Source organism: Nuphar pumila, chromosome 15 (assembly GCF_984573655.1).
Source record: "Nuphar pumila chromosome 15, dmNupPumi1.hap1.1, whole genome shotgun sequence".
Lineage (NCBI taxonomy): Eukaryota > Viridiplantae > Streptophyta > Magnoliopsida > Nymphaeales > Nymphaeaceae > Nuphar > Nuphar pumila.
In genome coordinates this window covers 15847477-15991655 of record NC_143263.1, presented here as the reverse complement: position 1 = coordinate 15991655, position 144179 = coordinate 15847477, and the positions used below count along the sequence as shown (strand labels likewise).

The window sequence follows — 144179 nt, the reverse complement described above, 5'->3', positions numbered from 1 at the left end:
AACTTTCTGTACTTGCTCTGGCCTTCATATGCCTTCTGAAAAATATTTTATTATGAAAGAATGAGACTTTAAAAAGTCTCAGTAAAATTCACATAGCTAATGCAATGTACAACACATAAAGCTTGCATGATATATGTATCTCATAATTTTTCATCAACTAACAACGGGGCTAATATGGAATAACAATCTTAAATATGCTAACATTAAATCCAGATGATAACAAGATATATATCAATGAGCATGAATTTACCAACTTTTAGGAACAAGAATAATTTGCAGTAATATAAAATAAAGAAAAGCAAAATACACTAAAGTAATGTGAGCAAATAATTTATGCTTCATCTTGAATTTCTCGGTCTACTCGGGTATGATGTAGACCAACCTGAAATAGGCTGACTAGCTCAGGTGTTTATTATGCTATATATTTTATTATGCCTGAGTAGCTCCCTGAGTCATATCCCCCAAAGACGGAGCCCAAAACCATGAGAGGAAACGGTCGCTCCGAGAGAACTCTACTAAGGGGTGTGACACTAGCATCACAACGATGATCATGATCACTCACTTCTACAGAAGTACTCGAGAACTGCCACCTAGGATGAATTGACAGTCCTGGTCCCCCTAATCTCCCTGACTGGAGGACTTGGTGAGGAAATGCCTCTTGAGAGTCAAACTGATGGGTCCAGAAAATTTCAAACCTTCTACCCTCTCTAAGGTAGATCGCTGCCAAACAACCGGTTAATCATACCTTGATGAAATAAGGCATACCTGAAAGGGCTAACACAAGGTATCTTTAACTTAGGCCATAGGTAATATGCAACTACCACTTATTCTTTCCCCTTTCATCCTTCATTCATTATCTATGTCACATAGGTGCGGGTGTGGGTGCGGCGATGCATCACTTTAAAAAACTTGGGTACAAGGGTGTGGGGAGGGTATATATAATTTTCAAGGTTTTAAAACCCAGTGACTCGGGACTTGACTCGTGACTCGGCGGGTCAACTCGGTGACTCGGACCGGGTTTTGTTAACTTTTGATTTTAAAAGGAAAACAATATATAAATTGTCATTTAAACATATAAAGGTTTGTAGAATGACTTAATATGGCACGCAGAAAGAAGATATGGACAAATATGTGCCCTGATATAATGATATTCATTTTATAACCTCTACATAAGGCACATCATGGAATATCAATGGAGTGGATAATCATTAAGTCAATTTCTTACCCACATTCTGGAAATGTACTTTGAATAGCAAAGGAATGGGCAAGGAGGCAATTCTAGTTTTCTATTTCTTTGTCATAATTGTAATCAACACAGCACTACATTTTTCCCACTTGCTAATGTTCCAAGAGACAGTATCACTACTGTCCAAATGTCTGTAAGAATATAAAAACAACTGCAAAGAGCTATAGAGGTTTGCTTGAATTTGATATCTATACAAGCACTTTGACTAATTCATGACTTGAATTAGAGGATGTGGTCACCATGAGTTCAGTCTGCTACTACCTACGGTTCCTAAAATGGCCAATCATATATGCTAGCTTGTTTTAAAGGTTTCAATTCCCTCTCTAACAAATCCATAAATGTAAAATAGGGATATATGTGCATATTGAAAGTTTACAGAATGCCCAATATCAGCATTAATAAGCAATTTTCTCATGTATGAAAACTATGCAGGAAATATATTAATGGCACAACTATAAAAAGACTACTAATATTTGAATCTGTACAATGCTTGTTCACATAACAAATGGATGACGAAACCTAAATGTGACTTCCTATAGGCACATTTGACCCTCCATATATAGTGAGAATCATTTCTTTAAAATATTTTGCTGGAATAAGTTGATAGCACCAGGTGAACAGTGGTTCTTTTATTCTATGGATTTAAATGATTTTTTATCTTTAAATGATTTTTATTTTCTTTTTTATACAAAATCTAGGGGTAACCCTTGTTAAAATATATGTACTTATATATTTCAAAACTGTAATTTGAAACTCAAAAATCAAATTTCAAACATCCCAAAACTTTCCCGAGTCAGACCGTGTCAAGCCCGAGTCTTGACAAACCGAGTTTGCCTTGCCGGGTTGACTCGCTGGAGGGCCGAGCCAAGTCTGCCGAGTCAACGAGTTGACTCGGCGAGTTTTAAAACCTTGATAATTTTTAACAGTTTTAAGTTATCACTAATGAAATAAAAACAATTATCATATCATCAATTCATCATGCGTAAATTCACGAATAAATCAAATTAACAATTTACAATTGTTGTTCCTCATCAATAAAAAATAACACCACAATTAAACTCATACTTGAGTTCACCAGAGCCGAACCCGAGCATGCTGGGTTCGTCTTTTGGGTTCGGTTCTATTGAACCCAGGCAAAACCGAACCTTGGAGCCGAACCCAGTTGGTTTGGGTTCGATTCTACCTGGATTCTGCAGAACTGAACCCCGCAGCCCTTGCGCCAACAAAGGGAGGGGGAGAAGGAAGAAAAAGAAAGAGAGGAGGAGGATGATGAGAAGGAAGAAGAGAGGAGGAGGCGGAAGAAGAAGAAGAAGAAAGAAGAGGAGGAACACACACATAGAGAGAGAGAGAGGTTCATAGTCTCTGTAGAGGAGGTGGCCCTTCGTAGTCGTTGTCGTCGTTGTTGGAAGAGGAGGAGGAGACGAGGAGGGGAGGGGGAATTGGGGAGGAGGGGTCGGGGGGTGAGTGGTGCGGATTGTGCCCTATATCCCATCCCCCCAACCCCTAAAAAACCCATTTTTTAAAAAAAGGACCAAAATAGACTATCAACATGGACTGAGTCTATTTTGGTCAAATATAACCCTGGCCCGGTGCGACACGTTTTTATTACTGCCGCACCCGCACCGTGTCGCGTCGCGTCGACCCTTTAGAAGAGTCCTTTTTACATAATTCATTATAGCTCAAGTGTTGGTTTCACCATGGTGTCAAAGCTATTATAGCTTGCTTGGACTCAACATATAACATTTTCTTGGAGCAAAATATAAAAGGTTGGAAACTTGGAACTAAGGTTCTAGGCATGATGAGTGACATCAGCTACTACACGGTGTGCATGAATGGAAGGTGGTTTCTTTGATGATCTTCATTTTCTATGCAGATATGTTGGACTTTTCCATGGACTATGAACCCCATCATCCACCTATTAGGAATAATCATCAATGAAAATAACATAATATCGCTTTCTTGAGAAAGATAAAACAAGGCCCGATCCCCAAACATCATAATGAATGATCTAAAAAGGATTCGAAGCTCTTTTATTATAAAAATTGAAAGGAAGTACATGACTATTTCATAATTGACAACTTGGACAAATATGACTATCAGACTCTTGACCCAAACTTGACTTACATAATAAACCATTAGAGACCAGTCTTTCAATAAAAACATGACTGCAATAACCCAATCGACTATGCGAAACATATGCCTTATTTAATTTGGAAAGAGTAAAGACACACGTAGATGGTGTTGACTTGAGCTTCAAATGTTCGTTTAACTGAGTACATGCAATGGAAGGATCTTCCTTGAAGATGTATATGTTCCCACATTGCTCCCCTTCAATGAACGTCTTCTTCGGTCGGATGCCTTCGACATACACAGAAAAGAGAGTAAATTCGATGTAAGAATTTGTATCATTTGCAAATTGCAAGTTTAGAAATAGACAAAATGCACTTCTTGATATTAAGGGCACAAAGAACATTGGACAATTCAATGGAATTGGAGTTAGACAAAGGAATAAAAACTTTTACAGTATGAGTGTTGGGACAGTGATTACCATATTCAGTGACAATATTACTTTTACCATAGTAAGGAACTAACTTAGAAAACTTGCCTGCATCACCAGTAACATGGTTGGCTGCACCTGAGTCAATGCACCTGCCAAGGCTGCCTGTAATAACTCCTTGTCTGGTCCACTCTGAGACCCGTTGTTCTGCCCTTTATTCTGTGCTGCGAATTGTACCTAGGATCGTCTTTGCACCAACAATTGGCCTTTGCATGTCTTGGCTTCTTGCATATGTAATAAGTAGGAATGCATCTATTAAGATTTGCATGTGTAGAATGAGGCATGCTAGGAGTGGGTAGCAAGCCATGTCCTCCTCGGTACCCTCTTTGTTCGTGACTTGAAGAGGTACCAGTACACTTCATGAGAATTCATATTTGACTTTTCCAAATCCCTGGGTACTCCCTTCATTGACATCTCATAATGGAACAACTTAGACTTCAAATAATCAAAAGTAGGGAGTTTATTAAGATACTGCAGTGTTGTAGAAATGACATAATATTTGAGATCCAATCATAATAATGCTTGTTGAACTTTGTCCCTATCTTGCACTTCATACCCAACTAGTGCAAGTTGATCTGTGATGCTCTTGATCTTGTTGAAATATTCCAGGATCGACATAGATGGATCCTTCTTCAGAAGTGAAAACTCCCTCTTTAGATACATTACCCTTGCCTCTGAAATCTGAAAATAAGTCTGAGCAAGCCTAGTCCATAAATCCAACATGGGGATCCCAATCAATACCTCTTGAGAAAGAGTAGAGGTAACATACACTACTAACGCTTTATCCAACTGACAAAATCAGGTTCTGATAGTTTATATAGACAGTATAACCCAACTGACAAAATCAGGTTCTGATAGTTTATATAGACAGTATAACCCCTTCATTTTTCTCTTCTTGAAAAAAAAAATTGGTGGGATGGATACCGACCCATCTAAATGACCACCAAGATCCTGGTTCCTGATGAAAGGAGTGATCTGTCTCTTCCAAGAAAGGAAATTTGTATTATTCAGCTTTTCAGAAACAAGTTGGTTCAAAAAATTGGATGAAAGAGCTGACTTGGAAGAATTTGAATCCATTGGAGAATAAGAAAAATAGATAAGGGAAGAGAACAACACGAATTGGAACTTGAACGAGAGTCACGGGTAGAATCCGGAAAGCACAGGCATGAATCCGGAAAACATGGGCACAACATGAAGCTGAACAAAACCCTTAAATGTTGAATCCCAAAGGTAAAGAAAAATAAATAGATATCCAAAAAATAACTGTCAACCCGATCTGCATTTTTGTTTTTGCAGATACGCAACAACTTCAGCCAAAAGGCAGTGACAACTCAATCTTTGATTTCATGATCAAAGTTAAACCATAATAAAATTTGATGCCCGATAAACAAAAACAATACCTGTGAACAACGCAGCCAATCAATCTGTGTGACAATATAACCAAAGGAATCAATGAATGACAAGAGGAAGAACAGGATTGAATATGAGAGAAGTATTTAGGAGAAACCCAAAGCAAAACACCCAAGATATAGGAAACAATTTAGAGAAAACTAGATAGGATGACGTTTTCAAAAAAGCGAAGTATGGGATAATTGGGAATCTTTAATATAAGGAAATAGAAGGAAATAAGATGAAAAGAACAACAAAATAAAAAGAAGACCATCAGGAAAGAAGAAAGAAAAGATAGATATATTAGAAGGAAGAAGAAAGAGGAAAATACCTTTAGGGGAGAAGACAGCAATCAATGATCTTAATGGTCATTTAGATCGATGGCAGCCAATCCCAAAATCTCACCTGCTCTGATACCATGTGAGATTTGATGGACCAGAACTATTCAACAACAAAGAGAGAGAGAGAGAGAGAGAGAGAGAGAGAGAGAGAGAGAGAGAGAGAGAGAGAGAGAGAGAGAGAGAGAGAGAGAGATGTATGGAGGCACGATTCCCAATGTATGCCATGCTCTATGCCTTTCCATTATATATTGCAGCTTAAGTAATTTACATTACGAAGTTACCCCTGCTGATACAAACACACAGAATTACATAACAGGGGTAAATAATGTAAAAAGACAATACACACATATAAAAAAAACACGAATCGGGTGTTCTGGTCCAGATCAGGATTATGTCACATCCCAATAGACACTTCATTTTCAATGTAAAAGTGGTCCAGGAAGAAATGGACACTTGATGTCATGTGTCCAACACTTTTGAGTATTTTAGACATTAAGTGTTCGATGTTGAACACTTTGTATCAACATTGTTTAAACTTTATTTGTCTCCATATATTTTATTGTGACCTAACTCCATGAAATTGTGTCAACATGCTTTACTATACAAAAAGGTCTCTCTCTTTCTCTTACCACAATCAAGCCCCACTCAATCCTAATCCTATTTAAGAACTAACTCTCTTTTTTTACAATTTTGATGAATTGTGTGGTGCAATGTAAAAGGAAGAGAGAACTGATGATGTCTCTGTTTTTTTTTTAAATAGTTTTATTTTTTACTTAATTGTTTTTCTCTCTTTCTCTCTCCCTGTATAAATAAATAATATATAGATATATAGCCGTCTCCACATAATCTAGTTTTTGAAAACCCGCTGTACCCGACACTCCATACCAATGTCCGACACTGATATTTCTAATAAACTCACTCTCTCTCGCACACAAGTAAAGAAGATGTGAGTAAGCCATATATTTTCTTACTTTTTGCATCTGTTAATCATGCCATTGGGATAGTCTTCAGTGTTATTTGTCACATCACCACAAGCACATTGCATTAGTATTTCAAAGTCCAACACAGTCATATGCAACCATAAGATCATTATTAGTAAATGTTTAATAACAAAAATGAAAAAAACAATAATATAAATAAGGCTGAGTACTACACATGCATAGTATCTCTCTAACCCACATAAATGGTCTTTCCAACTATTCAATCCAATTGCTTGATGAGGATTGATGCTAGGATGGAACTTGGATCGTTCTGCCATGGAAATGTTTAGTTCCTCACTCAGGCCTGGTAAACCCTATCAATGAGGCTGTTCCTCTCCTCATACTAGTGGGACATATGCTTTAATCCCACTACTATCAGTGGCTATTAATTTTCCCTTTTGTAGTGTAATCTCTTCTTTAGAAGGATCATTGGCACTTGCTTCACCACTGCTACCTATTCCAGTACCCTCAAAAGGCTGCACCTCTTCTCATAGTTCGGACATGTTTCAAAATCCATTTTTTATAAGCTTATTTTTCCTTTAAGTTTTCCTTTAAGTTTTCCTTTGTTTTATGCAAGCATTCTTCATCTGCCATTTTACAACTTCTAGCGAAATTATGAAATTGCGTAGAACTGCATTTTGTCTTGTACCAACCAAATGATACTGTTGGGATGTTCCTTCATGTATCTCCTTCGTACAATAGTTACAATTAATACCTAGCCGATTATTCTCATGCAAGGCAACACCATGATCCCAAGTTGGATATCTTGAACTCATGTTATGGAAAAAGGAAAGATGTAGATCTGACATTGTGCCTTGCTGTTTTGAGTTCTTTCAACTTTGAAAATGTAGGTCTAGCAGAATTTCTCATGAATCTCACCTTTCTCAGTTTAGATTAACGTAAAGTGGTAAACAGTTGAAGATCTTGCATAAATCGAGTTTCCAAGAGTCAAATTAGATCCAACATTCAAAGGCCTTGCACAAATCCACTTCTAAAGATCTGATTAGACAAAATCATGAAATTGCTAGATTTGTTGAGTAAATGTTTGGAGCATGTTTTGGGTCTGAAAATGAGGAAATGACTCTATTTAAGTCAAGAAATTGTGGCCAAAATGATTGAAAAGTAAAAAAATGTGCATGTTTTTTTATTGAGTTGCCGATTCATAAGATGCAGTGTTGTATCGTACAATGCAGTACGATACATGCTGTATCATATGATAGATACCTATATGGAATGCTGTTCTACATATTATGATAATATATAGATTCTCGTATTGTAAGGAGGTAGAATACTATGATAAATCATATTGCATTGTATTATGCAATGCAATTTTTATGATGTTGCTATTATTTTCTCGTGCATATGATTTATGTTATTTACTACTTTATTATTATTATTATGATTGTATTAGTGGCTGATGATATATAAACTTGAGATTTCCACAACAATATTGATCCTCATATCTAGTACACATTGAGTAATGAGTATAACTGATTTACTTTCCTTTGTTACTGATCAATGCATAACATTTCATTGTATAGTTTCTTTTCCTTTTAGCCGTCATTTTGTAATTGATCGGTTCATAACATTTCATGCTGCAGTATTTCTTTTTTTTATAGTTCTTGCCATTTCTTTTGCTTAACACAGTGTTGGGATCTATTTATGCTTAACTGATTTAACCTTTTCTTTTCACTGCCAGCTTCTTGATTTCATATTGTTTATTATGTTAATAGAAACTTAGGAAAACTTGGAGGACAATGAAATAGTTCTAGTTTGGCATGCTATAGTTTATTCTTTTACACTTACATGAATTACTGAGAATGACATGATCTAGGGTGTTGGATTGAGCTTATCTTTAAAAAAGTTTTGACTGGGAGGGATTACCTAGATGATATCATCTTTTAATTTGTGCTGCAGGTTTTGCTACACCACTATAACAAGATCTATGTAACTTTGATGGCATGTGCTGAACAAGTGACTGCAGTTTTGGGTAGGTTTTTGTTTGTTGCAATATATCTTCCTGGCTTCAGAAACAATGATAACTTTTCTGAATGCATTCATTCAAAAGCCATGTTAGAAATTGAGATTTGCTTCCTTTCTGGTCGGAGATTTGGATATTCATCTGTCAGTGGAACAAACTTCCAAATGCACCGAAAAAATAACTTGTTTCTGCTCATTAGCTCTTTGGTTCTAGCTTCTTTGTCATGGATGGTTTAATTATCAAGGTTACTAGTATAGTTAATGAACCTTGTTGATGGCCAAACTCTCACTCTCTCTCTCTCTCTCTCTCTCTCTCTCTCTCTCTCTCTCTCACACACACACACACACACACACACACACCTGCATGTGTATGAGTGAAAGAGTATGGCAGGTGTAGGGTTGATGGGAGTGCGGCAAACTGCCCCTTGATGCTGAAAGAAACACATCATCAAGGAACCTCAGCTTTCTAATCTATCCGTGTTGATCCATGGACTCTAAGGGCACCTTTGCTTTGCTCTGCGATCCTTGAACTTTCTCAGCTATATGTGATTCTTGATTACAATCACAGAAGATAACAAGCTACAGAGTATGAAAAAGTGTAGCTTGTGATTCTGAAATATATGAAAGTTGCGATCTTTTAACCTGGAAAAGTTGGTCACAAGTGATAACCTGTGACCAATAATCACAGGCTGAGGAATCACAGCTGTGACCAAAACAAATGTGTGTTAAATCATACAGTGGGCAACTGCTATTAGACATCCATCGCCAGTTCCCTCACAATTAATGACATTTTAGGGGTTTCATTTGAAGATGAAAATTCTGGAAGAGTAGCAATTTTGGTCTCGTGTTGGATTAGGATTTTTCCCCTACCTCTCTCTCGTCATTCTCTAGTAGCCCCACTGATTTTCTTACATATGCATTGAATGTTTTGTGGAAATGATGTGATTTCAGTAGAATTTTTAGTGGAAGACATGCATTAAATTAAGAGATTTACCAATGGGGGCTCCATTCATCTGTTAGGAGCAGTTTGTGCACGTCATAATGTTGATGGGATGTTGCAAATTCAAAACCCACTGGTATAGAGATGGTTGAATAATTGTTGCTCTTATGAAAAAAAAGAGATTTTGAGCTCAATGTTGAGTTGGTTCTACCGGCTGAATATTCGGTTTTCAGAACACGGGTTCTCACAAGGTTGAAGGTAAAGATTGGGTGAGGAACCGGGATCTGTTTTGTTCTTGAATGAAATGACTTTACATTTCTTAGTTCATTTTCTTCTGTTTTCTTCATTGCATCTGTTTCATTCTTTAATAAAATCCACTGCGTCACAAGTATGAAGCAAGGGGACCTTGAGAAAATGAGCCCTGATGCCATGCTAGAGATTTGAATGTCAGACTATTATTATTGGTTCTTGGATGCAATACAAGTGCCAGAGCAATGAGTGCAAACAACTCGGCCCTTCAAAGAAGTGGCCTAAACCAAGACCTCAACTTATTGTATTAACTGGGCTAAGCTTAGGATTAGGATTAGCCCATATTTATCTTCCTTTGTTGTTTACTCATTATTCAGTTCAATGGTCCAAGTGAAATTCTGTTTAGGTTTTGTGTTGGACTGGACGTGTGTTGAAATATGTTTTGGTCATTCATATGAACTTTGGCTTATGAATGGCCTCGATGTGGGGTTGGATTTGATACTTGACTTTATCAGATAAGTTTTTATGCTGGTTTAACTCATAAACTTGCTTTTTTGTATGGTTGGGTAGAATACAAAGTTCTAAACATGTAATGCTATATGTGATAAAGGGTACTTTTATGGTGTGTGTGTTTCACCCTAACTCATGAGAAAGAGACTCATTTTCATATGAAGATGCGATTTTTTTTCTCTTACCCATGGGTGCTGAAACAAATGCACCCATGGGAAACAGTGTCTGAGACCCATGTGTTTGAGGCCACCCATTGGAAAAAGGCAGAGCCACGATGGCAGAGGGAAGGGAAAACCTTTGAGGTCCCTACTGCCCACCAGAGAGCATTCCCCACTTAGACCTTGCAGCAAGGGATGCTTCCAATGGGTTTTGAGCTGTGGTTGTCTCGTATCAGGTGAAACAATGATTGCCCCTAACCAAGGAGGCATGTTGGGAGGGTTGTTTATAGCATAATTAAAAGCGAAAATCCAACTGTTCTTCTAACTAATGAAAACATTAGAGTTCGTGAGCTTGATCAGGTTTTAAAGATCTTAACATCTCACGGTTACCCACTTTTGACAAATTTTTTAACATAAACTTTTGTACAAAGTAATTTATAGGCAAGACCCACCGCACCATAAATAAGTGCAATAACCCAAAATCCACTTATGCCTGAATACTTAACAGGTATATCAAATGCTAAAATCCAATTCAGATGCTTGACCTGACTGTATCTGTCTTTTTAAGTGGCTTTGATCCAACTCAAGCTTCATGTGAATTTTTGGATTTGTTAGGGTATGAACTTGCATGGTACTTTTTTAGTTTTTGTGGTTAATGAGCTCCCATGGTATTTGTTGCACTAAAAACAAGTAAGACCATATTTTTATGTAAAAAAATATACAGAAAATGATCGAATGAATAATGTGACACGATTTCTTAAAAATTTTATAATTTTGATATTCTTTCGATGTCTAAACTTACAAATATCCAACATTGTTAGGGCCTTTTTACTCTTTGCAATTGCGAATTGATGGCTTATTGCGATAAAATTGTACCACTCGGCTAGTGCAAACTCCTTAAATCTAGAATCACAAGTTTTTTTATGCGGACTTAACGAACTCGCATAAAATTATTTGCGAATTTTAGGTGAAATTGAAACCATAAAAAACACAAATATTATTCCAATTTGCATAAATTTCATGATTTTACATAAATATATTTGCGAACCTCCACTCGCAAATATCCTATTTTTTTGCATATACTTCATGAATCACATAAATATATATGCAAAACTCAACTTAAATAGAAACAACAAAATCGCAAATATCCTACTTAAATATTTATAAATTTATTAATATATGAAAATTTTCTTAATATTTATGGAATTCTTGAATCATATATATACTTGTTTTTGTACCTAGGGTTTCTTCTTTTTGTTTGTGTCTGCAAAGAACTTTTCTTTAAAACCCTTGCAGCGATTCCCATGTAAATTGAATTTTTATTTTGAGGAGGTTGTGGTATTATCCTTGTCATCGACTTTCTCATCTACAAGTTCAAAAAGTGAGTTTCATACAATATATACATGTGTATCCCCATGCATATTTCTATTTAATATGGCATCTTACAACCAAGGGTGCAAACAGATCCAACTCACGATCATTTAATATCTCCTTGCATACTTTTTTTTTATCGCTATGAATGTTTTTTGTATATTTTCTTGTGTTGTCATCGACTTCTTCAGTCATCGGATTTTTCATTTAGGGTTTATTATGTTCATGATTTTTTCATATAAATATATATTTGTTTTTGTTGTAGATGATATATGATTGTTTGCTTGTCTTTTAATTAATATTTGTTGTTCTTGTGTTGGTTTAATGGGTCTAGGGTTCACTATGTACAAACATTAAAGATCTATAGTGGTTGTTGTAGGCAATTAATGATGGTGCCTGAAAGGGCTAAAGTACACTATCGTAGGTCTGATTACATTAATTAGAGATCTATGGTGGTATTCAGAAATAATACCTTTAAGAAGTTTACGATTTTAATAACTCATAAAATCGGATATGCAAAAGATTTATTGAGCCTCTGGTATAGTTATTTTTTAAACTTAAACAACAAAAAAATATGTATAGATATGGATAATAATGATTTAGAATCGATGTTATTTAGTGGTGATGTTTACTTGGATGTATGCAAAGTTAATGAAGGAGCAATTAAAAAGGAGTAGTTGATGAATGAAATGATGCAAATCCTGTAGAGAATGTGCATGTATTTCAGGCACCATCTATCGAGCTGAGTCCCTTGTGGATTATCTAACTATCCTAAACAGTGGATGATGTTGATGTTATATATGATCAATGGATAACCACAAAGGATGTAGAATCACGTGAAAAAATTAGTGGTAGTGATTTTTATTGCAGTAATTTGAATGACATGCAACCCTTCCAAGCATACAACAATGCTAGGTAAAAATTGTAATTTTGATGTAATTTATGATTGAGACGTAGGTGTGATGATAAATGTGATATTTTAATGGTTAATCTTGAATGTTCAAAATAAGGAATGATGTATACATAAAAACAAATGAAGCGATAGATACAATGAGTTTTGATTTAGTTGGTGTAACCAAACAGTCAATTAACGGTAGCAACGATCATGTTGACAATGAAGAATCAGATGATATCAATAATGATGAGTATACCATATTGATAAGAGTTTAAAATGTGAACCATTGGTATGTTGTATAATTATATGAACATTTGTTGGGCAATATAACTTATTTATGTTTTTACACTAATGAGAAGTGGTTGAATAAGTTTTTGTTCAATGAGTTCTCACACAAAAACAAAATTCTTAAAGAGTTGTAATAACAGAGCTACTGTTGTATGCACGAGGAAGAACTCACATATGATGGTTGATTGCCCCTAAAAGATCATGAGAAAGAACTCACATGTCATTTTCACTAATAGACCGATCAAGTGAAAAAGTATGAAAGCAAGCATACATGTAGTGGATAACTAAGTAACCTTGTAGTGGAGAAAGTACCTTATAAGTAAATTTAAGGTGTTATTCACAAACACATGCATAATAACTCAAAGATAATTCCAAGAAAAATCATGAATAACATTAGTCACAAGGAAGGTTACTTACAAACAAGCATGGTATGAACGAGAACACACTAAGACAAAGTTATATGATTCATTTGAAGAGTCCTTCAATATGCTTTTCACCTATTTGGATCATCTAATGAAGGCTCACTGAGGATCGCTAGGGTATATTAAGACCGATGAAAACTATCGATTTCAGAATATGTTCTTATCCTTCTAGCTAAACATCGATGAGTTTTTTAAAGGATGTCCTCCAGTTCTTATGGTAGATGACATGTTCCTAAAATGAAGATACGATAGTATATTGTTGTCAACCCATAGTATTGATTCTTCTAGTGAGATATTTTTTGTAGCATTTGCAGTTATTGACAAGGAGTCCAATGACTCATGGGCATAGTTTCTAGAACATATAGAGCACAAATTCATATACTTCGATGAGTTTAGAGAGCGAGGATTATTGAAAATTATCTCAGATAGGCATAAAAGTTTAAAATATTGTTTTTCACATATGACCTAGATGTCATGTTGGATTTTGCATGAAGCATTAGACGGAGAACTTTTCAAAGAAATTTGGTTCACCACTCATTGCACTTTGGTGGAGTGCAACTCGAGTAACAACGAAAGAACAATGCAATTATTTTCTTGATAAAATAAAAGAAGACATATACGATTATGCTGTGACTAACGTAGAACCGAAATATTGGGCTAACGGTCACTTTTCAGTGAAAAGATATGGCTACTTAACATCTAATATAATAGAGAGCTTCAATTCATGGATTCTCGTCATACGTGACAAGCCCTTAATTCTTTTTATTGAAAGACTTTGTCTCATGCTGATAATTTTTTTTTAGAAAAGAAATAATGTCAAGCAATATATGACAGGCGTTGTGCTGCTGAAGGTAAAAGAAAACATGAGATAAATTGAAGAAAAATGCACAACAAATACGTATGCAAGTATATTGCCTCCGACAACGGTACAAAACCTGCGACCGATCTCATGGTTATAGTGTTGATCTTCAGAGGTACTTGTACTCTTATAAAGAGTGACAGGTTAGCAGGATTTCTTGCAAACATGCGATCACATGCATTTTGTATGAGGGCAACCTATCAGATAATTACTGCGATAAATTTTTCGCAGTTAAATCATATCGAGCAGCATATAATTAATATCTATTATGTCCCACATATTGCTCTATCCACTCTTATAGATGTCTATCCACCAAAAGTAGTTAGTAAAGTAGGACGACCTAAGGTTAATAGATGGAGAATATAATACAAGAATGTCGTGTGATACACGTGTAGTGTATGTGGTGAGGTTGGCCACAACAAGAGGAAGCACGAATAACAATATTATATTTAGTATTGTTTAATTGCTTGCTCCTTTGTGTGTATATCTAGTATTGTTTAATGACTTGCTTCTTTATGTGTATATCTAATGTTGTTTAATGACTTATTTCTTTTTGTATATATCTAGTATTGTTTAATGACTTGATTTTTTGTGTATATATTTAATATTGTTTAATGACTTGCTTATTTGTATGTATATCTAATGTTGCTTAATGAATTGCTTCTTTGTGTGTATATTTGAAGTAATTTACGATATATAGTCGTACACATTCTCGCAGCAGAAAGAGAACCAAACTTCCTTGAGTTTCGAAGAGCAAGGAACAAATTGTGGTACATCAGGTATAATCAATATCCCAAATCATATATGTATATTCGATGTACTATACATGTATGTGAATCATATATAATTTATTTTGTTGTTAAGATCAGGTTAATGAGAAAAGAAAATCTATACAAGAGAAGAGAGAAGAGCCAAAAGAGTATAAGTTTGACAAAGAATCTCTGTTGGCAAATGGCGTGAGTGTTAGTTTTGCACGTTCTTTTATTTTTTTTTTGTTTTACGTTTGCATGTTATTTTGTTTGTTTTGTTGTTATCACACTGGATTTATATACTATGTAGCATCTAGCAATATTCATAGATAGACTCCAATTGGCCTACAACAAGGACAGAGAAAAAGACAACTTACTGAAGACCCTTTACCTTACCTTGTATTTCTCTATGAGTTCGAAAAGTGATGTTTATATTATTTTATTATCGATTAATAAAAATAAACTGGTAAACATTATCTGTTCACAACAAATGATCGCAACTAAATGGCAACGAAGTGAGGCAGCTGACTGCTTGGAAAGCTACGACTTGCCGTATCAATTCCTTATTGTTGACAAGGTATTATTTACACAACTTTACATACTTACAAATAAATTTTTATGTGCACAACAATGTTAAACTAGATTTATGTTGTAATTCTTAATTCATTTTAACTGAAGCAACAAGCACTGGGTTCTTTGGGAAATAGACATGAAGGAAAAAGACTTTAGGTTATACAATTTCACATCGAACACATATTTAGCAGATAAAAACTTCAAGCAATTAGTATGATAACATAACTTATTCAATAATATACTCACTTTATTGCATATGTTTGTTATCTTCTTTTACGTGCACATGTGTTGCAGGTTTATTTTTTTAGCGCAATTTACATTTAACTGTTACAAAGATTGGACAACACAGATCATGAATGGTATTCCTTAACAAAAGAATGAGTAATTACTTTGCATTTATTTGTTAACTTATTTCATACATGTACATGTTCTTCACTTGGTATTTACTCATTTTATAGGCATGATTGTGGTATATATATAATACAATATATGTAGAAATTGGGCAGAAACTAAAGATTGAACTTCACGCAAGTATGTGTTTATATGTCAATTCACTTCTTTGAGATGTTCGCTATAGTTAGTTGTTTGCTAATAAATGGTTATTTTCAGCAAAATATCACAAATATACGGAATCATATGATAAACTTCTACAAACACATGAAAGAGAGGGTTTACGTGGATACGAAGGACAATGAAAAGGTTTATTTGAATTATATACGAAAAAATATGGTATATGTGATTTTTGTAGTTTCAATTTAAGTGAAGTTTCACATATATGTTTATGTGATTTCGTGAAGTATAACAAAACTGTAGGATTTTTGCGAAAAAGTAGGATTTACACAAATATGTTTATGCAAATTCATTTGAATTATGTGCAAAAAAGTAAAAGATTTGTGATGTTAGTAGTTTTAGTTTAAGTGGAGTTTTACATATATGTTTATGCAATTTCGTGAAGTATATGTGAAATAGTAGGATTTTTGTAAAAAAAGTAGGATTTACGTAAATATGTTTATGTGAATTCGTGAAGTATATACGAACAAGTAGGATATTTGCATTTTTAATGGTTTCAACGAATATGCGCAAATAAATTTATGCAAGATAGTAAAGTATATGTGAATAAATAGATATTTTAGTGAATTCACTATTTTCAGGCAATATACATGCTTTAAAACTATTTCTCATTAATAATAACAGTCCAAATAATAGTGAATGTAAGCAAATAGTGTAATGCACATTAACGTCAAACTAAAAATATAAATTTATGCCATTTGCACATTATATAAAAATCCATTCATATAAACATATAATTTCATAAAAATAATCAATGAAAACTCCATTCAAATAACATTATATACAATCAATGAGTTACAGGATCTTCAAATACATACAAAAAAATAATCACATGAAGTTACTGTTGAAGATGTTGTCATTGGCGCGATCGTAGCTCCTCGATGACTTTATTTGTGTTCTCGAGAAGGCTAGCTTTACTATGTATCATATCCTTCAACATGCGAATTTCTTAGTGCAAGCGCCAACTCTGCTTCCAATCCATCTCTAACTTTCTCCTCCTCCTAAAAGACCCTCTTTGGAGAGAAAGAACATGCAACCTGGTGGATGACTATAAAATCATCATAGGTGGTACATGCTATGAAGAACAAACAAAAGAATGTGCTTACCAAAAAAAATATGCAATCGATGGTTCAACAATGATGAAGTGTCATATATGAATAGTTGCAAAAAATAGACATCGAAGAGAAGCAGGTTGGGAACAAAAAAGAGCCCTAGATTATGCGAAAATAAGCAGGTTGGAGGCCACAACAGGTTTATATATGACTCGAGAAATCTGCCAAAAATAAGAAATATCGCATATTTGTCATAAAATCATAAATATTTAAGTACGACATTTGGGATATAGGGAGATTCACAAATACCTTTATGTGAGATCATAAAGTATATGCGAATAAGTATGTGTGGATTTAGTGGTTTTTGGCATTTCACACATATATTTATGCGATTTTGTGAAGTATATGCAAAAAAAGTAGAATATTTGTGAGAGGAGGTTCACACATAACCCCAGCTTACCTTTCCAAAAAAAATAATAATAATAATTTGATCCATAAGCTCGAGTGTGTAGGGCTCACTGCATAGTGTATGCTCATCGTTTGTGGTGACAGGTATCCAGGGACTATTCTGCAAATCACCAATAAAGTGGGTAGGGGTGCGACTCACTGGTTCCGTCCCTCTCACTCACGCTAAATACAAAGGGGCGGGAACCAACTGCTCCGTGCAGAACCAGTTGGTTCCCGCATATCAAACATGGGATGACACCCGAGCAGGGACCGGTCAGTCCCCAGTCAGTGCGTCCTGTGATTCAAACACACCCTTAGAGAGAGTTTGATTGGCTGGACAAACGCCACCTGACTTCCCCACACGGAATTGTACCCGCCAGTAAAACATCACCTTACTGCCCTGTTTGGGAATGTCAAAGTTATCTCATTGTTCAAAAAGAAAAATGCTACTGGAATCCAGAACGAGAGACTAGGAACCTGTAAAGAATCCAGTTATGTATAACTCCAAATTGATTCATCCTACTTTATTATTTTTATTTCCACTTTTCATGTGCTGTTATGTGATAAGGTGTTGCACAGAAACTGATATTAATGTAAGGATGTGTTGGAAATGACAGGATAAAGGATGCACCAGTTTTTTTTTAAGGGAAAGGAAGCATCAGCTGTTATTCCAGCTCAAAAGTATGAATTAAAGATTGGATACCCAGAATTGGTTGTGATTGTGGTCCTACACACGCTAGCAGCTGCATTGTTCATCTTCTCAATAAAGAAAGCAAATTGATTACTCACATTGCTTGTGGTTGTGGTCGAAAACGATGTTAACTTGCTCGCTTTACCGAAGAAAGAAGAAAAGAATAAAGAAACTAAAACTTCTCGTCTCAAAATATATCATGAACTTTAGAATACAGCAGCTTGGTAAAGAAGATAGTATTTCCATGGAGATCCCGCTTTGTTTCCTTTTTATAGTTTACAATTGTTTTCTTATTCATGATATTTTTATACGCATCCTTTTTCTTGGTCATGGCGGAAATGCCATGAAAGGGGTTCTTTTTCCATCATTTTTTCCCTCTCTTTCGTTATATATATATATATATATATATATATATGTGTGTGTGTGTGTGTGTGCACTAAAAGGAAAAACTAACTTTTGAATCGTGTTTAACATGATCCAATTTTAAATGATCCTATCTTCATGAATTGTGAGCCATCCATTTTTTGTCATCTCAATCTAACCATGTAGTGTGTTAAACATGAAATCACGTTAAAGCACACAAGTTTAAATCCAACATTTGGTGGATAATATATGAAATCTCTCTCTCTCTCTCTCTCTCTATATATATATATATATATATTAAAAGGGGACCATCTAACCAATAAAATGTTCAAATTCTAGCTCCAACCAATGATAATAATGGTGTTCCTTCTCTAATGATCGAGTTTTTCATTGATCAACTTTATATATTGAATTGTTGTCATTCATTTAGTGAGCAACATATTTTGGATTATAAATTTTTGATGTTTAGATGCATTTTTAAAAGCATTAAAAATCAACTGTCTACAATACCCGATACCCTGTATTGTAAAGTTTTAAATGCATTGTGAGCCATGGATTTTTCACATTTTGAAAAATGTGCTTATATATCGTAACATATTTCTTAGTAAATAAACTATAAAGAACAAATATATGAGCTCTGATCAATGAGAGAAGCTCAAGCATCGGAGAAGGCTATAATTGTTGGTTGTAAATTTTGGACCTTTCTTTTGTTGGAAGGTATATATATATATTGGGGAAGAAGCTGCATCTCTCAATCAAACCTCATAGAGGTGTTTAGTGTTGTTTGTTTGATAGGAATCATGCTTGGATAATTTTTTTTGATATAAAAATAAGAATTTGGTAAATAATAAAATTTTGGTCATTTGTTGGCCATTGATTTTTGAAGATCTTAAAAAACTATACTTACATCACAGTCGCATGATCCAAAACCTTGTTTTTTACTCAAAATGCATGTAGATTATAACTACAAGGTCCGTTCAAGAAAAAAAAACTCAACAATTATGAAAATTGACAGCTTCTAATATGCGGATCTAGGCTCTTGGACCACCTTATATATATATATATATATATATATATATATATATATATATATATATATATATATATATATATATATATATATATATATTTAAACCACCCCGAGTCTTGAAGCGACTCGTAATCCTTTTTAATTTCCCATAGTACGATAAACAAAATTTAATTTGCCACAGTTTTGTTTCATCTACCTTCTTTTTATTATTTCTTTTTAATAATGTATTTTTCCTTTCCGTAAGAAAAAGAACAAAAAAACTAAAAAAAAAAAGAAAAGAAAAAAAATAAAAAAGAGGTGGGAAAGGGAAGCAAAGGAATGTAGCATATAAGCAAACACTTGGCCACTCAAAGAGAAGACTTTTCCGAGGAAAAGGTAAAGAAGGCGGAGGACGGGTGCATCGGCAGCATGGACGCAGCAGTGACCACAGGAGGAGGAGGAGGAGGAGCCCCAGTGTCTCCGTTTCAATGGAGGATAAGGGAGGGAGAGGAGAAGCCGACCGTGCCTCTCTCCCCTAAACCCTCGCCCTCCACCGGTTCCGACGCCACCGCCTCCTCCGCCGCCGCGATGGTCGTTAACAGATCGGCCGCCCTCGACGAGTTCCCGGTGATGGCGAAGCCGGAGATCCGTTTCTCGGTGGGAGGTGCGATCGGCGTACCGTCGAGGGAGGTTCAAGGAGGAGGAGGAAGCAGGACGAGGTCGAGGGGTGTGTCTCCGATCGTCCGCCAGTGGGCGAGGGAGACCCTGCTGAAGAGGGCCGCGTTCGTCTTGAGGGTGTGCGCCCTCGTCTTCTCGCTCATATCGTTCTCGGTCATGGCCTCCAATAAGACGAAGGGATGGAACGGCGACTCCTACTCCAGATACAAGCAATACAGGTGCCCCATCCATCGTCACCCTCTCTCTAAAAAGCATTTTTTTTTTTATTTATAACCTTCACCAACCGCACCCAGAACGAGCACTTAATCGTGCTGGCTCAACCTACCATGTAGTCGTGCCTCCATCCTGAATCCAACCCATTTGCATCCCTACTTCAAATCCGGCCCAATGAACTGGTCTGGTTCGATATGACTCGAGACCGTAGCCTGATTGTGGCTGTGTTTTCATGTTAAGAATGCAAACGCAACCTTTCCCTTTTCTGGGGCCCACGTTGCTGCCAGCATGGACTAGGGATGGGAAAGTATTTTCCCACCGGGAAGGTGCCGCTCAAAAATTGATTAGGAAAGGGAGAGTGAGTGAGAAAAACTGGGCCCCGCACTCACCATCGCACATTTTCTTCTCTCCATTGCTGTCCTGTCTGTTTCGTTAACGGTGGGAAAAGTAAGGGCTTTTTGCCGTCTCATCATTTTCCCCATCAAAATGCCTTGAAACAAACAGGCCTTTAATAATGGAAGGAGAATCACGGGAGAAATGTGAGTGATGGGGGTTGAATGAATGGACTTGCTTTGGAATTAGACCCAGTGGGCCATGTCACAAGGGATCGGTCATTTTGGGTGAGCGGACACGCTGACATGGATACGGGCACATATGGTTGTTATTTTTTAATAATATCTTAATACTTTTCATATTAATTTAATAAATATAAAATTTATTATTAAAATATCAATAAATGTGAAAAACTTTCGAACTTGCAAGTTGAACCTACATCACGTGTCCTCGTGTCCACGTATCTTTGTGAGATAGCCAATGGTGGTGGTGCAGGTATGTGGTATCAGTGACGGTGATCGCGTTCGTCTACTCGGGGTTTCAGGTCTTTGCTTACATCTACCACTTGGTTACTGGAATGCCCGCCATGCGTCGCCATCTCTCCCTTTTCTTCGACTTCATCATCGACCAGGCAAGCTCTCTCTCTCTCTCTTTGAATTTATAACGTGAAGAAACCACACCCGACATGAAGACCTGGTCGCGCTAGCTCAGTAGTACCGATAACATAAAACTCCGAAGCTAGGACCCCTGCCCCAAGGGCCTATGCTACACATTTGTTTGCACAGAAGAGCGACACCCATGAGAAACGAACCTTTATTGCCCACCTAGCAGCCAAGGCACTCACCCACTAGGCCAACCTACCCTTGGGGCAAAATTATTCTCTCTCTCTCTCTGGCTTTGTTGATTGTAGTCTAACCTCAAATGCAATGCATATTATAAAACTCATCCAAAACATCAGTAACAGGAAAAAGTGACTGATTTAGATCAATTGATCCAGCTTGATAATTTCACAAGCACATGTACGGCTCCTAATTTAGCAAACTCAGTGTATGGATTGCAAGGATGTGCTCAGGGAAGCTCAGATGAGGACGGATCAAGGTGGAGTACGTTGTGATGCTCGTGATCTCCAAGTTTGGGAATAGTTACAACCTCTTCGGTGAACCACTTTTCTCTCTTTCTCACTGTGGCTCTATTTCTTATGAAATCTTCAGAGATTCACCCTATTTAATCAAGCTAGGGTTGAAGTCGTTTCCCTCTCTTGGTGAAACGTCTCCCTTGATCCTTTTCTCTTCCAACTGTTTTACATGCAAAAATTTATTTATTCAATTTAATTTCAATTAATTAAATATATTAAGTTTATTTTCTTTTATTATTTTTCATGTCAGTTTCTATGTATGTGCATGAGAGGTGGGGTGACCCCGAGAGGGTGGTGTATGTTCCCCCCCGAAGATTCACTGAATCCCACGTCTGTGTTCGGGGCTTTGAATGAGCACCATGTATACAAGCACATGAGGCTCGTATTCTCGTGTATGTTGACATAACTTTGCATTGGACTCTGTTGTTGTTGCAAAGACTTAAGTACCCTTTCTTGCTATTCTTCTCATAAAGTGATGGTTTGAGAAAATGACAAAAATGCCCTTCATTCAAAAAAGAAAAAACAAACAGTTCAAAAAAGGACAAACATGTCCTCCATCCAGAAAGTCGAGGATGATGTTGACTCTTCAAAGTCTTCTTCTTCTTTCTTCGTTCAAAAAAAGGAAAAGCATGTCCTCCATCTAGAAAGTCGAGGATGATGTTGACTCTTCAAAGTCTTCTTCTTCTTTCTCCGTTCAAAAAAAGGACAAACATGTCCTCCATCCAGAAAGTCGAGGATGATGTTGACTCTTTAAAGTCTTCTTCTTCTTTCTCCGTAAAACACTATAAAACCCTCTCTCTCTCTCTCTAGAGAAGAAATCAAGGGAGGCAAAGAGTTCTCCCTAGAAAAGACCATGAACATCAACCCTCTCACTCTCTCTCCCTTCTCTCTCTACTTCTGTGCACATCCAACAGACGATCCTACATTGCTCCATCAAACATTGACTAACATGCACACTGACTGTAGCATCGTTCAACTTGAAGAGTTGTGGAGTCTGATTCAGAGTTTTTGCCCTTACAGGAGAAGGGTTTGGGGGCTCCTCCCAGCGTGGGTAGCATCGTTCAACTTGATTCGTTGTGGAGCCTGATTTAGAGTTTTTGCCCTTACAGGAAGGGGGTCCAGGGGCTCCCCCCCGGCACAGACCAATTTTTTTTTGGGCCTTCCAACAACGACTTGTAGTGTTATCGGGCTTTCCTACAACGATTTGTAGTATTTTTGGGTCTCTAACGAGCCCCACAACAATTTATAGTGTTATCCGGCTTTTCAACAGCGGTTTGTAGTGTCTTCCACAAATCGCTATAGCGATTTATAGTGTTTTTGGATCTCACTATAGCGATTTGTAGTGTCTTCCGCAAATCGCTATAGCAATTTATAGTGTTTTTGAATCTCACTATAGCGATTTGTAGTGTCTTCCGCAAATCGCTATAGCGATTTATAGTGTTTTTGAATCTCACTATAGCGATTTGTAGTGTCTTCAACAAATCGCTATAGCGATTTATAGTGTTATTCAGTAAGCAAATCGCTACCCGAATTAAGACCAACTTGTTAGGGCCATATCTCCCTAACTGGAGGTCATATTCCAAATCCGTAAAAAATAGTGTCTTTGTTATTGAGTCTAGTTTATTCCTGTAAATTTTAAGCAATTTCTATTGTCATTTCATTCCCCATTTTAACTAAAAACCAGACCCTTATTATTTTGTGTTATTTGAGTTGCACAACACCATTCTCGCTTGACATCCACATCTTGATTCTGGCATGCTCCCTGTTTGATTTTCCATTGATTTCTTCCAACCTTGCTTGGAACAAACATATGTCTTTCTCACCACGATACCCTGTGCATTTTTTGACCACGACACCCGGGACCCGTGCCGGGGGGGGGCGGACCCCCCTCCTGTAAAGGCAAAAACTTTAAATCAGGCTCCACAAAGAATCAAGTTGAACGATGCTACCTACGCTTGGAGGAGCCCCCAAACCTTTCTCCTGTAAGGGCAAAAACTCTAAATCAGGTTCCACAACGAATCAAGTTGAACGATGCTATCCACGTTGGGAGGAGCCCCCAAACCCTCCTCCTATAAGGGTAAAAACTCTGAATCAGACTCCACAACTCATTAAGTTGAATGATGCTACCCACGCTGGGAGGAGCCCTCAGACCCCCCTTCTGTAAGGGTAAAAACTCTGAATCAGACTCGACAACTCTTCAAGTTGAATAATGCTACCTACACTGGGAGGAGCCCTCAGACCCCCCTTTTCTGTAAAGGTAAAAACTTTGAATCAGACTTCACAACTCTTCAAGTTGAATGATGCTACCCACGTTGGGAGGAGCCCCCTGACCCCTCTCCTGTAAGGGTAAAAACTCTGAATCAGGATCTATAACTCATTTAGTTGAATGATGCTACCCACGTTGGGATGAGCCCCCAAACCCTCCTCCTGTAAGGGTAAAAACTCTGAATCAGGCTACACAATAGTCAATGTGCAGGTCAGCCGGTGCTTGATGGAGCAATGTAAGATCTTATGTTGGATGTGCATAGAAGCAGAAATAGAAGGGAGAGAGAGTGTGAGAGGGTTGATGTTCATGGCCTCCTCCAAGGGAGATTTCTTTCTCAGATAATCCTGCAGTGCAGAGACTGGGTCTTAAATAATCATATTCGGGGCACTTAAGTTTTTACAACCACTCATTTTCAAGAATCGTTATTTTTTTTTGCACCAATGGAGGAGAGGGTACTTAAGTCTTTGCAATTGCATCAAACTCCAACACTAATTAATGCTGACAAACATGGGAATACGAGACGCACATGCTTACATACGTGGTGCTCTTTGGGACCCCCGAACATGAGATGTAGCTAACTGCCCTGTTCGGGGGGGGGGGGGACATATAACCTGCTTTGGGTGACCCCTCATGCACGTATTTGGGTTTTCAAACCGTTAAGATGGTCATCTCTATTAGCTGATCCAGATTTAGTGGATCTAGCTCCAACACACAGCTACAAATGGTTGATGATAAGCATGGGTGTGATCTACAACAGTTGGACTCTCAACATTTGTTTGCCAAAAGAATAACCAATGTTGGATATCTACAACAGAAAAGATAAGCTAACCAACGTTGGAAACTTACCGAGTAAAGAAGATAGGATCTTCTATCCAAATGTAAGCTCTGAGAAGAAGAGCAAAGAGCAATAAATCTTGTAACGACCCTAAGCTTAACCAACTAAGAAAGAGAATATCGAGCTATCCCGTGGATGTAGGCAGTTTGCTGAACCACGTAATAACTTTTTGTGTTGTATGTTCTCTCTCTCTCTCTCTCTTCGTTATATTGTCTCTCTCTGCATCTTCACCATTCGTTTATGGTATCAGAGCAGGAGACATTCATAACCTCCACTGCACCAGCTCAGAGTGCCTCTACTCCCTCCAAGTTTTCATACCCAACGACATTGAATGTCATACCTTCTTTGGCGAACCTAGCTCTTAGGCCTGATAGAGAGTCAGGACCTCCAAGGCTTCATAAGCAATGATGTTATCGTTCTGGAGCCATTTTTAGTTGACGTCAATGGATCTCGCACAAAGAATCCTAACTACGTTGCTTGGAGAAGGTCAGATCGACTACTACGATGCGGGATCACATGCACACTTTCAAAGGACATGCTTGGGTTCATCGTTGGGCTCGACACCGCTGCCCAAGTCTGGTCAACTCTAAAAGAGGCATTTGCTCCTGATTCTCAAGAGTGTGAATGCTATTTGCTTTAGGAAGCTTATTGTAATCACACCACTTATAGTAGCGTTAATGAGCCGTTGCTTATGGACATGGAACAACGAGTCATTGGACCCCACCATCATGAAAATAATAACACCCACACTGCTGCAGCTAAACATATGGATGCTGACATGGACCAAAACCCTGACTTGACCCATCATCTTACCCAACCGGCCACATCTATAGATCCAACCTATTTACCTCTCTATGTCGACACCCAAGTCAATAATAACCATACTATGGTTATCCGAGGAAAAGCCGACATCGTTAAACCCAACCCAAAATACTTTTTGGCTCAGTTCAATATCCCTCTTGAACCCAAGTCTATTTAAACTGCTCTCTCACATCTGAGTTGGTTTCATGCCATGAAGGATAAAATGCAGGCCCTTTCACAAACACAAACCCAGCATGAATATAGTGGGTTGTAAATGGGTATTTAAAATCAAGTTACATGCCAATGGTTCCCTCGACCACCTTAAGGCCCGCCTAGTCGCCAAAGGCTTTACTCAATCACCTGGGGTAGACTTCATTGAAACCTTCTCTCCCGTTATTAAACCCACTACTATTCGCATTGTTATATCAATTGCCCTTGCCTCACATTGGCCAATCAGGCAACTTGATATTAAAGATGTTTTCCTCCATGGATCTCTATACCATTTACATGGACCAGCTGCTTGAATTTAGTAACACGTCCAAACCCACAAATGTTTGCAAGCTAAAGCGCGCTCTTTATGGACTCCATCAGCCGTCTCACACTTGGTTTGACATATTCAGTACCTTTCTTTTCGCTATGGATTTTTTGTGCAACGTGACTGATTTTTCTCTATTCATTTGTCGTCACACTTGAGGTTGCATCTTTTTCTTACTTTATGTTGATGACATCATTATCACAAGCAGCAGCTCCACTTTATTGGCCGATGTCATTCAATGCTTAAGCACTGAGTTCATTATGAAAGATCTTAGCGACTTGCACCATTTTTTGGAGATTCAAGTTAAACGGTTCGATGGTAGCCTTTGCTTGGATCAAACAAGATATGCTTATGATATATTGGATAAAGCCCAAATGAAGGACTGTCGACCCATCTCTACTCCTATGGTTGGTCACCCTCATCCGCCTCTAGACTCTCCACCGTTTGAGGACATTCGATACTATCAAAGTCTTGTTGGCAGACTGCAATATCTCACCTTCACTGGGCCAGATATATCTTACAGTGTGAATTTTGTTTGTCAGCACGTGCACACTCCTACACTTTTCCATTTTCAGCTCGTCAAGCAAATTTTGTGTAACAGTAAGGGAACTATAAACTTTGGTATTCGTCTGTTTGCTCACAATCCACTTGTTTTATATGGTTTCTCAGACGCTCGATTGGGTTGGGTGTCTCATCACATGATGTTCTACATCTGGTTATTGTGTCTACCTTGGTGGCAATTGTGTTTCTTGGAGTGCAAAAAAGCAACCTACAGTTGCTCGTTCAAGTACTGACACCAAATATCGATCCTTAGTTTCTTCAACTACTGAAATTACTTGGATCACATTTATTCTTCGTGACCTCAGTGTCTACATTTCTCAAGGCCCAGCCATCTTCTATGACAACTTATCCGCTCTTCACATGATAGTTAATACCGTCTTTCATAATCGGTTCAAGCACTTCGAGATTGACTATCACTTTGTTTGAGAAAAAGTGGCTCAACTCTAACTCATCACTGCTTTCATTCCATCTCAACATGTCATATATTTTTACCAAACTGCTCACTTAGCCGGCATTTCAATCCTTACGACCCAAACTCGGCCTATGGATTGCTCCAGCGCCCAGTTTGAGGGGGGTATTAGCCGATCTAGATCCAGTGGATCTAGCTCCAGTATGCAGCTACAAATGGTTGATGATAACTGTGGGTGTCATCTACAACAACTGTTTGCCAAAAGAATAACCAACATTGGTTATCTACAACAAAACGATAAGATAACCAACATCAGTTTTCAAGTTGAGAAAGGAAACTTATTGAGTAAAGAAGATAAGATTTCCTATCTAAATGCAAGCTTTGAAAAGAGCAATAAATCTTGTAACAACCTTGGGCTTAACTAACTAAGAAAGAGAATATTGAGTTATCTCGTGGATGTGGGCAATCCGCCAAACCACGTAAAAACTTTCTGTGTTGTTTGTTCTCTCTCTCTTCGCTATATTGTCTCTCTTTGCATCTTCACCATTTGTTTACTCTCAATGGTCCTAGATCCCCTCATAAAGAGGATTTATTCTCTCCTTAATCATGGATCATTTTCCTTAATAGCCTTATAACCACAAATCCTTACATCTACTTGGCCATAAGTCATTTAGGGGCGTTCAATGTCACAAAGCCTACTCTCACTTTTATGGGCATTTGCATTTGTACACTCACCACTGCATATTTTATTCACACATATTGTGGGCTTTAATACGGGCATTATGAGTATTTCTTTTACACTAAGTGAACTATTCACTCATAATTTGTTACACATACCTAAGTCCCATTTGACTCACGTCTTGCAATGACATCCTCAGTAACTGCCTTCGTAAATGGATCGGCTGCCATGTCCGACGATGGTAAATAACTAAGATTTCATTTTTCTTTATCATATCATGAACATACTGATATTTTACCTTAATATGTTTACTCTTAGAGCTATTAGCTCCATAGTTCATCAGGCTTATTGTAGCTTTATTATCACAAAATATTTAGACTGATTCATTTGAGATATTCAGTCTTAACTCACTCAAGAAGCGACCAATCCAGACCCCAAAGATCATAGTCATGTTACAAGCTAGATATTTAGCTTCTTGAGTATGCAATGTCACACAACCCTATTTATTGCATTATCAAGAAACATCTGCACCTCCCAAAGTAAAAACATATCCAAAAGTGGTTTTTTCATCATCAATGCTCACTGCAAAGTCAACATCAGACTAACCAATAAGCTTTAGCTTTTCTGTTTGGTAACATAACTTAAATCACATTTCCCATTGAAAATACATGATCCAATAGTCGATTCTTAGCAAATGGACTATGCTGAATGCATCTGCATGGTTAGATTTACAAAAAAGGTGTCGAAAATGCATAGTTCACATTCTGATTCATATTTTCAGTTAACATATTATAGTGACCATATATATATATATATATGAGAATTGAACATATTAAGACCTTTTTTCTCTTTTTGCCCATTAGGCCCCATAGTTTGAAGTATTTTATGATAGATTTGAACCGTTAGATGTGTTTAACATGCTTGATTTAGTGGGAATCAACTCTTGAATCATTTTTTTTATGAAAAAATGTATTTTTATGAGTCAAAGAAATTGATTCCTTCGTAGCCATTGATTTTGGATCACCGAAAAAACCTATATACAGGTCAGATTCCAGTGATCCAGAAAACAAAAAAAAATACAAAAAACTATGATTTTTAAAGGGGCCTAATGGGGGCACATTACTATATATATATAACTTAAAATTTCATTTCATGCTTTGCTTATACACGTGCATAGCTGTTGATCTTTCATTTGGCATCTTCTTCACTTGATGTTCTATTAGGGGATAGTCCTCTGGGTTACGATGTTAGAAACATCAATTCATGCATAGTGACAAAATGGCAGTGATATTTTAATAATATCACCAGAAAAAATACAATATTTGTCACTGTTTTAAACAGGCCAAAAAATCACAATATTTTTAACAGGAAAAAAACATCACCGTTTATTTTTTATTTTTAAAATATATTTTTTGCGTTTAGTTTTTATATTTTTGCTGATAAAAGCACAACAAAAATGAATTTTTTTTCAATTTCTCACGAGAATTTGGCTGCCATTATTTTTTCTATTTTAAACTTTGTTCACTATTGGATTCACGTCTGTCATCTCAAATATGAGTGTAAAATCATGTTGTAGGTACTTGCGTATTTGTTGATCTCGGCGTCATCCTCAGCGGCGTCACTGACGCAGGATACAGAAGCTCAATGGGGAAAGGATCCCTTCACCAACAAGGCCAATGGTTCCGTAGGCATGTCCTTCTTGGCATTTGTAGCTCTTGCACTAAGCTCCTTGATTTCTGGGTATTATCTTTATAGTCTAAATAGCGTATGCTATTGTTTGGGTTGAATAACAGTTCACACATACCTTTTAATAAGAGAGAGAGAGAGAGAGAGAGAGAGAGAGAGAGAGTCCCTGTATGGGTTAGGCAATGCTGATAAAGAGCCGAAGAATTTGGCTTTGGGATGTTACATATACCGAAATTTGATTGGTTTCCTGTAAATAGAAAAAAAAAGTGTTAATATTGTTTGGCGAATTATCAAAGTTTGATGGATTGTATTGATTCCTCTCTCTCTCTCTCTCTCTCTCTGGAAAGCACATTGGACCAAATTTGAACTACATATGTTTGGGCAGTTGATTTGTACAAAGTTTAGTATGATATCATGCTGAGCCTCTTGGCCTCTGTGGGGTGATATAAAGTGCTCTTGTTGTATGTATCCAAGTCATGAGTTCTACCTACCAAAGTGACAACAATTGGATTTGGTTTTCATTATTGGAGATGGTTTATGCTTAATCTGAACCTGAAAGTGTTTATCATTGCTTATAGCAACATGAAAATCAAACAGTAAAAGAGTAAAGCAAGACAAAGATGGCTGCCTCCAACACTCCAAAGAGTAGATTTCATTAACATTCCACGTTCTTTTCATTACAAGAAAGAAGAAGACTTTATTTAGACACTCTCCCTATACGAAGTCATATCCTACATAATATTCGATCCATCACTACCCAAATATGTGAACCATACATATATCCTGGCCCTCATCATAGGGCTGGGTTGTAGCAAAGGCATTCTTTGAATTGTTGTAAGATTTAGATGCCATATGAGTTTCTTCTTCTACTCGTTTAAAAACCATGTACGTAAGTAAAGCAAGCTAGGGGATAACCCCTTGGAGTTCAAACATGAGCACTCTCAGTTATGATAGTGCGACTTAACCATCCAAGTATCTCATTTGATCCTAATCTAATGCATGTTTTATGCTAAATAGAGTTCAATTGATTCGGATTTGAGCTGCCGAATACCTAATTGAGAAACCGGTCATCTCACAGTGTCCTACTTGATGCAGGTTATAGAATTTTCTGAAAGCATTTTTGGGAGTTCTTCACAAAGAATAGAATAAATGACAAATGATTGTATTGTCATTGCAAAATGAAGCGATTTTTAAAATGCCTCACAATTTGCCAAAATCTTTTCCATGTCCAAAATTCTGATTATCGACTTTTTTAGGAAATTTTTACACTTTGCACAAGCAAACTTGTTGATGTTCATGTCATAGATACGTCATCAAAAGGTCGCAACATCTCAATAAAAATGAGATTCACATGAACATTTTGCAGACCTAATGAAATTCAACTAAAGTATTTGCGAACATGGCTAACTTGAATCCCAACATAGAAGATTCACAAGCCCGACAAGAACATTCTAGAATTTAAAAGTTTCAGCTTGCCAGGTTCGCTCCATTGATTTGTAGCGGTCCTAACATTCACACAGACGTCATGCAAACCTCTTTTAACTAAAAAGTCACTTAAAAATAGGGTATTCGTCTGCAAATATATGATCGACCTTCACAAATGTCGGTTGTGAATGTCCTTACCTTTGCATATTTTTTTATTCTAGTTTGGTAGGTTCACGTCACACATTTATGAACGTCACGGCCTTCATGCAGATACCATGTGAACCGCTTTTAACAAAAAAAATCACATAAATTTTGGATGTGCTTCTACAAATGTGTGTTCAATATTCACAAATATGTGTTGTGAATGCTCTTACCTTCACATGCTTTCTTATTGTAGGTTTACGCCACATATTTGCAGATGTCACGACTTTCACACATATATCATATGAACCTCCTTTAACTAAAATTGCATAAAGTCAATGTACGTTCGCAATTGTGTATCTAACATTCACAAATATGTGTTGTGAATGTCATTACCTTCACATGTTTTCTGATTTCATGTTCGCTTCATTGATTTGCAGCGGTCCTAACATTCACACAGACGTCATGCAAACCACTTTTAACTAAAAAGTCACTTAAAGACAGGGCATTCATTTGCAAATATATAATCGACCTTCATAAATGTCTATTATGAATGTCCTTACTTTTGCATATTTTTCTTTAAAATGAAAAATCTTTTGAAAAACATTTTATGAGTTGTTAAAATCTAAAGGAGGATAATTTATTGATCTCCAAAAGAAGACTTTTTAACCTTGAGATATCCATTATATTTATATAGTGATGAATTTGAAAATGGTTCCTATTAAGCAATTATATATAATTTAAAAAAATAAGTTTTGTATCTTAGTTAGACAAACTTTATAAATAATAGATTTCATAATCATAACATGGTATGCTTGAATTTTAATACATTTCATATGGGTGATATGTTGTTTATGAGCAATAGAATGGATTGCAATGTTGTTTCTTATATATGTTCTATCATGCAATGGATTACAATCCATTCATATTGAAAGGCTTTAGAGAAAAGTCTAATTCTTGATTTATTATAATGCCCCGAAATTTAACTCAAATTTTTTTATTTGTTTTAAATAGCAGAATTATTCAAGTTAACCAGGTTAAACATTTCAGGCACGTCACATGAATCATCAAAGCAACTAACATTCATTTCATTTCTAACAAAAATTAAACCATAAGTTCAGAGTTTTGAATAACTAAATGACATAATTAACAATAACCCAAATTAAATCTAAACATCCCAAGAATACAATAAAAATCATATATCCTGATCCACACACCATCTCACAACTGCTCTTAATCTTTTATTTTTCTCCTGAAAATGGTAAAATAATTTGAATCGGATTATAATCAGTCTGAGTAGGAGGATACTATATCTGCTCATAAGTTCAATGTACAAGGAAATGTGATACCATGAGTTTTCAATAATTGAAATATGGAATCTTATGATCAGCTAAAAATTAAACCCATCAATCATTCTCATATGTTAACTAACTGCATATCATAATAAATAATCAATGTCATGAATAGCTACAAAAATTAAAGCATGCAATAAAGCATGACATGTTTCAGTAGGTAATAGGGAAATATTCAATTCTATATTAAATTTCTGATTCATGAACTAGCATATAATGAATCATCACATGTTTAAGTAAATCACATGATTAAGTAACTAAATAACATGTTTAAATATTTAACCACATATGCAGATGCGAAATCTCACAATCTTTTGTCTGAGTGATACATACAAAATGTCTTATTTTAAGTTTTTATTGAATTATCTCATGGGTACTCGCAGACCAAGGTAACCATAATAAAAGAGAGCATTCAAGGTTTATTATGCATTGATGTTTTATTAACCCAAATGTCTAACTGAAATTGAAATCCTAAGAGAGCGGTTAAATAATCGAGAGAACCTCTCAAAGGCCCAAACAACAGGATGCATCCCTAACTTCTGCAGAAGAACGCGGAGTGACATATCCTAGAACAAAATTGGTAGTCCGGATCCCTTAACTCTGAGGACTACAGACCAATGAGCCATTGCTACTCGAAGCTACAAGCAAATATCCTCAGAGTTGTGTATCACCTACCCTCTCCAAGGTAAGCCCAAATTTGAGTGGGTTGCTATCTTATTCATCTGTATTACCCGATTTATCAGGGTTTTCCTCTTATCTGAATCAGTAGTTCAAAGACATTGGAGTTCTCCAAAATTTTGAATCATACCACAGCAGTAGTAGATCTCCAACCCTTTATACCTTAAATAGGTATGTTAACCATTTTATTCATTTACTTGAGCAGTCCCACCTAGAGTGATATGGTACCTTTAAACCGTCGAGCATGAGTGCTCTGATACCTTTAAACTAGTCAAGTGAGATTATTATATTTATATTTACTTGGGTATTAATTTTGTAGGCTCGAGCACCAGTGAGAAACTCACAAATCCCAGGCTTGGCAACTCAGGTGCCAGCAACAACTGACCTATCGTTCATGTGTTCTTTATTTAAAAATTTTAGGTAAGTTACCTTTTCAAGTAAATCACAAAAGATTGAGTATACAACTTCATATCAATATTTATTTTATCAAATACCATATTATTATTACCCAATCCTAGACCTAATACCTTATATGAGCTGGTCACATACAGTCGGTCCTTTGTATCTAAATTGTTAGTAAGCAGTTGGATAACTTTAGAAAATACACAGTTTTCCCTTTCTGTGTAACACAATTAAGTTTCTTTATATGCACGATAATGAGTGTAGTACAAGCATATCACCACTAAATAGTGTGTGTGCTTTAGAAATGTGCAGAAAATTACAAGCATGATAGTATACTTATATACATATGTTGTCAACTCATACCGGTAATGATATAAACATGTACTAATGCAGAAATTCATTCTGATGCACATCAAAGAAGGATAGGCACATAGGTGTATTCAAACGTCTGTTAATAATGTAGACATTCCATTCAGATGCATCTCAGCATAACACATGCAAACACATTTAGGGTTAACATACAGAGCTAGAGGTACAATTACATGAAACACAAGCTCATTCATTGCCCTAACAGATTTCTAAAACAACTTAAGTTAGATGCATACTGAAACATGTAAATCCTACTAAAATGCCTATTCTATGCATATTTTAATAGCCCATGAGGTGAAGTTCTGGAACCTACAGTCAAATTTTTCCAACACACAGAATTCAATAGATCTAGTTCACATGCATGTTCTATTAAACAAAAATAATGCCATATATGACTTTTCAAAGCATAAACTCTTTTCTCGAAATACCTTTTTCTCAGCATCACCACATTCAAATCATGATTAATGTGCCGAAATCCCAAAATTAAAAGTTTCAAGCATGGTTTAACGTATTTAATTCCCCAAAATCATGTAGTAGGACAAAGATTACACGACATGCTAGATATGAAACATTAAAACATAAATTATAGAGGTTAATATCAACCATAAATATATAGTGGTTGACTGAAACCATTAACATACGCTGAAAAGCAGTAAAAAAATTAACATGCAAACATTACTTAACAGAACCCATCCACAAGTGGTATCATGCTAAAACAAGTATTTAAAACTACATATTCGGTCCACAGACCTCACACCCACATACATGACAATCTAGCATTTGGGGGAAAAAAATCCAACCCTATCATTTGTATTAGATAGCATGCCCAAGATCAAATTTTGCAGGTTACCAGATTTTTCCTCATTTCATTTTCGATATGTATCAAAAACTCAGGGTAACACACCTCTGACCTTAAACCAATGGTAGGACAGATATCCTACCTTGGTTCGTTGTGGTAGATCGTGCCTTCTTTGGTTGTTGCAGTGAAACCACGAGCAATCCCTTTTTTCCTGGTCGTGCGACAGAGAGAGAGAGAAAGAGAAAGGGAGATAACGAGAGGGCGAAAGGGCAGGTTTAAGAGGTGCGAGAAAGAGAGGGTTGGAGGGGATCGTGGGGGAGAGAAGTCAGTTTCTCCCTCCCCACTTTCCTCATTTTCTCGTGAGAGGCCTTCACGCGCCCTCCCCTTCCACATCTTCTTCTATTTTTTTTTTACCTCTAGGGTTTACTTAACAAAACCCCATTCACGCATAACACGTTTTACCCCTTTATTTTATCACCCATTCCCTTTTCTTTCTTTTTAACGTGTATTTTGTTTTTAAACAAATCTTGTTAACCATTTTTAACGTACGTTACTATATATATATTCTCTACGGGTTTGAATCTCCCATACTCGTGACCCATAACCCACTTATGGCTTTTGGGTACAAGTTTTGAACTTATCTGGATCCATCCATAGATCCAAATCATTTTTCCTTTTTTTTAAAGTACTAATATTAAAGTTTCAAATAAGGATTCAAATTAAATTACTATGAATCCAATATCAGATATTAGATCTATAGATTGATATCTATATTTAGATATTTCAATTAAGATGTATGAGGTTCAATATTGAAGAATCGAACCAGATAATAAGGATCCAACATTGAAGATCCAAATAGGATATCCGAGATCAAAATACGATTAAAAAAATGAAACAATAAAAATATCTTTGTACCAGCTTCAGGACATGAATTTTAAATTTATTTAATTGGTAAAAATCATAGGTATTACATTTATGGTTTGATTATATTATTGTTTTATACTAAAAGATATTGGTCTCAACTAAAGTGTGTGTATATCAATGAAAATTTTATTTGTGCTATTAGTTGGAACTAGACCAATCATATTTTAAATAAGATAAACCAATTTTTTAGGAATTTGAGATTATGAGACAAGTTGCACATAAAGGTACAATAATGTGAATGATAATTCTAATATAATTTTATTGGATATATGAGTGGATGAATTTTACTCTTGTATATCTAGATGTTAAAGTATCTTGAACATTTAAAGACATGATGACAACTCACTTGATTCCATGAATTCAATTGAGGGTATAGTATGAAATTCATCTTTTATATAGTTCAATATAAAGGTGAAGAAAATAAATTTGAGAAATCTAGATTTATAAAGTTTAAAGTACAATTATGTAAATCATTACTCAAGCGAGGAGTAATATTTGAAGATTATGAAAAGATCATGCCAAAACTAGGCAGATCCATGAACGAAAGATCTTTCATAAAAAATCTAAAGTACATCTAAGAGAATGGGATTAAATCCCACTAAAGAGATTACCCATGATAGAAACTCAATCGAGTGACTCGGGTTGCCTGAGTTCTTGGCTCAATGAAAAGAACCAGTCACTGAAGTAATCGGGTGAACACTAAAATATATATGAAGATAAAGTAGTATCTTCATATCCCATTCTAATGTAAGTACTCGAAAAAACCTCTAACATGAAGATGAGTCTATTGTCTCTTAATGAGGTTTGTAAACCAGGTTGGCTAAGGTGGTTGAAACAAGTTTTCACTTTTGACAAACTCCCATATATAAGTGTGAAAGTGTGGGTTTCCTTCTATGAGATTAAGGTTATCTCTAGAGCAATCATAAAATGTGATACTGCATATGACCTTAAATAAATGCAGCTTTTATATATTGATGACACATATAGTTACCTGAAAGGAGTATGCGTGTGAATAAGCCTAAGAAGTCTACATTATGAACTATGTTCAAAGCTACTAGCTACTTAATTTCTAAGACTATCTTAATCTTGTTCACACTAATTATAGGTTCAAACCAAAAGTCACCTTCATTTATGTATATGACTTTCACGGATAGTTGCCCTCTTCCCTTCTATCTTAATTTTGACTTATATGAGAGATTGTTGTTATTTGGCTCAAAATTATGCCTAATTGGAACCAAGGTTTTTGAAAAAATAACATCTTCTTTACCCTAATTGTTTGAAAAATCTTTTTGGAGGAAGAAACTCACTTTATGAAAATGTTTAGTCTCTTATTGATCATTGTCGAAAAACTCTATGAGTTTAAAAAGAGGAGAGTTGTCTTAGAGGGCAAGGCTCTCAAGAGCATTTGATCTTGGGCTTGTCAAATGAACTTTGAATATTAATATTAAATATTGATATTGATTTGGATTTATATTTAGATTTGGATTTGGATTTGGTTCAATCAGTTTGAATTTCCTTTGTGACTTGTGAACCTCACACTAGCTGGCCTTCGGTTGGTAAAACCCTTGAGGTCAGCCCTACCCACCCCAGAGTACCCCCAGCTTTGTGCCACCATCAATTTGGTGGCATTCACAAGCCGCCCTTACCAGATGAGCGGAGCCCTTGTGGGTATGATTTGTGCTTTCATTAATGAGTAGTTTCTTATCATTGATTTTTATCCTTTGTTGATGTAATTTTTTATCATTGATGCATTTAGATAATTATATTAGTTATCTAGGACCTTAAGTTATTTGATTTTTATAATATAAAACTATAATGTATATGTTTGCCATTTATTGTAAATAAATTAGCCAAAACTAATTAATCAAGCTACTAATTATAAAGCAGCAGCTGAAAATTCCCAACTTCCTAATTAATCAAGCTACTAATTATGGTAAATTTGAATCAGAACCAACCCAAAATTCAGATACAACTAATATATCCAAAACTCCAAAACTAAGAGTTAAAATCCAAACCCAAAAGGATAAGCTGCTACATTATCATGGCTTCCCCTAATCTACACCACTATTCCAACACAGAGCATTGTAAAACGAAAAATAAGCTCAAAGTGGGTTTCAAAATGGTCATGAATATGAACTAAGACGACCCATATACTTGCAGCCAAAACAAATCTAACTTTTATAAGGTATTCCTGGATCCGGCTCACTGATAGGATCTCCAAACCATTGGTCCAAGTGCCCACCAAACATCTCAAACAAAGTCGCCCAACCGATTGACTGCCCTTGTCTACTTTTTCATAGCAATAGTTGCTTGAGCTTTTGGATTTTGTAAAACAAAAAACAAAGAATAATTAGGTGGAAGATTTATTTTTTGATTAGCTAAGTGCAAGATTTATTTTTTGATTAGCTAAGTGCAAGATTTATGTTAGTTTTCATAGTGTAAATCACAAAATCGTTTACATGTTTAGCATATATACCACTTGGTTTCTTTTCTTTGTGTACAGTACTGAAGCAAGTTGAGCTCTAATAATAAGACTTTTGTCTATTTTTTCAACCTTTTGCTGGCTTATGTTTAAGGGTCAGCTGGTTCATTTTCGTGTCTCCATGCAATACCATATTTGGCTGCTTTTTTATGAACACAGCCCTATAAATACTATTTCAGTATGTGGGATTTCTATTTGTACTTGAGTGTGCCTATGTCACCTGGGTACGAGTAGGGAGGGTCGGACACGACAATTCCAAAAAATATTGGTACGAAGACATGGCTATAAATGTGGGTACAAGAACACGACTATATATATATATATATATATCACATAAATATAAAATAAATTCAAAATAAACTAAATATAATCTAAATATATATGTTATATCTAAAATATATATTATAAACTGAAAATATAATTATAAATTATAAATTAAATACAAAACTTGTATGTACAAAAGGTAAAGTGGCATGTCCGTGGGTTGATGCATTTCGACATGGGGATACTTAAAGGACACGGGTACAAAGGGCAAAATGGAGTGTCTGGGTACCATAGAGCTTCATTTTTCAGGAGCATTGTAACAGCCATTTGGAGATTCCAACAAGAGATTACCTCTTTGCTACTTCAAATGCTAGCATCTGTCGAGCTATAGATCTTAATCATAGTAAGTGTTGACAAAACCAACGGGGTCCTGTGTCAAGCTGAAGGCCCAGGTTCGAATCCCTCCGCTACATGGGGCATAAGAGTTATCTGGTAGAGGTCTGTCTAACCCCAGCTTGCCTTTAAAAAAAATAAACAACGGCTTGTCTGGTAGGAGTAGCTAGTGCACGTCACCATGTGTCGGGACGTTGCAGGTTCAAAACCCAATGATATAGTTGTATAACTGGTAGGGGTTTGCCTAACCCCAGCTTGCCTTTCAAAAAGAAAAAAATGTTGACAAAATATCACGATATTTTCAAAAATATCGATAAATTGCAGATGAAATCGGACCCATTTAGATTCGAACTAACCTGACATGTTATTACAGTTCCCCCCCCCCCTCCGCTCCTTTTGAAAATCACCGCTTCTTCACAGATGGCTTTTAGAGGGCGTGGGAGAGGGCGCGGGAGGTTCGGTGGTGGTGGTGGCGGCGGCGGCGGGTTCTTCCCTAAAGGCCTGCTTAGCGACGAGGACTTTGCCAGGTTCCCGGTGAGTCTCTCTCTCTCTCTCTTTCTCTCTCTCTCGCTCTGTTCAATTTTCTCTTACTTGGGCTTTTTGGGAAAGGAGTAGAAGATTGAGGGGTTGCCCCCGATCATGGATTTCACAAATGAGGAGAAGTTCTGCGTCCAGAGGAAACGGCAGCTCGAGTCTCGGTACCAGAATTCCCCCTACTTCATCAAAGATAGAACCCTAGTTCGTGGTGAGCACTGTCTTCGTCTTGTCTACGTTTTTTCCTTTTCTTCGATCTTTGTTGATGATTTGGGTGATTGTATCCATTGCATAATGCTTCAGTGTTGGAATTGGCTTATTTTTCTTTCTTTTTTGGGTCTTGCTTGGATAAACAAAATTTAGGTGGAAATTTGCTTTGTACTTGTAGTTTTGAACATCGTATTCAGCATTTTGTTTGATCAAGATCGTTCTAGAATCATAAGATAAACTAGAAATTTAGAATAATGTTTTTGTGAGTCCTTATTATGAATTACTGGGGAAAAAGAAGATGAAACATTTTGGCATATGAGGGGATCGATAGTGGGTTAATCATATGTTGTTGATCACTGATAGTTGCAGCAGGAAGAACTAGCAATAGAAGTGGTGGTGGTGGTCATGATGGAGATTTTTTCTGAGTTATGGACGTGCCAGTAATCTTAGGAATTGATCAGACAGTTGATTATGTATAAGTTGAAGTTATCAAGACTCTAGCCAGATAGAAACTTTTATATTCAACTAAGCATATTGCAGCAACATGTTGGATTGTTTTACGCAAGTAAAATCCACTATTAAAATACAGTCAGAAAAGCCTCTTCCTATTGTTCTATGGTAAACTTCATTTTCAAGTAATTGGATCCAACAGGCGATACCCATAATGAGCAGAACAGGCCATTCTGCAGATTGCTTCTACCTCAATTGAAAACATTAATTTGATTGGCAATTTTTTAACATTGGTAGCAATTACAAAAAGGCTGGTTGGATGAATCAGCCTACATTCAGAAACTGTTACTCTTTAGATTAATACGTTGGCAGGCCTCTGGTTGGTAAACCCTTGAGGTTCCCCCTGCCTGTCAGGGACTACACCCTGTTGCGACCTTGTGGAAAGGGACACTGCCTGTGGGTTTCAAACTCATAAGTTCCCGTCAACTTGGTGACTTTCACAAGTTGCGCCTACCAGATGAGCAGAGCCCTTATGAGCTAAAAGGCAGAAAATTTGGCTTTAGCCTTACCTTAAAATAAGTGAAAATTACTAATTGTCAGTAAACGTGGAAAACAGTGAACCATGAGAATAGAATAGGTAAATTTGCACAAAAAATAAATAAAATAAGGATACATTAACAAAATATAATTTATACAAAGTGCTACCAATGAAGCAAGAGAGGGGTTATTTAGCTATCTAGTTCTGCATGTATTAGATTGCAATTAACATTTGACTACCTGGTTTCCAATTTTATTTTGGATAGCAGTTAAACTTACATATCAGATAAATTTTCGTGTTGAATCTCCTATTGCATGTTATGCAAAACTTGTCAAAGGGAAATTCTACTCCTGAAAAACTCAAAATCAGGGGAACTGATTCATAGTAAAACATGCAAGTTATATTGATAGTAGCTTGTTAAACGTGTTCGGTGTCAAGGATACTCCTTGTCTGGCCTCTGTTTTGGGGCACAAGTCTCGCACCTCAATGTTGGGTAGTGTTATTAAAAACACGCCTCAAGGCGCAAAAAGCGCACCTCGCCTCAAGGCGAGGGGCTTTATGCCTTGAGGCGCATGTACAAAGCGCAAAAGCCCTGAGGCGTGCGCCTCATACGCCTTGAGGAGCACGCCTCGAGGCGAGGCGCGCCTCAAGCCGAGGCGTACACGCCTCAAATTTTTAGTCAAATGAGGGTCAAAGCCCTCATTTGACCAAAAAATAGGTTTTTTTACGCAGTTTTAACTAAGCTGCTAGTAAAAAGGGCATTTACTACCCTGTTCAAGCCTACTGACTGTAAGTACATCCGGCAAAGCCAACACAGCTAGGTCTCTGATCCTATGGGTGGTTTCTATGTGTGAATATAAAAAAAAGGGCATGATAAATACACAGGCAGTGCCAGGTAGGGGTGTCAATGGGTTGGACCTATGTTAAAATGAGTGGGTCCAAACCTGAATCCGACTAAGTAATGTAGGTATCAGATCAAGATTCGTGTTTAACCGGATTTTTATAAGAAAAACTATACCCAGATCCGATAAAAATTACATAAACTAGACCCAGTCCATACCTGGCAAAATAATATTTTTAATTATTTTACATTGAAAATTTGAGAATCTTAACCGAAACTCCGGTCAGACCTGGTTTGGTATAAAATTTTATAAACCATACCCAACTCATATAATAATCGGACCTCATGGGTCCAACTTGAATAATTAATTAGAATCCCTTCTTTGCAACCAAACCCTGGCCCTATAAGATCCAATATGGGTCAGGATCGGGTCATACCCAATCCATTGACACCCTTAGTAGCAGGTTCACCAATTTGTAGACACTCAAAGCAACCACGTTAATAAAGATTTAGATTAGTTGCTTCGTTTCACAAAAAAATAATATCCCCGTGTCAACTTGTTCAATGTATTCAATTTTGTAGGAGCAATAATCTCTTCTAGAATGTGATGTTAAACCCTTTTAGTGGCAAAATCAAGTCATGCAATTACATGCAGCCACAATCCTATATATATGGAAATGAAAGCATGCATTTTCTAATATATATATATATATATATATATATTAACATTTGGTTGTTAATGCTAAAATGCATTTTCTAATTATGACACGATATTGTTAAATGCTAATATGCATTTCGTTGTTAATGTTAATTTTTTATTTAATGAATGCTCATGTTTTATTTCTTAGATACTTACATAGATCAAGTTGTTGTATTAATGTTATTTTTACCTGTTAATCTCATATTTTTTCAGTATTTATTTGAGATTTTTTATTTCTTGTTGGTTGTTGCTTCATCAATAAAGAATTTTTTATTTATTTATAATTTTAGATATTTTTTATAGTTTTTAAAGTTTTTTTTTAAAAAAAACTTTGAGGCTTACGCTTTACGCCTCGCCTCAGATTTTGGCGGAGCGCCTCGCTACGCCTCGCTACGCCTCAACGCTTTTCACAACATTGATGCTGGGATACACCATGGCCCTCGAGATATTGCTTTCAGTAACACTGAAACTTGTTTGCATTTTAAATCATCGGGAATCTTGTATTTATGTTCTATGAGAGCTCATTCATGAAATACTAAATCTTGCAATGTATATATAGCTTAAAACTTTTGAGCTCCAGGGATGAGAACTAGTATGCAACTTATTTATGACCTTTTGTCTTATCATAATTGATTGTGTCCGGAACATTCCATAAGTTTATTATTTCTTATTTTTATTCTCTTAGTTCGGTTTGGATTTTTAGATTTGATGATTTGTAAGGAAATTTCATGCTGATTAGTCAAATTGGTTTAATGGTTCTTTCAGATACCTTAGCTGCAGATGTAGAAAGGTACTCTGACACAAAGAAGACAAAGGAAGCAGTCAAACGTGTAACTCTTTTGGAGACACTGATTCTTACTTCATCAAATTTCCCTATGGAACTTATTGAAGGTAAGTCAGCAGATGGTTACCCTAGCAGCTAATTGGTACTATTAAAAGTGTGAAGATTTTCCAAGCGAACTGGATAGTCCGCTGATCTGATATGACTTGATTTATCAAATTATTGTGGGACCGAGGATGTTTTTTGGAGTTGGATTGATTAACTTGAATAGTTTTTAAAAAACATTTATGGAAAATTTTCTTGGGGACACCAGAAACTGATGATGCTTTGATCAATACTCAAGTCAGTAATATTTTTTTTTTGCTTATGAAGATAGTCTAATTTCTTCCTATCTTCTAGTGAGAACAAGAACATAGTAGCCTTTGTATTTTCTTTTTACGCACTTGTAAGCTTGAATCTGATAAAATGGTTTGACAGGACGAGTACAACGAGATAAAAAGCGATCTGCATCTCGCCGGCTTAAAGTTAAAAAAGGTGCACATGTTGTACATGGATCGTTGTGATGAGGCTTTCAACAAACTTATACAATGTCAATACTTTATGCTGAATGTGAATCCCCTTTTTTCACATGAATTATTTTTCATATTTGAATGACATTTGATTGTTTATAGTAATGCCAGCTGATTGCAACTTTCTAAAGGGAAAACAATTTGTCGCATCCTTTTTCTTGGTAGATTTACATGACATGGATTCACTTCTTATAAAACTCAAAGATGATGGCCGAGATGATGCTGATGAGGATGATGAGGTAATCTTATAAAACTCAAAGATGATATATATATATATATATATATATATATATAGAGAGAGAGAGAGAGAGAGAGAGAGAGAGAGAGTAACATGTAACGTTGAACACGTAAAGTGTTTGACGTTACATCGAACCAGCGCGCGCTGTATGTGCGCTTTTGGCACATTTTGTGGTGGTCCAAGACTGCCACTAAATGTCAAAACTCTAATTTTTTTGGACGTGCGGCTGCTCATCTGACCCGAGTTTGATGAAAACCCGTCTGATGATACGGGTTTTAGTATATATATATATATATATATAAGATACAATATCTCAACACTTTTGTGTTGGTCAAGTTATCAAATATTTTTGTTTTGTGTTAAATTAGTTAGTTTCATCCAATAAAAAGTCATTGTTCGGTCACTAGGCTTTATGATTTTTATCTGTTAAGTTATATTTCATTTGTAGTCTTTGAACATTTTCCATATGCCTTTTTGACCTATTCTCCTAATTTACACTGTATGTGTTCTTCAACAGCCAGAGGAGGATAAGAAAAAGAAGAAGAAAGGAGATGAAGACAATGATGAAGACGAAGATGAAGAGAATAACAATCTAGAAGAAGATGAAGATGAAGATTTTGGAGCTGAGGATTACACCCAGGTAGATAGCTTTCAATGAATTCTAAATATTCTTCCCTTCAGGTTTTATATTTATTCTTTTCTGATTGCATTTTGGGGAATGTCAACAGAGAATTCATTTACTGAGATGACTATTGATTATGTGCATTTTATTTTAGGATGCCAAACTTTTAAAGAGTATTTTCTATTTAGATATAATTCATTTTATCAGAATACCGATATGTGATGACCAAACTTAGTCTTCATCATGGGTCAGGTCTGGGTCTTGCATAAATTCAGCTGTGCCACTCTGGAGCTCGTCATGGAGACCTTGACTGCAGCATAGTCTTGATCCAGAAAGTGTTTTTTAAACCATAGTTCAACCAATGGACTTCTTCAATAGAACTGCCTTATTGGAACTAAAATGGCAGAATCACGTGTCCTTGTTCTGCCCACAATGTATATATATATATATATATATATATATATATATATATATATATATATATATATATAAGCAACACTGCAGGCCTAGCATGCAGCACCTTCATACAAGATTTTGGGTGTTTGCTTAATCCAAACTTATAAGTGTATTCTTTGTAGCTTACTGAGTAGAAAATGTGCATTAGATTAGACATTTTTCATGTTTAGATGTGTTTTCAGAGATAAAAAAATCAATGGCTCATATTGCACTGAAAACTTGATGAAATAAGAACTGAGGTTTCTTGGTAAATAAATCTGTTCCATAGCATGTTTTTACTAAATAAGCATTGGCAAACACATATATGGGTTTTGATTAAGTAAAAAAACTATGTTATCTGGAAGTGTTTAGAATGGTTTAGGACATAAACTGTTTAAGAGCTACTCATTACTCTCACAAAAACATGTGTTCATGCGCATACACATATAGCACACCTATTAGGAATGTGGCGTGTGCATCTTGGAAGTTTGTGCCTCTTCTAGGGGCTATGCCCTGATAAAGTATTTTTCTAAGATCATATGGTCAACATCAGGAATACTGAATATGGTTGGAAATTAAACAAATTTATAGATGTATGTGTCCTTGTTTTTGTGAATTGTGATTGAGACAAGATGTTGCTGTGTTTTCTGCACAAGTTTAAATGAAAACGTGGCATGATATATGTTTCTTCAATCTAATGATGGTCTGATAATTATGATTGACACCTACAATGTCCAACAGATGGAGATGGTGCCTCAAAAGTGGCACGCACATTTATAAAGTTTAAAACCACCAGCATCACCCCACTGTCACTTTGATTTTAGCTTGACTTAACTTTTTTAAACTTTTATTGATTTCCTTATTTTCTACAAAAACAATCCAGGGCTTTGCTTGGACTGCTTCGAGGCTTGCTGAGACTTTGTCTCAGCTCTTGGAACCTTATTAGGTATCTGATAGGATAGATAATGTGAGCCTCAGCCACCACTTCATGCTTAAGAAGGAAGGATTTTTTTTCTTTCTATAGGCAAGATGTAATGAGGCATGAACCCTACATGTTTGATTAATGTGAGGAATTATTAACTACCTGCTTGGAAATTTAAATTGGGACACATTGGAACTCAGATGCTTAATAGCAATTGCTCCAACTCAAATAGAATGGGACACTTGGGATTTCACTTGCACATTCAATGATAAACTGACCAATAATTGCTATGAGCAATTATTGGTCAGTTTATCATTGAATGTGACATCCTTGTTGTGAAATTGTCTATGACAAGACAATACGCATACGAGCACAAATACTTTAGAAAAGATGTGCACGAAGGCACTCTCACAACACTTGAACAAAGTACGCAAAAGCGTAAAAATAATAAACATGCACTATGGCATGTATTTTATAGAAAGAACAAAAATGCTTGAGACTCTCAAGCTTGGAGATTACAAGGGGGAACACCCCTATTTATACAAGTGCCAAAAGGTGCAAAAGGGGGGGCTCCCAAAGGAGTCGTTGGGAGCCCCCAACGACTCTATTGGGGGACCCCCAATGCACTTTAATAAATAACAAAAATAAAATAAAAAAGAAAAAGTAAAAAGAATTACAAGAAAATAAAAAAGAAAAATTACAACATATTCCAAATGGAATATGCGCAAAATAGTGAAATTACAAGAATACCCTTTTCGGGTAAAAATCTCTCTCTCTATATATATATATAGAGATATATGTACATATAATATATTATATGTAAATGTATCTCTATATATATAAATATATATATTTATATTTACAATAATGATTTTTAGGAGACACATTTTAACACCCCCCCTCAAACTTACGGTGTGATAACTGCAAGTTTGTCAAGAAGGAAATGAAATCTGGGCGAACATAGAGCTTTTGTGAAGAAGTCGGCAAGTTGATACTCAGATGTCACATATGGTAGATCAATGACCTTCTTCAAGTATTCTTCTTTGACATGACAGACCATTTCTATATGCTTTGTTCGCTCGTGAAAAGTGTGGTTCTTGGCAATGTAGATTGCACTTTTATTGTCACAGCATAGCTTTGTTGGTTCTTTGACAACCACTCTCATATCTTCCAAAAGACGTCGAATCCATACAATTTCCATGGTGGTAGAAGCCATGACTCGATATTCGGCTTCAGTGGATGACAAAGAGACCTTATGTTGCTTTTTACATCGCCATGAGATCAAAGATTCTCCTAAGAAAATACAAAAACCAGTGGTGGAGTGACGGTTACTAGGGTCACCTCCCCAATCTGTGTCAGTATAAGCAAGTAATTTCAATTCAGAAGAAAAAGATAGAAATATTCCCTTATTCACAGTTCCCTTCAAATATCTGATGAAGCGAAACACAACACTCATATGAACGGTTGTAGGAGCATGCTGAAACTGACTGACGATGTGTATAGCATGTGACAAATCAGGTCGGGTAATTCTAAGATACATTAAAGAACCTACCAACTGCCTGTAAGGAGTAGGATCGGTTAGAGGAACACCGTCGTCAATCTTCATTTTTGCTCCCACAACTTCAGGAGTTTTGCATACTTTGTCATCAGAAATTCTTGACCTGTCAATAATCTCGCAAGCAAGTTTAGACTGAGATAGAAAATAACCACGTTGCGAATATGCAACCTCAATTCCAAGAAAATATGTTAGAAAACCCAAGTCTGACATTTCAAATTTTGAAGTCAAGACAGACTTAATACCCTTGACTCCTTGAACATCATCACCTGTTATTAGCATATCATCAACGTAGAGTAACAAAATTACAATCCCTGCATTAGATTTTCTAGTAAACAAAGCAGTGTCAGTATAACATGAGGAAAAACCATTTTCCAGTATTACACTGGTAAATTTATCATACCAGGCTTTGGGGGCCTGCTTTAAATCATAGAGGGCCTTTCGAAGACGAAGAACTTTATCTTTAGGAATTATCATGCCTGGTGGGGCATCCATATACACTTCTTCGTTAAGATCACCATTTAAGAATGCATTTTTAACATCCATTTGAAAAATGTTCCAATTTTTAATGGATGCAATAGTAATAAGACACCTAACTGTAACCATTCGGGCTACAGGGGCAAAGGTTTCTTCATAATCAATTTCATACTCTTGCCCATACTCTTTCGCAATTAAACGAGCTTTATACCTTTCTAGAGAACCGTCGCTCTTAGTTTTAACTTTAAAGACCCATCGACAACCTATAGTTTTCTTTCCTATAGGTAAAGTTTGAAAATCCCAAGTTTCTGCCATTTTAAGGGCATTAAGTTCACTTTGCATGGCTTCTTGCCATTCTATACATTTTTTAGCTTCTTCAAAATTTCTTGGTTCAAAATAAGAGTGAATGGCACTAAAGCAAGCCCTATATCGGGCTGAAAAATAATCAAAAGAGACAAAACGAGTTGGAGGTCTTCTATTCCTTTCAGATCTTCTATGGTCAAGAATAGGAGTAAGCTCACTATATTGGTCAATAGCACTTCTAAAGGTGTCTTGGTTTCTACGAGAGTAGGTTATTGGCTCACTTGGAAATCTACTTTCTTGTTCATTGAGTGAGTTATGTTCACCAATATCTTCATCATTTTCCTCACCATGGTTTAATGATACATCATCATCACTAGATATATCATCATTACTAGACAATAAGTCGAATAAGAAAGAATAATCAAGATTTTCTTGTTGAGAAACATTTTTTTCAAAACCACTTTCATTTTCTAAAAAAGTTACATTTCTAGAGACATATAGCTTATCATCTCGAAGTTCATAACAACGAAAACCTTTTTGAGTTTCGGAATAACCAAGAAAGGCACAAGGAATAGCCTTGGGAGAGAGCTTGTCATTCTTATCCGTAAGTATGAAGCACTTACATCCGAAGACCCTTAACCTATTATAATCAGGTTCAAGCTTATGTAATACCTCAAAGGGAGATATTTTACCTAATATCCTAGATGGTAAGCGATTTATCAAATAGACAAAAGCAAGAGTTGCTTCAGCCCAAAAGTTTTTAGAAATATTTTGAGATATATGAAGGGTCCTAGTGGTTTCAATAATGTGCCTATGTTTTTTTTCAGTCAACCCATTCTGTTGAGGCGTTTTAGGACAAGACCTTTGATGAACAATTTCATGATCCTCAAGATATACCTTAAATTGATTGGAGAGATATTCTCCTCCGGAGTCACTTCTAAAAAACTTTATGTTAACTGTTGAATTGATTCTTAATCATTGAATGAAAAATTTTAAAACACGAAAACACTTCATGTTTAAACTTAAGAAAATATATCCACGAATATCTGGAAAAATCATCCACAAATATTACGTAATAAGAAAAACCTCCTTTTGAAACAACAGGTGCAGGTCCCCACACATCTGAATGAACAATTTCGAAAGTTTTAGAAGAGAACATAGTTCTTTGCTCAAAAGGTAAACTTCGCATTTTTCCAAGAATACAGTCATTACAAGAAAAAGAGCTTTTACATAGGTCTTTTGCAAAATGTAAATATGATAACTTGGTGATATTAGGATGACCAAGTCTTTTGTGCCACACATTTATATCTTTATGTCGGGCAACATTACACAAAACTTTTGGAACTTGAAGAGATTCCATATAGTATAAATCCCTTCTTCTAAAGCCTTCCCCAATCAATTTCCCGGACTGACGATCCTGTTTTAAACATTTATCACAAGAGAATTTAATATCGCAACCATGGTCCGTGAGTTGAGAAACAGAGAGGAGATTTAAGTTTAGCTTAGGTATAAATTTGATTTTTGGAATAAAAAACTCTTGAGTTTCAAAATTATCTATTCCTTTAATTTCAAGAGAGGTTCCATTCGCAGTGGAGACATAAGATGGGGAACCATTTTTCGAGTAATCGGTAAGTGAGAAAATGTTTGGGGACATATGAAAGGATGCACCGGAGTCCAAAAGCCAAGAGATTTTACCTGGAGAGGAAGTAGTGGATACGGCCGCACCGGAGGTATATCCCTTGAGGAGAGGTTGAAGAGCTTCCACTATTTGATTTATAGAGAGGGTCCCACTCGAAGATGCCTCCTCCTTTTGCGGTACACCAGTGGTAGCCATGGCCAGGAGCTTCTTCCATTTGGGACATACGGGTTTGATATGCCCCGGTTCTTTACAAAAATGACAAATAATTTTGCTATAATCCCTTTTTCCTCTTTGACCACCATTTTCACCTTGATTTTGAAATTTAAAGTGAGGGGGACGATAGGTTCTTACATTGTTTCAGGGTCTTGATACGACATTGACCTCACTATTTTCTTCAATATTACAAGAGACCGCAAGAACATTTGGTCCTTGTTTACATAAATTCGTACGAGTCTCTTCACCACTTAATTTGGTGAGAACATCTTCAAGAGAAGAGGGAGAAAAAGAGGAAAGAAGAGATGACCTTATTTGCTCAAATTCGGGTCTTAGCCCATTCAAAAAGTTGAAGAACCGATCTTCTTCAAGTTGCTTGTGACGGAGCTCAATTGCCTCTCCACTCCATTTTGGTTCAAGCATTGCAAGCTCATCCCAAATAGAGGAAAGATCGGCAAAGTATTCCCTAATCGTCATTTCACCTTGAGTAAGGGAGATAGCCTTCTTTTGAAGATAATACTTATGAGATAGATCCCTTGATGTGTACATTTTTTCAAGATAATGCCAAGCTTTCGATGCCTTTTTGAACTTAATAATGTTGGCATTAATCTTGGTTTCCACGGATGAGAAAAACCATGAAAGAATCTTGAAATTCTTCATTTCCCATTCATCGTGCTTCTTGGAGTATTCTTCAAGGGCTTTGGTTCTTTCTTCTCCCTCAAGAATCTTGATTTCGCTTCCATTTACCACGGTAATCTTGGGTTCCGGTTCCGGAATTGTGCCAAGTACGTATCCCCATAGGCCCTTCCCTTTTATATGAGCCTCCATATTTCCGGCCGAAACATGATATTTGGACCCATTTAATTTGAACCCAAGAGCAAAATGAGACTCTTTTTCGCCCATTAGAGAGTAAAGAGGGAGGGAGAAAGGCGTACCAACACAATATTTCCAACACCAACTTTGCACAAGATTCTTCTAAAATATTTGAGAAGAAAGATCCATCACTTCAAACTTCAAAGATCAGAAGACACGTTTTTCGAGGCACTCGAAAAAAGGAGAATCCCACGATCTTCAATAATCAACCTGGCTTTGATACCATGTGAAATTGTCTATGACAAGACAATACGCATACGAGCACAAATACTTTAGAAAAGATGTGCACGAAGGCACTCTCACAACACTTGAACAAAGTACGCAAAAGCGTAAAAATAATAAACATGCACTATGGCATGTATTTTATAGAAAGAACAAAAATGCTTGAGACTCTCAAGCTTGGAGATTACAAGGGGGAACACCCCTATTTATACAAGTGCCAAAAGGTGCAAAAGGGGGGGCTCCCAAAGGAGTCGTTGGGAGCCCCCAACGACTCTATTGGGGGACCCCCAATGCACTTTAATAAAGAACAAAAATAAAATAAAAAAGAAAAAGTAAAAGAATTACAAGAAAATAAAAAAGAAAAATTACAACATATTCCAAATGGAATATGCGCAAAACAGTGAAATTACAAGAATACCCTTTTCAGGTAAAAATATATAAATATATATATTTATATATATAGAGAGATATATGTACATATAATATATTATATGTAAATGTATCTCTATATATATATAAATGTATATATTTATATTTACAATAATGATTTTTAGGAGACACATTTTAACACTTGTTAAAATATATTTATGAATATATATACATATTCAGTTTTGTAATAGCTAATGCCCATTAGGGTCATTTCTGTCTTTTCACATATGTAATAAATAATTGTTTTAGAAAACAGTTATTTATTTTTATTTATTTTTTGTTTTTTGTATTTTTGTAATTAATAATGCCATTGTGGGAATTATGGTCATCGGACCATAGAGACATTGGGGCTCCCCAATGTCTCTATGTGGCAGCCTCCAATGACCCTCACTCCCTCCTTTTGTTGCATATAAATAGGGGTGTTCCCCCCCCATTCCTTAAATGCTGCTTGCTAAAGCATTTGCTCAATAAAGTGAAAATACTTTTGTATCCTCTTGTGTTGCCCTTTGTTGGCTATTGTATTGTCCCTTAGTGGACTTGTGCTTGTGCACATTGTGATTATGATCTTGTAAGCCCTTAGTGTCATTGGTTCTATATTTTTCGTTATTTCATTATATGGTTTCGGAGCCATAGTGCTCTTGGTCTTGTGGGAACTGGCCACCAAGTGTTGGTGACTGTTGGGAAGCATCATCAAGTGTTTGTGGTTCTCATGGTGACTCAAGTGGAGATATTCTTCCACATTATTTGTCTTATTTCTCCCTTTCTCTTCTGTCACTCAAGATAGAACATGAACAAAAGATTGATTTGTCCTTCATGCTAAATGGCTACATAGTGTGGCATCCACAATGAAAAATAACCTCAAAGACAAAAAACTTTGAGAATATGTGATAGGTGTTAAAATATATGTATATATATATATATTCTGTCTAGATTACCTAATAGGGGTATTTTTGTCTTTTCGCATAGTTATTTCTAGAAACAACTATTTTACTAGGTTAGATTTTTTTAGTTTTATTTAAAATATAATTTGTTTTTTTATATTGCATTGGGGGCCCACCTTAGAGTCGTTGGGGCCCACCTTAGAGTCGTTGTGGCCCCAACGGTCATAAATGTGACTGTTGGGAGCTCCCAATGGTCCCTCTCTCCCTCTTTGTGTTGTATAAATAGGGGACCTCTCCCCTTGTATTTTCTAAGCTTTCTCAAGCTCTCTTCAATAAAGTCTTTTATTCTTTACTTGTTTATGTTGCCTTTTAAAGGATTTTGTATTGTCCCATTGTTAACTTCTTGCTTATATTCTCCTTGTGCCATGGTGCTTGTCCATTATTGGACTTTGTTGATGCCTTTGCATGCTTGGGTTAGATTTCCGCATACTTCATTACAATAGGCACCATCCCGGAGCCGCAATTCAAGCTCACCAAAAGTGCAGATCAAGAGAAAGCTTTAGAAGGTGATGCACATATAAAAACTATTCAAGATCATCAAACTAAGGTAGAGGATTATGAAAGTAACTTTGCCAAGATTTTTGCATGGTTTATGAACAATGTTGAGCTCAAGGTATGTACCAACATTGACAAATTTTGTAAAGTCAATGAGGCTTGGTTCTGTATGAAGGGCATTTATACTCAAAAAGATCTTTCAAGACAAATTTTCTTGTAAGAAAAAATAAGAACCATCAAACAAGGTGAAATGAGTGTTCGTGATTATTTTAGTTCTCTAGGTCCACTATGGGTTAACTCTTCTTGAACCTAAATGGGCTGCTAGCGAAGATGTAGAGCTAAGAAGAGAACAAATGGAAAAAGAACATTTTTTTAATTTTTACATGGGCTTAGGTCCAAATTTGAGCAAGTTAGATCCTCCCTTCTGTTAAGTTGTACATGTATATATATATATATATGTATGTATATAATGATGTAATAGGTAAATACCCTCTAGGGGGTATTTTCGTTATTTTACTCGTGTAACAATACTATTCATTAGGAATATTTTTTCTCTTATTTATTTTTTATCTTTTTATTTTAAGTATTTTTTTGTAAAGAGCATGGGCTCTATGGTCAAAAGACTATAGTCGTTGGGGGCTCCCCAAGGGTCATATTTGTGACTGTTTGGAGCTCCCCAATAGAGCCCCATGCTCTCTTTTTGTATATAAATAAGGGTTCCCTCTCTTGTAACCAATGCTTTTATTAAGCATTTATGCTCAATAAAGATGAATATTTTTTATTTTTTTTCTATTTAGTTCCTTAATGTGTTATATTCATTTAGTGCTTATGTTGTTGCCCCTTGTTGCCTATTGTTTTGTTCTATAGTGGACTTATGCTTGTGCATATTGTTATTGTGATCTTGTAAGCCCTTAGTGGCATTGGTTTGTGGTTATGCATTTTTGTGATCGTGATCTTGTAAAGCCCTTAGTGGCATTGTTTTTGTATTTTTCGCCATTTCATTACATGGTATCAGAGCCAAGAATTTCTTCTTGGTATTTTGCCTCTTTTGGGTCTTGGGATTCTTTGGTTCAATTTTATGCTTCATGAAGGATTCATGATCGTTGTGTGGCTTGGATTCAAGGGAAAACTAGACCTGATATGCATCTTATATCTTTAAATTCTTCTTGTATTGTCTTTTTTATGCATTATGCATTAGAAAGCACTTATTCTTTAATTTATATATATATATATATATATATATATATATGTTTGCCCCTTTTTTTATTAAAACAAAAAAAAATTGAATGTTTTTTGTTATATTGTTGGACTTGTTCTTATAAGGTTTATTTGTTTAGTCTTGTGAAATTAGATATATGTATGTTCTTTGAAATCATGTTTGAATCTTAATTTTTAAAAAACTTGCTTTATTTGATATATATGTATACAATTTTGTATGATTGAGCATTTGTTGGCTTTTATTATATTATTGAACTTTGTTTTGTTCTTTCTTGAAAAATTATCATATATTTTAAAATAATTGTGTTGTGTGTATTTCATAAGTATGATCTTATGAAATTTTGCTTAAACTTGTTTTTAATTTTTCTTTGTACTCTTGGTGTATTAAAATTAGCATATGAAGTGTTATAAATTATGATTTAGCTTATGAAAAAATAATTTTTATATTGATATTTGATGATTTTGATCCTTATGCACTTATGATTGCCTTACATAATGAATAAGATTGGTTATTCGTGCATAAGGTATTGAACATAATTTTTTATGGGAAGTCATTCACTTTAATAAATGCCTTTTGTAGGACAATAGTTATGATATTGGGTGTTTCTCTTGTTGGTCTTTTTTGTAGCCCTTATGATTATATTATTTTCTTAGTCTCATGGCTTTTTAATGAACATTATCTTACATATTTTGCATGAAATTTAAATACTATGTTTATATTGAACACTTAGTTTTTAATAACATATTAGGTTGAGAATCATGATAAACTTCTTTGTGTTCTCCCTTTATAGGTGTTATAAGTATTTCTCTCACGATTCACTTTAGTACTTGTCCATTATTGATGGATGTGTTTGTCCACTTAGATTTTTTGGTAGACATGTTTGTCATTGATTAAAGAGTCTTGATTCATTGCATACTTGTTATTTATAAAATATAAATTTTTATATTGTGCCTTTAGTGCCTTAAATCTATCACTTCATATATGCTTAAACTTGTTCTTATGCATGTCTTTTGTATAAGTTATTTAGATTATTGCATATACATGAGTTCTTTTAATCTCTTTGTAAGTATCAATGATTAGTTGTACTTGTGTATACATTTCGTTTTCAATATGGTTCTTTGAGAATCTCTATATATATTTTGGTCCTCTTTAATGATATATGGCATTGATTGTTTCATAATAGACTTCTAATCTAGATTGAGTTGTTTGTCTATATAGCTTGCTTATTTTAATTATGCTTATGATTGGATCAATTGACATCTTGTTGTGAATATGATTACACTATATTCAATCTAAGTTTTTCATCTACCATTATTGAGTTTGATTTGAAACTTTTTTTTTTCAAATCGATTCTTATATTTGAACTCACTTGTTTGAAAAATGATTTTCGTGAGTATTTATTGCCTTATGGCATTTATTGTGTCCATCACAAAAATTTATATGATGCATCATTTCTCTTGGCCTTGTTATTGTTGAACCAGAGTTTGTTTGTGGGGGGTGAGTTGTGTTCACTTCGATTATGTCAGTTTAGATTGTTAACTTATAATTTGGCTCTAACTGACAGTTATTTATATTAGAAAACAAAGGGTTCGATAATGAACCCATAAATGCACACTAAAGGTGCAAAAACAAACCCACTAAGGGGCAACCAAAAGCACATAAAGTGCTAAACCAACAAAGGGGTTAAGCCAAAAGGCTAAAAGAATGTCTTTATTATGAAAAATAGGGTAAAAACCCTTTTACATTAGAGCTAAAGCTCCCTCAATAATTATGAAATACAAGGGGAAGACCCCTATTTATAACCCTTTAGAGAAGCCACATAGGGGGCTCCCAAAGGAGTAGTTGGGAGCCCCCAACGGTCACATTTGTGACCATTGGGGGCTCTCCAATGACTCTTTTGGGGAGCCTCCCTAGGTGGTGCAAACCACAAAAAAGAAGAAAAGAAAAATAAAAAATAAATTACAATCATATTTCAAATAGAATATGCGTAAAAGTACATGAAATGACTAAACTACCCCTATGGCTAATAATAGAGAAATATATATTTTATATATATAATTAGGTAGATACATATACATATATACCATATATGTATATGTATCAACCTTTATATATATATATATATATATGATTACACTGATTAAGGAATATATTTTAACAATTTGATCTATGGTTTTATAAGTGTATTGTATCACTTATTTGTTTATTTGGCCATTATTATGTTGGATGCTCATAATTATGTTTATCTGTTATGACTATTTATTTTTTAAACCATGGTGTTTCAAAAGATTGTACAAATTGATGGCATTAATTTGTTTTCATTACAAACTTTCTTACCTTTTGTGTTTTCTCTTATTGTGCTTCTTATTTAAGTGTCATTTTATGTAGACAAAAAAATGTTTATTCTCATTTTTGTGTATTTTTAGCCCATTAGTGGCATTATGATTGTACTCTTGATTTAGTCGTTGATACACTTGATTTTTTAGTGTCATTATATGTAGACAAGAGATGTTATTTATATCTTCATGTGTAATTTTAGGCCACTATTGGCATTGTGATTATGCTCCTGTTTTAGTCGTTGATACACTTGTTTTGAGTGTCATTATATGTAGACAAGAGATGTTTTCAATGTGGTGAGTTATGTGCACTCATTGGTTATATTCTTGTTCTAGTCGATGATACACTTGAATTTTGAGGTTTAAAGGTCTAGTGAGGTGATTGTAGTGGTTGAATTATTGTTGAAATTTGCAAGTATGATCCCCTTTGTTATGTGGGATTTTTTAGAATCTCTCCATGAAATTTCAAAATATTTTCTACTTGTGATTTCTTATAGGGAAAAATGTTTATTGATAAAAATTTCATGGATTTTGCATACTTGTGATGTTTAATAAAAATCTTATTCTTTATATTGTAAGCCTTCTTGTGTGTGTCCCTTTGTGGGTGTTGAAAGTGTGTTTCTTACGAGAACACTTGTGTGTTGTCCACTTGATATTGGTGGACACTTTTGTTCATAATTGATGTTATTTGATTCTTTACATTAAAATCAATTGATAAAAATAGTTATTTTTATTGTCGTCTTATATGCATTAAATATGCTTTAATTGCATGTTGGATATATATGTGTGTTTCATATTGATTATCTTGTTCACATTGTTGCATGCATAAATTTAATTAACTCCTCTTTCTTGAGGATTCTTTTTTAGTGTTCTACTTTATATGCATATTGTTTTTAGTATTATGATTTGTTTTAATTGAAGAGTTCTTTTAAAAATTTAGAATATTATTAATACATCGTTGTTTATCTCTTCTTGATAATTGATTTGTTTTTAGTGACTAAGTTCCCTTATAATCAATATTTATGTTTTCTTGAAAAATATGTTGATTTTAAGTTTATGATTGTCTAAATTTGATTTCATAAAAATTTCTCTTTTGGGGCATGCTCCTATTTTTCTTAATGGTTATCTAATATTTCTAAAAACTATCACTAGTTTGCTTAAAAAAATTTCCTTGACTGTTATTTTTGTTCTCTCTCTCTCTCTATATATATATATATATTGAAAATTCATAACTATTTGGTTAGAATACCTTCTTTTTGTAGTTGGAACCTTTGTTTTATTCTCTACAGGTTCTTAAAGATGTGATGGATTGAAAAGATAATATTTTTGATGCATCATGAAGATGGCAGATTACCGAAGAAGGCGATCGGGGATGATCACCAATAAAAGACATTTGAAGACTTGTATTTGCAAAACTCTCTAATAATAAAAATGAAGATTTTCATTGAAGGCACTTGAGGACTTGGATCATTCCCATTGAATCTTTGTTGTATTTTCAAACTTTCGGTATATATATATATATATTAATTAATTATGTCATAGGTAAATACCCTCTAGGGGTATTTTCATCATTTTACTCGTGTAATAGTATTGTTCGTTAGGAACAATTTTTCTCTTATTTATTTTGTCTTTTTATTTTAAGTCTTTTTTGTAAAGAGCATGGGCTCTATGGTCAAAAGACTATAGAATCATTGGGAGCTCCCAACAACTCTATTGAGAGCTCTCCAATAAAGCCCCATGCCCTCTCTTAGGCATTTATGCTCAGTACAGATGAATATTTTTTATATTTTTGTTTTCTTTTCATTTAGTTCCTTAATGTGTTATATGCACTTAGTGCTTGTGTTGTTACCCCTTGTTGGCTATTGTTTTGTCTTATAGTGGACTTGTGCTTGTGCACATTGTTATTGTGATCTTGTAAGCCCTTAGTGGCATTGGTTTGTACTTATGTACTTTTGTGATCGTGATCTTGTAAAGCCTTTATTGACATTGTTTTTGTATTTTTCGCTATTTCATTACACCTTCATAGATCTAAACTTTTTTCCTTGAAAGATGTGTCTTTGTATGGTTAAAAGAGGAGATGAAGTGTTAGCTATGTCACATGGGTGCGGGTACGGGTGCAGAGCAATTTCAAAAATTTTGGACACAAGAACACGACTATATATATGTATATATATTTTTAATATATATATATATATATATATATATATAACAATAATAAGACTAGATCAAAGTTGTGCCCATTTGGGGACACGGCTATATATAGATAACAATAATAAGACTCAGCTATATATATATATATATATATATATATATATATATATATATATATATATATATATATATATATATATATATAAAGTTCATTTTTTTAGTTTTTATACGTCTTTTGCCCTAAAAATGGATAAAAATAGACTCGGTCAAAGTTGACCGAGTCCAAAATGTGGACAGACTCGGCCCCGATGCGTTGATCGAGTCCGACACTTGGTTTACCGTGTTTGCTCCGTGTCCGAAGCAGCATCCGTGTCGGGGCGTGTCAACGCGGGTGCGTCGACCTTATAGCCGAGTTCGTGTGACTTAGAGTGCTAGCCATCTCTAAACCCGAAAATCATATAAAATCTTATAAGCCTCAATACTTTGGGAGCCAAAATAACTATAATGGTGGATATAGGAAAGTTGTTTTCATCATTGCTAGGAATCGGGATACATAAGGCCTAATTGTCCCAAACTCAGTGAGACCTCCAAAAACAAGGTAGCTTCCGTTGAGGAGACCACACCAAAGAGAGAACAATCCATTACAAAAGGAGGAAACACTTTTTCACTGACTCAACTATTGGAGGCACTCCAACAACTACTCAAATCTCCATCAACTTCGAGAGCCGCGATAACATTATCCTCTCTTCCCGATGGAAACATAGAATTTTTTTGAATTAGTGCATAAATTAGATAGACAATTTTCATGTGGAGTCATATGAAAAGAACCTCCCAATTATAAATGTTTGAGAATTTTTTGTTGCAAATGTTTTGTCTTTTTGCATAAGAGAGATAAATTATCTTCAAAAGCCATTGAATGTGCTTTCATGGGTTTTATTGAAAATAAAAATAGCTTTAGATGTTTTGACTTGAAGAACAACAAACTTTATGTTTCTAAAGATGTGACCTTTTTTAGAAAATAAAAATGAACTTGAGATAACTAAGGAAACAAATGAAGAATTAACCTTTTGTGATATTCCTTCGAATGATAATTCCTTGAGTGATAATGATGGGCATTCTAATGTTGAAAATGTCGCGTGAGCAAAGAAACTCTCCAAGTGACTTAGAAAAATATACATATGATTCTTCTATGGAAGAAACCCCACTTTGAAGATTCAATCGTGTCTCTATTCCTCCTAGTAGGTTTGTATCATATAATACTTTAACACCAAATTATAGAGCTTGTTTGATAGCCTTACATTCCTACTTTGAACCGTCACACTATAATAAATCTAAAAATCTTCCACATTAGGTTGAAACAATGAATGTAGAATTAGATGCTCTCAAAAAGGAAAAACTTAATAAATAACTTCATTACCTTTAAAAAAGAAAGTTATAGGATGCAAATGGGTTTTTAAGGTTAAAACCAAGAGTGATGGGACCTTAAAAAGATATAAGGCTAGGTTAATCGCCAAAGGATATTCTCAAGAATATGAAATTGATTATAAGGAAACCTTTGCAGCATTATCTAAGATGACCAGTGTTAGGACTCTTTTAGCATTTGCATCCATGAAAAAATGACCCATATATCAACTTGATATTAAAAATGCTTCTTAACGGGTAATTTAATGAGAAGGTCTACATGGATCCTCCGCCGGCATTTAATATTGAAATTGAAAAAATTATCAGACTTAATAAAAGCCTTGTATGGTCTTAAACAGGCTCCAAAAGTCTGCTATGATAGATTTAGCAATGTTATCTCTTTTGGGTTTTCATTATACGGACATTGCTCTTTTTGTTAAAAGTATAAGTTCTAAAGTGGTCATACTTCTACTTTATGTAGATAATATGATAATCACCGGAAGTGACAAGTAGGGAGTTATTGATATTAAAAATGTTTTGAAAAAAAAAATTGATATGTCTAACTTGGGTTTTTTGAGATATTTCTTAGGCATTGAAGTTGCTTATCCTCCCTGAGGATACATTTTGTCTCAAATGAAGCTTGGCATATCAAATGATAAGAAAGTAGAAACCCCTGAAATGATAAATGCTAAGTTAAGACTTGAAGATGTGACTCTCTTTGAAGGTCTTACACCTTATCATCAATTGATCGGTCACTCACCTACTTGTTAATCACCAGGCATGATATAGCTCATGCAATTCATGTTGTCAATCAGTTTCAGCATAATCCAACTATTGTGCACATGAGTGTTGTGTTAAGAATTATCATATATATTAAAAACACCATAACAAAAGGAGTTTTTTTTATCTTCATTTTCATTTTTAGATTTGCTTGCTTATACTGATGTTGATTGGGGAGGAAATCACAATGATAGTATCTCAACCACAGGTTTTTGTGTTGTTTTAGGAGATTCTATAATATCGTGAAAGTGCAAGAAGCAACAAAAAATATCATTATCTTTAACCGAAGCAGAATATCATGTAATGGTTACAACCATAATAGAGATTGTGTGGCTAAAAAATCTTCTTAAAGATATGGGTGTCATAATCTCAAAACCTTCGAAGATGTACTGCGACAATAAGAGTGTAATCTACATTGTAAGTAACCACACCTTTCATGAGCAAACCAAACACATAGAAATGGATTGTCATTATGTACGTGATGAGTACCTGAGAGAAACTATTATGTTGCCATATGTCACATCTGAGTATTAACTCGCAAAGTTCTTCACCAAAGCTCTTCTTGCACCTCAATTTCTTTTTTTCCTTAGCAAACTTTCGGTCACTCCACCGTAAGTTTAAGGGGGGTGTTAATATATATATATATATATATATATATATATATATATATATATATATATATATATATATATATATATAGCTAATGCCCATTAGGGACATTCTTGTCTTTTTACATATGTAATAAATAACTGTTTTAGAAAATAGTTATTTTTTTTGTAATTTTTGTAATTAATAATGCCATTGGTGGTATTATGGTCATCAGACCATAGAGACGTTGGGTCTCTATGTGGGAGCCCCCAATGTCCCTCACTCTCTCATTTTGTTGTATATAAATAGGGGTGTTCCCCACCTATTCCTTTAATGTATTTTGCTAAAGCATTTGCTCAATAAAGTGAATATATTTTTTTATCCTCTCTTGTGTTGCCCTTTGTTGGCTATTGTAGTGTCCCTTAGTGGACTTATGCTTGTGCACATTGTGATTGTGATATTGTAAGCCCTTAGTGCCATTGGTTCTATATTTTTAGCTATTTCATTATGTTCCCAACTCTTATTACTAGATGTAGTTATTCATTTAAAATGGCTTGGAAAATTAATAGAATTGTACAAAGTAGTACCATAAGCAATTGCTCTACTGTTGGTGGTACTTGATAGACATTTTCCATCTTTTTTCCTTTTTGAGGATGATGAAGTTTGGGATGATTTATATTGGGAATGCCTTGATTTATTCATCAGTCTTCTTTCATGGTGAAAGCTTTCCTTTTTCACTAGTATGCTAATATTTTGATCTATAATTGTGGATGCATATATTTTTTCTCGTCTAGAAACCTCCTTTCAGCATGCTTGGCTTGATGCACATGAAGAAATATCTGAAGCTGCATTGAAGCTTTTTTTTAGTCCTTCGAGTAATATTATAATGTCATTGCAGTTTCAAGCCACAATAAACAAATTGACTTTTGACTTCTCACACTATGTTTACAGAATTTCGGGTTTGATGATGATGAGGATTATTTGGATGATGAGGACAATGATGGTGGGGGCGGTACGTATTCTGTCTGCAAATAAATTTTTAAAATTTTGGTAATATTTGCAGTATGATGGGTAGCTTTTGGATGTGCTGGTGAATGGGATAACTATGGCCATGGACGTTTTTTTATGTTTACTAATTGCTAAATTTATTGTTTGTTGCAGATGAACCGACTTATGACTAAAGAAAAAGAGTCTTGTTGGATATAAATTGACAATGCAACAGGTGATGATGTAAAATTCTTTGTTAAAGCTAGTATAATCTGGATTGCAACTTGATTATTGATGTGTAGCTATTATGAAAATGGAAAAAGGTATCCTATTGATGGAGTTGTTAAACTTTCTGCAGGTCTCGCATTATATAGTGTTAGTTTTCAGACTGGTGTATGATGCTATTTGTTTAAACAAAGTTATCAAATAGTAAATAACTGGCATGCGGCAGCAAGGTTGAACTACTAGAGTTAATGAGCTTGATAGCTCGAACCATGAGCTTGAGCTTGAGCAGCTATAGTTCATCTCAAGTTCCTGCTTGCTTACAACCCTTTGTGATGGCTCTCTTGTTGAATAGATTCCAGATGTGATTCTTGTATAGATGCCAATCAGCCTCGTGATTTTTCATTTACATTTTACAAATGAAATTTCGAAATAAGCATGCAACTTGTTAATTCCTACTTCTAAGAGAGGGTGTTGTGTGTTCTCCCCGGAACACAAATTCGTGTGTTCCGGTGTGTACGGAGGAATATCTTGGGACCCGTGATAATTCATATGCCAATGTTGCCCACAATGACTTTATAATAAAATAACATATAAAAAAAGTAGATATGCTTTTGACGAAAATGTCCTCCCGTAAGATATGCGTTGGACAAAAATGTCCTCCCGCTCCCCGTATATAGATTTGCATGTTCCGCCTTTGTTTTTAGCTTGTGTTACAACACGTAGCCGCCTTCTCGTTTCTGCCTTGTGTTAGATATAAAACTTTTATGGGTTCATTCCTACCTTGTGGAGATAACTATAAATCGAACGACTGGTTCAATCATTGGTGGGCGTCATAGGGGGATTTGTCGGCCATCTCTTTTTAGAGTCTTCTCTTCTTCATTTTCGTTAGGCAGTATGAAAAAAAGCAATGACGCACAAACATTCCAACAAGTGCCATTAAGGTCACATCGTGAGTATCTTTTTATGTCATTATGTTATTGTTGAAGAACGTATATCGTCATGAGTGTCATTAAGGCGTTGTTTTATTATTGTAGGTAGATTTTATCGTTTCAACGGTTGGAAACTTGAAGGCATTTGTAAGATGCTGGGACCTGTTAACAAGAATGCTTGGTTACAGATGCGAGCAAGGGCCTCTACCTGATTCGGTATTGTTCATTCACTCAGTATATTAAATGTAACATAAATTGTGGTTGTAGTAACACATATATTGATTTGTGAGATATTTTTTTGTTTATTAATATCGATTTGTAATATATTATGCTGAAATGTCGTATATCGATTTGTAATATATCATGTGTTTTCTAGTGTCAATTTGTGAGATATTGTTTTGCTTGATAATATCGATTTGTAATATATTATGTTGAATTGTCGTATATGGATTTGTAAGATATTATGTATTTTCTAGATTCATTTATAAGATATTGTTTCGGTTGAAAATCTTGATTTGTAATATATTTTATTAAATTTTTGTATATTGATTTGTAATATGTTATGTGTTTTCCAGTGTCGATTTGTGAGATATTGTTTTGTTTGTTAATATTGATTTGTAATATATTATGTTGAATTATCGTATATCGATCTGTAAGATATTATGTGTTTTCTAGTGTCGATTTGTGAGATATTGTTTTGTTTATTAATCTCGATTTGTAATATATTATGTTGAATTTTCGTAAATCGATTTGTAAGATGTTATTTATTTTTCAGTGCCAATTTTTGAGATATTGTTTTGATTGTTATTATCGATTTGTAATATATTTTGCTGAATTGTTGTAAATGTATGTGCTGGCTAACGCAAATTGATGTTTTTTTCATGACAGTGTTGAGCATATCAACTGGTTGCAGTGAAGATGATGTGTCTCAATCACTGAAAAGTCATGGAGCAACAGACATACATATTATCGACGCACCTGAAGAAGTGAATATGTGCACTATTGATGCACATGATAATAAGGGTGCAGGCATTGGATTCACTCTAGACTTGAATATTTCAACAGACAAAATGCAATTCAATAATGATATTCCATCAAATGAAATGCAATTCGATAATAAGGTAGACGATCATGACAGTGCACTTGACAATGGTGCAGGCACCTCAAGTCTACATGATATTACACTTGACTATGTTCTCGTAGAGGGAATGCAGTTTAATAATGAGGAAGTTGCATGCAAATTTTACAATGATTATGCCTTAAAACTTGGATTCAGTGTTAGAAGGTATTCTTGGGCAAAAAATATACAGGGTGTCGTGGTGAGAAAAGCATATATTTTTTCTAAGAAAGGTTGGAAGAAGTCAAGTGAAAATCCAACAATGAGCAAGACAAATTCAAGATGTGGTTGTCCAGCGTGAATGGTGTTAAGAAGACTTTCGAATGGAAAATATGTAATTTGTACTTTAATCAATGATCATAACCATGAATTAGCCCATTCTTTTGACTTCTATGTTAAGGTCACATCGTAAAGTAATTGAAGTGCATGTTGCAGTTGCTGAAATAGCTGATAGTGTCGGCATTATACCAAGGAAGACATACAATTTATGTGCGCGCATAGATGGTGGTCGCGAGAATGTACCATTTACACCTATAGATCTAAGAAACCATTTGAGAACGATGAGGTTAGACAACATGAAGAATGGAGGAATATGTTCTTTGGTTGATTACCTACAGAAGAATTCAAGCAATGACCCTGGTTTTTTTAGTGCAATGCAACTTGATGAAGATGAGTATATTGTGAATATGTTTTTGGCAGATTCAAAGTCAAGAGTAGATTATGAATGCTTCAATGATGTGCTTGTTTTTTATACGACAGTGAAGATTAATATGGAACAATGGTCATTTGTGCAGTTCGTCAGAGTGAACCATCACTTACGGAGCTGTATATTAGGCGACGCTTTTTTGTATAACCAGACCAAGGAAACCTTTGAGTGATTGTTCAAAGTATTTATACAGGCAATGAATAGGAAGCATCGTGGAGTTGTACTTACAGATGGTGATCATGCAATTGTGACTGCAGTGTCTCATGTATGGCCATATGCACATCATCGCCTATGTTTGTGGCATATCTTTCAAAATGCAGCAAAGAACATATGACACATTTTTAATCAGAATACAGAGTTTGATAAAATGTTTAGAAAGTGTGTACTTGAGAGCATGAACGAGGTCACTTTTCTGTCTGATTGGGAGCAAATTATTCAGATGTACGACCTTGAAGACTGTGTGGTTACAAAATTTATATGCAAACAAAGAGAAATAAGCATTGACATATGAAATACAATACTTTTGTGTAGGTATGATAAGCACACAAAGAGTTGAATCTATGCATGCCACATTAAAAAAACCTTGTATTCATGTTTAACAATGTTTCGTTTCATGGAACAGTATGAATTATTTGTAGATGGTCTTAGACAAAATGAGCTTGACAAAGATGTGCAATGCTTCAACACCCGTCTTGTAACTATTGACGCTACCTGCAGATCTATAGACACTAACTGTATTTAAATGGATTAAGAAGGAGGTTATACAGGTCATGAATTGCAACATAGAAGGACGTGTGCAATATGGAAATATGCACAAATACCATGTTGTATAGGAGGGCAAAGAACAACCACAAAGAAAAGAAGCACATGTTACGTACAATGTTGACAACGGAACAGTTGAATGTACGTGCAAAATGTTTGAATTCAAAGGTATTTTATGTCGTCATGCATTAACGACACTTAATCAAGAGAAAATACAAGAAATACCTGAGTCATATATAATGTGAAGATTGACAAGACAAGCAAAGATTGAACTGCTTGATAGAAATAATGTCAGTCTATCTGGTGTTGATGAGAAGTGTCACACAGTCTCCCGTTACCAACAACTATGTAGGTCACTTATGATGTTATAAATTTGGCATCGAAAAGCGAAGAAGCCTATGTATGTATGAGAAAAGTGTCAAGGGAATTACTTGAAAAAGTACAGTTAATTCACTATGAGTCTGTTGCAGCTCATGAAGACCAATCTAAGAAAACGCGGTCGAACAACGTAGGTGAAATTCATATTTCTTCTAACTCTTATGACAAGTTGCGTCGAAGCGTCAACATCATCTTTGACAAGTCACGAGTAAACCTTGTAGATTATGATGAAAATATTCACCTAGCGAAGGGTATTAAAAGGAAACATGCCTCTAATCACAGTCGTTGGAGGACAAAGGGTTCACTGGAATTGGTTTGCAAGAAAATATGTAAGAAACAACCAACCCTTAAGCAACCAAGCCCTTCACATGAATAGGTATGTAATACAGTATATTGCTTTCCATGTAAATTGTATTACGTGCAACTTATCAATATCTAATTTGTGTAATTTTCAACATGCAGCAATACCCTACAGACGTGCATTACAACGTCGGAACCTGCAATCCCCCCAACCTGTTTCAGTGGAACGATGGCTTGAGTTTGACAAATCTTTTGGTATGTAACAATTTTGGGATGATGTTTGCATTTCTTGTTAAACTTATTGTAGTGCCTGATATTGTTTTGTTTAATGACTGTCTCAGTTCAATTCAAAAGTGAGCAACACAACACAGGAATCACGTGTGGATTCTTCAGCTACAAAATACTTGTAGCATTTAACTTTCATTAGTGTAAATCGTTGTAATGTTTAGCATTTTGTAATTCTTTGTTGTAAATCGATAATTCTTTTTTGTAATTCTATAATTCTTTATTGTAAATCTATAATTCTTTGTTGTAATATTATAATTCTTTGTTGTAATTCTATAATAGAAATCATACTACAAATATCATAAAACTCATTCCTAGAAAACACATAATATCTCACAAATCGATATACAACAATTATGCATAATATCTTACAAATCGATATACGGCAATTCAGCATAATAGCCTACTAATCGATATTAACAAACAAAATAATATCTCAACAATCGACACTAGAAAATACATAACATCTTATAAATCGATATACGACAATTCAGCATAATATTACAAATCGATATTAACAAACAGAACAATATCAACAAATCGACACTATATCGGGAAACTTCATTCTAAAAAAGACGTAGTGCGGATGCGGTTTCGCCTCATTAATTTTCTCAAGAGAAGAGAGGGTGTGCTGACAAAAACAGTAATCAGACTGACATTAAGAAGTCAAAGATTGAACCTGCTGATTAACCTTTCCCTATTTCATCAATTAATGACTTAAAAGTGACCATTTCTAAGAAAGCTCATAATTCTCTTTGGCTTGATATCTTACAAATTGATTTATGACAATTCAACATAATATCTTCCAAATCGATATACGACAAATCAACATAATATATTACAAATCGATATTCACAAACAAAACAATATCATCAAATCGATATTCGAAAACACATAATATCTTATAAATCGATATTCCGCAATTCAGCATAATAGCTTATAAATCGATATTAACAAACAGAACAATATCTCACAAATTGACACTAGAAAACACATAATAGCATACAAATCGATATACGGCAATTCACCATAATAGCTTACTAATCGATATTAACAAACAAAACAATATCTTACAAATCGATACTAGAAAACACATAATATCTTACAAATCGATATACGACAATTCACCAATAATAGCTTACAAATTGACATTAACAAACAAAACAATATCTCACAAATCGACACTATATCGGGAAGCTTCATTCTAAAAAAGGCGGGTTGCGGATGCGGTTTTGCCTTATTAATTTTCTCGAGAAAAGAGAGGTTGTGCTGACAAAAACAGTAAACAGACTGCGCAATTGTGATGTTTGCATAATATCTTACAAATCGATATACGGCAATTCAGCATAATAGCCTACTAATCGATATTAACAAATAAAACAATATCTCAACAATCGATACTAGAAAATACATAATATCTTACAAATCGATATACGATAATTCATCATAATATTACAAATCGATAATAACAAACAAAACAATATCAACAAATCGACACTATATCAGAAAGCTTCATTCTAAAAAAGGCGTGTTGCGGATGAGGTTTTGCCTCATTAATTTCCTCGAGAGAAGAGAGGGTGTGCTGACAAAAACAGTAATCAGACTGACATTAAGAAGCCAAAGATTGAAACTGCAACCTTTCTCTATTTCATCAATTAATGACCTAAAAGTGACTATTTCTAAGAAATCTCATAATTCTCTTTGGCTTGATATCTTACAAATTTATTTACGGTAATTCAGCATAGTATCTTCCAAATCGATATACGGCAAATCAGCATAATATATTACAAATCGATATTCACAAACAAAACAACATCACCAAATCGACATTGAAAAATACATAATATCTTACAAATCTATATACCGCAATTCAGCGTAATAGCTTACAAATCGATATTAACAAATAAAACAATATCTCACAAATCGATACTATAAAACACATAATAGCTTACAAATCAATATACGATAATTCACCATAATAGCTTACTAATAGATATTAACAAACAAAAAAATATCTCACAAATCGACACTAGAAAACACATAACATCTTACAAATCGATATACGACAATTCACCAATAATATCTTACAAATCGATATTAACAAACAAAATAATATCTCATAAATCGACACTATATCGAGAAGCTTCATTCTCAAAAAGGCGAGTTGCGGATGCGGTTTCGCCTTATTAATTTTCTTGGGAAAAGAGAGGGTATGCTGACAAAAATAGTAAACAGATTGACATTAAGAAGCCAAAGATTAAACTCGTTGATGAATCTTTCCCTATTTCATCAATTAATGACCTAAAAGTGACCATTTCTAAGAAAGCTCGTAAGAATTTTCACTTCGCTTTGGCTTAATATCTTACAAATCGATTTACAACAATTCAGCATAATATCTTCCAAATCGATGTACGACAATTCAGCATAATATCTTCCAAATCGATGTACGACAATTCAGCATAATATATTATAAATCGATATTAACAAACACAACAATATCACCAAATCGATATTCGAAAACACATAATATCTTACAAATCGATATACCGCAATTCAGCGTAATAGCTTACAAATCAATAATAACAAACATAACAATATCTCACAAATCGATACTAGAAAACACATAATATCTTACAAATCGATATACCGTAATTCAGCGTAATAGCTTACAAATCGATATTAACAAACAAAACAATATCTCATAAATCAATACTAGAAAACAGATAATATCTTACAAATTGATATACCGCAATTCAGTGTAATAGCTTACAAATTGATATTAACAAACAGAATAATATCTCACAAATCGACACTAGAAAACACATAATAGCTTACAAATCGATATACGACAATTCACCATAATAGCTTACTAATCGATATTAACAAGTGTTAGGTGCGTAATTTTATAAGATGTTTTGATTTTTAAGATATTTGTATTATGATTTTGAAATATGTGCCTGCGTAATTGACATTATTGCGATTTGCACGCTTGAAGTGGCAATTTGTATTTTCAACACACATGTTCTAGTGCGTAATATTGGTTTATGGATCAATGTGAATTTTGAACAGTCTTATAAAATTTGTATACAGTATATAAAATTTGTTATAAATGTCTGTAAACAAAAAAATTCTCATGTTCGGGAAATTGAACGTTGAACCAAAAATTGCTATCTCTCTCTCTCAGTAGTAGAACGTAACCCTCTTCATGTTATCCTTGAGAACAGGTAGACATTTAAAATGGCTTTCTCTTACTCCTGGGGGCCTCGCGTCCTTCGTTGCTTTCTAGGGATTTTTGCAGCCTGGGGTTTTGTATCCATTGCAATTAGAAAATCCATCAGTTTTTTGCATAGTTCCGTGCAGAATCCAAGAATATCATCCTGAAAAAATAAAAACCGATAGTCAGACCAATATTAAAATGTAGTAAGCAATAATATAGGATAATAAAACATGTTTAACTGTACAACATACAACGGTGAATTATGGTACTCGTCCATAGTATATTGCTTCAATATACTTCATTACAAAGATTCCACAATCGACACCATTATTTTGTAAAGGAGCATCATCGGCGACGTGAATCCTCTACGGGCCAATGTTGACACCCAACATGTCTCTGAAAAATTCAACATGTGGTTTATGCAAAAGCGAGTAAATTTCGGGCCATGGTAGAAGATACGGTAATCTTATAGATAGAAAATTACCAAATGCACAATGACATGGTCTACACCAATGTTATAGTCCAAGGAATTGTATAACCATATTTTTTGTTTTGGTATATCCAACATGTATAAGACTCAATACTTTTCTGATTGCCACAATGTAGGAATCAATATCTGAAAATCGATGTTAAGAATCAGCATAGAAATCAATATTAAGAATAAAAACAATATCTTAAATCAATATTAGGATTCAACATGTAAATCGATATTAAGAATCAGAAAAATATCTTAAATCGATATGTAAATTCTTATTGATAGATTAAAATAGATATTAAGAATCAACATATAAATCAATATTAATAATCAAAATAATATCTTAAATCGATATTAGGATCCAACATATAAATCGATATTAAGAATTAGAACAATATCTTAAATGGATATGTAAATTCCTATTGATAGCTTAAAATAGATATTAAGAATCAATACAGAAATCAATATTATGAATCAAAATAATATCTTAAATCGATTTAACATCTTGCAAATCGATATGGTCATAAACCTTTTCACTTGATGAGAAGTCTGTCATTTAGTTATCGTCACCCCAATATTGTAGTCCATCTAAAAATCCAGCTGCGTATGGCATTCGACGGACGATACTCTGTTGAACGAAACAGTAATAATAGTAAGTTTAAAACACGCAGGTACATTAGTAAATAAAAAAATAAACATATAAGATAACCAATATACCATAAAATAAGGGGTGACGATGCGTATCGGCATGGATAATCCCTTTCTTTGAATATACATGATGAAATCGTGTATAGTTTGTTTACAACAAATATGCACTTGTTAATATACATGACCACGACATACGTAAATGTATAACGGATAGTGCTTTCATACGTATAAAATTACTGATAGTGTGTCATTCTGTAAATTCATCTCGCATCTGGTCGATGTTCTCTTCGAGCATTTTATTGAGTTTTGGGGCACCTTGTTTTGTGGATGTTGAACTGAAATTAGCTGAATATTCAGTAAAGAAATTGTTGCATTGTATTCAATAAGCAAAATGTAAACTACATAAAAAAGACAATGCAGGTTAAAGCAATCAAAGGTACCTTTTTTATGGACGGTCGACTGAATCGCAGCTTCCTTCTTCGACATCGATACAGTTTTTGCGACGATGGTGGTTAACTGATACGTCGGGTTTTCTGTTCATTGTTCACGAAGCAGGAAAATGAAATGTCGCCTATTCCTTGCTCTTAAAGGAAACATCGTGTGTTCCTTGAGGAACACACTACCGAAGTTAATCATTTCACGTCCTGCCCATTTTCAAAAATACTGTCACCAAAGATTATATTAAATAAATTAATTAAATTGCGCATTAAATAAAAGATGTCATTTCATTTGCTAGTATCATCGCAACGATGCTAGTATATGTAAATGAATGACACGTCGCTTAACAGTAGTAGTGTGTCAGATGTAGGGGTGGCAATCGGGTCGGGTTGGCGGGTCGTGTCGACGGGTTGGCGGGTCATCATACCTCAACATGAACCCGACCCGTTTATTAAACGGGTCGGCTGTGGCAAACATGAACCCAACCCATTTATTAAACGAGTAACCCGACACGACACGGTTAACCTGTTTAATAAACGGGTCGGGTAAATAGGTTGGCAGGTTAGCGGGTCGGGTTCGTGTTAGCGGGCGGGTTGGCGGGTCAGGTTCAGGTAAACGGGTTGACCCGCCCGCCTAACCCGTTTATTAAATGGGTCAGCCGGGTTGGCATACCCCTAAATCGAACCCAACCCGTTTACGACACGAACCCGCCTAAGAAGTGGGTTGGCGGGTCGTGTCAAATTTTTTCACCCTTAATCAGATGACGTTTACCTAAACTCTAGACCCTAAACCCAAAACTAATCTTATGTGACGTTCCTTACACTTAAAGGAAACACTACAAATAATAAACCCTAAACCAGAAATCGCTTAACGGTTGAGCAAACCTACGTACAAGTCATGGTAACTTCATAATCGCTCTACCTAGTAATCGCTATTACAGGAATCACTATACATAATAAACTCAAAACTAGTAATCGCTATATGAGTTAGCAAAACGTAATACAAATCCAATTAAGTCAAATTTAGTAAACCTAAACTTTGGGTGGCGGGTAGGTCCTAAGCATATACACAGGTGTGCTTGTTTTGAATTTACCGTTTATTATTATTATTATTATTATTATTAACATTTGATAAAGATTAGAAACCTCCACTGATTTAGACGTCCATTTGTAGGTCGAAAAGTGCCGCATTAACAACAGCCCTGTTTTAGTATTCACAGTGTAAACAAATGATTTTAAAATCGGTTCACTAGGTGAATTGGTTTCTTAAAAAAACCTAAGAATAGGATCGAATCGTTTGTGAATCAACAACTTTTTACCATCAGATGACACGTGTTATTTGAAAATAAAATATATTAAAATTTTGTTTAACCCATTTAAAAGAATATAACCCATCTGAATCAACCCTTTTAGAATTGCTGTTGGGTCGATTGGATCTTAATCAACCCATTCGTGCCAACTTGACTCTGTCCATCAATGATATTTTTACGAGTCTTCAGCTTTGCAACAAGGGAAGCACAACCCTCGAACTCTTTAATAACTTTTAACTTGGAACACCTTAAAATTAAACCAACCCACCTAGTCAGGCTTAAGAAGCCCTTGTAGGTTGTATATGGTATACTTAGTAGAAAACATGCTTTACATGCCTTTCAAAAAAAAATATGCTTTACATGATGAACTGTTGATGTTAAAAATGTTTTCCATACAACAGAACCATCAACTGCTCATATTGCACTAAAACTTAATGACCAAAAAGGCAAATTTTCTGCTTTAAATACTTTGAACTAAAGCAAAATTCTTAGCAAATGAAAAATGATAAACATACCTACAGGTTCAGATTCAGAAAAAATAACTATAATTATGTTTTCTTGATTTGTTTAGGACATTTAAGAGAAAACTGTATGGGAGCTACATGCTACTCCCAAAATCCCACTCATTCCAAAATTAATGCATGCTCCAAGAGATGATTATGGGGCAAAACAGTCGAAGAGTTCTTTACAAGCACCAAGAAGTCGTTATGTTAAAAGCCAGGAACTTCTAAGAAAGAAATGACTAAAGTGTTCCACAGCGAAAACAACATCATGGCTTTAGCGTTAGACTTGGAGCACCAAAAGGCCTCTTCATCCCATTCCTAATGCACCTTCAGAACATGAAAGCAAAACTTCATAAAGGAAAACTGTGAAGAACAACAAATGAACTATTCACTGTAAAACCAAATTTTTTTCCCAACAAAACACAAGGACAGCCAACTGCCGAAAATTCTTGCAAAGTGATTTCTTCTCTTCTATTCTGGAAGTATCTGTTCGTTATCTGCATCACCTTCTTCTTCAATCTGAGGTTTTGATGGAGCTTGGCTCCCTGGAGCCTGTTTCTTCTTGATGCCACTCACAATATCATCAATCCTCAGAAGCATGGAAGCTGCCTCAATGGCTGTCTTGAATGTTTGCACTTTCACATTATAGGCATCCCATATCTGAAACAAAGAACGGTGGCCAAAACAATCGTCAGTGCTAGAAATATACAAGCAAAATAAATAAATTATGAAACCACACCAGTACCTTACGCTCTTTCATGTCTGCTATTACACCTGTATTTCCATCTATCCCAACCCAAGCATTTTCACCATTGGCATGCTGCCGCAGAAAAATACAAAACGTTTTGAGTAAGCAGAATGTGCATAGAACCTAGACCAAGTTCATTCAACAAAAATGTAGACACAGATACCACCATTTTCCTGACTTCAGCATTTTCAAGAGCTTTTTTCTCATAAAAAAAACATATGACATGAAAAACAGGAACACCAGTTACAACAGTATTTCTTGAACTACAAAATTTCTCAAATTGTTCACTTTAAAATTTGTATTGTTACTAAGATTTTCTTGAAAAAAGGATAATTTTTAAATTTATATGAGGAAAAACACTGGCCCATATTATCACAAGCAATATTTGTTACTACGAACAAAACAGGCAAGTAGTTCAGAAAACTTAAAGGGCTTAGTTAAACCAATTACCCAAGTCTACATCAAGTTTTAAAACGATCCATGGTATCTTACTTTTCCTTGTAAGGCGGTCATTGTTCGAATTACATTTACTCCACAGTTCTGAGTCAGCGTTCGTGGAATTGCCTCAAAAGCCACTGCAGCAGCTTCATAGGGCCACTGTTATATGACCAACCAACAGACAGACAAAATAAGAGTTGGCTAATCAAATTCTTCTATTAGAAAGGACAAGAAAGAAAGTACCGAAATTCTACCTTTTCAATCCCTTCGATAGATGAACTCCTTTGCTTCAAGGTAGCAGAAACAGTTAACTCAGAAGCACCACCTCCAGGAACAAGCTTTGGGTTCTTGATTATGTTCCTTGCTACAGACATTGCATCCTGCAAATTTTATGCATAGTTTAAAACAATGGTTTAAAATATATAAGGTAGTCTTGGTGATTTGGCCACATGAGACCTGGAAAAACGCTTTCAAATGCCATTCAAATATATGAGGAAAAACCAAATGCCCATGTGCTATGTCGTTTTACAGCTGCATGATTGGAGAGACTCCCAATGTTACAGTTTAATGTCCCCCTTAAGATGAACTTCAATTTACAAGTAAACTAACAGGGGTTCAGGAGCAAAATCAGTATGCCCTGATGAAATATACTTGTTGAAAGCACCAAGAAGTATATGATCATGGTGACATGCAAGCCCATACAGTGTGACATGCACCTTTTGCAGCATGGGCCTCTAGTGATGCCAGGAAGCTTTTGATATTCACCTCGTTTTAAAACCACGGTTTCAATAAAGTTCAAATTTTACGTGAAAACAAAGGGGAATCCAAAAAAGGCTTTAACATATGCCTGACTGAATCACAGGTTCTTGGACTAGGGACCAACAAGGAATATGTGTTACATCTGGTATGGCATATGCGTTTTAGAGTATGTGTATCTATTTGTGCCTTGAGGCATCAAAACATTCACCCATACCTTGAAGTGAGCAATGTGCCTTGATGCATCAAGACATAGACCTCGTTCCTTGAAGTGAAGGCCTTTCTATCCCATCAAGTATAGAATTACAAAACAAGCATTGGGTTCAAATGATCTAAAGATGATGAACTAAGTTGCAACCTCAGACATGGGGTACGCCTAACATGCAGTGGAGGAATACAACTCTTTTAACATATGGTGGAGCTTACGCATACACAAAATGCCTTGATGCAGGCCACCTAAAAATCTAAAACAATGGTTTGCAAAAAAAAAATTGAAATTAGAAAAGAGACTTCAACCAAAGGACTCCTATAGCGATGCATGTTTACCTGTTGGATCCAGTAGAGAACTGACCTGAAACCATGGACTAGTGGTTTCAGCCTATCAATTTGGGCCATATCCCTTAAAAGTCCATTGGGTTAATGAAGACCATGAAGTTATTGACACAAATATGAGCCAATTAAGTTAGGTTGCATTTGAATGAACATCCATGGACAGGTGGATCAAAATCGAATCTCGCATGGGACCTTACCAGATCAGACCTTCCCTCAAATGGGGGATCTCAGATGCTCGGGGTCTGAGATCCCCAAAACAATACAAATCTGTGGATTTCTAGTCCAATTTTCTTTTGAGGCCACATTGGACCAGAAATCCATGAATCTAAGATTCTAGTATCTCAGATCCAGATGCATTCAAGTGGACTCTTCAGTTCCACTGCCTCAATATAAGATTGACAATTTTAAAAGGTTTGAATTCTAAATATAAAGCTTCCAAGTTCCAACTTATATTAAAAATCATCAATGACATACAGCATCAATATTTACCTGCAAATTCCTCTCAACTTCATTCAGGAGGTCCTTGCTGGGACCTCTTAGAAGAACGGTACATGCCTTTGGGTTTTTGCACTCCACAATAAAGGCAAAGAACTCATCTCCAATCTTCTTAACCTCAAAAAGCCCCGCTCCAGTTCCAACATCAGATTCTTGCAGCTCATCTGGCCTGTTGACTATAACAGCCCCAGTGGCTTTCGCAATCCTGTTGTTGTCACCCTTCCTTAACCTTCTAATTGCACTTACTCCAGCCTTACTCAAATAATGGCAGGCTAGATCACTAAGGCCTTTTTCTGTGATTACCAAATCAGGTTTGAACTTCAATATCTGTGTGCATAGGTTCTCAATATATTCTTCTTCCAATTTCAACAGAAGTCCCCTGTCAGACAGCATATCAATTCCATACACTAAATAGGTTACAAAATTGTTTTACATAAACAAATAATCAATGAAAAAGCTGAATCCTTAACTATGCAGGTGAAATATGTGTCATGCCAGCAATATGTTAAAATTTTCTACATGAAAAAGGAAAAGAAGATTATTCTTTTCTTCCTTTTATGCCTTATATGACAAGGAAAAAATCAGCAACTAAGAAAAAAGCAAAACAATAGATAGCATACAGCATAAACGAGGAGTCCGTAACGTCGGACGGGCTCCACGTTGAACGACGCTCGTTCGTCGATTTCCTGTGTTTTGTGGTCATTAGTGGCGGTCATGACCGCCGCTAATGACCTGGGCAGAAAAACAGGCATTAGTGGCGGTCGGGACCGCTGCTAATCCCGTTTCAACGTGAAAATCTTTTCCCGCCACTGAACCACACGAGATCAGTGGCAGAAAAAACGTCCAATAACAGGGGACGCTTTGTGCGTCCACTGTTACGGGCTTCTCCAGCATACACTAACCTACAAACAGAGAATACATAATGAACAGGTAGGTAGTGAAAACTGTCTTACCAATCCTCTTCTTTCACCAATTCAGCATTTGTTTGGTTTTCTCCTTTCTTGTATTCTAGAGGGCAATCCAAAAGAATAATACGGGGATTCACTATCTTCCTCCTCATTTTTCCAGGAGCAACAACATCTTTGTTTATCATTACTCCTTTTAAAACCTTGGAATCTTCCAACTGACCACCGGGAACCTTCTCAACTTTTATATAATTTTTAATGTCTACCTCTCGTAGCCCTTGTCCAAGGTCAACACCAACAGTTGTAGTAGCTTCAAGCGCCATATCCTGAACACATGAGCAGGCAAAGGTTGGTGGCTCATGTTCAATATGAATAAAACATGGAGAAAAATAATATACTAAAACCTTGGGATGGTGGAGGTATGACCAACAAAATCACAGACAATAGTAAAAGCCAGGAACCCCCAAGAATACATGCAAAGGTTTTAATAAGTTAGCCAAACAAAATGCTTTATCTATAAAATATACCTATTGCAAATGAACTGACTGTTTAGTAAAATTTTACGAAGCATGCCAAAGGTGAACCACAGTAGCCTACAGCGAGACAAAAGCTAAGTGGAGGATCATCAGAACCCAATCACAACAAATGCAGTTATCATCATCACCATTAATAAGGACCGGTCTGTTGCTTGTAATCAGCTAAAGTTTAATACCATGTAATCAAGCTCAGTTTCAAGATTGCTATATAAGCATCCGTACAATGAATATACACTTAACTACATAAAGAGTACCTTCGATAATCACAAGTTTACAGTAACAAACAAGAGACTGAAGTAACCCTACAGGAATGTTGAATACCACATCCATGAACAATAAGCAAGAAATACATATTCTAACAGCACCTAGTGTTGTTCATAGCTGTTATGACTTGCTGACCTTAGGTTTGGGAATCACTAGCTACTTGGGTTACTAAGAGTACCAATCTTAGAGAGGAGAACAGACCATGATAAGTGAAAAAATCTTCTTTATACATAACAGAGGAAAAGAACACAAGCAGAGAAGGCATGTTTGACTCGTATATATCCTTGCATAACTTTTCAATGAAACCCATGAACATTTGAATAAATAAATTCTATTTTGTTTATGAAAAATTTCCTATTATCACATGCACAAGATTATATTGTACTCATCAATGGATTACAAGATGAGCTTATATGGACATCAATACAAATAATGTCTCAATTTGACAGGTGAAAATCTTAGACCCAAACTTTGAATACAATGACACTATTGTCTCATATATCAGGTTAGAAATATAATACTGAGTGAGTTAGGGTGATGCAATGTGCCTTCCTTTGTTTTCTGCATTAGAAAGTTCTCAGGACGAGGCCTTCAGAAGATGGACTTACTGGCGGTGCCAATCATGAAATCACTTGAGGGTCTAGCAAAAACCTAGAACATACAACACATGTCTGTAGTAGACCTTCGTTGTATGTTCATGTCATTAGACATTAAGGTAAGCACGAAGGGCTAGTAGCCCTCTAGAGAGTCAATGATTAGAAATCACACCGGCTGGTGGCCATCGAGGTAAGATTGCCTAAGCAAACTTTTATCTTATATAATGAAATGTGCCAAATGTTCATGTGTCTATGTACTGGGTGAGTAAAGATTTTTTAAACTTGTTACGTGACCTAGTTTGAGGGCACCATATAGGTCACATCTCTATTATGTCTTACATTATTATTCAAGTTGATATAATGGTAAATGATAAATAAATATTATATAAATCCAAAATCATCAATTTCCAAACATGTTTTCTATAAATCTTGCTTTAGACATGCTTGTAAGATTTGTATTTGGACTTTGTTTTTGGTATCCTCAAAATCTCAAGAATTTTTTTTCCTAATGAGTGTTGGTCTTATCAAAATAACTGATGGTTAAGGTTAGACTAAATGGGACTCCTAATTTTAATGGGAAATGGGAGTTCTAAAACTTTGTAAATAAGGGGTCTCACCCTAGGAAATAACAATTCAATAATCATTGTATGTCGTTGCTCGACTAATATACATGCATTGGCCTATTGATGCATAGTAAATTCTATAGATTATTAGTGGATCCTAACCCACCGTGTTTTAACAACATTGGTATCAAAGCTTGAATTGAAACTTATTAGGAACTTCATGTGATATATTATGGCAATCAGTTTTAATCCAAGTAATTTACTTAGACTCCCTAAAGAGGATAAGCTGAATAGAAAAAACTTTTCTTTGTGGCATCGCAAGATTTAGTTCCTTTAAACTCCAAATATGTGAAGTACACCTTAGATACTCTTACACCTACCTTTTTTGAGTCCGCTCCTGAATAAAAGCTCATATTTGGTGGAATGAGTGGAATAACGATGATCATATTGTGTTTACCATTCTTACCCCATGGATGATCATCTTATATCCTCTTTTGAGCATTACAAAACTAGCAAGGAACTTTTGAATGCTCTCAAAGCAAATATAAGGAGACTTCTAAAATTATTGATAATCTTCACAAGAAACTATTTAGTGTGAAGATGAGCAAGGACTCAGAATTCAGGAATCATCTTAAATTCTATAAAATGATTAATGATGTAACCGTTGCTGGGGAAATATACGTCTTATCATTAACCATATTATTTTATTTTATTTTTATATTTCTTAAAATTATTAAAGATCAGCATATAATTTATGTGTATATATTCAAGGTTACGCTTTGTTTATGTCATTGCCAACATCATCACAATTTCATAGAGCTTCTTGCTGCCCCAAAGGACAAATCCAACCTCTCTTTTGTGAAACTATATAATAGATTAGAAAGTGAAGAAAAGATTAAACATGTTAATAAGTTTGTTAATTATGTGCTCCTTACCTATGTAGTCCAAAGCGCCGACTAGGCCTAGTCGGGCTAGTCGCTAAGGAACCTATGAATCGGACCGATTCCTAAGTTTTTTAAAAAAAAGGTCATTTTTCCCGACTAGGAACCAACTATCGCCTAGGCTCGAGGGCAAGAAAGTCATTTGTTTTAAAACATTAAAACACGAGAGGGGGGGAGGGTTTTATTCTCCTCTTTTTCATATGAGCTCCACTCGCTCGATCTCTCTTCTCTCTCGCCCTTTGCTCTCTCAATCTCTCCTCTCTCGCCCTCTGCTCTCTCGATCTCTCCTCTCACTCACTCTCACAACTGCAGGCTCGTCTGACCACTGTCATCGCAGTCACGTGCACCGACATCGCTCTCACGACACCGCCATTGCCTCAGCCTCAGGTATGCATGCTTCTTTTTCTTCTTCTCCTCCTCCTCTCTCTTTGTCTAGTTTTCTCTCCTCGACAGCCCGACTCTTCTATTTCTTCACACCATTCCTCCGCCTCTCTTCTTTTTTTTCTTTTCATCTTCTTCTATATCTTTTCTCTCTCCCCGGCTCTTCTTCTTCTTCACATAGTTCCTCCGCCTTTCTTTTTTCTTTTCTTCTCCTCCTCTCTCTGTCTTTTCTCTCTCCCGTTTCTCTTCTTTTTTTTCTTTTATTCTTCTTCGCTGTCTTTTCTCTCTCCCGACTCTTCTTCTTCTTCACACCCTTCCTCCACCTCTCTTCTTTTTTTCTTCAAGAGGGAATTGACATTTTTGATGTATTTTCTGCTTCAGATGCATGATCAGGCCAACATAGAAGTCGCCTGAATATAACAATAACTAAGGGTGAATTTCCTTGCTGCGACTACTATCTAGAGGGTCAGTGTAACCGATTTGAAAAATTCAGTCACATATAAATCACCGTGAAAACAAAAAAATGGCATTAAAGACATTCAAAGACAAATACAATACAACAAAATCCAGATGTAGAGACCTAAATACCCATGCTTGCATAATGCAATTGTTTTATACATGATAGTATGATACACAGTTATTTGATAAATTGCATGCCCTATTTTTCACTGTTGATTGTTTCATGTTTATACTTTATAGTTGTCATCAGACCCAACAGTCAATAAGTTGAGTAACCAATAAGGAAAACAAGGAAGCAAAATCCAAACACAGCAATGCCTTTGTAGCTTGTACAGATAATGACTTGAAACTATAACGAGCTAGTAGCTACTACCTAGATAATGACTTGAAACTATAATGAGCTAGTAGCTACTGCCTCTTGACTGATTTCATGATCTAGTTTTATAAACATTTTTTCCCAATATTAGATCCTTTGTTCTATCATGTTGCACCAGGCCTACTATTTCTTTTCAAGACTGAGGATTAAAAAAATAGTTATAGAAAAAGTAACATCCTCTATCCAAAAGAAAGTCCCTTAGTGTATATTTTCATCTCCTTCTCCTGAAGTTTGCATGATCTATGTGAATTTGTTTTTTAATTGTATATCATATACAAATGCAATGTGCCAATATATATCATATGATTCTGTGATTCTAATATATATTTTGTTCTTTTAAATTTTTTTTTTTGTGATACAATAACAAATGGAGGGGACATCATCAGCTAGTGCAAGTGCAAGTGCAAGTGCAAGTGCAAGTGCAAGTGCAAGTGCAAGTGCAAGTGCAAGTGCAAGTGCAAGTGCAAGTGCAGTGCTTCTACTTCAGCTATTCAAAATGAAACATTCTATAAATTTAAGAGGAATTCAAAGGACCCGACATGGGAGTGGGCTTTTTGCAAAGATAAGAACGATATGAATTCTATGACATGTGAACTTTGCCTTGGAACATATTCTGGCGGGATATACATAATTAAGCAATATCTACTTGACATAGGAGGCAATTGTAAAGCATGTAGCAGAGTAACACCAGATGTCAAGAAAAAAGTTTCAGATTACATGAATGCTTCTAAGAGGAAGAAGGATGAAAAGAATGAAATAATTGAGGTATATGATAGAAGATCAATTAACATGCTTGGAAGTGGAGCATCAAAAATAGAAGTAGAGAAGTCTAATGCAAGTGGTTTTGGCTTGAGACCTCCACAGCCTAAAGGACCACTAGATGGATATTTTCGAATCGATCTAGAGAAGAAAAAACAATCAACAGGGATTACAGGGATAGAGCAAACGACGACAGAAAATCGGTATAAGGAAGAAAGATAACGTGCATGTGAGTATATCAGTAGGTGGTTTTACCAAACTGGGATTGCATTCAATGCTACAAGATTGCCAAGTTTTCAGACAATGATTGAGTCAATAGGGCAATTTGACTCTAGAATGAAGGCATCATCATATCATGAGCTAGGAGAGTCATTATTGGACAAGGAAGTAATAAGAACAAATGAATTTTGAGCATCATATAAGCAACATTGGGCTAAATATGGGTGTTTCATAATGTCAGACGGGTGGACCGACACAAAGGAAAGGACACTCATCATTTTTCTTGTTTATTGTCCTTTAGGGGTGATGTTTTTGAGGTCGGTGGATGCATCTAAATATGTAAAAGCTACAAACTTACTATATATGTTATTGTATGATGTAGTTAATGGGTGGGCCAAGAAAACGTAGTTCAAGTGATTCCAGAGAGTGTCTCGAATTATGTCAAGGCAGGTAAGATGTGTTAAAATATATGTAATTCATATATATGTATATATTTATATACATATATATTTGTATAATCTAAAATACCCGATAGGGGTATTTTAGTCATTTCACAAGTACCCGATAGGGGTACTTGTTTCTTTTCTTTCTTTTTGTAAATTTACTTTTTATTTTTTTGGTTTTTTATCCACCTAAAAGGGGCCCCACCATGGAGTTGATGGGGCCCCCAACGGTCACATTTGTGACCGTTGGGGGCTCCCAACGACTCCATGGGAGCCCCTAGGTGGCTCTTCTTTTAAGGCCATATGGCCACTCCTCCTCTCCTTCTTTTGTGTATAAATAGGGGTGAACCCCTCTTGTATTTTTCACTCTTGAGAGCTCTCTCTCTTTCAATAAGAGACATTTATATTTTTATGTTGTGTTGTCTCTTGTGAGTTTGGGTATTAGCGATTTTGTTTGTTTGTTCATTAGTAGATGTTGTAAGTGCTTAGTGCACTCTTTGCTTTTCCGCATATTTCATTACATGGTATCAGAGCCTTGTGTATGCTCTTCTTCTTAATATAGCTAGTTGTGTAGCTATATTTGTTTCTTGTTGTTTCTCTCTTCTTTTATCCTCTTTAGAGTGGTTATTATGGAAGGAGAACAAAAGATTGATCTCTCCTTCAAACTCAATGGCTCCAACTACATGATGTGGGCCGCCGCCATGGAAAACAACCTCAAAGGGAAAAAACTTTGGGGATATGTCATGGGCACCATTCCGGAACCACAACTCCAACTAACTAAGATGAAAGGCGACCAAGAAAAAGCTCTTGAAGGAAATGCCCGCATGAAGGCCATTGAAGATCACCAATCTAAAATAGAAGATTGGGAAAGTAAGCATGCCAAGATTCTTGCTTGGTTCATGAACAATGTGGAGCTCAAGATTTGCGCCAACATTGCCAAATTTCGGATGGCAAATGAAGCATGGTTCTTCATGAAAGGTATGTTTACCCAAAAAGACCTTGCTCGTCAATTCTTTCTTCAAGAAAAAATCCGGACTATCAAGCAAGAAGAAATGAGTGTTAGGGACTACTTTAGCACTCTTGGCCCTCTATGGGATGAGCTATCCTTACTAGAACCAAAATGGGTTTCTAGTATAGATGTGGAATTAAGGAGAGAACAAATGGAAAAAGAACACTTTTTCCAATTTTTACATGGGCTTAGGCCCGAATATGAACAAGTTAGATCCTCCCTCCTACATAGATCAAAGCCTCTTCCCTTGGAAGATGCCATAGCCGAAATATGCCAAGAAGAAACCCGTCTTGGCATGATTAAAGGAGGAAATGATGTCTTGGTCGTATCAAAACCCGGCAACCATATGAAAACCTACAAACCTCCACATTTTGGAAGGCAAAATAACTATAATGGCAACTATAGAAAAGCTATTTGCCATCATTGTCAAGAACCGGGTCATATAAGACCTAATTGCCCTAAGTTGAATGAAGCACCAAAAAATAAAGTTGCTTCCGTTGAAGAAGCTACTCAAAAGAAAAAGGAAGCAATCAAAGGAACGGACTCTTTTTCTCTTGCTCAACTATCGGAGGCACTACAAACTCTACTCAAGATTCCATCAACTTCGGGTGCCGCCGTAGCTTCCTCCTCTCCTCCAGGTATGTCGTCTTGGATCCTTGACTCTGGAGCTTCCTTTCATATGACCCCCCTTGAAAATGAGCTTTCTGATTTATGTAATAATTATAAAAACTCCTATGTTTCAACTGTCGATGGTACATCTTTACAAGTAAAAAGTTTTGGAACCTTAAACTTTTCAAAAGACTTCTTTGTGCCAAACGTGAGAGTTGTACCTCAACTTAATTTAAATCTCCTATCTGTTGCTCAAATATGTGATCATGAATGTAAAATCTCCTTCTCAACTAAGGATTGCTCTATACAGGATCTCCGGTCTGGGAAGCTGATTGGGCAAGGCCATAGAAGGGGAGATCTCTATTACATGAGCAACTTGAAACTCCCCACTAACTCTTTTTGTAACCATGTCCAAGATAAAAATATTGATATTTGGCATCAAAGACTTGGACATCCAAGTTTCTCAAAAATGTACTCCTTTCCATTTGGAAAGAAATTTTGTAATGAGAAACATTTTGTTTGCAAGAATTGTATTTTTGGCAAAATGAAATCTACTCCTTTTCCAAACCGAACTTTTGTGTCCAAAAGACCTTTTGAGTTAGTCCATTCGGATGTTTGGGATCCTTCCCCCGTCATGTCTAAAGGAGGGTACTCCTATTATGTCACTTTCATCGATGACTACACTAGGTATGTATGGATCTACTTTCTCAATTTAAAATCCGAAGTCTTTGATTTTTTAAAAAAAAATCATATGATAGTTAAAAATCAATTTTCAAGTAAATCCGGAGAATATTTATCAAATGAATTTCAAAACTATTTAGAAGTAAATGGACTCCCCAACAAAACGGCTTGGCCGAAAGAAAGCATAGACATATCATGGAAACCACTAGGACACTCCTTATCTCCAAAGAAATTCCAAAGAATTTTTGGGCCGAAGCGGCCTTAACCTCAACTTACTTAATAAATAGAATGATATCCTCATCCTTACAAAATACATCTCCATACGAAAAACTATTTGAAAGAACACCCGACTTCAATAGATTAAGAGTCTTTGGATGTAAATGTTTTGTCCATACTCATAAACGGGACAAATTATCTCCTAAAGCTATTGAATGCGTTTTCTTGGGTTATGGAGAAAATCAAAAGGGTTTTAGATGTTTTGACTTGAAAAATAACAAACTCTATGTATCCAAAGATGTAACATTTTTGGAAAATGAAAATGGTTTTGTGAAAACTAAAGATATTGACGAAAGTGAATATACTTTTTTATTTGATCTTCTATCTCAAGAAGACGAGACTCCTCAAGAAGAGGAAATCTCTAATGAGTCTTTGAATGACCTAGAGGAAATTCCTCTTGATAATGTTATAGATGAGAATAATAGACCAATCCAAACATATGTTAGGCGTGGTCAACAAACTCAGATAAGCGCATTAGAAAAATACTCTCAAGGATCCAACATAGAAGAAACATCTTTAAGGAGATCCAGTCGGATCTCCAACCCTCCTAATAGGTTTGTCTCCTATGAGTCCCTAACTCCTAGATATAGAACATGTCTAATTGCGTTGCATTCATTTCATGAACCTTCACACTATAATGAGGCCAAAAATATTCCCCAATGGGTTGAAGCCATGAACTTAGAGCTTAGTGCCCTTGAAAAAGCAAAAACTTGGGAAATAACTTCGCTACTCACTGGAAAGAAAGCAATAGGATGTAGATGGGTCTTCAAAATTAAAACCAAGAGTGAGGGTTCATTAGAACGTTATAAAGCACGATTAGTAGCTAAAGGATATGCTCAGAAATATGGTATAGATTATGAAGAAACCTTCTCACCTGTTGCTAGAATGACTAGTGTTAGGACTCTTATTGCTATTGCGTCAGTGAAAAATGGCCTATCTATCAACTCGATGTTAAGAATGCATTTCTAAATGGTGAATTAAATGAAGAAGTTTACATGGATCCCCCACCAGGAGTATGTATTGGTAAAAATAAAATTCTTAAACTTAAAAAGGCATTATATGGTTTAAAACAAGCCCCAAAGGCTTGGCATGATAGATTTAGCAATGTAATGACAAGTTTGAATTTTCGTTCATGTTATACTGACACTGCTTTGTTTGTGAAAAGTGCAGGGTCTTCAGTAGTTATTTTACTACTTTATGTTGATGATATGATCATCACAGGAAGTGATGAGCAAGGCATTAATGATATTAAAAAGGTTTTGAAAGAAAATTTTGATATGTCTGACCTTGGATTCTTAAGATATTTTTTAGGAATTGAAGTGGCGTACTCTCCTCGAGGGTACATTCTCTCTCAGATGAAACTTGCTGCTGACATCTGTTCCAAATCTGGTATCTCCGATGATAAGAAGACAGAAACCCCAGAAGTCATCAATGCAAAATTAAGGTTGGAAGATGGAATACCTTTCGAGGATCCTACTCCCTACCGGCAACTTGTTGGGTCTCTAACCTACTTATCCATCACACGGCCAGACATTGCTCATGTCGTCCACTCTGTCAGTCAATTTCAACAAGCACCTACAACTGTGCACATGAGTGCAGTCTTAAGGATCGTCAGATATATCAAAAATATCATAACTAAGGGAGTTTTTCTTTCCTCTGCCTCGTCCCTTGATTTAATTGCTTATACTGATGCAGATTGGGGAGGAAATCCCAATAACCGAGTCTCAACTACCGGATTTTGTGTTTTCTTAGGTGACTATGATTTCTTGGAGATGCAAGAAGCAACACAAAGTATCCTTGTCCTCGACAGAAGCAGAATATCGTGCTATGGCCACTACAACCATGAAACTTGTGTGGCTAAGAAGCCTCCTCAGTGATATGGGCATTGTCATCTTTATTCCTTCGAAGTTGTGTTGCGACAACAAAAGCGCAATCTATATTGCAAGCAATCACACCTTCCATGAGCGTACTAAGCATATTGAGATGGACTATCATTACGTTCATGATGAATACCTAAGAGGAACCATAGCACTACCTTACGTCACATCAGAGTACCAGTTGGCGGACTTCTTCACTAAGGCTCTTGCGGCTCCTCGGTTTTTGTTTCTCCTTAACAAGCTTTCGGTTATATCCCCGTAAAGCTTGAGGGAGGGTGTTAAAATATATGTAATTCATATATATGTATATATTTATATACATATATATTTGTATAATCTAAAATACCCGATAGGGGTATTTTAGTCATTTCACAAGTACCCGATAGGGGTACTTGTTTCTTTTCTTTTTGTAAATTTCCTTTTTATTTTTTACTTTTTATTTTTTTGGTTTTTTATCCACCTAAAAGGGGCCCCACCATGGAGTCGATGGGGCCCCCAACGGTCACATTTGTGACCGTTGGGGGCTCCCAACGACTCCATAGGAGCCCCTAGGTGGCTCTTCTTTTAAGGCCATATGGCCACTCCTCCTCTCCTTCTTTTGTGTATAAATAGGGGTGAACCCCTCTTGTATTTTTCACTCTTGAGAGCTCTCTCTTTCAATAAGAGACATTTATATTTTTATGTTGTGTTGTCTCTTGTGAGTTTGGGTATTAGCCCTTTTGTTTGTTTGTTCATTAGTAGATGTTGTAAGTGCTTAGTGCACTCTTTGCTTTTCCGCATATTTCATTACAAGATGTTGATGATAGAGTTCCCTCATTTGTATTGGACTCCATGTGCAGCACATTGCATTGATTTGATGCTAGAGGACATAGGAGAATTACTTGAATTAGAAGGTGTTTTAAAAAAGTAAAGGAGTTAGTGGTATTTATATATGCTTAAGGTCAATCATTGCCTTTGATGAGAATGCATACAAAAAAAGAGCTATATAGGTCAGTCATGAAGCGTTTTGCCACTAGATTTTTTACTCTTCAAAGCTTGCATGAATAAAAAAAGGAGTTAAGATGTATGTTTCTTGGGGAGGAGTGGCTCAAGACTAATATTACAACTATTGTTGGTTAGAGGAGATGTCAAAGAATAATATTGCAAACTAAATTCTAGAAAAGCGTAAGTCTAGCTTGCGGAATAATGGGTCATTTAGAAAATTCTGGAGTGGCTCAAACTTTTTTTTTGAAAACTTAAAAAAACTATAAAAATATCTAAAAATACAAATAAATAAATAAAAATGCTTTATTGATGAAGCAATAAGCAATAAGAAATAGAAAATATAAAATAAGTACTAAAAATATGAGAGATTAACATGAAATTGATTATATAACTTAGAAAAAAAACTAAGGATTAAACTATAAAAAATATCTAAACATACAAATAAATAAACAAAATGCTTTATTGATGAAGCAACAAACAATAAGAAATAAAAAATCTAAAATAAATACTAAAAAATGCTTTATTGATGAAGCACGCCTTAGGTCGGCCACCTTGAGGCGCAGAGGGCATCGCCCTTTGTAGCTCAAGGGATGCTTTTAACAACACTGGTTGATACCGATAAAAAGCCAGCCATGGGATACATATATGAGAAGATGGACCGTGTAAAAGAGTAGATTAAGGTATATTGTAATTTATAAGTTATTGAATTTATTAAATCAATTTCATTAATTTTTTTATGCATTGATTTGTGATTCTGACTCTTATTACTTGATAGGTAAACCCTAAGCACAAGGAAATATGATATAATTCGATTTGAAAGATAGTGGATAGAATATGGGAGCTACAATTACATCAACCATTGCATGCAGCTAGATTATATCTTAATCCAACAATATATTATGAGTACGAGAATATGGAGGCAAATCTTAAAATTAAAGGTGAACTATATGAATGCATTGATCATATAGTTCTAAATATTCAAGATTGAAGTGATATTCATGACCAATTACGCAATTCTAGTGGACCTTTTTAATTATCCATTTTACAATAAATCAATAATTTTTATATAATATATTAAAAAGTGTAACTAAATTTGACAAATACTCCTTTCTCTTTCGTTTTGCCATCTCCATGCCAAAAGGTCCAGTAGAATTGCTATAATTGCGTAATTGGTCATGAATCTCACTTCGATCTTGAATGTTTGAAACCATATGATCAGATCTTGAATGTTTGAAACCATATGATCAATACATTCATATAATTCACCTTTAATTTCAAGATTTGCCTTTATATTCTCATATTCATAATATATTGTTGGATTAAGATATAATCCAACTGCATGCAATGGTTGATGTAATTGTAGCTCTCATCTTTTATCCAATATCTCTCAAACAAGATCATATTGTGTTTCCCTGTGCTTCAAGTATACCTATCAAGTCATAAGAGCTAGAATCACAAATCAATGCAGAAAAAAATCAATGAAATTGATTTAATAAATTCAATAACTTATAAATTACAATATACCTTTACCTTCTCTTTTACACAGTCCATCTTCTCATACATGTATCCCATGGCCGACTTTTTATCGGTATCAACCAAGCGAAGCACCTCAACTAAAGGACCCAATGTTCTGTAAGCTTGACTTACGCTCTTCCAGAATTTAGTTTGAAATATTATTCTTCGACATCTCCTCCAGCCAACAATAGCTGTAATATTAGTCTTGAGCCACTCCTCCCCAAGAAACATACATCTTAATTCCTTTTTTTATTCATGCAAGCTTTGAAGAGTCAAAAATCTAGTGGCAAAACACATCATGACTGACCTATATAGCTTTTTTTTTGTATGCATTCTCATCAAAGGCAATGATTGGCCTTAAGCATATATAAATACCACTAACTCCTTTACTTTTTTTAAAACACCTTCTAATTCAAGTAATTCTCCTATGTCCTCTAGCATCAAATCAATGCAATGTGCTGCACATGGAGTCCAATACAAATGAGGGAACTCTATCATCAACATCTTACTTGCCTTGACATAATTCGAGACAATCTCTGGAATCACTTGAACTACGTTTTCTTGGCCCACCCATTAACTACATCATACAATAACATATATAGTAAGTTTGTAGCTTTTACATATTTAGATGCATCCACCGGACTCAAAAACATCACCCCTAAAGGACAATAAACAAGAAAAATGATGAGTGTCCTTTCCTTTGTGTCGGTCCACCCGTCTGACATTATGAAACACCCATATTTAGCCCAATGTTGCTTATATGATGCTCAAAATTCATTTGTTCTTATTACTTCCTTTTCCAATAATGACTCTCCTAGCTCATGATATGATGATGCCTTCATTCTAGAGTCAAATTGCCCTATTGACTCAATCATTGTTTGAAAACTTGGCAATCTTGTAGCATTGAATGCAATCCCAGTTTGGTAAAACCACCTACTGATATACTCACATGCACGTTATCTTTCTTCCTTATACTGATTTTCTGTCGTCGTTTGCTCTATCCCTGTAATCCATGTTGATTGTTTTTTCTTCTCTAGATCGATTCGAAAATATTCATCTAGTGGTCCTTTAGGCTGTGGAGGTTTCAAGCCAAAACCACTTGCATTGGACTTCTCTACTTCTATTTTTGATGCTCCACTTCCAAGCATGTTAATTGATCTTCTATCATATACCTCAATTATTTCATTCTTTTCATCCTTCTTCCTCTTGGAAGGATTCATGTAATCTCAAATTTTTTTCTTGACATCTGGCGTTACTCTGCTACATGCCTTACAATTGCCTCCTATGCCAAGTAGATGTTGCTTAATTATGTATATCCCGCCAAAATATGTTCCAAGGAAAAGTTCACGTCACAGAATTCATATTATTCTTGTCTTTGCAAAAAGCCCACTCCCATGTCAAGTCCTTTGAATTCCTCTTAAATTTCTAGAATGTTTTATTTTGAATAGCTGAAGTAAAAGCACTTGCACTGGCTGATGATGGCCCCTCCATTGGTTATTCTATCACAAAAAAACAAAATTTAAAAAAACAAAAAATATATTAGAATCACATAATCATATGATATATATTCACAGATTGCATTTGTATATGATATACAATTAAAAAACAAATTCACATAGATCATGCAAACTTCAAGAGAAAGTGATGACAATATACACTAAGGGACTTTCTTTTGGATATAGAAAATTACTTTTTTTATAACTATTTTTTTAATCCTCAATCTTGAAAGGAAATAGTAGTCATGGTATCTACAGGTAACCTGATGCAACATGGTAGAACAAAAGATCGAATATTGGGAAAAATGCTTATGAAACTAGATCATGAAATCAGCCAGTAAGTAGTAGCTACTAGCTCGTTATAGTTTCAAGTCATTATCTGTACAAACTACAAAGGCATTGTTGTGTTTGGATTTTGGTTCCTTGCTTTCCTTATTGGTTACTCAACTTATTGACTCTGGAGTCTGATGACATCTATTAATTATAAATATGAAACAATCAACTGTGTAAATCAGGGCATGCAAGTTATCATATAAAGTATAAACATGAAACAATGTAAAACAGGGCATGTAAAATAGTTATCAAGTCAAATAATTGTTGAGCATATTTTAACATATCTCATACTCTCATGTATCAAACAATTGCATTATGCAAGCATGGATATTTAGGTTTGTATATGGATTTTGTTGTATTGTGGTTGTCATCGAATGTCATTAATGCCATGTTTTTATGTTTTCATAGTGGTTTATATGCGACTGAATTTACGAAATCGACTACAGTGACCCCTTACACAGTAGTCGCAACAAGAAAATTCACCCTCAGTTATTGTTATATTCAGACGACTTCTATGTTGGCCTGATCATGCATCAGAAGCAAAAAATACACTGAAAATTTCAATTCCCTCTTGAAGAAAAAAAAAGAAGAGAGGTGGAGGAAGGGTGTGAAGAAGAAGAGTCTGGAGAGAGAAAAGACAGAGAGGAGAAGAAGAAGAAGAAAAGAAAAAAGAAGTGAGGCGGAAGAATGATGTGAAGAAGAAGAAGAAGAAAAGAAAAAAGAAAAAAAGAAGAGGAAAAGGAACGGTGTGAAGAAGAAGAGTCGGGCTGTCGGGGAGAGAGGACGACGACAGTGGTTGGACGAGCCTGCGATTGCTAGAGTGAGCGAGAGGAGAGATCATGCATCTGAAGCAGAAAATACACCAAAAATTTCAATTCCTTCTTGAAGAAAAGAAGAGAGGTGGAGGAAGGGTGTGAAGAAGAAGAAGAGTCGGGAGAGAGAAAAGACAAAGAGGAGAAGAAGAATAAAAGAAAAAAGAAGAAGAGAGTTGGAGAAAGGGTGTGAAGAAGAAGAAGAGTCGGGAGAGAGAAAAGACAGAGAGAGGAGAAGAAGAAGAAGAAGAAAAGAAAAAAGAAGAGAGACGGAGAAACGACGTGAAGAAGAAGAGTCGCGGAGAGAGAAAAGACAGAGAGGAGAAGAAGAATAAAAGAAAAAAGAAGAAGAGAGTTGGAGAAAGGGTGTGAAGAAGAAGAAGAGTCGGGAGAGAGAAAAGACAGAGAGAGGAGAAGAAGAAGAAGAAAAGAAAAAAGAAGAGAGACGGAGAAACGACGTGAAGAAGAAGAGTCGGGGAGAGAGAAAAGACAGAGAAGAAGAAGAAGAAAAGAAAAAAAAAGAGAGGTAGAGGAACGGTGTGAAGAAGAAGAGTCGGGCTATCGGGGAGAGAGGACGACGACAGTGGTCAAACGAGCCTGTGGTTGCTAAAGTGAGCGAGAGGAGAGATCAAGAGAGCAGAGGGTGAGAGAGGAGAGATCGAGAGAGCAAAGGGCGAGAGAGAAGAGAGATCGAGGGATCGAAGCACAAAAGAAAAAGAGGAGAATAAAACCCTCCCCCCACCTCGTGTTTTAATGTTTTAAAACAAATGACTTTCTTGTCGTCGCACCTAGGCGTTAGGGCAAGTTAGGCGCCGACTACACACTAGTTGGTGCCTAGTCGACACCTGGTCGAAAAAAATGACCTTTTTTTTAAACCTAGGAATTTGTCTGATTCCTAGGTCCCTTAGCAACTAGCCCGACTAGGCGTCTAGTCGATGCTTTTGACTGCATAGTATTTCATAAACTTGGTTATTTTGTTTATGTCTATGTAATATGAAAGTATGAGTCTTGTGACATTGTTCTTGTGAGATATGCATGCAATATTATCTATGATGATATATTAGTTGATGTTTGATGATGTCTTATATAGCTCATAGAAACATAAATGTGACTTTATGGTTTTAATTTATGCAATTCATCATTGTTTCATGTGTTATGATTTTTTTAGAATTTTTGTTAATTTTTCTTGATTTTTTTTGGATTTTTTTTGGATTTTTTTTAAGTTTTTAGAATTTTTTAATTAAAATTTTATGATATATTTACGATACGATAAGATACGATGTTACCTATGTCACACGGACACGGTTAGGGAGGCGCCGCACCCGAGTCGACACGCCCAGACACAGGTGCGGCTTCGGACACGGCCCGGACTCAGTCAACGTCGAGTCAGACTCGGTCAACGAGTCGAGGCCGAGTCCGTCCTTGTTTTGGACTCGATCAATGTTGACTGAGTCTAATTTTGTCTATTTTTAGGGTAAAAAACAAAAAAAATGATATTTTTATATATATTTTTAAAAAATATATACATAGCATGGGTCTTAAACATAAGCCCCAGGGAAAAAAAATCTGGGGGGTGCTGCCCCCCTACAGCCCCCCGTCAGGGGCGGGCCCCCCTGGACCCCGGCTCGCTGACCGCGCAGCGAGACCCGCACCGGGGGGAGCCCCCGGACCCCCCTTTCTGCAAGGGCAAAAGTATAATTTGCAAAGTTTATAAAAACACTCATGCTGGTGCCAAACTTTAGAGGACAATATCCACATATATGCACACCGGATATATTATTATTATTATTATATGTATTTTTTTAAATATATATATATATAGCAGAGACCCCGTGTCCAAAATTTTTAAAATTGTGCCGCACTTGTGTCGCACCCGCACCCATGTGACATAGGGTGTTACTTTAAGCCCGACCGATACAGGTAACGATACGATACTTACAACTGTGTGTGAGACAACAACAATAGTGTATCCAAAATTCTAGGCTATAGTTTTCACATGTCAAATCGACTTTATTTGTATTAATTTCCAAATGAGCTCATCATGTAAACAATTGATGAGTATGATGATATAATATTTGTACAAGTCACAACTGCATGCAATAATAAGTCACATGAACAAAATTAAAATTCATTTATTTAAATATTCATGGATTTCACTTAGAAATTATGTAAGGTCATACAATAGTCAAACAAGGCATGCCACATGAACTGCTATATAAAATAATTAAGAATTAGTATAAACAGAGATGTAATTAGGAAAACAATGAACGGATGACTTTCTTTCCAATAGAGAAAATACACAAAATAGACGAAGGGCAGGAGTGTTTCCATGCAGGTGTGTGTGTGTGTGCATGTACCACTGAAAGGATTGAAGAACCACGATTACTAAGTTCTCTAGTTTGGGATGCAAGTGCACTAGGATAATTTTTATCTCAAATGATACTACCACAATATACCAGGGTCTTTGGGCCTTGGTAACTTGCAAAAATGACCCTGGTGACCATAGGAAGAGCATCATGATCAATGTCACATAGGCACGGGTGCCAGTACAAGGTATGACACAGGTACAAAAGGTACATGGAAATTGCTGAAAAGATGGGTATATAACTATATATATAAGTGCAGAGCATGTCAAAGGTATGTAGATAATTAACATAATATGAGCAAATATGTAGTTGATAGTAGACACTTTTGATGCCATGAATACGCTACACAGAGACTGATAATAACTGGTAAGATGGATAAAGTGGGTCGCATTAGGTTCAAAACCTAGATGCCCCATATCCAAGAGATTGATAATAACTCATAGGAGGATGCTACTGCAGTGCTAGAAAAGAATGCAATGTCGGTAAAGGTACGACATTTATAAGGAGCTTCATAGAAGTACCCATGTTACATAGATTATCACAAACATCGTGATAATTCTAAAGGCACCATAAGTTGGAAGTTTCACACAACTAGGAAACTATATAGACCCAGCACTTAAAAACTTGAAATACAAACCGCAATGAGATCACCAAACTGGCCCGTAAACTTCGTGCCAATACAACTTTTGACCAAGCCCAACATCGTAGATCCTACCATATGGAAATAAAAGTCAGCAGAAGCATTAAGGTAAAAAAAATTGGAGAGAGAGAGAGAATATATATTTTGAACCCTTATAACTAGATATCACTCAAGTAAAACATCACAGAGGGAAGACCAAATCAAACCAAAAGACCCTATTCTCAAGGATGATGTACAGATATAGCACTGACAGCTGTTTTATTCACAAGAGAAAAAAATATTTCAGGAACTTACGATCATTGACATCAATGGACATTGCAATCTTGTCTAGCACTGCAATAGCATCCTCTAGGGCTTTATTATAGGCTGTGAAATCACATACACACCACAAATTAACCAAAAGCAGCCGTGGTACACCAGCTTGGATTGCATTTATGATCAAGGAATTCAAGAGTTTACCTCGGCATATCACTGTAGGATGATAATTCTTGTCAATAAAAGCTTCCGCAACATGTAGCATCTCACCAGCTTCAAGGATATTCCAGTACAGGAATCATCATTAACTCTTGGAGAATCAAATTTCAAGGAATGGTTTGAACCATTCCTGAGCTACATACATTTCATTTGCAGATAATGGATTTCTAGAGAAGCATGTATGCATATCTTTGTTTTTATTAAACAATAAGATCAGTGATATTATGAAAATAATATATAAGTTGTAACCAGATAAGCTGCAGTGCATACCAAGAATTATTACGGATGTTGTTCCATCACCAACTTCTTCGTCTTGTGTGCGACTCAATTCAATCATGGACTGTGAATCCATATAACATGAATAGCAAGAAGAGGTAAGAGAAGAGAAAAGATGAAAAAGAGGGTATGCTTCAAACAGATCAAGCTATGTTCCCCTGCAACCCAGAAGTGTGATAAGAGACGTACCTTAGCAGCTGGATGTGCCACATCTAGTTCACGTAAGATAGCATTTCCATCATTTGTAACAACTATTCCTGGTAACAGCCACAAATATCCAACATCAGCCAAGGAAACAGAAGAACCAGTAGATTCCACTAAAGAAAATGCAATTTTAGTAGTAACAGCAAGAAACCAACCAAGAATACCTCTTCAAATACAAAAACAGCATTGGACTTCTTCCCATAGAGGAAAAAAACTCAAAATGAACCCAAAAATAACATGTATACACATGCAGCAAAGATGAATGAAACATTACTACAGTTACAACTACAAAATGAAACCAAACAACACCACCCCACACTTTGCTAGAGCCCCTACCGATGATGTGCCTGAAGATCAGGACACACCTGCAATCAAACCCACAGATATTACTTGATATAACAGAACCTCCTTATTCTAACCTATGAGTCACTAAGGACAGCTAATAGATTCTCAAATACTTTAACACAGAGGGGAAATAGGATAGTAAGATGCGCCTAGTAAGGTTCACCTAAATTTGACAGGACCACAAAACCATACAAAGATGACACCATCAACCACTGTTGTTAGATACTCTTGCCTTGGGGTATGAAGCGCATGCCTCGAGATGGGGTGAACCCTCATGGCTCAAGGTCTGAGCAAGGTGCAGACCTCTCTGAGGTGCACACTTTAGGTGCAAGTTGCATCTAATTTTGAGGTATTCACTTCTTTTTCAAAGGTCAAATAATCATCACCAATAGCACTTTTTTTTCTAATAAAATTTGTAAATCGCAAGATGATCTATGCCTATAGGCCCTTTTAACAATCATAATAGCTGGCTATCAAACAGCCACATGCACGAGGAGGATACTCTATTAGCCTCGAGTCACCACAACCAAACACAGACTTGTTTTTTCAAACCGCAGATAGACAGGAGCTGTAGTGCAGCAAAAACAGTTTATAATAGTGGTCTCTGAAGTCTGAACACAGGAAAGTCCCCAGATCAATATCATTTTTTAATACTGATAAGAACAGTAGCACCACTATGGGCAGTGCTGATGATATTAGTGCTTTACTGTGGATAAATTCATCAAACCTATGTCACACAGGTGCGGGTGCGAGTGCGGATGCGGGTGCGGATGCGGCACTTTGGCACTTTAAAAAAACTTGGGTGCGGGGAGGGTATATATATAATTTTTAACAGTTTTAAGTTAACACTTAGTGTATGTGTGTGCATTTATGTATTTATATACATAATATAGATATAACTGTGCATTTATGTATTTATATACATAATATAGATATAACTGGACTTGGTTAGGGTTAACAGAATCTACTTTTGGACAAAAATGGACCTCAGTGTGGTTGACTTCACCTGACACAAAGGAAGTCGTGTCCAAGTGTTGCACCCACATGGGTGAGGGTGCGGGTGCGACGCAGGTGTGGTGCCCTGTTAGAAGAGTCTGTGTTACATAGCATCAAACAAATTAATTCTATCTACTCTGAAAATAATTTTGACGTGCAATACGATATGCATTGTTAAATTGTACATATATAAAATTTATTTATTTATTTATTTATTTATTTATTTATTTATTTATTTATTTATTTATTTATTATATTCATTCTTTCTTTCTTTTTTATTTATTTTATTTTTGGACTGTTTTGGACTTAGTCAACCTAAGTTGACTAAGACCCCAACGACTAGATTTCTAGCCGTTGGGAGTGGTCTCTCTCTCTCTCTCTCTCTCTCTCTCTCTCTCTCTCTCTCTCTCTCTCTCTCTCTCTCTCTCTCTCTTTCTTGTGTATATATAAGGATCTCATCTTCCCCTCTTTGTAAAGTATGCATTTTGCATACTTGTGATGTTTAGTAAAATCTTATTTATATTGTGCCTTTTTTGTGAGTGCCTTTGTGGGTTTTGTGAGTCTGTTCCTTAGAGAACACTTGTGTGTTGTTCACTTGATATTGGTGGACACTTTGGTTCGTGATTGAAGGCTTGGATGACAAAGATAATGTTACTATAATGCTCATTTAGTTTCTATGTCACAGGGATTCGGCTAGCAGGGTGCCGCACCCGCATCGACGCGACGCGGGTGCGGGTGCGGCACTGGGTGTGGTCAACCCGACCCTCGGTGCAGTCAACGCACCTAGGGTCATTTTGGTCCAATTTTCAGACTTAAAAAAAATTGCCAAGAAAAGTTTTTTTGCCCTATATGTCACAGTGATTCTCCAACTAGGTGCCGCACCCGTGTCGCACCTGCACCCGATGCGGTCAACCTAACCCTGGGTGCAGTCAACACACCCAGGGTCATTTATGTCCAACTTTTGGACTACATATATATATATATATATATATATATACATATATATAATTTTTTATATTTTGCCACGCCCCCGCACCCAGGTTTTTTAAAAGTGTCGCACCCCCGCACTCGCACCCATGTGACATAGTTTAGCTTAATGATACTACCTATGTTATATGAGCTTCTATTAAGAAGCATCACATATGAAGAAAAAGGTTGTGGGGATTAGTGGATAGATCCAATCCGAAACCAAAACTAACCCTCACTAAGGTGGAAAATGAGAAAGAAGTACTTCTTTTCAATGAAAAGAAAACAAAAGCTATAGCTAATTATGTGAAAAAGTGGAATGAGTGGAGAGTGAGACATGACAAGATTATGTCTTTGCTTATCATAGTGTGGACATTAAAAATGTTCTAACATTGCTAAGTTCGAGCATGCTAACAAGGTTTAGGAATACCTTAAAAATATGTATTCCCTTAAATATATTGCATACGTGTGAAATCTTCCAGATAAAGTTCGGATCATGACACAAGGGGACAAAAGCATTAGAGAACATTACAATGATTTGTTCTTCCTATGAGAAAAGTTGGCTCTTCTAGAGCCTAAGTGGCATTGTGCCGAAGATATTGAACTTTGCCAAAAACAAATTGATGCAGAGTATTTTTATCAATTCATTAATAGCTTGAGACCTGAATTTGAATCAACCAAATCGGCTCTCCTTCATAGGGGAAAAGCTCCCTCTATTATAGATACCATTGAGGAATTAAATATGGAAGAAAATCATCTTAAGAAACGTATCTCCAAGAATGAAGACGATTTTGTTTTTGTCGTCTGAAGGTTGAGAGCCTATTCTCAAAATTATAGACCACCTCACTTTGGTAGACGAGAAAATGAATATGACAAAAGAAAAGTCATTTGTCATTGGTGTCATGAATCGGGGCATATTAAACCTTTGTTCCCTAAGCTAAGTAGAAAGGAGGACAAAAACTACATAGAAAAAAAGGCGGCTACGGTTGAAACACCTTAAGAGAACAAGGAGACGGCTATGGTTGGCAACTCTCAAGACTCATCCATGGAAATAGCCAAATCATTGTCTCAATTAGTTGAAGCCCTTTAACCTCTTCTTAGAGAACTGTCTTTCTCAGCTGGAGCCGCGATATCATCTTACTCAGACCCTGGTAAAATTTCTTGGCTTCTTGATTCCGGTGCATCTTTTCACATAACCCCCAACTATAATATTTTATCTAAACGTTATAACTCAAGTGTATTAAAAGTTTTTACGGCCCATGGTATATCTCTTGAAATCAAAGGAATAAAAAGTTTCGAAAAAGATCTTCCAAACTCCAAAAGATTTATTATTTAAAAAAATAGATACATTCTTAAACTAAATTTAAACATTTTATCTGTCTCTCAAATATCTAATTATGGTTGTAATACAGTCAGGGAAGCTAATTGGGCAAGGCCACAAAGAGAGAGGTCTCTACTATATAGATTTTTTGGAGATACCGAAAGATTCTTTTTGTTGTAATGTCCAAAAAATGGATTTAAATTTGTAGCATAGAAGATTAGGATATTCAAATGTATCTAAAATCCAATATTTTTCAAATTTGAAAAACTTTTATAATATTAATGATATTACTTTGTGAAGATTGTGTTCTTGGAAAAATGAAAAGATTATCATTCAATGATAGAACTTTTATTTATCTATGGGGTCCAACATCAATTTTGTCTAAAGGTGGACATTCATATTACGTTATTTTTTATGATGACTTTACAAGATATACTTGAATTTACTTTCTTAAGCATAAATCTGAAGTGTTTTTTCACTTTCAAAATTTTCATAAGTTGGTTAAAATAGATTTAAAAATGATATTTTTATATTTTGTACTGATTCAAGAAGAGAATTTTTGTCAAATGAATTTAAAAATTATCTCAACTCACATGGCATCATACATAAAAGAAATCGCACACACACGCCATAACAAAACGGCTTAACTGAGAGAAAGCATAGGCACAAAAATCTGAAGTGTTTTTTCACTTTCAAAATTTTCATAAGTTGGTTAAAATAGATTTAAAAATGATATTTTTATATTTTGTACTGATTCAAGAAGAGAATTTTTGTCAAATGAATTTAAAAATTATCTCAACTCACATGGCATCATACATAAAAGAAATCGCACACACACGCCATAACAAAACGGCTTAACTGAGAGAAAGCATAGGCACATTGTTGAAACTTCAAGAACTTTACTTATTGTTAGACATGTGCTTAAGGTTTTTTGGGTAAAATTTGTCATGATTGTTGTTTATCTTATAAATAGAATGTCATCTTATTCTTTACACAATATTTAACCTGTTGAAAAACTCTTTAAACTCACTCGTGATTATTCCAGATTACGAAATTTTGGTTGCAAATCTTTTATTTTAACCAATAAGAATGACAAATTATCTCCTAGAGCTATTCTTTGTGCCTTCTTCGGTTATGTCGATAATCAAAAGAGATATAAGTGCTAATGATTCTAAGAATGAAAAATTATATATCTCAAGAAATGTAACTTTTTTGGAAAAAGAAAATTTCTTTGATAAGGATCAACCCAAGGAAGTAACCGAGTATTCATTTTTGTTTGATCCTGTTTCAAAACAAGATATTAATGATTATGAACGTTATTGTGAGTATGATTTCGAGAATGTTATTAAATCTAGAGATATTGAATCTCTTGATGAATTGTCGCATGATGATCAAACTTGTATTCAATATTCTAAATGGGGAAATCAAAATCTTTCAATATGCACTTGAAAAAAATTCTATCTTTAGTGAAAATGAACTGCAAATTAGGAAATCATCTAGAGTATCAAAACCCCTATCAAAATTCGTATCCTATGACTCTTTTTCCTTAAAATACTAAGCATGCGTAGCCAGAGGCGTAGTTAGGATTCATGTGAGGGGGGGGGGGGGGGGGGGGGCAAACAGGGTTGTAGCAAAAAAATGTTATTTGTGCGGTAGTCGGGGGTTCGGGGGCAGCGCCCCGAAAACTTTTTTTTTTTGAGATAAAATAAAAAATGGCTACAATTATTAATAAAAATCTATTTCATATGGACAAATCAAACTATTTGCTGCAATCAGGGCTGGGCTAGGACTGGGCTTTTAAAAAAAAAACAAAAAAAATTTAACTGTTTCGGGAGGCAGGACTGGGCTACAACCCAGTCCTGCCCCCCCTAGCTACGCCCTTGTGCGTAGCCATAATTCATTCATATGAAGAACCCTCATCGTATGGGCAGGTCAAAGAACACTCTTGATGGGTTAAATTTATGAGGGTAGAACTAGAAGCTTTGAAAAAGACTCAAACTTCGTCTATTCAAAACTTTCCACAAGGAAAGAAACTCATAGGTTGTAGGTAGGTATATAAAATAAAAAACAAGAGTGATGGGACCCTTAAGCGATAAAGTCAGACTAGTTGCAAAAGGATATTTGCCTGCATGACCACGGTTAGAACTCTTATTGCAGTTGCTTCAATTAAAAATTGGTTCATATATCAAATAAATGTTAAAAATATTTTTTAAATGAAAATTTTATGGAAAAAGTTCACATAGAGGCACCTCCTGGTATGGGCATTCTTCAAGGAAAGGCTCTTCACCTATAAAAGGCATTATATAGGTTAAAACAAGCGTCCAAAACTTGGTATGATAGATTTAGCAAAGTTATGATTGATATTGGCTTTAGAACATGTTTGACTGATACTATTTGTTTGTTAAGGATTTTGATGCATGTACTGTCATTTTTCTCCTCTATGTTGATGATATGATAATCACCGAAGGCAACAAACAGGGAGTTTAAAATATTAAAATAAAATAAAATTAATTTTGAAATGACTTACTTGGATTTTTTATGATACTTTTTAGGTATAGAGGTCACTTATTCCCCTAGAGCTATGTCACATGGGTGCGGGTGCGGGTGCGGGTGCGAGGGTGCGGCACTTTCAAAAACCTTGGGTGCGAGGGTGCGGCAGGGGCAAAAATGTAAAAATATATATATATAGAAGGGGTCCGGGGGTTCCCCCCGGAGCGGGTCCCGCATCCATGATTGCTCATTAGTGATCAGAAGGTTACCAAACATATTTCTAAATGTTGGGATTTGACTACCTATCATATGGGTGCCAATGAATTCAATGATTTTATAGACTTAGCAGGACTGATAGAGATTGATTATGGGTCTTCCTGTTTTACTTGGCATAACAAGCAAGTTGGTCCTAACTATCGTGCCAGTAGGATCGATCGTTGCTTTGTTAATGACCATTGGATGTTCAGATCATCCCAACTCTTCCACCTTATGAAAAAACGAAATATGTAGCGTAAACAGATGAACTGACTTCAGAGGGAGGACGAATCCTATGTGGTGGGAAGAGAGTATTTTTTGAGAGGCCTTAAATTATTTCTTCAAGTTATTTGTCAGGGGCTACATCAATCGTAACTCTTTTAAAGGTTGTCCAGATCCGTGGGGTTGGAAGAGGAGGTGGTTAAGGTGATCTTTATTCTTAATGGAGATAGCGTCCCAAGCTTAGATGGGTACCCAGATAGCTTCTTTACTTCATTATGGTCTATTGTATATAAAGACATTTCTGAGGCGGTCAGAGATTTCTTTCTCAAAGAGAAGATCATGTCCATGATGAGTTGTGGAGCCTGATTCATAGTTTTTGCCCTTGCATGAAGGGGGTTTGGGGGCTCCCCCAGGCGCAGGTCAGAGGGCGGGGGTCCAGGGGGGGCGCCCCTGGCGGAGGTTATATGGGGGCAGCGCCCCCCCCCCCCCCCGCCCCCCCAAGATTTTTTTTTAAAATTCCGCAGCCCATTTAATAGGGAAAAATTTTAAAAAAAAAATCCAAAAAATGGACCGAAAGGACCGTGGGTGCGGTCAACGCACCCAGGGTCGGGTTGACCGCACCCGCGTCGAGTCGCGTCGACGCGGGTGCGGCACCCTGTTAGCCGAATCCCTGTGACTTAGCCCTAGAGGGTATTTATTATCTCAATCTAAATTTGTTTTTTATATTATTTTCAGATTTGGAATCACGGATGACAAGAAGATTGACACTCCTGAAGTAACAAATGTCAAGATACAAATCAATGATGGAGAGCCTCAGGATTATCCAACCCCCTATCAACAACTTATTGGGGTCATTTCTTACTTATCAATTACTAGACCTCATATATCATGTATACACAGCTAGTCAGTTTTAGCATGCTCTCGCATTTGTTAACATGGGAGTTATTTGTGTATTATTAGTATCTTAAAAATTCTATTTCTAGAGGACTTTTTATGTCTTCAGTCTTCTGCGTTTGCACTGAATTTACTTGCATATATTGATCCAAATTGGTGAAGTGATCCCAACAATAGGCACTCAACAACGGGTTTCTGTATTTTCTTACGTGAATCGTTAATCTCGTAGAGGTGCAAAAAGCAACAGAAGGTCTCTCTTTTCTCAATACCGAGCTATGACTACAACCACAATGGAGGTGTTTTGACTGAAAAGACTGCTGGTTAATATGGAAATCCAAATGCTAGGAGTGTCAAAGATGTACTGCAACAATAAGAGTGTTATCTACATTGCCAACAACCACACTTTTCACGAAGAAACAAAGCACATCGAAATGGACTGCCACTATGTGTGAGAGGGATATCTTTAAGGGATCATTGATCTGCCTTATGTCACAGCAGAGTACCAGTTGGCAAATTTCTTCACCAAACCTCTCTGCTCCTAGGTTTCACTACGTTCTAGGCAAACTTTCAATCATTATAATGTAAGTTTGAGGAGTATTGAATTATACATACATAAATATATATTTATGTATATATATATATGTGTATATATATACATACGTATATATACACATACGTATGTGTGTATATATATTTATTTATATATATACATACATGCAATAGGATCTGTATTGTTAAATTGTACATATATATATATATATATATATTTATTATTATTATTATTATTATATTCTTTCTTTCTTTCTTTTTTATTTATTTTATTTTTGAACTATTTTGGACTTAGTCAATCTAAGTTAACTAAGCCCCAAATGGCTAGATTTATAGCCGTTGGACAACAGCTAAAAATCTAGCTGGTGGGAGTGGTCTCTCTCTTTCTTTTGGTTCTCCTTACCCTCTCTCCTCTCCTCTCGTGTATATATATAGGGGTCTTCCCCTCTTTGTAAAGTATGCATTTTGCATACTTGTGATGTTTAATAAAATTTTATTCTTTATATTGTGATTCTTGTGTGTGCCTCGTGTGTTTTGTGAGTGTGTTCCTTAGAGAACACTTGAATGTTATTCACTTGATATTGGTGGACACTTTGGTTCGTGATTGAAGACTACTTGGTTCTTTACATGCATGATAACTGACAGTGACTGATGATTTGTGTTAGAAAAGGCTTTGTTCCCTCCCAGTCTTACTATATAAGAAGCCTTAGCATCTCCCACACCTGCTAATTAGCAAGGTTCCTCAACCAAGTAGGTTCAGTGCAGACATATCTGCCCACCAAGTGTTTCAGATGACACCGCATAGAGTGGCACTAGAGCAACTTAGGCAAGCACTGTGGGAAACTGGTGGTCTGCACACCATCTGCATGGTAGAATGCTTCACAGCCTATTTTGTCAACAAAATATGTAGAGTTGTAAGTTGAAAATTAGCACAACTTTTAGGGCACGATCAATCTTGGAAAGATAAGCCACCAGATTGGTGTTCAGCAATTGATTGAATGAACTAGCAGAGGTCTGCCTCACCTCAGGTTCTGTAAAAAAAAACAGATCTTTTTGGTTTTAAGTTTTTGCTTTCTTAGTTCAGACACAAGATTGATAAGAGCAAGCTGGCCAATCGCAGGCTCACGACTTACAATAAAAAATGCAAGAGCAAAAACTTCCAAATTGCATCTTACGTGTTAGCTATTTTGCATCAGCGACATTATGACTATCTTCTTGAAATGGATTTCATCTCTAATTAGTTGAAAAAACATTTGCTCCATTATTGTGCTTGTTCAACATTAAATCTGACACTAAGTTACTAACTAAAGCAACATCATTGTGTACCTTCTTTTCAAGAATACTGTTAGAGTTTTATAATTATGATATTACAAGTTTGAAACTATTGTTACTATTGTGAATGTGCATGAGAATACTTCAATGAAATTATTTATCATTTGATGTTTGCCTTGGTCGATATGCTTCATAATTTGAGTTGCCATTTCATTAATCACAAAATATCCTTACCATTATCTCCATGACATAATATTTAATCCAATATTTAGTAATTTAATTAACCTGGCTGTGATTTCCATATCACCAATTCATTTTAAGACAAATTAAATAAAATATATTTTCAAAGACAAAAAAAAGTCTATTAAGAAAGTATTATTTTATTTCTTTGAATGTAAAAGTAATATGTCATGCATGCACTGTAATTTTATATGTTTTTATATACATTATTTTAATTGTAATTATCTTATGTAATTTTAAATGTTTTAATTATTTTTTTACAACACTTTAAGCCTCACTGCCTCGAAACCTACGCCTGGCCTCAAGCATATCATGGCACCTCGCCTCACCTCAACAATTTTCACAACATTTCCACCAACTATCAATAAAAAGAAACATGCAAAGATAACAGCATCCATCATGAACAGTGACACCATTCAGTTAGTTCCAAGCCAGTAAGGGATATTAATTGGTCAATGAGTCTAAAACTGAACTAGGCTCTTAGCACCCATTGATAATGACTTGCTCTTGCTGGTTGTCAGCTACATTTGGATATTACCGAAGGGGATATCAACCTACTAGTGGTTTCTGACATTGCAATGGCCAAAAACTGGTATTTTGTATTTGCTGTCCCATGCATCCAACTGTATAGGAACATGCCCATAGCTTCTGGACAAGCTAAATCAAACTCAGTCAAACACAAAAGGAACCATAGCCACCACCACCAAACCAGTGCTTGTTCTTCTGCTGGGCAATATCATAGAAGACTTTATATTGAGACTTATATTAACAATGCCATCATTTGCTTAATTCATGACTGTTTGGAAAACTAAATTTCACGAACTTGAAGATAAGCATGAACAACATGAGTCAGAAAGGGAATGGAAGCCATTCAATAACATCAAAGATAAAAATTTACCTCCATTAGCATTAAGAAGCATTTTCAACATGGACCGTGGACCCAGTGTAGTACGTATTATGTCAGCCACAGCCTGTATAATTACACTAACGATTAGAAGCAAATAACACACAGGCGCTTGTACACACATGCATTCACCTCACCAATATCAGCAATTATCCCAGAATATTACAGGTTTTTAGATCTCAGAAATATCGTCATTTTTTAAAGAAAAGTTATAAATAATATAAAAAATAAGAAAGATATTAGATCTTAGTAATATTTTATTCATAGCAGAGTTTATAAATACAGAAGATTGACCCAGTGACTCATGCAAGTGAAACAAGGCTGGCATCCTTCATATATTCAAGTTTTTTAAGTAATAAACACACATGAACAATATCATGCATAGGAATTAAGGTTATTTTCATTTGTTTTATTTATATATGGATCTACCTTAATTTTTATTAAGGTACAAGTACAACATTTCAAGCCATTTTAATTACTATTATTTACTATTTTAGTTTTGCACTATTGATCACTTTGTTAATATTACAAGATCACAAATGTGTGCTCTTTATTACAAGATCATAGTGATTAGTTGATTTGATTGTGATACTTCACGCAAAAGTTTAGTGGCTTGTAAATATGATGAATCTGTTTCTATAATTTATATTTTTAATACTCAGACATCAGTAACATTACTAAATCTTACGTAATTGTTACTTATTTGAAAATACTTCAATGTCAGATATTTCTGAGATTATGTACAACTTTATATCTATACAATATATTGATATTATTTCTATGTAAAATAGGAACTATGAAAACTTGGTTGAAAGCCCAGCATTGATACAACCAAGCTTTCGAACCAAGAATGAATGGGTCCAGACAATCACTTAGTTTTGGTTCATAATAATATGGAAAACAGTTATATGTAGAATCATATTTAAATTACAAAATAAATGAAGATAAAAGTAATATAAAAATATGATGATATCTTTGCAATCAAGTTTCTCACAGCATGATAGTTAAAAAGTGATGTCATTTTACAATTGAAATCATGTTTTTTAGTGTATGATACGAGAATATCCCTCCCTCAGCCACAATGAGACTCTAATTCCACCAAGTGTATCACACAATGAAGTGAGAGGCAGAAAATTAAACCATACAATAAATAAAAACAAAAACAGGGTAGCCACGACAATAATTTACTATTTATATAATGTTTTCCAGAGTGGAATGATACTTCAAAGGATAATTTAAAGGATTTCTAGATTTCTTTTGCCCTTTATCATTACACTAGAAAAAAGTTACGCACCCCTACCCAAACGGTGTTTATATTTTATTTATTATCTTTTACTTAGATAAAATATTTTAAAAAGCATGTCCTCCTTCCTTTTTCCTTGTTTAGCCAAATGGCCCTATAAAACAGTGCCTAAATTGTCACTTATGAAAATTGTTCCAGCAGTTAAAATATTTTAAAAGTCATGTCACTTCTCTTCCTTTTTCCCTTTTGCCAAAAGTCATATTTATCTCTTGCCAAACGACATGATCTCCCTTGTATTTATATTTTAAAGTTTTAAACTATGCTTAGTAGATTTAAAACCGATTTCCCTTACTATTTAGAAGATGGCTTCAAGTTGGGCAAAATGTGTAAAAGTATCTTCAACAACATACTAATAGCAATATTACAATATTCTTGGAAACAAATGCGTACACATACACACAACAAGAACACTTGAAACACTTGTGCACAAAAAGCACAACACAAACTCACAAATGCGCAAAAGCATACCCAAGAGTCATAAGATTGAAAAGGTGCTTGGGCTATAATCCCAAAAGCATAAAAATACACAAGGGGAGAGTCCCTTTAAATAGAGGAGGTGGAGTCCTTGGAGAGGCTCCACCTCTAGCCGTTGGAGCCCCTCCAACGGTCACAAATGTGACCGTTGGAAGGGGCCCAACGACTAGATGGTGGGCCCCTCCAAGGTACTTTTCACCTTTTACAAAAAGAACAAAAAATAAATAATAAAAAGAAAAAGAAAAAGAATTACAAAACATATTCCGAAAAGAATATATATAAAAAGACTAAACTACCCCTACGGCTAAACAATTAGAAATATATATTTTATTTATATAATAAGTAGATACATATACATATATATTAATATATGTATATGTATTACCTTATATATATATATAATATATATATAACATTACATGATTGATTACATAATTTAACAAAATGCGCAGAAGTCTTTTCTTTGTGTTTTTTTACAAATCCAAAAAACATATAGAAGATATCTATTTGTCTTAATCTCTAGTCAGTTTATTGTTTCACAACAACAAAGTTTAATATAAATTTGCTCATGTACCATTTTTCTTTTATCATAATAAAGATTTTAATATCAATCTATTCATGTAGTGGAGTACAGCCATATAGACAGGCTGCTACACTATCTAACAAATATTTATAAAGAGATGCTGCGGGGGAGTACCTGCTTCCACATACTAGAAATCATGGTTGTAGGTTGTATCCTATGTCACATAGGTGCAGGTGCAGATACGGCAATGAGTCACTTTAGAAAAACTTGGGTGCGGGAGTGCAAGGAGAGTATATATATAATTTTTAACAATTTTAAGTTAACACTAATGAAATAAAAATAATTATCTTATCATCAATTCATCATGCATAAATTCATGCAATAAATCAAATTAACAATCTACAATTGTTATTCCTCATCAATAAAAAATAACACCACTGGTGCAGAGGTGCGGATATATATATATATATATATATATATATATATATATATATATATATATATATATGTATGTATATGTGTATGTGTGCATTTATTTATATATATATATATATAATATAGATAAAACCGGACTTGGTTAGGGTTAACTGAATCTACTTTTGAACAGAAATGGACCTCAGTGTGGTTGACTTCACCTGACACAAAGGAAGTCATGTCCAAGTGTCGCACCCGCATGGGTGTGGGTGCGATGCGGGTGAGGTGCCCTGTTAGAAGAGTCCATGTTACATAGGTTGTATCTTTTCAATTAAACCTTATGGATGTACTCAACATAGTTTATTTGATAGGAATCATGCTTTGGATCATGTTATTTGGACATAAAAGTGGAATTTTTAAGTCATGAAATTTTGATACATTGGGAGCCATTGATTTTTAAAGGTCTTAAAAAACATACATATATGCTATAATCGAATGATCCAAAACTTGTTTTCTACTAAATAATGCTTATAGATCATATTTATAGGGTCTGATCAACTAAAAAAGTTTAAGAAATTTGACAATCTAAAGCTTCTATTAGGTGGGAGTAGGTACTCTGGGAGCACCGTATCATTACTAATATTTATAAAAGGAAAAAAAATGATGAGCAGACTGTTATTCCTAATGCTCCAAAAATTAAAAACCATATAATCATGATGACTAAAAACAATGTTGCAAAATGTGCATCATAAGCCTAACATGAACATAAAAATTTTAAAAAACAAAAATGGTGATTTCGGATAAAGCTAAATAATGCAGCAAATATACAACAGAGTAGAATCACCAAACACAATTATAAATAACTAAACACAGTCTTAACATTCAAGCCGCTCTAAAAGGTCATAGTTCAAACATGATACAAAGCATTTCATCTAATATTTTATTATTTTAATCTTCTAAACTCTAGACACCTAAGACCTATGTCACATGGGTGCGGGTGCGACACGGGTGCAGCGCAATTCCAAAAAATTTGGAGACGGGGACTCGGCTATATATATATATATATATATATATAACAATAAATTAACACATAAAGATTGTAAATTTTAAAGCAAAAATAAAAAAGCCTGTCATCCGAGCCCCCTCCTTCCCCCACTCCTCCTTACCCCTGTCGAACAAAAGGGAAACGAGGAGGGGCTCGGCCCCTCCTCGTTTCCTTTATGTCTGGAGGGGCAAGGCTCGGCCTGTCAGCCGAGCCCCCTCCTTCCCCCACTCCTACATCTTACCCCTGCGATAAAAGGGAAACGAGGAGGGGCTGAGCCCCTCCTCTGTGAATTGGAGGCACAGGGAGAGACTGAGGCCCTCTTCTGCGAGCAGAGGGTGCGGGGGGGAGGGGCCTGCCTGACATAAGCGAAACGAGGAGGGGCCAAGCCCTTCCTTTGTGAATAGGAGGCACAAAGAGGGGTCGAGTCCCTCTTCTGCGAGCAGAGGGTGCAAGGAGGGAGGCTGCGAGCAGAGGGTGCAGGAGGGTCGACATACCTGTTGAGTGTTGACAGAGGGGGAGACGGTGGCTGGCACCTGTGTGTACCATCGCCGGAGTCTGGATCGTCGGCGTGGGTGTAGGAGAAAGTTGCAGGGGCTGGGGGGAGAGGCAAAATCGAGAGGGTAAGCCCCTCCCCCTGTCGATAAACCCCTTTTAGGGTTCGGCTGCATATGAAATTTGGATTTGGGTCGGGTCCGGACCTGACCCGACCCGGATCCAAAACGTATTTTAAAAATCAAAACGGACATTTTTGGACTCAGTCAACGTTGACTGAGTCCAAAACAAGGATGGACCCGGCCTCGACTCTTTGACCGAGTCCAACTCGTCGTTGACCGAGTCCGGGCTGTGTCCGAAGCCGCACTCGTGTCGAGTCGAGTGCGGCGCCTCCCTAGCCGAGTTCGTGTGACTTAGCCTAAGACTAAACCATGGTTGTCAGTCGAGGAAGCGAGAGCGGAAAGCAATATGGGAAGCGGAATCGGGAAGTGAGGCACTTTCAAAATTTTAAGAAGCGGGAAGCGTGGGACGACTTAGGAGCGAATCAGGAAGCGTCTTAGAAGCGACCTAGGAAGCGACAAAAGAGAAAAAAAAAATAAAAATACAAGAAAATGAAAAAAATGGGGGAAGCGAGGAAGCGACGCTTCCTAGTTACCTAGGCGTTTCTGGTAACTCTGGACTAAACTACTTCCAAAATTTTAGAATGTAAATATTCAATATATCATTCTTAGTTCTCTCCATTGCTTTTTCATAAGCATGAGAACTTTCCATGATTTCAGAAGCTGGCGACAATAGCAATGATGAACCATCTTCATCAAACATTACATCTCAAGGATAATTTCTAGCAGTGGTTGTGCAGCTTGTACCCTTCTTTTAACCATTTCTTCAAAACTTGCAATAATCTCATCATGAACATTGGCAGGATATTAAGATAGCTAGATCACCTTGCCAAACCACGACGCTTGAACTAGTGTAGCCAGTGTTGTTAAAAACTCGCCTCAAGGCACAAAGTGCACACCTTGAGGCAAGGCGCAAGCCATTTTGCCTTAAGCGCATGCAAAAAGTGAAATAGTGGTGAAGTGTGTGCCTCATGCACCTTGAGGCATGCTTTCACCTGAAGAAAACCTCAAATATGAGGTACATGCCTCCCATATTCAAAGGACCCATTTGACCATTTTTATTTTTTTCAAACAAAAACAACAAAAGGAACGGGTGGGGTGCCCCGATCCACTAGGGCACCCCCTTCCTTTCTTCCTACCCTCCTCCCTTCCACCGGCTAGTCTCTGGCAACCTCAGACACCCTCCGATGTACTCTCTCTCTCTCTCTCTCTCCTACTTTTTTTTCTCTTTTTCTTTTTCTTTTTCTTTTTTTTCTTTCTTCTTCTTCTTCCTTTTCTATTCACCCCCTCTTCTTCTCCCTTTTTCTTTTCTTTTCTTTTCTTTTCTTATTTCTTCTTTTCTTTTCTCCCCTTGTTTTTTTTTCCTTTTTTCCCTTTTTCCTTTCTTCTTCTTCTTTAATGTATAAATTATCCACCTGTCTCACATGTTGCATAATTTAATATTACATGCACGTTGCTTTCATTCTGCTTTTTTATAATGAGAATCGTCTTACTGAAAGGATGTTTTTTCATTAATAGAAGCTGAATCTGAAATGCTGCATTTAACTCTTGGTATCCGAGTAATTGTGATTTTTGTGTACATGATTGGAGAATAGCAATTGTTATGCGATTGGGTGTGGAATTCATAGACTATGATTTTTAGCTTTTGATCTTGTGTAGCATTACTTGGCAAGTTGATGAATGCTGTGAAATTTATAAACTGTATGTGTGTCGGTTATATGATAATTCAGTAAGCACACTATTCTCTTATGACCACTCTTGCTGGTTGTGTTGATTATCTTTCATAGGCAATTCATGATATGTGATTTTTTTTGAGAGAGAGAGAGAGAAAAAAAACAAGTTAATAGATTAATCAGTATAAAATATAAAATAGAACTATGTTTGACTAGTTATAAAACAGAACTATGTTATCTTTGGTTGAATTCTCATGTTTTATTTGTTAGATACTTAAATAGATCATGTTATTACATCATATATTGGTTTCTCATCTTTTAATATTTATTTTAAATTCTTTATATCTTACTGGTTGTATAGTTCATCAATGAAGCATTTCTTTTTATTCACTTGTGGTTTTTAAATATTTTCTATTTTTTAAATTTCTTTGTGAGGCTTATGTTTTACACCTCGTTTCGTATTTTGGTGTGGCAACTCAGTACGCTGCAACAGTTTCACAACATTGGATGTAGCATATTACGAATTACGGGCTCGCAAAAACAACATTTAAGTAATTTATTTGCAAATTCAACTGATTCACAATATTGCAACGTCAAGTTATTTCTGCATCTTCTGTCTCTTTCTCCCTCCATTGGTAGATATAACCCAAAACCTTGTCGATCTAAGCAAAAAAGAGGGATTCGTTGCATCAAAGCCTCAAAGAAATGATGAAAATGGTGCAAATCACCTCTCTTGCCTGGAAGCTCCCCAAATTACTTAGGGTGTATTTGGGGGTCAAAAGCAACACTTATAAGTGAAAAAAGTCTGCCAAGATTGACTGAAACTTCTAAGAGATCATATAAAATTCTAAGAAAAAAACTCAAGTTCAAGCAGTATTGATATCTTATGATAAATGCCGCACTAAGGTGTATCATATGATATGCACAGTACAGTACCAATACACCCCTGCAAATAGTTTCAGGGGTGTATCATGTTGGATTTTGCTTTAAAAAGCATTGTGTCATAATGTATCATATGATGCGTTATGACTTTTACAACATTGATAAAAACCATACAGATTAAATTACAAAAAAAGAAAATACAAAATCAAGAACATTACGCATCAGCCCTACAGGTCCAAACTATGGTTACCAGAAACGCTCTCGCTTCCCCGAAACGCGCGGGGAAGCGACCCTTTTAAATGGGAACCGGGCTTCCCACTTGCTTCCCGATATCAGGAAGTGAGTTTTCTTTATTCTTTTTTTCTTTTTCTTTTTTTTTGGGGGGGGGGGGGAGGGGGGGGGGCTTGGAGCCTTTAACAAATTCTTTTTGCCCAATATCGGGAAAACTTGATTCCTATTCGCTTTCCACTCGAATCCTAAGTCGCTTCCCTCTTCGTTTCCTCTTCACTTCCTAGGTCGCTTCTGGCTCACTTCCGAGACGATTTTTGGTTCGCTTCTAAGTCGTCCTCACTTCCTGCTTCTTAAAATTTTAGAAGTGTCTTGCTTCCCGAATCGCTTCCCGCTTCCTCGACTGGCAACTCAGGTCCAAACTTTCATTATGCCGGTACTCCAGTGTGAAGAGACAAATTAAACCATATTGTGCATAAACAAAATCTAAAAATAAGTAGTTCTCTATTATAATATTCAAAGTACCACATTTCCACTAACATCTAGAGGTAAGTTAAAATATCCGAAGTACCACATTTCCACTACCATACGGAGGAAACACACATACACAAATTTTGCAACAATTCAAATAATGGAAATGGGAACCAGATGAATGAATGTGAAAAACAAATGCTACCTTTGATGCTTGGATGTTTGCATGGTGAACCTTGCGTCCAGACTCTCGTTTCAATGAATCCTCTGCCAAGGCCAGGTGACAACAGCACAAGTTCAGAAACTGATAGAAACGATGAAAGAAAACTTTGCATGGAAAAGTTAAATTTAAAGCAACTAGCCACAAATTGCAAGATCAGGAAAAGAAATCTTCATGCATAATGTTACAAACAGTTAAACAAAGGCAAGAAAATAAGATATTATACTGAAATCATTACATATGAAATAACTTACAGAATACCTCAAAGAATAAAAAAAAACTAATGAATGGAGATATCATTAAACAACATAACATCAACATTTTCCACCTAAAGTCACCCCTATAAGCTATGCCACATCAGAGTTACCGGAAGCTTCTTAGATAGGTGGGAAGCCCGCTTTCCGAGAACTCATTTCAGAAGCGTGATATTCCTCACTTCCAAAACTTGATGGGAATCTCGATTCTCCCACGCTTCTATGCTTTCCACACGCTTCATCTATTCTTCTTATATGTTTTCGCACTCTACTTTTCATGTTTTTTATGTGTTTTCTCTCACGCTTCTCACTCACTTCCATGTGCTTTCTCTAAATTGAGAGTCATCCTATGTCACATAGATGCAGATGCGGGTGTGAGTGCGGCGATGCAGCACTTTAAAAAAACTTGAGTGTGGGGGTGCGGGAGGGTATATATATTTTAATATATATATATATATATCATTTTTAAATATTGTCATATATGTATATATAAAAATTATCCATAAAGCAAGCTCCCAATGAAAAAATTTGTTTTTCACCAAAAATAATAAAAAATTCAGAAGTATTGTTTAATCAGATTTTAATCAGGTATTGCTTAATCAAATTTGAATTTATATACATTTAATACAAAAGTCCATTCCAATGCAGTTTTCACTTTTTTTATTAATGCATTTAATACAGAAATCCGACCTACTCGGTTCTCCCCATTTAATACAGAATCTGACCTACTCGGTTCTCACCATTTAATACAGAAATCCATTCCAATGCAGTTTTCATTTTTTTTATTAATGCATTTATGAAAAAGCTCTATAAAAAGTATAAAAGAATATACATGGCTCAACTTTTTATGACAAAGCTTTATAAAAACAGTAAAAGAATGTATGTGGCTTAGAACATTTAATGCACAATGTTTCAACCTTCAAAGCTATGTAGATGGGACAAATCTTTAAATATTTTAAAAAAAAATTAATGTACTAAAATGGACTCGGTCAAAGTTGACCGAGACCATTTTGGACAAAAATAACCTTGAGTGCGGGTTGAGCGCACTCAAGGTCACATTGATCGTACCGGGTGCCGCATCAGTGTCGCGTCGTGTCGATGCGGGTGTGGCAGCTTCTATGCTGAGTCCCTGTGACATAGCAATCATCATTTTCAGATTTTGTTAAAAATCTAATTATTATACTAAAAAACACTTTTATTTTAGTTTTTATTTGCATTCAATTTCTATTCTCATTCAATTCTTATATTGCTTGTTTTTATTCTTCGCTTCCCACTTCCTATTCATTTTACAATGCATCTCTTCTCGCTTTCGCTTCACATATTGCTTCTTGCTTCCGCTTCCTAGTCTGGCAACCTTGTGTCACATAGATATTTCACTTCTTGTGAATGACTATGTCAACATGATATGACATCAATACACTCATCGAACATACCATGACCAAAAAAATCCATGGATGAAACAAATCTATCAAAAATAATTAACACCATGCCACAAATCATACAAGATTACACGCCACAAACTGTTTTTTCCTTATGGCCAGCCATTCTTTGTCCCATTTTCATCTTAGATAGCATCCTTTTGACTCTATTTTCACAACCAAAAACCCTTTTTAAGCAGTTCTCTCAATCCAACCTAGTTTCTTCAAAATTTAGGCTGTTTCATGATTTTACCCTAATCTAACCCTAGGGAATTCAATTTATGTGATCTGCAAGTGCTTGCTCTAATGTGACCCTTGGAATCTCGTTAACTGTTTGCTCTAATCCAACATAAGGGATGTTAGGTTCATGCAAAAAAAAGGTTAGAGCTACAATTTTAAAGGTAGAAAATAACAAGGTAAGAGGTCAGATCTACATTTTCTGAAAGGTTTTTGCAATAAATCTTTTATTTTTTATCCATGAAAGGAATTCAAGAGACCCACCTTGGGATCATTATACTCTTGCATCGGCAACACTTGGCCAGTACATGGCAAAATGTAGCGCCACACAGTTACTAAAAAAATGTCAGAAATTTAAAATGCCAAATGAACAACCTCCTTCAAGAAAATCAGGTGAAAAAGCAAAAAATAGAAATTTGAGGCAAAAAATATGCCAAAACCAATGTTGTAAGTATTGTACCATATCATACGATATGGTACGATATGTATCGTTACTATATATTATAACAATACGATACACACTCATATCATGATACAAGTGTGTATTGTTTTGTATCGGGTGTATCGTACAATACACCTTGTATTGTATATTGTACAATACACTTCGAGCGGACTTTAAAAGGGTTGAATTTTTTTTTTACTTTGTGTTTTAAAGACTTTTCTAGGGTCGATTTCTTCATTTGTGTAGAGGCTATTATAGGAAAACTCACTCACCCATAAAAGACTTGAGAGTGTTTTGGAGTTCGATTCTTGCACAAGGAAGAGGCTTTTGTGGTTTTCTCGCGTAAGAGTGCATTTTCACCAAATTCACTCAAGTGAGATAAGGTAAAAACAATCTTTGTTCTTTGCTTCATTTGTATATGATTGAAGTTAAAAGAAGGTAAGATCCTTTCTTTTTTATGCTTTTAAAAGATATTACTTTACTTATAATTTTTTACCCTTAATCTCATTTATTGTGCCCTTAGAACTCAAAATTTATCCCTAAGTATGTTATTGAGCAATGTTTTGCATCTTTGTAGTGATTAGATTTAGTAATTCATGCTCTAGAAGGTCGATGGAGGGTAGGAAGGATGTCTCTCAAAGGATCCTGCGTTGAAATATTGTACACCAGTTGACTTGGAGATGCGTTTAAAAGAAATAGTGACGTGAAACTTTTGTGGTTTCGTAATGCATGAAAGATTGTATAAATTTAAATGTCATGTTGTGGGGCATAGAAACTCCACAGTAAAATTATGTATGCATCGCATTCCTACTGATATCCGTGTTAAGCTTCTTACTAGCTATGTCACAGGGACTCTCCAACTAGGTTTCGCACCCGCGTCGCACCTGCACCCGATGCGGTCTAACTTTTAGACTTTATATATATATATATATATATATATATATATATATATATATATATATATATATATATATATATATATATATATATATATATATATATATTTTTTATATTTTTGCCGCACCCCCGCACCCAAGTTTTTTGAAAGTGTCGCACCCCCGCACCCGCACCCATGTGACAGCTTACTAGTATTATAGAAGATGATAAAAGAAAGACACGAGTATGTGAAGCATTTGTGGGAGAGAAATTGTTAGAGGTGATCCTTGATTCAGAAGATAAAGATGACCCATCAACCATCATCATCTCAAGCAACTGAACAATACAATAAACGAAGAAAATCATTGAACTGAAGTTTGATACCGAAGATGACTTTTATATATAGACATATGTTAATGAATTCTAGCTCGTATGTCTTTCCCCTTAGCATGGTATTTTGTAACTAAAAAAATGTAACTTTAACTTTTGTAATGAGTTATGAAAACCTTTTAGCTTTTGAATGTATCATTATTTTGTCTTAACTGATTGTATTTTTGGCGATTAGATGCGTCGTTGGACAACCAAATGCATGATTGTTAAATGTTTAATGACATGTCACATATCTATGTTTAGTTAATCTTATTACATAAATATATTGTGTTCTTGTATTCTATGATTTTTTTTAGATTTTTTTTAGATTTAAAAAAATAATAAAATTTATGATTTTTTACGATACGATACATATCTTACTTTGGCCCGACCAATATGGGTTATGATACGCTACTTACAACCTTGGCCAAAACAATGAGAAGAGGTGCCTTTTGAGGGTGTTGGGGTTGGGGGGAGGGCCTGAGGTAGTAATATCGACGGCCCTTCTGAAAAGATATTCAAATAACATAAAAGAGTAGTGATAATGGCAATGGTGGAATTGAGGCATATGTACCCACCAGTAGGAGGAGGGGAGGAGATGCCTCACAGAAAAGGTTTACTAGTCCTAGGGAGAGTTGTCAGCTATTTTCTGCCTAGAATGACTATATGTGCCAAATTGGCATATGTTGTGCTATATCTTTCAAGCAAATCATTGAGCAAGCAGATTAGGAATCAGACATGCACATCAGCAAATTGCTTTCAGTTCCAGGCTAGTGATAATGTCATTACCAACATAGAGCTCAGTTATAGAGGATAGAATTTTAAATGCAAATGTACAAGTAAAGCAACAATGCAATGAGTTAAGGAGTCTTAAAAGATTACAAGCTGTACCATTGTGACAAATGGGTGGATGGATACAGATAATAGAACTTGATAAACTTTTAGTTTCAAGTCTTAAGGGAGAAGTTATGTTCTTGAAGTCGATTAATGTCATATGAACCAAGCAGCAGATGAATTGGGTAAAATATTTTCAAAAGCGATAGAGGAAGTTTAACCTTCCAATTTAGTCCAGTTTACTGCTAATAATGTAACAAATTTCATGGATGCAAGTAAAATGATTCAAGATCAATATGTGTTACAGTTGGTATCCATGTGCAGCACATCACTTCAATCATATGCTTAAAAATAATGGAGAAACGGATAAAATTTTGTATGTTATTAAGATGTTCAAAAAGATTACAACGTTCATAAAAATGGATAAGCTTGACGGAAAGGTTCAAAATTGTACACAATTGATACTCTTGCATTAATAAAGTTTGCTATACATGTTCTAACTTCTAACAGTGCAAAGTCACGTTTTGCATCAAAACAAATTAGCCAGCTTCATCAAGATATTCATATTGCAGCTGTAGTGACAAATATTGACAATATTTTGAAAATATCATGAAAAAGTGATATTTTAGCCATTGTTTTAATTGGCCAAATTATGATGATATTTTTGAAAGATCATGATATGTCATTTAAACGAACATATCCTGGTATTTATGTTCACACTATCTGTTTGTCAGGAAAAAAGTTATGTGTTTTATTTTGTTATATATGTTTTTTATTCATTTTTACATACTTCTCCAAATTTTTAAATGTATTCATTTTGCTAGTGTTTTGGCTATAAAAACATGAGGAGAACAAAAAAATACAATTTATCAAGAGAATTTTACCGCTGTAGTTTTGTCCTTTTAAACTGTCTAACATTTGATTAGGAAGAAGTAACAGATTGACAAAGGGAGTTAGGAGTCCTCTCCTGATTCATTATAATATTTAATATCAAATCTCGTTATGTGCGTCAACCCAAAATTGAATTTGAACATGCCACTCTAATGGGACTAACAGTAATGGATCAAGGTTACTACATTTTAGCCCATCTGTATAAGCCTTGGCCTGCTTTTCTCTTTGTATTGTTCTTGGAAAATTTTGCGTCACCCCTTTTATTGAAATTTTCTCCTTCTTTAAAACACAATGCTAATGCTTTATAAAATAGTGGATATGTTTGTAACAAAAGTTACAGGGAAAGCATTAACATTACTTGGCGAGATGAATTTGGGTTCTTATAGCGATGAGATCATACTCTAATCCAATGGAAAAAAAAAAGACATCAATAGCTACTATGATTGTGGGCATATAAGTAGCAAACCATGATCAACTAGGATGCTACAATCAAGTATGCTAAGAGATAGAGAGAGAAATACAGAGCACGAAATGATCAGAGGGATAATGGATCGGAACAGATTGATACTAACAGAGGAAAAAAAATAGAAGCTCAACACTAGAGAGAGAGAGAGAGACTTACTAAGAACAAGGACCGGGGAGTGCATCGTTGAGACGACGAATGTACAGATTGGGAGTAATACCGATAGAGGAGGAGAAGACTATCTCTCTCTCTCTTCTTGCGCGCGCACCTTAGGGTTTCTTCCGGTTTCCCTTTTACCCCGCACGGCGTCCGTCAGACTGTATTTTAATTCACCGAGTCATCCCACGTTTTTTTTTTCACTTTGCCGGGATACAAACGGGTCGGATCTAGGCATTACCGAGTCTAATTTAATTGGATATATCATTGGGGCGGAGGAACTCCGCCTGTGTAGTTATACACTGCCGGTCCCAAGCCCGGATAAAGGAGGAGGGTTGCGGTAGGCCTGTGACAGCCAGCATAAAAACTTTGTCATATCCTATGAAAATGAACCAATATGAGAATTTCGTTGGGGCGTTCCCTACTGAGCGTTGGATAGAAATGATTGGAGGAAAAGGATTCATGTGGAAGACCCAAAATGAATTTCTTTTTTGGTTCATATCGCTGACCCCAATTGTTTTGAGATGAAGGCGTAGTTGTTGTTGTTGTTGTTGTTGTATCATTGGGGCGGAGGGGCATCTGCTAAAACCGAATCCAGATCCCACTATCTTAAAATCCGACATTTGCATGTATTGGATTCAAATTTTGTTCAGATTCTGATCCAAGTTCTAGAGATTTAAGTGTGTCGGATCAGTTCGGATCTAAGCATTACCGAGTCCGATCTAATGGGATTTGGAGGCTGATGGGATCAGATAAAACTGAATCCAGATCTGACTAGTTTAAAATCCAACATTTAAGCATATTCAGGTTTTAGTCCGATTAGGATTCTAACTCGGATGCAAAACTTAATATTGAAGCCCAATATGAATTTGGCCTCATATCCAACTACACACTCAGATTCGGGTTGAATGTCTGATAATATTTGACCCGTTGACATCCCTATGTCATTCAGGTGCAAAATTAATACCAAGTCTGAATCTTATTATTAATCGGATCTAGCATTGGCTGCTAAATCTGACTAAATGGATTTGGATTTGGTGGGATACCTGACCTGAATCCTAACCTTTTAAGCATTGTTTTTATCCCTTTCTTTTTTGAGAGAAAAATTATTATTAAGGGCAAGTTTGGAAGCAAGAAAAACTCTCCTACGAAAAGACAAATTTACTTATGAAAAGTTTTGATATAACAATTTTTCTAAAATGAAAATTTTTCACTTGTTTGGGTATTATTAAAAAAATAAAATGAAAAATCTTAAAAAAAATGAAAGGTGGTAGTGGAGCTTCGCCGTCATGGTTTTTCGGGAGGTGGGTGATGGTGAGTGGTGATGGTGATGGTGCGTGGTGGAAAATTGTTGTTGAGGGTGGTGGTGATGGGGGTAGAGTTTCTTTGGCACCAATTTCTGGGAGGTGGGTGGTGATGGATGGTGGGGAGAGCGGTTTTTCGGGAAGTGGGTGGTGTTGAGATGGATGGTGGTGATGGTGCTGGTGGAAAATCATCGTGGGAGGGGGTGGTAATGGATGGTGGGGATTAGGAAGGCAATTTTTTGAGAAGTGGGGGTGATGGTGGTGGTGGGTGATGAGATGTACAATGGTGGAGATGATGAAATGGTTTCTCTTGGACCTCCCCCCTAATAGAATGCTTCTTATCTAAAAGTATATTTTTCAGAAAAACTATCTCAAAGAAAAAGTTTTTTTTTAAAGGGTCGAAAAAACTGTACATATTTTTTTTTTTTATCTCGTATCACTTTTCCTACATCTTTCTCACTTTTAAACATGCCTTAAATGATACATTAGTAGGTATTGAAAAGATCAAGCCTTCAAAACAAAAATGTTGCCACGTTCAATATAGTGCATGGTTCTTCCAAAACCATGTAGCCCTTTTCTGATATTGCCAAAAAAAAAAACCATTACTGCATAGCTTGGATTGTTGAATGTCAACTGTTTGGGTGCAAGTGAATGTCTAACCAAGCAAAATCCATTTAGCTGGATTTCGTAAAACAAACAACCCTTGTTTGTCAATTAGAATTGGATATTATATAGAGTATCATGTTTGAATCCAATTTGAACCTACAACAAATGCAAAGTTGATGGGTATTGGAATCAAAATACATGTAAATGTCTATTTAAGTTAGTTAAATCCCGATTTGGTACAACGAAGCAATATCCAATTAAGTTGAATTTGATAATGCTTGCATTCAAACCAAATCTGATCCAGTTACATTCCTATTTGGCATAAGATTTATGTAGAATTCTGTTAGGAAAGTTTTAAATTATTAATGGTTACTATCAAAAGTGTTTTGAAAAGTTTAGTCCCATATCTAAGAGAGAAAAGCTTTTCAAGAGGTTTAAATAGAGAGTTTGTAATCTATTCTTTACTTTGGTAAGCCTTGAGTATTTAGGTGGATTGCGGACGTTGCTGCGCATCGTGCAGCAACGGACGCGCCGTTCGCGCACACGCGCGCGCGCGCGCGTGCGTGCGCAAGGGCGCTTGAGGCGCAATGTGGCGTTTTGATGGCGCACTTTGCACTTCGCTCGCAGCGGTGCGAGGTGCATATGAGGCGCAAATATCCATTTTGATTTTTCGGTTTTGAGACATCTGGCCGTTTGAAAGGTTTTAATAGCATTTATATTGAGTTTAAGGCGCTTTGTGACTGTTGGACGGTTTTGGAGGCCTTTGATTGACAGTCAAAGGTGGGTGACCGTTCAGGTACCTTTCATCCTTTTTTCAAACTGTCAGATTTATGGCCTTTAATCTCATTTATCGCAAAACGTTTTGGCCTCTCTAAAAGGTTATAAATATCTTCTATCTTCGTCTTTTGGAGATCAGAATTTCTGACTCTCCAGTTTTCTCCTTTCTTTCTTCTCGGTTTGGCTTGCAGAGTTCATGTGTGGGAGAGGTCATCTGTTCTTGCGAAGCAGTGACTCTCTTGAGGTTCAAGCCTAGTTGTATCCTGGGAACTCAGTCGTAACAAAACCCTTTTTCGCATCTTCGGAATTTCCGGAGTGGGGCGATTGAAGTTCTAAAGATAGCGATCTTAAGAACGTGCCTCTAGGCTTGAATTCTCTTTTCTGAAATCCTGTTTTCACTAGGTTGGTATAACAAATTCTACTTTTCCGTTGTTGATTGCCATTATTCACTTTACTAAGAATTGGCAAATGAGCCAGTGTAATGGAATGAAAAAAATATTTGTAAGTGATTATGTTTTACCTTGCATTACTATCATTATTAAGCAAGGTAAATTGCATATTAATAGTTTCATTTAATCTAAAATCAATAAATAATTAGTTTTCTTACTAAAAAAACCCTTCTTGATTGGATTGGGGATGATCAAAATTAGTTTTGCAATTAAAGTATGATGAAAGTGAATATTAGTATAACAATATCAAAAAAACAAACCTCATGGTTTCAGATTATGAGAAAATATGCCTTAAGATAAACTCATATATGCACATATATATACACAAACAATAGAATGAATCAAGTTATTCTATGAAGTTAGTGAATTAAGACACCACTGGAAGTTAAAAAATATGTTGTTATTTTTTTGACTATGCAATGAGAAATATGTGTAACATAACAAAAAAGAAAAAAAACTCTATAAGAGTATTAGAATGATGAAATAAAACAAAAGACGACAAAAGAATTCAAAATAATGCAAACCTTACGAAACAATGTAAAGAAATAAGTGAAAAATAGAAGTTAAAAGATATATAAATGCTCAAATAACAATAATTAAATCAAAATATTAACATAAAATGAAAGGAGAAAGATAGTGCATACCAAAATATTGCATAATCATTCATAACGAGAATAAAATAAACATAGGCAAAAGGGACTATTTTTGAAGTAAAATTTCAGAAGACCAACGACATCTCAAATATATTAAGGAGAGTGGAATGTTGTACTTTCAGAAAAACCCAAAACCGAATATTGTTTTAGGCAAAGGTCAATATTTCCTATAGTCAAAAAACAAAATTTGAAATCTGTTTGCGATCATTTTTAAATCCATCAAATAGGAGTGCTAAAGTAACTTATGTTTTTTTTTTCTTTAGATGCTCCATTAAGATATTCTCTTGGCTTATCGTTGTCCTTGCTTTATGAAATTCCTTCAATCTTTAACAACACTAAAAAGAAGGAGCGAGGATTCGAATAGAAGTAGGAATTGGAGATGAAATACAAAGACCATGTTAGAGAATGACAGAAAAAATAAATAGCAGGGTTGAGAGAAATAGAGAGAGAGAAGCGTAGAGATTGATCAAATTTGGTTGGATGTTTATTTTGAATCTGACACTACTTTTCGATGTGAAACCTTAAACAAGATGCTAATGTGTGTTCTTATTATATATATATATATATATATATATATATATATATATATATATATATATATATATATATATATATATATAGAGAGAGAGAGAGAGAGAGAGAGAGAGAGAGAGAGAGATATATATACATATATAATTGCTTAAATGAACTATAGTTAGATTCATAAGAGATTTATTTGTTTCAAGCTTGTATTTTCATTAGATCAAACTAGTTTGTTTTACTTTTGTATATGAAAGTTTGTTTTCAATGTTCTTTAGTAGATCTAATGTTTTCAATGTACATTTTTAATCCTCCAAATGTAAAAGCCAAACCTGTTATAGGTTATGAATTCAATCTACTTCATCATGTTTCATTCCAATTGATATATGAATTTAAATTCAACGTGTAAAAAATTTTGTTGGATTTGGATTAAGCATGATCTAACTTGTATTTGCTCATTTTTCACTTGTGAAAGGGAACATGTTTGCTTTGATCACATATTTCATAAGTTGTAAAAGTTTGTTCTTGAGAATATTGACTATGTGATACATATTTTCAAAAAGAATCTTTTTCATGTTTATTTTTATATGAAAATTTCAGGTTTTCTATAAGAAAAGATGAGATGTCAAATCATTGCTTGCACATTGAAGCTTAAAAGGCATCAAATGATTGTTTTTTCAAATTCCCACTTGAGAATCAACTTGTGAAAGATCACAATACAAAGCTTTTAAAATTACAATAGAAAACATAAGCACATGCAAAATTTTTGCATAGTTGTTCTACCATGATTGTGATTTAGAATGACAAAAAACTATGAAAATTTGATAATCACAAGTCATTGCAGATATGCTCGTGATTTACTATTTGCCAAGTACATGACAAAACAATACAATCTTTCACAATATACTGCGGTGAAAAGAGGGTGGTGTAAGAAGCTTTTTTGTCATCTTATGGCATCTTTTCGAGGATACAATGGTCATCTTATGGCTCTGCCTCTTCCATTGTAAAAGAAATAAGGTGGTTTTTGAATTTTTTTGTCAGCTTATGCCTCCTAATTAACACTTCTTCTTTTTTATTATTTGGATATGTCATCATTGAGTTTGCATTAATATTTGTCAACAATATTTATTTGTTTAACCAATAAGATTGTGGAGGATTTAGTTGTGAATTTGCTTACTCCTTTCAAGTGGGTTATATGTGATGTCGCTGTCATGTCTAGGTACCTATTAGTATTATATTGGTTTTAATTACTTTAATGAATTAGCTATTTTTTTTATTGAGGTTCTTTCTATTTGTGATGTGGGTGTCAAAGTTAACACTTATTGGTTAAGATTGTGCATTGTATTTCTTTATTTTACTGCATAAGATTGGTAATATATATGTCATTATAGGAGAAGATTATGGAATGTACTTACTGACTAATGAATTGAGTACAAGAGTATTGTGGAACTTCCTATAGAAAAGAATTGTCATCTTTTGTTGCCACCTCATCTAATGCCGAAGAGAATTGTCATCATGTGGCACCACCTCCTCTAGTGTAGGAAAAAAAGAAGGTAGTATATGAAATATTTTTTGTTGTCTTGTAATCATAGTGACAAATATCATGAGATTTATGAAATAACATAAATACCATGATTTAAATGCGATATTTATGTTTTAAATGGCTATTTATCATGAAAAAAACTATGCATTTTTATTTATAAATAATTTTTATTATTAATAATTTCTTTAAAAAATATTTTTTATATTTTATATTTATTCTTTATTGCCAAGATTTTGCCAAAAAATGCGAGATTTATAAAAAAAATTAATTTTCTCACGAGTTTTTGAAAAATGAGACATTACAAAAAAATTTGTTTGTCATTATGATTGTAACTAGGGGTGGGTAACGGGTCGGGCCAGGTTTGGGCCATGATTTTAGGCCTGAGCCCATTAGGTACCAAGTCGAAACCTGGTCCGTTATATACATGGGCCAGTCGGCGGGCTACCGGGCTGGTCCAATAGGCCGGAGTTATTTATTAAATTTTTAATAATATAAATTTTTTAAAAAATTAATTATTACATAGTAACTTGGATAATTATTACTATTTACCTAATTAGTTTAATGAATACTTGCTATTTGTTAATTATTATTATTTACCTAAATAGTTGCACTAATTAGGAATTAGGTTTTCTGGAGTTTTTTCTCAATCACCTTCCATCAATGTGCAAACTGCAAGACTGCAAGTCCTCCATTATATCATGGAAATAAAGAAAAAAAATAAAAAGGACTCATGGGCCATGTCTGAGTTCCTGTTTGTTTATAATAGTTGTGCTGCCCTGTGCTTTACTTGGTGTGCATCTCTTGGGAAAACCAATGTCATCCTAGAAACTGGTTTATATTGTCATCTCAAGATATGTTTGAAATTGAAAGTTGTGGTCTCCATCTTAATGGTTAATTTTTCAAAATTCTTATTGGTTGGTTATGCTCTATTTGGACTTCTATAATGCTAACGTATGGCCGTCCATGTGAAAAGTTTTTGGGTGATTTTGTTGGGGCATACTTATTATATGTATCTGGTTGGTGTTATAACTCTTAGAAAATACCATTTTAATTTTGGATTCTTTATTTCATGCCTTGTAGGATAATGGATTAACATTAGATCAGCATGCATTTTTTGAGTTTGTGTCCTCTATAATATCATCTTAGAATCAAGTGAGCTAGAAAATAGCAAGGCTGATGTTGTTCTTGCCAGATTGTTCTATCTCGGATGGTTTCCAGTGCTACTGCCTTTGGATGCATCTATAAAGAGTATCGTACCATATGTGATGGATCACGTACATGGTTATTTTGCTTACCACCAAGTTCATTTAATTCATTTTTTTCGGTATTCTAAGAATTAATATATTCATTTTATTAAACAATAACCTACAAATGGGTTTGAGCTGGGCCGAACCTGGCCCACTTCACATTGACCGGTTGGACCAATGGGCTGAGGTCACAGGCTTCTCTTCAAACCCGAGCCAGTTAAGAACTGGGCCAAAACCTGCCCCGTTACTAAACAGGCCGGGCCATTGCTTAGGCCGGCCTGATCGGCCCGGTCTATTAGCCGGTCGGGCCGGACCGATGCCCACCCCTACTTGTAACACCTCCTAACTGGTTATTTTTTGGTATTGTTTAGATGTATAACCATATAAGAAGATTTTATGATGTATTGCTTTAATGAGCTAACTATTTTTTATTGGTTAATAGATATGTCATTGTACAAGAAGATTGCGAAATGTATTTTCTAGCTTTAATGAATTTGGTATAAAAAGACTTTGGCTTGTACTAGCTAGGGTACATTTATAAACCAAGAAGATTGTGAAAGATTCGTATAAACTTGCTAATTGGGTTTGCATTAGTACTGGTCAACATTATTTATTTATTTATTTAACTAGGAAGATTGTGAAGGATTTCATGGTGAATTTGTTTTCTCCTTTCAAACGGGTTATATGTGATGTTCATGTCATATCTAAATACTTGTTAACATTAATATTGATATTGAGTATTGACTGCTTTATTTAATTGAGTCTTCCGTTTTATTGGGTTTGAGGTTCTTTCTACTTGTGGTGTAAATGTCAAGGTTGACACTCATTGGTTAATATTGTGGCTTGTATTTTTTTATTTTATTGATTAATATTGGTCAATAGATATGCCTTAGATCCCTTTTTACTTTTCAAAGACAATTATTATAACCTTCATCTCTGAAAAAAATACAAGCTTCCTTTAGCTAGTATCATTCCATTGAGATATTTCATCCATACTCATAGTGGAGTGCAATTAACTTCCACTTTTCATGAAGGGTTCTCTCCTCTGGGTTTGATCTGAGGCCCTATATATGTCAGGTGACAAAGCAATGTCGTCCCTGACCAAGAAACTAGAGCCCTTGTTGGCAAGAAAATAGTGGTTCATGATGGTAGTTTCTTGTTTTGTCAAATCTATCATGTTAATATATTTGAAACAAACATGTTATGAGTTATGTTAGTGTTATTAGAAACATGTATATCATAGTCAAGATGTTTTAAACTTTTCCGTGCCCCAATAATGTAGCATTTACCAACTATGTTTTTTTTTATTTGCAAAATTGTGTGCCTTTTAGAGTTGGTTGATCCAAACCTAAAATCTCTGCTAACTCTGAGTATGGGTACAAATGGGTTTGAACTCAGACTAATTAAGGTGCAACATTACCTTTTTGTGCACTATGATTATCCTCAAGGTGGTCAAAGTTGTTCACCTTTTCATTTGACTTGATTTTATGTGTGCACTGTGAAGTTAAATTATTGAACATTTATGTTTTTACCTTTAGAACCCCGAGATATGGTCCATAGGACATGATACTTGACCCTCATTAATGTCTTCTTCAAGGTTAGAAAATTATTGTTAAGCATTCATTTTTAATATGAATTACTTGAACCATTTATAGGTTTAAATGAAAACTTCATGTTGAGGTATTGTGAGACTTGTCCTTAAAAAAATAACATCAAGGTCATGCATTCTAATTGCTTAAAAGTGCCTCATATTTCCTATAACTAATGTTGTCATTTTTTGTTCTTAATTAAAATTGTGGTTGTAATATGTTGGCTATCTTAAAACAAAGTCAATTATAATTCACAATTTTTATATATGCATGTAAGGGCTTATGTAAGCACGAATCTAGAATGTATCTCTATGTATTGACAACTGTATATCCAAATGTTGCTTGAGTAGCTAATAATGACCTTATGATCGACACACCACAAGTTCATGTTATTGTTTGAAGGCTTAGGCTTTGATGTTGCGACTATATGAGAAAAATTGTTGGCTAGAACAGAATATTACATATTTAAGAGGGCACAATATGAAGAAGAAGAATGTTACATAACGGTATGGTCAAAAGTGCTTGAAAATGAGGGTCATAGTGCATTGTTTTTGTTTTCATCGTTGTTCCTCTATGGTATAATGGATGACATCATTACAAAACAAATTTAATCCAAAACCACAAGATGTAACTTGTATATTATATGATAGGACCAGTGTTCCCATAGAATGAAAGTGATGCATTTGTATTTGATTGAGCATGCACTCAATGGCTATCAAAGTAATATGTTATATTGTTAAAAATATTGTGTCCATGTAGTTGATGACTGGATAGGTTAGATCAGATTTAAGATCTATAATATTGTTGTTTGATCCTTGTATGCTTTGTTTGCTAATAGGTTGTCATATTGGTTTGAGAATGTTAGTACAAAAACAAGTACTTATGTTTAATATTTTATTATTGGTATCAATTTAAATTAATTCAAGTTTATCAAACTATATTATCAACTTCTGAAGCTAGGTTAGAAAAGATACAAAGTGTTGTTCAACAATTTATATTTTTAGGTTGTTTAAGTCATCCATTGCAAATAGATTTGTTATAACTAAAATTAAGGATACCCCTCAGATAATAACTACAATTCGTATCTGAACATTTTAGTTGTTGTTAAACAATATTCTTATACGACATGGACATATTTTTGTTGTCATTTTTGTTACGGGCATGTTTTGTTTATAACGTATGTATCCAACAACTATTTTATTTGCTTTATGTATAATTTCATATCTTCTTCATAAGATATGTTGCCAACAACTGTTTTATATGTTTTATGCATAATTCATGTGTGTCTATTCATTCAAAGTTTTTTTTGTAAAGTATGGTTGTTGTGTGTCTATGCATATCTCAATAATTGTATATTCAAATGTTGCAGGTATAACTGATACATTTTTTAAATTATTTATGTACAACATGAATTCATGAAAATATTTATGTGTTTGTAATTTGATAATAAAGATGTCTAAATACAAGTCGTTCATAGAGCATGTCAATGTATATTTGAGTGGGCATGTTTAGAGGTGGCATTTAATCAAACTATATCACAAATACTAGAAATCAAAGATGAGCATGAATATTATGGTTTGTTTTACAAAGTCATTAATGATCTTTGACAAACGTATTGTGATTATGAGCCATTGCAAGCAAGTCTTAAAGAGATTTACTCTGGTATGTTAAGTATATCGTATTTAGCAGCCAAGATCAATGATCTCATGTATTGATGTTTGGTGTATATTTTTAAATAATGCAAGTTTATTGTTAATGTATGGATCATGAATGAGTATAGTTATGGTTTTTCATTTTATTGTAACATTATCCAGTTTATGATTACCCTACTTGACATTTTTTTCTTTGTTGGATGTTATTTTAAAAATGTTTAACAGATCTATTTTTCCACAATTGGTAACTCAATGGATGAGGAGTAACAAATATTGAATCAAGATTTTATATTCAAATGTTGGTTGAGTCACTGAATGAACTTGCATAAGAGGTTGTTTAGACCTATTATAAGTTTGTCCACTTATTTATGAAGCTAGATTTTGGAGAAACAATGGTATGATGGAAACTAATGTTCACGTCTTCCATTTTAGTTATTAGTAGAGAGCAATTGGAATGATCAATGTCTAAAACAAATATAGATATGGATTGATCTCTCAAAAATGTTAACTTAACATATACTTTTAATGAGCGGGTTCAAAGGGAACGAGAACTGCATTGTGAATATTTAAGTTACGAAAAGTGACTTAGAGATATAAATGATCACATTAACTTAACAAAGATGATTCATGAACTTATGTCTTAGTTGTATTATTGTAAAAATATATATTATTTTATACTTTAAATTATATATTTTTCTAGATTGAACTATTTTGCATATTCAAGTGTATCTTCCGTGCATTAAAAATGTTTTTTGATTTGCAAATATTTTTATTGAATCAACATAATATACTTAATATCTTTTCACATGGTATAAATTATGAATGCCTAATACTTGTTTGCAATTCTTGTCATTTTTTATTATTGAGTTTTTGGTTACTCTAATAACTTTTATAGATCATGACAACAAGGATGGATTTAGTTTACACACACGGTGTGTCAAACTATTTGTATGTTATTTCATAAGGAAAAAAGTTGTTATGCGATGATCTTCAACGGTATGATTCTCGCTCAACATTGGTGGGCAGTGTAATGCAATGCCAAAGTTTGGTAGATGAAGTTTTCGTTTGTTTCAATAATTACTTAGAAAATTATCATATTTTTTACCCATTGCACAAGATATGGATAAAATTATTCAATCAAATTTTGATGGAAACCAAAATGTGCAACAAATATTGGTTGAACCACAAAATGCATATAATGATTTGGATAGGGTGATAAATAATGAAGCATTATTGAAAATGATGCTTGGGTCAATTGTAGATGTTTATCCTGCCAATAATCAAGAACTGAGAAGATGTAAACACCGACACCCGGTCTACAACAGATTGTGATTAATATAGATTCTGCTTACTATGATTTATTGTTAAAGATACACTTAGCTGCATGAATTATTGACTTTAAGAAGAATAATAAAGAGCAATCTTTTTATGCAGTTTGACATGCAATATAATGTTTAGAAAGTTTTTGTTGTAGGATATTCATCAATGATTTGCAACCAACCCTTTAATTCCTTGAATATAATTTTATTTTTAGGCTTTTGAAGTTTTGTTGTGGTGTTTCCTTTATTTCTAATAAATATTATGATTGTTATATTTTGAAATGTCTAAGTGGGTTCTGCACTTTTTGGTTTTTTGGATTTTATAGATAGGTTTTTTGAAATGATATTCATTGAAAAATATGTTTGGACTTGATTTGCTTTTCATGTATCCTTTAGTTGTGCGAACCAGTGGCATAGTGTAGACACATTTATTTATAACAGTATTGTTTGAGTATCTTCATAAATATTGTTTTTTCTAAAAGATCATTTTGTGTATGGTTTCTATTGTGTTGGTTTATTATATCATAATCTACATGCATTTTTACGATTTACTCTGATTGATTGAAAATGTGTTTATTTAATTTCTTAATGATCTTTTGATTATATTGCGGGTAGAATGTAAAGAGTAATTGTAATATCCAAAATTTTTATAGAATATTATAATAAAACATGAAGAATTTTAGTCTACAGTGGTGAATTTTGAATATTTAACGAGTCATTATTATTTACAATGATTTATTGTTAATTAACAAATTTAATTAGAAACTTATAAGGTTCAATATGAGGTATTTGAATATGCACTTCAGTAAAGATTTAAGATGATCAACCTATAAAAATGTGAGTTCGAACTATCTGAATAAGCAACTTGGATCTTTTAGATCTTAAGTTATCTAGATTTGGATCTCTGAATGATTCAGGTCAAATCAAATGAATTTGGGTATGGTTTAGACCCATATTGGGGTTTAAACTGGATTTGGTGGAGTTTTGGATCTACTTGATACCCAAATAGATCTCGCTAATTATTTGGATTCATTTGAGACACAAATAGATCTCACTAATATCGCATGGAGATTAGGAGCCATTTGAGACCCAAACGGATCCTACAAAAGGTAAATAAGGTTTTGGATCCATTTGAAACCCAAATAGATCTCAATAATTTAGGTCCATTTCAAACTCAATTGGATCATATTGAATATAATTTAATACACACATACATATATATATATATATATATATATATATATATATATATATATATATATATTTATATATATTAATAATAATGGGTTAGATTTGATGAGACCCAAATGGGTCTCACCAAATACAACTCTATAACCCCATTCCCTCTCAAATTGCAAGGAAATTCAAACACTTGAATTTCTCAAAAGTTTTCTCCTTCTTTCTCCTTTTTTTTTCCTCTTAAAAAGGCACCTACTAAGCCTATAATTACCCCCATTCCTTCTTGGTTTTTGCCATTCACGAGCCATAATCTCTCTCTCTCCACCCAGCTGTGCTCGGTAAGCAGATGTAACCCCTTCCTTTCTCTTATTTTTCTCTGGTGAACAGGGTCACCATCGGCGGGAGCAGCCCCTAGCCACTGCCGTCGATAGTGCAGGGTGGCCACCCTCACATGATTTTTTGATGAGCATAAGTCACACCCCACCTGTCGTCCTCCCTGCACCCTCAGCACCCCCAACCCTTCTCTCTCTTCTTTGCCATGTAAGGTTAGCATACCCACCTCTTCTTCCCTGAGCACCCCCGCCTCCTTTCGACTTCTTCTTCTTTATTTTTGTCGAACGACTGCAGTTGGCCGCCCCTCCTTGCTGCAACCCACGAATGGTGCAGAACTACACCACCCTCCTTCACGTTCTCTTATAGGCAGTGGTGGCAGCGACGACCACCTGCCCTGACTTCTTCTCCTTCCTTCTTATCTCCTATCTTTTGGCAAACGTCGCAGCCAACTGCGTCAACCTCGGAGGCCCTCCAATCACCGACCTCCCAATTTCTCTCTTTTTTTTCGACAAGGGCCAGCTCAGTCGACGACCTTTTCTACCGGTTCCTCTCTCTCTCTTCTTTTACTTTAACCGCCGGCCATGGTCAGACGACCACCGACGACAACACCATAGTCAATGCTACCACCAATAGCTTAGAAGCCACCATCTCTTTTCTCTCTCCTCAACTCCTTGCCGTTTGAGTTGTCTCTCGCTGTTGAGAGTCGACCCTCTCTGCAGTTCAACAAAAAAGTGTCGACCCTCCAAGCCCAGAGCCAACCCTCCCTATATCACAGTCGAAAGAAAGTTGACTCACCCTGCTGGTGAGTCGACCCTCTCCCCTGCTGTTGAGGGTGAGTCGATCCTCTCCTCTTAAAGGTTGAGTCGACTCATCACCCTGTAGATGAGTCAACCCTCTATGTTAAGCCAACTCACCCTGCGGTTAAGTCGACCCTCCCTCTTACTGTCTAGTTGACTCTCCCTATAGTTGAGTTAACCCTTTATGCTCTCTCTTTCCCTCTCCCTGTTGGTTGAATCGACTCTTCCTGTAGACTGAGTTGACCTTCCTTACTCTCAACCCTCCTATTATTGCCATCACCAACTGAGCCACCATCATCGTCGAAACCACATATTACACAAAGTTTGTGGCACAAATTGTCCCCACTGCATTAGGACGACGAGAAGTGTCATCTCAAAAAAAAAATCCCTACATAGGATTTTAATATTAAAATACACTTATGAATGTTTCTCATGTTCCAAAAAAGTATATATGCTTACTTTTTGTGCTTTTACTATGATATTTTTATGTATAACAACTTGCATTCATATTATTTTCCTAATTGCATAATACTTATCAACGCTAGTTTTTCATATGATAATTTGCATGCATGCTTATAATATATTTATGAAAAATGGTTCGTATGCGTTACTATCCATGATATCTTTAAGTAAAATAGTTGGCATGCATCACAATACTTGAGAAATGTACCATCATAATCATAAACATATGCTTACTTATGGGTCTTCATGCATGAATTGATGAATGTTGTGAGCTTACAAAGAGATGAATAACATGCATGAAATGTCTGTGGCTCGTACCGGAGCCAATGGCTCATGCATGATCCTCAGCAAACAAGAGTCTATACAACTTGCACCTATGACTTCTAGCTCATTAGTTCCTTATCTTCGTTAGTAGATAATATTGTTCTCTTTTATTGCATTTATAACAACATAACCACGATTTATACCTCGTGAAATAAACCACTCACCACGTGTCCATTGTTTGCAGGTGAGACAACTTAGGAAAAATGGGGGCAACGTATCCCATTTTGCCCTTTCAAATAAAAAAAATATAGAAACTGTTATCCCTGTGCAACGACTGTGGGTCAGTGGGTGTGCGGTACACAGGGTGAGGGGTAAGGCACTACTCCGGCCGGTTGTTGCCGGAATATCGGCCACGATTATTCCGCTTTTATACCTCGTGAGATGGTCGGCTATCCTAAATATAAGCTTCAAAGAAAGGAATCTCTTTGGTTATGCTTGCCTGTCTTGAACGATGACTTTATGACATGCAACATTGCAGAATTGTTCACAAAAACAAAATTGAACCCCCAACCCCAACCAACGGGGTTAAAATTGTCAACTGGTTGGGTTTGGTTCGGACCTAGGTGGAACCAGACCTGCCCCTGATTTTTGGGTATGGTATCGGGTTCGAATCCAAGTCTAATCGGACCCACCATAAGAGAAATCATACCTGGACCCGATAAAAACCACATAAACCAGACCCAGATCATAGCCAGTAAAACAATAATTTTTTTATCATTTTTCCATTGAAAATTTGTGGGTCTTAATCGTAACTTGGGTAGGGCCTAGGTCTGGTATAAAATTTCACAAACTATATCCAAGTCCATGTACTAATCGGACTTTCAAGTATCAACCCGGGTCTTTCTATTTATCACCATACCCGAACCCTATAGGGTTTGGTTCGGGTCTAGGTAAGCCCGACCCATTGACCCCCCCCCCCCCCCTAGGTGGGAGGGTCTAAGGGTGGCAATCAGGTCGGGTTGGCAGGTCGTGTTGGCAGGTCAGCATACCTCAACACGAACCCGATCCGTTTATTAAACAGGTCGGCTGAGGCAAATACGAACCTGACCCATTTATTAAACGGGTAACCTGACACGACACGATTAACCCGTTTAATAAATGAGTCGGGTCGGGTAAATGGGTTGGCGGGTGAGGTTCGGGTAAACGGGTTACCCCGCCCGATTAACCCGTTTATTAAATGGGTCAGCCGGTTTGGCGGGTTGGTATACCCTTAACATGAACCCGACCCGTTTAATAAACGGGTTAGGCAGGTTGACCCGTTTACTATACGAACCCATTTAAGCCAAACCCGAACCCACCTAAGAAGCGGGTTGGCGGGTCGTGTAAGATTTTGCCACCCCTAGGAGGGTCATTGTTTTTTGGGTGCATTTTCATGGAAAGCCTAGGCTCTTCACTTAGTGTAAACACAACTCTTTTATTATTTTCTTGTTAGATTCTCGAGCAGTCACTTATCTATTTCTACTGTAGAAGAGCAATAAAACTGAAACGATTAGTAAGTGGCTGATCCGTTTAGAAGCCAAATTTGCATTCGTTCTTCAAAGTAGTTGACTGCTATTTTTGCCCACAATATTCGCTACTTTTTGTAAGGCGTTGAACGGGGACTCCACTCAGTTTTGGACCGATCCTTGGGTTGGGCTGAGGGGAGGTTCGTTATTTATCCAACGTGAAGAAGGTGACGGTGAGGGGGGGGGGGGGGGGGGGGGGGGTTTGGATATGTCTCGAAATCGTTCAACTGCTCCATTTCAGTGCCTTTGACAATATTTGGATGGTACGCTCGTGTGTGGGTCAAGAACGTCCCTCTTAGGGCATCTTGGGTGGTCTAGGGATTCCAGTGGACCGGGGCGGGGGGCGGGGGGCGGGGGAAGGCTGACAAGGTCTCTATCCCTGCCCCGTCTCAAAATTATGCCATTCATCTGTCTTCATTTTCGCATGGGTTTCAATTTTAACCTTCATCCCCACATCATGATCTCAAAATTCTGCCCTTCATCTCCACCTTCATTCCTACACGGGTTTTGATTTTAACCTCCATCCCCGTCTCATGGTTTTCAACCCGTCCCATCTCAAAATTCTGTCAATCTTTGCATGGGTTTTTATTTTAACCTACATCCCCGCCTCATGTCCTCCATCCCCGGTTGAAACGGTGCACGGTGAGGCGGAGCCCCTTTTTCCCTCTCTCCACTGCCATCCCTAAAGAGTATTTTAGCATTTTACTAACGGAGATGGAGCGGGGCAGGAGAAAGGGTAAGTCCATTCCCGCCTCCATCCCAGCACATGTTTTGATTTTAACCTCCATTATTGTTTCATGTCTTCCATCCCCAATCCAAATGGATCTAGGCAGGGCCAGGCCCCGTTTCCCCCAATCCACTGCCATCCCTAAGGTGGTCTATTTCATGGCAGGCTTCTTACTCAAGATTGGTTAAAATCTTTTGGAGTCGCCTTGCCCAACAGATGTTGGTCATCTTTTAAGTGCTAGGAATCTCCCAACCATTTATTTTTCTCATGCCATGTGTCTTAAGAAATTTTGAAAATGTGTGGAAAATTTGAAAAGAAACACGTGTCACATCTTCAATTTATTTAGGAATTGGAATGGTGGATGGGCACAAAATTTGAAGTGCACTGATGGACTGCTTTGGGGTTTTCCTTGGATGTTATTAGAGATGTTTGGAAGTCTTGTGCTGATTTGTTACAATCGTTTTCCACGGAGGACATTATTTCAGATCAGTATTGGTTGAGAGATCAGATCCGGTTTGCTTCTACCACTTTCAGAAATTTTGACTTGGTTTCCTTTGCAGCTTATAACCAGCATCAGTTTATTTTTATTGCGGGTTTAACATGGAAAAAGCCCGTGAGCCTATTGAAGTTGTTTGCTATCACTCTTTAATTTTTTCAGAGAGAGCTCAAAGTGGATATGATCTCCAATTCAATGAGGTGGTGTCCTTCAATTTCAGCGGCAAATCATTTTAATGCTGCATTGCTTGCTTTGGTTCATGCTTTTTCAGTATGAGCAAGTTAATTGTTAAGGACCGTTGTTGGCATTGGGTCGTATTCTTCTCTGATTTAATTTGGAAGGATAAACCATCGGATTAGCTACCTTGCTGGGTAAAAAAGTATGTAATTGAGGGGCTTTATTAATAGAAATTGGAGGTAATCCCCCCGACGCTTTTCCTTAATAAAAAAAACCTTGCACCCTCTTACCTTAAATGTGCTTCGGATCTCACGCTATTATCTCAAAACTACCGAATTTCTCCACTTGGCCTCGTGAACAAGGTCGGATCATCGGATCTCGCTAAAGTTCGGATCCAAGTACCCTTTCTAGTATTCATTACCGGGTTCGCTCTACTGACCCGCAAGCCTCAAAATCATATTGAATATTTCATAAACCATATTATTTCACATAAACACACATTTTTATTTCATCGAAAATTTCTTAAAATTCATGGGTTTTACAAAAGACCTTGTCCCCCACCCGGGCCTCGGTCCACTGCCATCTCATGGCCCCACAAAAGAAATGCTGATGTCATCATTTTACAATGGATGTTGGTGATTGAAATGGACGGTGGTGATTTCAAAAACAAAAACTTGTGTTTTGTGAAATCATCTGATCTGTTCTCCCTTTTAGTAAGGGTCTGTTTTCATTTTACAATGGTTTTGAAAGGCTTGTCCATGAGACAACAGGGTCCCCACATCTCTTATGGGAAAATAACTCTACACAAGAGGCCTTAGGAAGGAGAGGGTTTTCGTATGAAACACTGATGGTCCATGAGAAAAGAAAATGTAGGCCCCAAGTGAGCACATCAAAAGAAAACATGGGCCCCATGGGGGCATGGGCAGCTATGTTCCTCACACGACAGTGTTTTTTTTTTTTAAAGGATCAAGTCAGAGGCGCATTGGATGTTGTTCATCTTAAAAATGGACGACCCCCATCAAAGGATGAAAAAAGGGTAATTGTCGTCCGTTCATTTAAAACCATCCAGATGCCGTCCTTCATAAACAGAAAAAAAAAAACTGGGGCCCATCCAAGTGATGGACATCACATTTCATACAGGTTTGGATGCCGTTCATCTTGAGATCAACGGCATTCAAAGGTGCTCTGACGGTCTCACACTATAACCCGATCCTATCTGGCCTTTTTTTAGTACCCAATGAGAAAGGTGGCCATTTCCCACAAAAATAGCTTCCTTTCCCATGAAACAACAAATGGGCCTAAGAAAAAAAGAGTATGTTTGTCATATTCCGGGAATTTCTCTTTCCCATTTAATGGGATAACGTAGTTTAGTTGTAGCCGCCCCCTAGCGTCACATGTCTGACAGTGCTCTCTCTCAAATTATATGCAAACGAAAAGGCGTACTCACATCACGTGAGAAACTTTTACAAAGAAACAAAATTGCAGATGGTGAAAAATGAAATGAAATGAAATGGACATCAGCACTCTGATGATTACCATCAACCTAAAAACCGACTCCCTTCGGAGTAAGAGTAACATCCAACAATCTACAACTCATCTTAACCCCACCATGCCATAATAACACACCCAGCCAAATCAAAGAAAGGGATGATCAAAAGAGTAGCCAATAGGAAAACAACCATTCAGTTTTCTAAGCATAAGAATCCCAACTGGGTCCCTACCAATTAGTCCTTCAGTCTCTCTCACTCAACCAGATCTTACCCAAATCATGTCATTCTCAAAGATCCAGTGGCAAACCTCAATCTTCCCTGGCTTTGAGCCCAATGCAATGAATGCTCCATGGCCTGCCCCCCATGCACTGGTGTCCAGATGACAGATTGCCACTCCATGGTTGATCTTCTCCTTGCTCTTGACATCCAGTATATCAGCCTCATAGACTCTAACAATGGGAACCGAGTGACAGTAATACACCAAGTAAGGGAACAAGCTCTGGTGGCAAGAAACAGACCTGGTGATCCTCCCACCATCAATCCCTTTCACCTCCCCAATCTCCACATCCTTCCCCCATCCCTCTGTTGAATCACCGGTTCTCACTTCCACATTCTTCCCCAGCATCGACGTCGTGAAATCGATCATGTCTTCGATGGAAGTCACGCACCTCTTCGACTCCCCCTTGCTAGCCTCCCTCTCGCACTCGGCCAGAGTGTTCTTCATCATCTTCTCCATGCTAGAATTGTCCCTGGCATGGAACACCCTCTTCAGCTCTTCGAGCTTCGAGGACGAGAAGGGCAGTTTTTCGGCGATCGACCGCGGCAGGAACGACCTCGGCGGCATCCGGTCGCGGATGTCCGGCATCGGCATCACGGTCCCTTGCTTCATCATCTTCTCCCGGAAGAACTTCCCGGGCTCAACAACCCATTTGTTGGTGGTAACCTGAAGGCTAGCATTAGGGCCAGGGCTAGCATAGGCAGCAAAAGTAACACTTTTCTTATCAGCATAGTCCCCAAATGTGTTATTGATCCCATAGATTTTGAACCCAAATTGGGGACCAATAGCACCCTGACCATACCCCTTGAACTTGTCGGTACCCACATTGGCAGATTGGCCATAGTTGATGAAATTCAACTTGGGTGAGATCCCATTCTTGCCATAGGAAGTGAAAGAGTCGTCACCAACATTGGCTGAGTCCCTGTAGCCAGTGAACGTATCAACACCACCATTGCCACCATCACCATAGCTTCTGAAGTTGTTCTTCGGCACATTTCCATTGAAACCATAGCTGGTGAACGAGTCATTGGCCCGAGTCCCCCCCTCACCGTAGTTGCCGAACGTCGAGCCGATGACATTGCTATTCCGGCCGTAGTTCTCGAAGCCGGACGGCACCGCTCTGCCCTTCCGGCCATAGCTGACGAACGACTCGTCGCCGGCGTTGCCTTCGTTCGAGTATGAGCTGAAATCCCGGTTCCTTCCCACCGAGTCGGATTCGTACGTATCGAACCGGAGGTTCGGGACGTTGATGTTGTCGGCGTAGCTATCGAACCGTCCCGAGCCGCCGGAGGCGGCGACGCCGTAGCCGGAGAACTCGCTGTCCTCGACGTTGACGTCGGGGGAGTAGGAAGAGAAGGAGTCGGCGTGGCCGGCCGAGTCTCGGCTGTACCGCTTGAACGAGTCGGCGACGAGGTTGGCGTTCTCCGAGTACTTCTTGAACGAGTCGGTGCCGCCTGCGGCACCGGACCGGTAGTTGGAGAAGTTGCGGCCGGAGTAGGAGGCGAAGTCGACGTCGGCATCGTGCTTTTCGAGGTTGGGGGACGGGTCCGGGAAGCAGAGGAGGCGGGCGGCGTTGCAGAAGGAAGGGAGGTGGGCGGGGAGCGACCTCTGGTCGGCGTATCGCCGGAGAAGGGAAGATTCGAGGGCGTCGAGTGGTGAGGCCTTATCCAGGAGGAAGGCCGGCTTGGGAGAGTCCGGGATGTGGAAATTCCAGTACCGGAGGAGGGAGGCCTTGGCGGACAAGGGGTTGAGGGCGGGAACTCCGCTTCCAGATACGGTTACCTGCGAGAAAATCACCGTGAGAAAATGAAATCGGAGGTACCCAATTGGGGAAATGGGGGAAATTCTATAACCCACCGTGAGAATTGGAAGGAGAAGCAACCAAATACATGATGCCACCATTGTTAGATCTCTCTCTCTCTCTCTCTCTCTCTATAGTGGAAGAAGAAGGTGGAGGGAACTAATAAATAGCGTTGGGGAGGGTGGGGGTGGCGGTTTTGCTTTTGATTTTGTTTTTGGTTGTTGTTTGTTTTGATTTTCCCCATTACCTTTTTAATTTTTTAAAATTTTGCAGAAGAGAAAGTTTGTGAACCAAATTGTTTAAGAGGGGGAAAAGTCGTGGGTACCCTTGAAGTTATTTTTGTATGGCTTTCATGTCCTTTGTCCTCTAATTCAAGTGACTAACATACCCCTCGAGAACTTTATTGCTGGGGACTCTCATTGTCAATCTTTTGAAATGAATATGAGCAACAGGGTAAGGAGGTTTCTTTTTCTTTATTTTCCTGTTTTTTCTTGGAGCAATATGTGCCAAGAAAGTTCAATGCTCTAGGATATGTTGACAACCATTTTTGTCAGTTAAGATTTCATGATATTTTGAAAATGTCATGATAAAAATCATGCTTTTTATGCTTTAATCACGATATGTATCGTACGTATTTTTAATACCACTCTCTCGATTATCCAAAAAAACAAAAAAGAATACCACCACCACTCTCTCTCGATACATATTTTGACTGGTGATTAATGTTAAATTAATAATATTTAACGTAATATGAACTTTGAAAAACGCATTCTCTGTATTGATGAGCGGATAATTAATTAGTCATAATAAGTTTAATAAGTATCCATTTTAAACGGTACCAATCTTTGAGAATGGGTGGACTTTGTAAGACGACGGGTCATCATAAATTCATAATAAGGCTTTCCCACGTACTTCAGCCACCCCTAACGCCTCTCTCTCTCTCTCTCTCTCCTTCAGTGCTGCATAATTGGATGATAAGTTATGTCTTATTTATTATTATTTTTTACAACAGTTTGGTCTAATTTCTTTCACTTATATAATTTTAAATTTTATATAAAATTGTGATTCTATTTATTTTGCCAAGATTAAAAAAAATATTTTTGAAAATTTCTTAGGAAATTCAAAGCAAAAAAGTTTACCGTTTTAAACTTGATTTTATGAATGCTTGAAACGCAAACTCACTCTTAAGCAGGGGTGGCAAAATCTGACCAGACCTGCCAACCCGACCCGCCAACCCGCTTCTTAGCCGGGTTAGGGTTTAGCATAAACGGGTTCGTGTCATAAACGGGTTGACTCGCCTAACCCATTTATTAAACGGGTCATGTTCGTGTTAAGGATATGCCAACCCGCCAACCCGTTTGACCCGTTTAATAAACGGGTTAGGCGTGGGCGGGTCAACACGTTTACACGAACCCATCAACCCGCAACCCGTTTATATATATGACTTTATGTTGAAGTTTTATGTTGATGTTGGTAGTACAATTCCATACTGAGATTTGCAGAAAAAAAGTATAATATGTATTTTTTTTTTTGTGTTTCTAATTGTGTTATTCGGGTTAGACAGGTTATTCGGGTTAGAGACCATCAGGCTCCCAAAAATTGCTTTAAAAAGTGAGTGGGAAAGCCATCAGGCTCGAGATTCTTGTCGGAGGATAAGGACCTAATCACAACTTTATAAGCACCTCAAGCTAGAGTGACAGGCACTGCACCAATCTAGCAATGAGATTAGCAATAAACACACTGTCATGAACACCGTGAGTCACTAGTCTTTGAATCAAAACCTCTTAATGGTTTTAAGATCCCTTCTAAACTCCATTATGATCACACCATGGTCAGAAGCGATTCTGGTGAATATGGTGAGCGTTCGGTTGTGATATCATGTAATACCCGTACTTTTTTAGGATTTTAACGGGAATTATTTGGTTATTTTTTGGATAATTAATTTCGATAATATCTCGATATTTGCGAATTTTAGATATTTAGAAATTATAT

The 144179-nt window shown here is 35.9% G+C and overlaps 3 protein-coding genes and 1 pseudogene across 7 annotated transcripts in view; 2 read left to right on the top strand and 2 right to left on the bottom strand.

Annotated features, from left to right (window-relative positions):
- LOC149814621 (protein NUCLEAR FUSION DEFECTIVE 6, mitochondrial-like) overlaps window positions 1-8776 on the top strand; it is an 18848-nt gene extending 10072 nt beyond the window's left edge. Inside the window, exon 3 of the mRNA XM_089989656.1 lies at window positions 8431-8776. Within this exon, the coding sequence (XP_089845782.1) occupies window positions 8431-8450 (20 nt within the window). The 3' untranslated portion in view covers window positions 8451-8776. The remainder of the gene's footprint in view (window positions 1-8430) is intronic.
- A 30634-nt stretch (window positions 8777-39410) lies between these two features.
- Window positions 39411-96540, top strand: LOC149814620 (uncharacterized). 4 transcript variants are annotated; one of them, XR_016427991.1, is made up of 10 exons: window positions 39411-39533; window positions 39615-39744; window positions 43038-43163; window positions 43531-43587; window positions 43788-43861; window positions 44378-44500; window positions 62413-62473; window positions 62623-62683; window positions 63708-63818; window positions 64491-64594. XR_016427991.1 is itself a non-coding variant. In XM_089989652.1 (9 exons), the coding sequence occupies exons 1-8, from the start codon at window positions 39420-39422 to the stop codon at window positions 62640-62642; spliced, it is 705 nt and encodes a 234-aa protein (XP_089845778.1). In that variant the 5' UTR covers window positions 39411-39419; the 3' UTR covers window positions 62643-62683; window positions 96496-96540. The 4 variants fall into 4 exon arrangements, 3 of the variants coding, with proteins under 3 accessions (XP_089845778.1, XP_089845777.1, XP_089845776.1); XM_089989652.1 differs by lacking the exons at window positions 63708-63818; window positions 64491-64594 and adding an exon at window positions 96496-96540; XM_089989651.1 differs by lacking the exons at window positions 63708-63818; window positions 64491-64594 and adding an exon at window positions 62807-62890.
- Window positions 73766-121150, bottom strand: LOC149814619 (T-complex protein 1 subunit gamma). Its single transcript, XM_089989649.1, has 14 exons — window positions 120965-121150; window positions 115007-115068; window positions 107172-107244; window positions 96709-96776; window positions 96514-96583; window positions 96229-96297; window positions 96064-96135; window positions 95767-95840; window positions 77683-77960; window positions 76724-77108; window positions 75181-75306; window positions 74981-75085; window positions 74486-74560; window positions 73766-74400 (listed from the first exon to the last, which is right to left on the bottom strand). Exons 1-14 carry the CDS (start codon window positions 120987-120989, stop codon window positions 74212-74214), a joined length of 1671 nt encoding a protein of 556 aa, XP_089845775.1. The 5' UTR covers window positions 120990-121150; the 3' UTR covers window positions 73766-74211.
- An 18970-nt stretch (window positions 121151-140120) lies between these two features.
- LOC149814618 (polygalacturonase 1 beta-like protein 2 pseudogene) lies at window positions 140121-142316 on the bottom strand (annotated as a pseudogene). Its single transcript, XR_016427824.1, has one exon. The product of XR_016427824.1 is annotated as a polygalacturonase 1 beta-like protein 2 pseudogene (transcript).
- Between the last annotated feature and the right edge of the window lie 1863 nt (window positions 142317-144179).

Coding starts and splice junctions, on each gene's coding strand:
- LOC149814620 (XM_089989652.1), top strand. CDS start 39,420: ATGGCTTTTAGAGGGCGTGGGAGAGGGCGCGGGAGGTTCGGTGGTGGT. Junction 39,534..39,614: donor AGGACTTTGCCAGGTTCCCG/GTGAGTCTCTCT, acceptor GGAAAGGAGTAG/AAGATTGAGGGGTTGCCCCC. Junction 43,164..43,530: donor CCCTATGGAACTTATTGAAG/GTAAGTCAGCAG, acceptor ATGGTTTGACAG/GACGAGTACAACGAGATAAA.
- LOC149814619 (XM_089989649.1), bottom strand. CDS start 120,989: ATGCACTCCCCGGTCCTTGTTCTTA. Junction 115,069..120,964: donor CTCCCCGGTCCTTGTTCTTA/GTAAGTCTCTCT, acceptor TGGCCTTGGCAG/AGGATTCATTGAAACGAGAG. Junction 96,777..107,171: donor GCTTCTTAATGCTAATGGAG/GTAAATTTTTAT, acceptor GGCTGTTACCAG/GAATAGTTGTTACAAATGAT.